Here is a 144,179-nt window from a genome sequence, read left to right as displayed (position 1 = left end):
TTTTTACTATCTATAATGCCATGGTAAATATTGTGGTCGGCATTGGATCTACGCAAACATGGCTGCCTCCCTGATTGGTCACAGCTGGTTACTGCAGTTGGTTCTAGAACTGGCGCTAAGCCGACACCATATAAATACAGTAGTAGGAGAACACAGAAACACTGCCCATGCGCATATTATACAGAGGGGTAACAATACAGTCAATAAGTCTCGCCCTCCACAAGCAGACCACTTTATGAAGGGTTAATGGGGTGGCGCCTACTGCCATTTCTGCGCTATAGAACATGTCAAAGTTTTTAGCTCCTACAACAGAGCGCCTAGCTAATCAACGCATGCGCAAAAAGTTCTGCTGACGTCTATCTCAAGGCCTGAGTGCGTGGCAAGAACACGTTAGAACATAATCTGTAAAAACTGTCTGCGACTCCGTGCCCTCCAGTGAGCAGCTCTCTTTATGGAACGCATTAGTCCGTCTTCACCAAAATGGCTGCCAGAAGGAAGCACTTCAGTGACATAACATAGCGATCTCTAGCGACTGTTAATTGTTACTGAAGAGCTAGTGCTTCTCTGTGACGTCCGGTTATGGCGAGAACGTCAGAGTAAGAAGAGGTGGGAGATGGTAGAGTATTTGTCTCTATTACTGCAAAGTAAATTGCAGTCTAATGCAATGGCGTCATATGAGAGGTGCAGGAATGCGGTCCGAGGTCTCCTCCAGTGCTTGGGCGACAAGACTAGGTGGAGCCGGTAACCATCTGTGGCGGGTCCGGCTGTCAGTGATAGCCGCACTGTCACTACTGGAGTCGTGCTCCGGTGCTGACAGTTAACTGCAGCATTTATCGGGCTACAGAGAGAGAATTCTCTTTCTGCTCAGTCAGGGCTATGCGATGTGGTAGCCATGGACACCGGAGGCCTCAGGTGCCCCGTGTCCTGAGCTACGGAAGCCGGCTCTGCCACAAGCCTGTGATGGTCTGTATACACCAGCCAGCTGATCGGATAGTACCTCATCCACGGCCTAATCCTTTTGCACCCATGAACTGTGTGATCTTTATGTGAAGCATAACCCTCATCAGGATAATCCACAGAGGAGGAGTGAGACTGCTGAGCCTGGGTCACACTTCTGTAACTACTTTTAACAACTTTGGGAGAGATTTATCAAACATGGTGGAAAGTGAAACTGGCTCAGTTGCCCCTAGCAACCAATCAGATTCCACCTTTCATTTTTTTTTTAAAGAGTCTATGTGGAATCTGGTTGCTAGGGGCAACTGAGCCAGTCTCACTTTACACCATGTTTGATAAATCTCCCCCTATATGTTTACATGTCTAGTCATGAGTTTTAATGTATCTTTAGTTACTCACCACAAGGGCTGGGGACATTTTACATGTGATTTTATGTGTTTGTTTGTTTTTATATTTAATTACTGGGCTATTATACTTGGTACTTTGAGGACAGACTAAGGCCCCCTTCACACGTCCGGAAAAATCCACCCGGATTTCTTATCAGGATTTCCGGACCTGTAGGATTACATTAGACACGGACACCCTTCCAGATTTTTCCGGAAGGGTGTCCGATTGGGAAAATAGATCAGGATTTTTTACATCCTGTCCTATTTTCATCCGGAAACCTGGAACAGACGCCCCCATAGAAGTCTATGGAAGCGCCGGAGCTCCGGGCGCTTTCCTGATGCACATCAGGAAAGCGTCTGTACCTCCGGATGGCCTGGGAGAGCGCTCCCCTGCTGACAGGCCATGATGGGAGTTGTAGTTTTGCAACATGTGGCCATTCAGGTTGCAGAACTACTACTCCCATCATGGCCTACTGACAGGCTATGATGGGAGTTGTAGCTTTGCAACCTGTTGCTCTCCCTGTTACAGAACTACAACCCCTATCATGCCCTATTGGCAGTTCATAATGGGAGATGTAGTTCTGCAACAGATTAGAGGTTGACACAGTATAGGAGGGGGGAGGCAGGGGCACAGTAGAACTACATCTCCCATCATGGTTTGTGTGGTAATATGCAGGACTACATCACATAATGGGAGTTGTAGTTCTGCAACAAATAAGAGGATGACATGTGGCATGAGGGGGAGATGGAGACAAGGTACACGAAGGGGGCGCAGTGGCAGGGTAGACGAGGGGGAGGCAGTGGCAGGGTAGACGAGGGGGAGGCAGCGGCAGGGTAGACGAGGGGGAGGCAGCGGCAGGGTAGACGAGGGGGAGGCAGCGGCAGGGTAGACGAGGGGGAGGCAGCGGCAGGGTAGACGAGGGGGAGGCAGCGGCAGGGTAGACGAGGGGGAGGCAGCGGCAGGGTAGACGAGGGGGAGGCAGCGGCAGGGTAGACGAGGGGGAGGCAGCGGCAGGGTAGACGAGGGGGAGGCAGCGGCAGGGTAGACGAGGGGGAGGCAGCGGCAGGGTAGACGAGGGGGAGGCAGCGGCAGGGTAGACGAGGGGGAGGCAGCGGCAGGGTAGACGAGGGGCGATGTGGGTACTTGTGATGTATGTTGGCATACTAGATCATATTGAAATCACTTTTTTTTTTTCTCCATCAGGAAATCCTAAAGGCTTTTCCTGAAGGTAAAAGCGGATTACTGTTCTGATACTTTCCTGATGCCTTTTGAGGCCCCCTTCACACGTCCGGAAAAACCACCCGGATTTTCTATCAGGAAATCCGGACGCATAGACTTTCATTGGACAAGGACACCCTTCCGGAATTTTCCGGAAGGGTGTCCATTCCGGAAAATAGGACCGGATTTTTTAGAACCGGTCCTATTTTCGTCCGGAAGTCCGGCCCGGATGCCCCCATAGAAGTCTATGGGAGTGCCCGGGCCACGGACGCTTTCCTGATGCAAATCAGGAAAGCGTCCGGAGTTCCACTCACCCTCACCCGGACCACCTCCCGCCGATGCCCCCGGTCTGCCCCGGCCTCCTGCTGCCTCTTCGTCCACCGCCTCTTCTGCAAGCCACGCTCCCGAACCCCCCCCCCCCCTCCCGCCACAGCCACTCGCGACACCCCCCCAACCTGCTGACAGGTTATGATGGGAGTTGTACTTCTGCAGCCTGTGGCCATTCAGGTTGCAGAAGTACAACTCCCACCATGCCCCTGCTGACAAGTCATGATGGCAGTTCTGTTTCGGCAGCCTGTGGCCATCCAGGTTGCAGAAGTACAAATCCCACCATGCCCTGCTGACAGGCCATGATGGGAGTTGTACTTCTGCAGCCTGTGGCCATCCAGGTTGCTGAAGTACAACTCCCATCATGTCCTGCAACCTGGGTGACCACAGACTGCAGAAGTACAACTTCCATCATGACCTGTCAGCCGGGCATGATGGGAGTTGTACTTCTGCAAGCTGTGACCATCCAGTTTGCAGAAATACATCTCTGATCGTGTCCTATTTTTCTTCTCGTGGAAATCCTGAAGGTTTTTCCTGATGGTTTCCTGAAGGTAAAAACGGATTACTGTCAGGAAATCCTGATACTTTCCTGATGACATTTAAGGCCTCCTGATCAGGATTTCCTGACAGTAAAATCTGAGGCCCCATTCACACGTCCGTGTCAGTTTTTACTGTCAGGAAATCCTGATCAGGAGGCTTCAAATGTCATCAGGAAAGTATCAGGAAACCTTCAGGATTTCCTGACAGTAATCCGTTTTTACCTTCAGGAAACCATCAGGAAAAGCCTTCAGATTTTCCTGATGAGAAAAAAAAAGTGTTTAATATGGTCTAGTATGCCAACATACATCGCTCCTAGTGCACCGTGCCACCATCTCCCCCTCATGTACCGTCCCACCATCTCCCCCTCATGTACCGTGCCACCGCCTCCCCCTCATGTAGCCTGCCACCATCTCCCCCTCATGTACCGTGCCACCGCCTCCCCTTCATGTACCGTGCCACCGTCTCCCCCTCATGTACCGTGCCACCGTCTCCCCCTCATGTACCGTGCCACCATCTCCCCCTCATGTACCGTGCCACCGTCTCCCCCTCATGTACCGTGCCACCGTCTCCCCCTCATGTACCGTGCCACCCTCTGCCCCTCATGTACTGTGCCACCGTGCCCTTGTGTCCCCTATGTGTATCGTGCCCCCTTACCCCCTTGTGTACTGTGTCACCATCTCCCCCTCATACCATGTGTCATCTTATCTGTTGCAGAACTACAACTCCCATTATGTGATGTAGTCCTGCATATTATTACACACTATGCTGGAAGATGTAGTTCTACAGCCTACCCTATATACCATGCTGGGGGATGTAGTCCTGCATATTACCACACACACCATGATGGGAGATGTAGTTCTACTATGCCACTGCCTCACCCCTCTTATACCGTGTCAACCTTTCATTTGTTGTAGAACTACAACTCCCATTTGAACTGCCAATAGCACATGATAGGAGTTGTAATTCTGCAACCTGGATGACCGCAGATTGCAAAACTACAACCCCCATCATGCCCTGATGGCAATCCATGATGGGAGTTGTAGTTCTGCAACCTGGAAGGGCCACAGGTTGCAAAACTACAACTCCCATCATGCCATGAAGGCAATCCATGATGGGAGTTGTAGTTCTGCAACCTGTAAGGGCCGCAGGTTGCAAAACTACAACTCCCATCATGCCATGAAGGCAATCCATGATGGGAGTTGTAGTTCTGCAACCTGGATGGCCACTGGTTGCAGAACTACAAATCCCATAATATCCTGTCAGCAGGGCACGATGGGAGTTGTAGTTTTGCCATCTGAGACCATCCAGGTTTCAGAAATACAACTCCCACCATGCCCTGCTGACAGGTCATAATGAGAGTTGTAGTTCTGCAACCTGGATGGCCACAACTACAGCCCCCATCAAGACCTGTCAGCAGGGCAAGATGGGAGTAGTAGTCCTGCAACCTGGATGGCCACAGGCTGCAGAACTACAACTCCCATCATGACCTGTTAGCAGGACACATGATGGGAGTTTTACTCGGGGTGGGGGTGGGTGATCTCACCAGTCTCGGCGGCCGATGATCAGCGCTGAAGTAGCAGGAGCGGCGGGAGCAGGGGCAGGCGGTGGTGAGTCCCGGGGAGCGGGGGCAACCTGCTGCGGTCGCCGGGGGGGGTTGCAGGTGCGGGGTTGCGCAGGACGATCTCCAGGCACAGGAGGCTGGGGACCGCGGAGCGGGAGCAGCGGCAGCACAGCAGGTGTTGAGTCCCGGGGGGGGGCGCGGCGTTTGGGCTTCATCATCAGGCCCCGGGGGGCGGGTGAGAAGTCCCGGCGGCCAGCCGATTAGAGCAGGAGGCCTCCAGTGAGTTTCGGGGGGTGGGGGGTGGCGGATGAGGGATATGATGAGCGAAGGGGTAGTGAGGGGCGCTCTGTCAGGCCATCCGGAGGTCCGGACGCTTTCCTGATGTGCATCAGGAGAGCGTCCGGAGCTCGGGCGCTCCCATAGGCTTCTATGGGAGCGTCCGGACCGGGTTTCCGGATGAAAATAGGACAGGATCTAAAAAATCCTGACCTATTTTCCGGAAGGGTGTCCGTGTCTAATGCAAGTCTATGGGTCCGGAAATCCGGGCAGATTTTCCGAACGTGTGAAGGGGCCTCAGGCTTCCTGATCAGGATTTCCTGACAGTAAAAACTGACACGGACGTGTGAAGGAAGAAGTATATTTGTTATAAATATACTTCTCAGTATTCTTGTCCAAAGAAGATATAAAGAGATATGGCACTCACCAATTGATGTCTTCATACAGGATACACTTTATTTCATCCACATGGGAATACAGACAGGTAACAAACAGTGAGAGGACGCCATCAGCGCTGTGCTGTGAGCGCTGATGGCGTCCTCTCACTGTTTGTTACCTGTCTGTATTCCCATGTGGATGAAATAAAGTGTATCCTGTATGAAGACATCAATTGGTGAGTGCCATATCTCTTTATATCTTCTTTGGACAAGATTAGTCAAGACTGTACACACGATATAGAGCACCGCCGATGTCAAATAGACTAACGCATCACACAAGTCCGTGTTCCCAGTACCTCTGTATTCAAAGCCATAGTGCTGAGTCTTCCCTCTACTTTGCCTGCTCATACTTCTCAGTATTATTTAGATGTACTGCAGTTGTCTGACATTTACATCTTCTCATATAAGGGCTTCAATTTTTTTTTTATGGAGTGAGTATTTGTATTATTGTCTTATTTACTGGCCTAAATATTTGTGCCATTGTCTTTTTGGATTTTATTTTTATGAAGCTCATACTTATCTATGCAATCAATGGTCATAGCTGCGATTGGGCCCATAAATCAGGTTAAACTTGAGTTCTTGTGCCTGAACTGCCAAAATTCGGCTAGTGCTCTCAAGTACAGGGACGTCTGTGCAGCAGCACTGACAGGAGCAAAGGTCTCACACAGGTTAGAGGTCAAAGGAGTAAAGTCATAAAATGAGGCTGTGGGAGTGGGGAAGATAACTGTGTGTTCAGTTTTGTATCTCTCTATGCTGTTCACCAACAAGGGTTAAACTTTTTTTTATCACTATTGTATAGATTAACTCTTTATTATATAGGTTTTGCTGATCATAGCGATGGCCAGGGCAAGATAAGCATATTAGATATCTTTTCATCAGTGGATGTGTGTAAAGGGTTGGGTGGAGCAGTACTATAGAGAGCATTGTGGGTGATCATTGGGCCTGCTTCACACTGTAACAGTGCACACTTTGTGCTCCTATGTAGTATTTGGGCCCTCAAACAGTACTTAGGCCTCTATGCCCTCACATAGTAAAAATGCCCTAGTTTCCCTATTTTCCAGCGCTGTGGAGTCGGTAAGCCGCAGCTCCGACTCCTGAATTTTTTCAGGACCGACTCCGACTCCTGCTCCTTCATAAATAGCCAGTCATATACCAGGGCAGTTATTTATCACGCTGGCTCAGCAGCTTCTCCCTAATGTTGCACATACGCACAGCCTGCTGCGGTCATAGCACACACACAACCTACTGCAGCCATAGCACGAGTGCACACACACACACACACACAGCTGAAGCCATAGAACACTGAAGAAAAACACACAATCTTCTCCCAGAGAGAAAACACCACACTGAGGACAGGTTACTGCTACACTACTTATGTCTTCTCCTCCTCCTCCTCTATATTACACAGGATATCTTCATATTACACTGCTGCTCATATACAGTCATCCAGCATTCAGGAAGAGAACAGCACAGGTCTCCTCCCACACAATGCACTCTTTCAGCTCAGAAACAAGCTGCCAAATAGTGACTAACTTTTCCATTGACCACCCTTATGTAATAGGGCCAGTGTCCTATTAGAATGTTGCTCATAATATACTGTATATTCATGAGAAAAACGTGTAAAATTCATATCAAAATTCAATTTTACATTTTTTAAAGATTTTTTTAAAGCTGGAGTCGGTACATTTTTTTCTGACTCCAGCCAAAACTAGCTTCGACACTGACTCCGACTCCAGCCAAAACTAGCTCCGACTCCATGACTCCGACTCCACAGCCCTGCTACTTTCTGCCCACTTTACCTCCATGTAGTATAGGTGCCCTTTGTATTCTCATATAGTACTTATAGTCAGTTCTTGCTATTATTATAGTCATTTCTTCCTATCACACTATAAATTGTAAAACTGTTTCTGCACTTTCTGCAGAAATTTTCTTATTTTAGATATTACAAAACTTATGGAATGGAAAACTATTCTGCATTACACTTGTGTGGCCTAACATTATCGTCATAATTTGCTCCTACTTTTGTAACTTAGTATTACCTCTCCACGGTTTATAATGACATGACGTGACGATGTTCATTTCTTTGTATCAGAAAAGATTTGGTCTATGAACCCATATAAAGATGACATCAAGAGCAAAGAAGCGCATTGTTCTTCCCTCTCGTCCTGATCCCCCCAGTGTAGATGAAATTCTAGAAGATGTTAGTGGAGCAGCAGCATCTGATCCTGTGTTTGTTTGTGACCTTAGTGACGGTAGGCTGTATCCATTGTACAAAGTAAATATTATATTTCCTATTTCCTTTCACTTACTTTTTCTGTTCTATTCTGTCAGATTCTTTAATATCTTCTCAGGAGCCCTCCAGTGACAGTGACAGGCAGTACTTGCAGAGCTGCTCCTATGTACAATTTAACAACAAGTTGAAAGATGCCCAGGTTCAACTAAAGGAAAAATACGAGTCCTTGAAATCTTCTGGAATAAAGCTTGGAAAAGTTATAGAAGAGTTGAAAGAGGCAGCAATGTGACTAACGTTTTGTTTTTTTTTGTTGTTTTTTTACTGCTGATAAAACCATTGCATGGTATTGAATATGTAAACTTCATTGGTGGGAATATTTATATCGTAAGTACAGAACACAGGTACGAAAATCGGAAGTATGCCAATGATTTGTATAGTTTGTCTTCAAGAAATATCTGCTGCATGGAAATTGTTTCACTTCTTTAGGTATGTGTGCATCACCTAACAAATATCAGTTTTCCATGTGGTACAGTGTAGAAGACACAGACCTGGTTATGGACATTGTTGGGACTCTCAGAGAAAATGGTTACCGAGGCTATTGTGAGCACCATGATAAGGTAGCTGGACTACTTGCTCTTTCTTCAACCTCAATTATAATTGAATCCAGTGTGATTTCTTTCCTGGTTCTTTCCACTCACTCTTTGCAAGATTCTTGGTACAGATGGGTGACTGAGTGGTGCCTGACACATGTTATTAAGAACAATACTTCCAGGATAGTGCCAATATATGTTGATTTACAAGATACCCAGAAGCCAGATATATTAAAGATTCTAAATGGACTGGAATATAAAAGCAAGTATTTTAAACATAAACTGCTACGTACTATGAAGTCTGCAGATCGTCATTGATCATACTTCTACAGTTCTACACTTTTATGTGTATATTATAAATAAAAGTTAAAGGCTGTGGCAAGGTGATAACAAGCCTCTGTGTGAGTATATCTCAATTACTAAAAACACATATATTGTATACCTGAGCTTGTAGATGCTATTAGTACACTATGCTGCCTCAGAATAAAAAGGCACAAATTACACAGAAGTATGACTAACTTCATGGAATATCAACAGCATTTTGTGTGTCCTCCCTTTGCTTTTTTTGCAGGTTTCATTCTTTTTGGAGAGTGTACTTCTAGTTTGAGATATTTTTACAAGCAACACCTAAAGCGTAACTGTCATTTCAGGGTCATTTTTCAGAAAACAATAAATATCTATAGTTGAAGCGATTTTAAGAAACTCTGTAATAGGTTTCATTAAGCTTTTTCCCAGCTTTAGCCCCCCCCCCCCCCCTGCCCCCTGGAGATGAAGCAGGATTTCTCTGTCCTTTCTATCCTATGGAGAGGGGAGGGAGTTGAGCACGGAGGACTGAAAACACAGGTTACTTCCTGTAATCTTATCTCCCAAAGCTGCTAGATAAGCACTGACCTTTCTGACCTGTGAATCCAGCGTTTTATGTGCCCAGACAGTGAGCTGGTATGTTTGTCTCCTCTTCCTGCTCACTCTTCTGCCTCGACCCCTCCCCCCTTCATAGGTTATAATTAGAGATGAGCGAACCTCCAGCATGCTCGAGTCCATCCGAACCCGAACTTTCGGCATTTGATTAGTGGTGGCTGCTGAAGTTGGATAAAGCCCTAAACCTATGTGGAAAACATGGATATATTCATTGGCTGTATCCATGTTTTCCAGACAACCTTAGAGCTTTATCCAACTTCAGCAGCCACTGCTAATCAAATGCCTAACGCTCGGGTTAGGATGGACTCGAACCCGAACCCGGTTCGCTCATCTCTAGTTATAATTGACTCAGCAGAACCTGTCTTCACTTTGAAGTTGGATTTGCCTGATAATGCACAGATAAGTAGTGAGAAGGGAGGGAGAGAAAAAGCATTTTGAGTAGAGAAAGAGGCTTTTTTGCCTAATTAAACCTATTACAAAGTTTCTTAACCCCTAGACGACCCTGGACGTAGGGTTACGTCATGGAAGTCTGTCCCCAGACGACCCATGACGTAACCTTACGTCACGGGTGTTATTCCCGCTATGAAGCGCGCTCCGGAGCGGAGCGCGCTTCATAGGAGGTGGGGGCCGGCTGCAGTGAGCAGCCGGGACCTCACCGGTAATGACACGCTGCAGCGATCGCGCTGCCGCGTGTCATTAACCCCTTAAACGCCGCGATCGCGGCGCGACCGCAGCGTTTAAGTGTAAGTGACAGGGGGAGTCCCCTGTCACTTACCGATCGGGACTGCGGGGGTCCCGATCGTTGAAACGGACTGCAGGAGGTCTCTTACCTGCCTCCATGCGGTCCGATCGGCGCTCTGCTGCACTGAGCCTGCACAGGCAGGCTCAATGAGCAGAGCGCCGGTAACACTGATCAATGCTATGCCTATGGCATAGCATTCATCAGTGCAGAAATCTAAGTATTGTATGTACAAGTCCCCCAAAGGGACTTCAAAAGTGTAAAAAAAAAAAAGTTCAAAACACTAACACACTACCCCAAAACCCCTCCCCCAATAAAAGTTGAAATCACCCCCCTTTCCCATTATATAAATAAAACATATAAAAATGAATAAATAGATAAACATATAATATACCGTAGCGTGCGTAATTGTCCGATCTATTAAAATATAACAAGCGTCATTGCGACCGGTAAACGGCGTACACGAAAAGAGGGGAAAAAGTGCGCAGATTACCGATTTTATGTTACATTATATATTTAAAAAAATCAATAAAAAGTGATCAAAACATCCGATCTTCACAAATACCGTTATAAGCGTCACAATAGTCCCATTTTATTAATATTTAATTGCCAAAAAAAAGGATTTCATAAAAAAATATATATATAACATTAAAGAATCTGTGTAACCTGCATATGGTTGTGTTCGGGCTGACCTATAGAATAATAGTATCATGTCGCTGTTACCATATAGTGCATTACGTAGACACAGGAACCCCCCAAACGTTACCATATTGCATTCTTTCTTACGATTTCACCTATTTATATCTTCATAAATAATATATTTGGAATTCCATCATACATGTTATGGTAAAATGAATGACGCCATTACAAAGTACAACTATTCCTGTAAAAAACAAGCACTTACATGGCTTGTAGATAGAAAACTGAGAGTGCTAGAGCTCTTAGAAGGGGAGGAGGGAAAAACGAAAGCACTAAGATCAAAATTTGCGCGGTCCACTGGGTCATTTTGGGCCTGGTCCTCAAAGGGTTAAAATCACTTGAACTATTGATTTCTGTAAAAATAAAAAATAAAAAAATGAGTTACAATTTAAAAAAGTAACAGAAAAATAAATTATACTTTCCTGCCCAATCCCCAATCACTGCCATTCCAACCATGACCCATGCCAGCTGCTCACCACCATCCTTGACATTGCTAACTTAAAAGAAATAGTAACAGTGGGGGATTGGGCAGGTGAGTATGCTTTATTTTTAAAACACCCTGACTATTTTTATTATTTTATCTTTATACTGGATAAAGTTCCTGCTTCTACTAGGTAATATTGGGGGCAAGTAGTTTTAAATATGTTATAATTTTAAAAAAATTTGTTTCTTCTTGGTCCTCTCAGTGTTATCCTTTGGGTTTTCTAGGGACTACACATTTTTTGTTGTTCTTTGGTAGATTATTCATGGGAAGTACTCTGGTTTCTGATATTTCTAGGTAATCCCAAATATCTTTACTGATGTTCATTCTACAGTTCTGAAAAACATTGGGGCCAAATATTGCAGTTGAGCTGCTTTTGTTTTTCTTTTTTTTTATTCAATTAGTTGTATTAAATGTTTTGCAGAGAAAGTAGAACGACTCCCACAACCTACTGCAGCCATAGAACGTGCGCTATTTAGCTGAAGGCCGATAACATTTGATCAAGAAGACAAGTGCAAAGGGATCGATACCCCACAACAAATTCTTTACTTACTTTATGTTTATTGGTTGTGAAGGCTCCATTCACAATTGAAAATCCAGTTTTTGTGGGTGACCTGATGGGTTACTTCTGCCGCCACAGAATCAAACAACTGTGTTTTTGCATTTTTCTCCCTATGTCTAGGGAAGGCTGTGTGCAGTGTGCTCTGGGCTGTGTTCTGTGAGCAACCATAAGGGCCACATCTCACAATTTATAGGACTTAAAGGAGTTATCCAGCAAAATTAATGGCTTGTCCTCGGCATAGGCCATCAGTGTTAGATCATTAAACTCCCAGCACCCCTGCCAGGGATAGGCTATTAATCCGGAGCGGATGGTCGCATGTAACAGTAGCTTTGTGCAGAGTCCCGTGTCTTACAGCCTCCTGATCCCATCCTGGCTTTCCCTGGCAGCATCTCAGGCCCCACTACTCAGAGAGTCGACATGTGCCCAAATAAGATGCCTGCAGCGGTGGAAAAGCTGCAGGCGTTTGCCTGCACGAGTGGCCAAGATGGCGTTGGCTCATCAGCGCAGAACAGCTCCCGCCAGTCACAGGCCCCCGCGCAGCAACCCTCTGACCCACAGCACAATTATGGGGACATGCAGGGGGAACCTAAAGAGCCCACACTGAGGGAGCTTTTTGCCGCCATTACTGGGTGCAAGGCCTCCCTAACAGGTATGTCAGAGAGGGTGAAGATTGATATAAGCCTACTGAGGCAGGACTTCCAGAATCTGAGAGACAGATATTGAAGATAGAACTGCTCCACTACCTGCTGCCATAACAACCTTAGAGAAATCTGATGGCTGGAAGGAGAAAGCGGATGATTTGGAAAACCGCCTCCAGCGTAATAATAGGGTTATTGGCCTGCCAATCACCTGGCAAGTTTGTGGAACAGTGGCTCAGGGATTTGTTCCCTAATGCTCCATTCTCAACCGACACTGCTGTTGAATGCGCCCAGAGGTTCCAACCAGTCCTTTGCAGCCAGGATCGCTGCCACAGCCTCTTCTTCCTAGAATGCAGAATTGTAATTGACAGGGATCTGGTTTTACGCTTGGCGAGACAGCTGCAAGATATCACCTACAATGGAGCACGAGTATCCATCCTTCCTGATTTCTCTGCAGAACTTCAGAAGAAATGTGCATTCTTTACTGCTGTGAGAGCTTGCCATTCCTTACTCCATGACATATCCGGCGCTCCTCAAAATAATGGATGGTGACAAGTCCATCTTCTCCTCGGGAGGCGGATTGGGTGCGCTGTAAGAGACCAGCTCCTTGGGATTGATGAACTGGATCATCCTCCGAACTTTCTCTGGACCGACATGGGTGAGACTGTTCTACCTCTTGCTATGTGCCTTAATATTTTATCTCTGAGTTCCTAATGTCCACCACTAGTTGCCCCTAGGGTGTTATGCTATATTGTACAGTGTGATCTATCTTTCTACTGCACATTCAGCTGCGATGCACAACTGTACACTCTGATATATACTTTTTTACCCACTAGATGGAGCCTGGACACTACACTTGTTAATATGTTATTAGGCCTTGTACGAATAGTTGTTTGGCTGTAGTTTCATAATTTTCCTACTAGATGGTGTTGTGACCATATGTACCATATACTCTGGATAACTTGAATTCTCACCATTAGGGATGAGCGAACCGAACCGTTACGAACCACTTTCGTTACAAACTTTGGGAAAAGTTCGGTTCAGGACCAAACCGTACTTTGAGAAAGTTTGTTACGAATCTGGTAAAAATAATGGCGACGCAAAATTGTACTTTTGTCAGAGAATAGACCAGGATACAAGGGATTATTACTCCTATAATCCCTTGTATCCAGGTTTTCTGTGAATATCAAGATGTGTGACGTCACCCCTGTTAGGGTGAGACCTTAAATTAGTCTCCTCAGATATACCTGGGTGCTGCCTAATCAAAAATGTAATGTGACAGCTGTCTGTGAGTATTAACCAAGACACATGAAAGCAACTTCAATGTTCAAGCTTATCAAATTTTTTAAGGTAAAATCAGTTCATAGCTTTAAAATCAGGTTTAAAAAAAATAGAAGAACCCCATTTAGCTGCAACAACAAAAAGTTTTAAAAAAAAGTCCAAAAAAAATTCCATCACTGTCTGAGAAACTAAAAAAGTAAAAAAAAAAAAATCCCATCACTGTCCCAGAAACAAAAAAAAGTCCAAAAAAAATTCCCATCAGCTGTCCCATCACTGCACAGTTGTGTAGAAAAATGTTGGCGATTCATTGGGATTCTTGATGTCCAAGACCGTGCACCCCAGTGCTGATGTCTGTTCCTTTAATTATGGGCAAGGGCAGTACATGTCTGTTACTGCCCATTGGGTCAACATTCCCCCAGAAGACCACCAGAAAGTTAGCCCATTCTTGCCACTGTCACCTCCCCGGTGTTTTAGGGGGCCAGTACTGCACAAGTTCTGCCTCCACCAGTTTGTAACCATTCACCACTTTGACTGCAGTCCAACCTGCCCCGGTCTTACAAACGATGTCAGGCTCTGCGCTCTCAGGCTGTCTTCCATTTTGTGAGCCTGGGTGAACGAAGCCACAGTGGGCAGGAGCTCCACCAGACCATCAGGTAGGAGATTGAATGAGCCAAGGTCAACTATCATATAACGGTGTGAAGTGTTGTAGCCCACAAAGGGAGGAACCTTTTCTCTGCAGTGCAGCAGGGAGGGCTGCGTCATACACATTGTATGGCACATGTGATAATAATTAATATTTTTATATAGCGCCAACAGATACTGCAGCACTTTACAATTCTGGGGGTACATACATAGACAAAAATAGACTTTACAGAGATACATATAATTATCCATACATGAGGAGTGAGGGCCCTGCTCGCATGCATCAGCTTACAGACTACTAGGAAGGGGTTTGAGACAAAATGGCAGAGGGGCAAAGTGCTTCATTGTTCTTATGGTCCGGCCATCTTTATAAATAAGGCAGTGCAGGTAAGGGTGGGTGAACCAGTCACCAACCAATACCTGCCTGCTACAGGTCTAAGTGCTTAAATTCTTGGTCTGTGTATGTGTATGTGTCTGTGTGTTCGTGCATGTGCGTGGCGGTGGTAGTGGGGGGGGGTTTGAGGGTAGCAGTCAAATTAGGGAACCTTGTAAGCCTGCTTGAACAGATGTGTTTTGAGGGCACGTTGGAAGCTTTGGTTATTGGAGGTGAGTCTAACAGTCTTGGGTAATGCATTCCATAGAACTGGTGCAGCTCGGGTGAAGTCCTGGAGACGGGAGTGAGAGGTGCGGATCAAGGTAGATGTTAGTCGTAAGTCGTTAGAGGAGCGTAAGGCACGGGTAGGGCGGTAGACAGAGATGAGGGAGGAAGTATAGGGAGGTGCAGCACTGAGGAGCGCTTTGTGGGTGAGCAGGAGGACTTTGTATTGTATCCTGTGTTTAATAGGGAGTCAATGTAGTGACTGGCACAGGGGGGAGGCATCTGTATAGTGGCTGGACAGGGAGATGAGCCTGGCCGCTGTATTGAGAATGGACTGGAGAGAGGAGAGTTTAGAGGAAGGAAGGCCGATAAGTAAGGAATTGCAGTAGGCTAGACGGGAATGAATCAGAGCGACAATGAGAGTTTGAGCTGAATCGACAGTAAGAAAGGGACGGATTTTAGAGATGTTTTTTAGATGCAGATTACAGGAATGTGAAAGAGATTTAATATGAGAAGTGAAGAACAGATCCGAGTCAAACATAACCCCAAGGCAGCGGGCTTGTTGTTTAGGGGTTATGGCTGCACCACCCTCATAGTGCACAGGTTTCTTCAAACATGTTGTGCCAATTGTTGATCCCTTTTGAGGACGCGACTCTGTGAGCAGGCATCAAGGACATCATCCCACTCTTCCGTATTCTGGAAAGTGCGGTAACCAACATCATCAGCGAGGAATCCCAGGCCACCACTCCAAGACTGACCATCCTCCTCCATGAATAATCTGTTCACAATCATACTGGCCCAGGTGCAATCAGGTACTGCCTTCTCCTCAAATAGTCTGTTCCCAATCATACTGGGCTTGGTGCAATCAAGTGGTGCCGCCTCCTCCAATAGTCTCTTTTCAACTATACTGGGCTTTTTGCAATCAAGTGCTACTGCCTCCTCCTCCCCCTTCTCCACACTGGGTCCAATACAGTACTATTACTTCTGCTGGTTCCACTGTCAAATGTCTGTTTTCCACCTACTGGGTCCAAGGAACTTTGTGTCCTATGTCCCGTGTAATCACTTACACCTTGGCAATTTTTTTTCCACAATTTTTGCACTTAGATTTTTTTCCCCTTTTTTCATTGTAATAGCAACTGCAACTAAACGAAACTATACCCTATCAGACTCCCACTATTGTAGCTGCAATTATTCAGCCTTTATTGCAAGGTTTGTTTTAGCTTCGGTTCGTACGAATCCGAACTTAACGAAAGTTCGCTGGATCAAACCGAACTTTTCAAAAGTTCGCTTATCCCTACTCACCATGATATTTTTCCAATGCAAAGTTATGGTTTCTATTGCTCTGTTATGTTTTACTTATAGCACTGTTGGTGCCAGTGGCAACGCTGATGCGTGGGGCCGTGGTCCAGCTGAGGTAGCGACATTACTTCGCTCTTTCTTAAGGCCTTAATCCACGGAACGATTGTCAGCCTTGGAATAGGAGGCATGAAAGGCAAACGACTTATATAGTAGCGATCTGCTGCCGTCGGAATAGGAACGGCTGCAGCAGACCACCGCTATATCCTATGGGCTGCCCAGACAATCAGCCATCCGCCGGGCAGCCCCCCCCGCAGTTCCCCCAGCCCTCCTCTGACTCACCCGCTGCTGTGCGGAATAGCGGCAGCAGCGAGCAGGGTACGAAGAGCAAAGGAGCGCTCATTTGCTCCTTAGAGTCGGGCCGTGGAATACGGCCTTAAGACACACGGGACCTCCCCTTTATCTAATGCCACATTACTTACGTTACTTGTACTCTACTTGTTCGGACGATTTTTGTTTATCCATTTCCTTATTGATAATAGCCATTTTGTCCTGATCTGTATATATAACCCAGCCCCTGGGACCCTGGATATTCTGCATCAGGCAGCTGTTTTTGCTGCAGTGTATCCGGGTGCCCAGATTATGTGTATGGGAGATTTTAATATGCTCCTACATCCTTATGACAAACATGACGCTGACCCTTCCCTGCTTACCTCCTCTTCCCATTTAGCTCAAATGTTGTCTGAGCTTGGTTGGTTAGACGTTTATCGTCATTTCCATGCAACCTCCTCTGTGTTCTCCTGTTTTACTATAGGTCGGATGGCTCTCTCTCTCTCGCATTGATTATATTCTAGGTAACCCATCTCTTGTCTCTAGAATTACTGATATAATATATCTCACCAGGTCTATTTCAGATCACTCTCCTCTGGTCCTCACCCTAGGCTCCCCTGATCAGAGTATGCAAAATTATAAATTAAACCCTTTCTGGCTAACTTTATTTACAGACAATGATCGCATACCTGAGTTTTCTGAGTTTTTCTACAATTAACCCCTTAAGGACCAGGCCTGAAATTGCCTTAACCCCTTAGGGACCAAGCCTGTTTGGGCCTTAATGACCAGGCTCATTTTTCAAAATCTGACCTGTCTCATTTTATGCGCTTATAGCTCAGTGATGCTTTAACGTATGCTAGCGATTCTGAGAGTTTTTTCGTTACATATATTACTTTATGTTAGTGGCAAAGTTTGGTCACTGGCCTGTGTGTTTTTTGTGAAAAACATCAAAATATAATGAAAAATTTGAAAATTTTGCACTTTACGAACTTTGAAATTCTTTGCTTCAAAAAAAAAAAAAAAAGGCACATGACAAAAATTAGTTAGTAAGTCACATTATCAATATGTCCTCTTTATTCTGGCTTCATTTCGTAAACATATTTCACTTTTTTAGGGTGTTACGGGGCTTAGAAATGTATCAGCAAATTATCAAATTTTCATGAAATTTCCAAAACTGATTTTTTTAGGGACCAGTTCTTTTTTTAAGTTGATTTAGGAGGCTTGAATACTGGAAACCCCCATAAGTGACCCCATTTTAGAAACTAGACACTTTAAAGAATTAATCTAGGGGTATAATGAGCATTTTAAGCCTACAGTGGCTGGAGGAAAGTATTCACAATTAGGCGGGAAAAAAATGGAAAATAGAAATTTTCCAATAATATATTTGTTAAGATTAAAGTATCTCATTTTCATAATAAACATGAGAGAAAATGCACCACAAATTTTGTAACGCAGGTTCTCCTGAGTACAACTGTACCCCATATGTGGGCGTAAACCACTGTATGGGCACACAGCGGGCTCAGAAGGGAAGGAGCGCCTATTAGCATTTCCAGTTCAGATTTTGCTGAAAAAGTTTCTGAGCGCCAGGTGCGTTTGCAGAGCCCCTGTAGTGTCAGCAGAATAGAACCCCCCCAAAAGTCACCCCATTTTGGAAAGTACACCCCTCAAAGAATACATCTTGGGGTGTGGTGACCATTTTGACCACACAGGTATTAGAGGAAAGTATTCAAAAGGAGACAGTAAAAATGAAAAAATAGAATTTTTCCAATAATATGTTTTAGTTTGAAATTTCTCAATTTCACGAGGAACAGGGGAGAAAACTCACCCCAATATATGTAACACAGGTTCTCCTGAGTAGAACAGTACCCCATATGTGGGCATAAACCACTGTGTGGGCACACAGCGGGGCTCAGAAGGGAAGGAGCGCCAATTAGCATTTCCAGTTCAAATTTTGCTGAAGAAGTTTCTAAGCGCCAGATGCATTTGCAGTGCCCCTGTAGTGTCAGCAGAACCCCCCCCCCTCCAAAAGTCACCCCATTTAGGAAAGTGCACCCCTCAAAGAATACATCTTGGGGTGTGGTGACCATTTTGACCCCACAGGTATTAGAGGAAAGTATTCAAAAGAAGACAGTAAAAATAAAAAAAATAGAATTTTTCCAATAACATGTTTGTTTAGTTTGAAATTTCTCAATTTCACGAGGAACAGGGGAGAAAACTCACCCCAATATATGTAACGCAGGTTCTCCTGAGTAGAACGGTACCCCATACATGGGTATAAACCACTGTGTGGGCACACAGCGGGCCTCGGAAGGAAGGGAGCGCCAATTAGCATTTTCAGTGCATGATTTTTCTGAAGAAGTTTCTGAGCGCCAGGTGCGTTTGCAGAGCCCCTGTAATGTCTACAGAATAGAACCCCCCCCCCCCCAAAAGTCACCCCATTTTGGAAAGTACACCCCTCAAGGAATTCATCTTGGGGTGTTTTGAGCATTTTGACCCCACAGGTATTGGAGGAAAGTATTCAAAACTTGACCGTAAAAATTAAAAAAATTTAATTTTCCAATAACATGTTTGTTTAGTTTGAAATTTCTCAATTTCACTAGGAACAGGGGAGAAAAAGCACCCCAAAATTTGTAACGGAGGTTCTCCTGAGTACAATGGTACCCCATATGTGGGCATAAACCACTGTATGGGCACACAGCAGGGCTCAGAAGAGAAGGAGTGTCATTTTAGTTACAGGCAATATGTGGGTGTTTACTGGTTATCTGGGGTGGTAATGGACAATCTCGGGGTGTTTACTGGCTATCTGAGGTGGCAACAGGCAATCTGGTGGGGTTATGGGCAATCTGGGGTGGTTACGAGCAGTCTGTGTCAATCTGGGGTGGTTACGGTCAATCTGGGGTGGTTACGGTCAATCTGGGGTGGTTACGGTCAATCTGGGGTGGTCACGGGCAATCTAGGGGTGTTTACTGGCTGTATGGGGTGGTTATGGGCAATCTTGGGGTGTTTACTGGCTATATGGGGTGGTTATGGGCAATCTTGGGGTGTTTACTGGCTATCTAGGGGTGGTTACTTGCTATCTGGGGTGGTGATGGGCAATCTGGTGGTGTTCACTGACTATCTGGGGTTGCAACGGGCAATCTAGGGTGGTGACGGGAAATCTGGGGTGGTGACGGGCAATCTGGGGTAGTTGCGAGCAATCTGGGGTGGTTACTGGCAATTTGGGGTAGTTGCAGGCAGTCTGTGGCAATCTGGGGTGGTTACGGGCAATCTGTGGTGCTTACGGGCTGTCTGGAATGGTTATGGGCTTTCTGGGGGGGATACGGGCAATCTGAGGAGATTACGGGCAATCTGGGGTAGTGACAGGCAATCTGAGGTGGTGACAGGCAATCGGGTGGTGACGGGCAATCTGGGGTGGTTATGGGCTGTCTGGGATGGTTATGGGCTGTCTGGGATGGTTATGGGCTATCTGGGGTGGATACGGGCAATCTGGGGAGATTACGGGCAATCTGGGATGGTTACGGGCAATCTGGGGGTGGTGACGGGCAATCTGGGGTGGTTACAAGTAATCCAGGGTGGTTACGGGTAATCTAGGGCACTTGACTTTGGTGACAGGCGTAAAAAAGTGCCGGCACCATTTGGAACAAGCGATCAGTGGTATATAGTATATACTGCTGATCACTTGTACTGGGACCACACCGGGTGTTCACCGATCATTGCCCCATGCTCTCCGCCACCTCCGGTGGTGGAGAGAATGAAGCTTTGATCATTTTTAGGAATCCATCACTGTGAACAGAGTCTGTTCACAGAGATGGCGGCGGCCATCTTGGATTAGATGGCCGCCCTGGGAGGGGAGGTTCAGTGACCAGGTCACTAGGGTTAATTCTGGGGACAGGGGGGGACATGTTCTCATCTCCTTTCACTGTGGATTCACGGTGAGAAGAGATGAAAGCGTTCAGCTGCGCTAGCAATGTCCGTTACCGGTGGCAGCCTTTATACTGATAATAACGGCGATCGCCGGTGAGGGGACTGGCCGGGACTGACCCCACACTCTGCCCCAACCCCTCAGCTACCTCCGGTAGCTGAGAGGAGGGGCTGCGGGCATTACTGGCGCCGCTGCACTATTCTGCACCATCACCATAAAGAGCTGATGGCAGCAGAATAGAGCCCATTAGTGATCGCCGTAAAAATCTGTATCGGCGGTCACTAATAACATAATACATGTATTCTCTGGGTCATTACGGTTACGTTGATACCACATTTGTGTAGGTTTTTTTAACTATTACCGCTTTGGCGCAATAGAAACTATCTTCCTAGCAAAAACCCACAAAAACTGTCGCCGCATTGCAAGATCCATAGCGTTCTCATCTTTTGCGCTACAGAGCTGGTTTTGGGCTTATTTTTTGCGGGAAGATCTGTAGTTTCTATTAATACCAATTTTATATATTTATGACTTTTTGATCTCTTATGACGTATTTTCTAAAGTGGATTGATAAAATACAGCTATTCTGGTACTGTTTATTTTTTTTTACAGCGTGTGTCGTGCGATATAATTATTGATATAGTTTTATAGATTGGGTCGTTATGGACGTGGCGATACCAAATATGTATAGGATTTGTGTTTTTGATCACTTTTATGTCACGTTTTATTGGGTATAGGGAATGTAATGCATCTTTATTATTGGGGGGGGGCTGTGTTGTGTTTGGTGCACATTTTTTTCACTTTTTTTTTACTTTTACACTAGTGTACATTACTGTACACTAGTGTAAAATACTTAGATCACTGATTCAATACACTGCAGTACCTGATGTACTGCAGTGTATTGTATCATGCCTCATGCTGACAGGCAATAGCCACGGCCACCCCTGTCAGCATAAGGTATCTCCATGGTGACCCCGGGGACCTTCATTAGGACCCTGGGATCAGCATGGAGACATCGGAGGGCCGGACGACGACGCAGGACATCACGATCACTTAAGTGACCCACGGCGCCGTCCGGGATCCACTGGGACCCGTTAGATGCCGCTGTCATGGTTTGACAGCGGCATTTAACGGGTTAAACTGCCCGGAGCGGAAAATCCTCCGCTCCGGGCAGTTACAGTAGGGTGTCAGCGGTCACACTGACTGCTGATCCCCCGTCCTGCTGTCGCCGGGCGGTAATTTATTCCGATGTGCCCGCCATTTAAGGCGTACGCATCAGAATAAAGCCCATTAGTGGCCGCCGTGAATATGCATGCGGCGGTCACTAAGGGGTTAAGGACCGAGGCAAATTTTATGAATATGACCTGTGTCACTTTATTCATTAATAACTTGGCAGTGCTTTTACCTATCCGGCTGATTCTGAGATCGTTTGTTTTCTCGTGACATATGGTACTTTACATTTCTGGTAAATTGGAGTCGATACTTATAACAAATCTTTATCAAAAACCCAAAATAGCATAAAAAATTCAGTTTTTTTTCACATAATGTCACATAAAATATTTATAAAATAGCATTAGTAATATGTCTACTTTATGTTGGCGGCATTTATTAAACTATCTTTCATTTTTTTAGACAATAGAAAGCTTAAAACATTAGCAGCAATTTTCCAAATTTTCAGTAAAATTTCAAAATCAGATTTTTTTTTAGGGACTTGTTCAGGTTTGAGGGGACTGTATGTTAGCCCCACAAAGCACCCTATTTCAGAAACTGCACCCCCCAAACTCTGCAAAAGCACATCCAGAAAGTTTTTTTTAACCCTTTAGGGGAGTCACAGAAATAAAAGCTAAGTGTGTAAGAAATTAGAAAATTTTAATTTTCTGTGCAGAGATTGTGTTGTAATCCAATATCTTTCATAATTATAAACCTATTTTCAGAGAAATGCATCCCAATATTTATTGCCCCGTTTCTGCAGTTTATAGAAATACCCCATATGTGTGGCCTTATTGTGCTATTTGGCGCAACCACAAGCCTCAGGTATAAAGGAGCGCTTAGTGAATTTCAATGCCTCCATTATATTTGGTCATTTTTGACTGTACCACTTCAGGTTGGCAGAGGTTCTGGGGTGGCAAAACATAAAAAACACCCCTAAAGGGACACCATTTAGAAAACTACACCCCTCAAGGAATGTAACAAGGGGTGCGGTGAGCATTTGTACCCCACAGGTGCTTCACAGATTTTCAGAACAATGTGGCGTGAAAAAGGAAAAATAAATTTTTTTACACTAAAACGTTCTAGCTTTCAATTTTTCATTTTTACAAGGGGATAAAAGAAAAAATAAACACCAAATGTGTAGCGAAGTTTCTCCCAAGTACTGAAATACCCCACATGTGGACATAAAGTGCCAAGCGGGCGCCAGGACGAGCCATTTCAAGGGCCATGTCACATTTACAAAGCCCTTGTGCTGCCAAAAGAGTAGAAACCTACCAAAAGTGACCCCATTCTGGAAACGACACCCCTCAAGGAATCTAACAAGGGGTGCAGTGAGCAAATGGACCCCACTGGTGACGTGAAAGGGAAAATTTTAAATTTTTTAACTTTCACGGCACAAATGTGCCCATCATCAAAGGGTCCATATCCTCACTGCACCCCTTGTTAGATTCCTTGAGGGGTGTAGTTTCCAGAATGGGGTCACTTTTTTACTGTCTTGGCAGCACATGGGCTCTGTAAATGCGATACGGCGTTCATCATCCATTCTGGCCAAATCCAGCCTCTAAAATCCAAATGGTGCTCCTTCCCTTCGAAGGCTTGCCCTGCACCCACATGGCGCTTTATGTCCACATGTGGGGTATTTACGGATTCAATTTCATTTTTTGTGTTTTTTTTCTCTTTTAACCCCTTGTGAAAATGAAAATTTCAAGGCTAGACCAACACTTACATGCAATGCTGATCAGGACTCAGCGGCGTTAGGGCGCATAAAAAAAAACACTCTTTACCCCAAAGCAACTGATCAGTGTATAATATACACTGATCAGCCGCTAGGGGGCAGTAGAGCGAAGCTGCCGAAGATAGACAGGGGAGCCTGAAGAGCCAAAGTTACCGGACGGGAACCGAAGTTAGACGACGAGGAGAAGAGGATGCCGCGGGACCGCCGATCTTTGCTCCGGACGCCGGGATCAGGTGAGCATAGTGCACCTACACTATACACACCTGTTTTGCACCCCTCAGCTACCTAGCTGAGGGGTGCAGAACCAGGGAACGCTTTTTTTTTTTTATACTTTGATCGCCGTTATGGGCCAGTCCATTACGGCGATCGTGGGGGTGGCACTGGTGCCATATTTTCACCGGACACTTATGGCGATTGGTGCTGTCTTGGACAGCACCAGTTGCCATTGCTTTCTGGGTCACCGATGACCGGGAGAACTGTTTTCAGCTGCTATCGGCTGATCTGCATTGATCAGCCAATAGCAGCGATCGTCGGCCGACGAGCAGAGATGGCCTGCTATACATTATACCAGGCCATCTTTCGGGGAAACTGCGGGCGTAAATGTACGCCCATTTGCGTTAAGGCACAGGCTGTGGGGGCGTACATTTACGCCCATGGTCGTTAAGGGGTTAAAAAGTGACCATGAGGATAAATTGGTTCTATGGGAAACTCCTAAAGGGAACCTGTCACAGGCTCTCGACCCCTCACTACAGCCCCCTATACTCACCTGATCCCACCGTGTCCCGCTTCTGGATCCGGTCGGGTCACGGAGATATCAGCCGCTGCAGCCTGGCGCGTGCGCTGAGAGATGAGTCCAACGCTCATAGAGAATGACGGAGAGTCCAGTGCTCCGTCATTCTCTATAAGCGTTGGACTCATCTCTCAGGGGGGTGACAGGTTCCCTTTAAGGCATATCTCAGAGGTTGTTTACAATCTTCCATCTCGTATAATAAGAAAGTGAGTGACGCAGAGGAGCCCGATGTTGAAATTTGTAATGATTGAAAGGGCATATATAGCGGACGCCTCTGACTCGGCAAGGGAGGCATGGCTGACGGCTGGTAGGCAATATTTACATGTATTACAGGAAAAGGCTAACCGGAAAATATTTTTAATAAACAATCTGTGTTTGAACTGGACAATCAGTCCAGTAAATTACTGGCATACCTGATTCACCAGAATAATCGTTCTCCCGCCATTCCTAAAATAAATAGTGAACAAGGGACTGTTCTTGATACAAATCGGGAAATTGTAGATCGCTTTGTGCAATTCTATACATCTTTGTAAGCTGCATACATTACTTTCAGATATGGATACTTATCTTAATGCAATAGAGTTCCCTAAATTATCAGCAGATAGTAGGGATTCTTTAGAAGGTCCAATTACCCTGGAGGAAGTTACCGCTGCTATGGGTGACTTGGCAAAAGGTAAGGCATTTTGCCCTGATGGTTTTCCATTAGAAGTGTATGTGAAATACATTGATATCCTGGTGCTTTGCCTTCTGACAACTCTACACAAAGCCATAGAAAAAGGTACACTCCCAGATACATTTTATGACGCTACTATAGTTGTAATTCTCAAACCAGATAAGGACCCTTTAGAGTGCGGATGTTATAGACTGATATCCTTGTAAAAAAAAATATAGACTATAAGAAAAAAAATTCTGGCCAACCGCCTGAATAAGGTCATTCTTGAAATCATCCATTCCAAACAAGCAGGCTTTATGCCAGGGCGGTAGATTTCAGATAATATACAACGAATTCAAGTGATTACTCAGGTTGGAGGGGCAGCACGGAAAGATTGGGCACTGGCCTCCTTAGATACGGCTAAGGCCTTCGATTCTATCGAATGGCCGTTTCTATTTGCTGTCCTCCAGCGTTTTGGGTTTGGCCCTGTCCTAAGGAAATGGATTTCTTTACCAGTGTCCTAGGGCTTGTATACTAATGAATGCCATTTTATCCCCATACTTTCGTTTAGCTCGGGGTACGCAACAGGGCTGCCTTATCTCTCCCCTATTTGCTGTGGCAATTGAGGCCTTGACTCTATGCAGTCGTCAGCATCGGAGTTTCAAGGGAATTGTTAACAGCAATCGGGAGGATAGGGTAGGCCTGTATGCGGACGACCTGATTTTATTTATGTCCCAACCTACCACTACACTTCCACTAGCCATTACTATCATTGAGACTTTTGGTAATTATTCAGGTCTCCGTATCAATTGGGGGAAATCTGCGTTTATGTCCCTTAACATAGAAGGGTGGGGAGAGGAAATATCAGGATCTAAAGTGGTGTCACAATTTAAATATTTGGGCATAATAATGAGTCGTGATTACTAGCCCGTAATGTTTACCCGTTATTATCATACGTCAGGGATAAATTTAGAGTTTGGGCCCCCCTTCCATTGGCTGTGCCAGGCCGCATAAACCTAATAAAGATGGTGATATTCCATAAGTGTTTATATGTCTTGGAACATGCCTCCTCTCCTGTCCCTGTCCCTTTTTTAAACAGCTGAACGCCATGCTTCCTTCGTTTGTGTGGGGTATAATAGGTCGAGGTGAGGTTATCGGTACTGCAATACCCTAAGGCATCAGGTGGGATGTCCCTTCCTGACTTTTATTTGTATTATCTGTCCGTTCACCTTACTTATTTGAAAATATGGGTTAAAGCTGGGGTTTTGCCTAATAGAAAGCACCATCTTGCTTATCACTTAGGCCTCAGGCAACTTTGGCCAGTATTAGAGGGTAAATCAGCCCACAACTGTCTCCCTCTTCATCGCTTGGCCTCACAAGTGTGGTCCTCAGTATAGCGGATTCTTCATTACACTGATATTATGTTAGATATGCCGATTTGGTATGATCCCTCGATGGTTCACTTAGGCTCTAATTTGGAACCAGCGTTCTGTGTAGTTCATGGGATTAGCTTTCTTACTGATGTTTATGCAGATGGAGGGTTCTGCAACTTTCAACACTTGCAGGAGAAACACGACCTTCCTAGGCAGTGTTTTTATAAGTACCAGCAACTCTGTCATGCGGTTACTGCGCAATTTGATATCCCTTAAAGTCCTATGTCTAAATACCCTTTGATAGGTATTTTTAAATCTCAAGGTCCTCGTGGCATAATTTCTACCCTTTATACCTATTTGCTAGATGCGGAAATAAAAGCTGCCCCGCTTTCTGTGTTGGATAAATGGAAAACGTGCATCCCATCATTATTGGACGATCACTGGAAGAAGGCGTTGTCTTCCCATCTGTATGTATTGCTTGGGATTAATAAACTGAAACTTTTTATTTTTTGTCAGTTATTGCACCCCAGTTTGATTACATAAGATGGGAAGACACTCCTCACCAGAGTGCCATAGATGTAGACTTCCCCACTCTGATTTTAGACATATGATCTGGGACTGTCCATATATATGATCCTTCTGGAAAGATGTAACTACTCTGCTTAGCAGTGTTATGCAACGTCCACTTGAGTTGGAACCTAGAGGGTGTTTACTTGGTATTCTAGATGATAAAATATGGGCTCATCATCAACTAATCAGTCTGAGGGAATCATTGTTTATGGCTAGAAAGGCCATTGCCGTCAAGTGGATGGACCCCAGACCCCCCATGTTACCCGAATGAATAGCCTTAGTAAATCCGGTGGTGTCCTATGAAAACTTTTTGAAAAGTTTTCAAACATCGAGGGTGTCCAGCTAAGCTCCACAAAGTATGGGGGCAGTGGTGTAACCACTAATGGTGCCACTAATTATTCCATTGGTAGATATACTCGCCTAAGGAATGCTTTGGTTGTTTCCAATTCCTAATACCCTGCTTATTTTCCCATTTTAGACTAAATACCTATCTATGATGCTTCATGTTATTCTACTTTTCTTTAATGTATTGCCATTATGCCGATGAGCTCCTATACAGGAGCGAGTGTGGGTAACGGTTTCCTTGCATATTTTTCGGTTGTTTTAGATATGTACTGACCATGCATTATGCTGTTATTTTCTGAGGTGTGCTCCTTGCATCATAAAAGTATGCGCATAAAATGGACCACAACTTTTGTTGTTTTCTTTTATAATTTTTTTATTGCCCTTTGTGCGATCATATGACTTGTATGTATTTACGATGTCTGCGTATATGCGACTTTTTGATCACTTATTACAATTTTACTAGATTTGATGCAACCAAAAATGCATGGCAATCTGAGCCTGAATAGCCATATAAGCTGAGCTGCTATCAGTAGCCGATACAGTCAATGACGGACAGCAGGGCAATTGTCATCAACCCCATAAACGCTGTGATCTATACTATTTGCAGCATATAAGTGTGTGCACCTCCTGTTTTAAAAATAGTAAAATATTAGAAAAGCTATGTATACATGGGTATCATTGTATTTAGACTGATATACAGAAGGAAGGTAACATGTCGGTTTTACCATAATGTGTAAAAATAGAACGCTATAAAAATTATTTTGGGCATTGTGTCTTACATTTAATGGTAGATTGAAAGGTGTATGAATTTTCCTACAAACCTGACTTGAGAGAAGGGTAATGGCTTAGAAAATGAAAACTTTATCCAGGGCATAAACAAAAATGTAGTTCAGCTTTTTGGGGCCTATTTAATGGAAACTCAGCATGTAGCACTGAGACTAAGCTACAGGCCCAGCCTCTCTGCAATGTAAGGAGTGACTGCATTGTGAATCATGCCCGGAGGGATGTGATTACAACAGATTAAAGCCCCAGGACTATCACTACTTGGACAACAAAGACCACCCTGATACCTATACGAAGATCATTAGCATACGGTGCGGAGCTTAACAAAAGTATGTTTTCAACCAATAGCTAGCCCAGATGAACAGATGAAATATATGCTAGGACTGACCCTAGCAAGCTGTATTAGGAAGGATTTTTAGCTATATACACCTGTATGCCCTGATTGGTTCCCTTTTTGCAGAATGGGTAGAAAAAAAGAACATACAATTACCTCCCTGGCTTGTACTCTTGCACTGCGGCTAGTTCCAGGTTCTGAGACATGTGACATCCCAGACCCACTCAGCTATTTATTGAAGGCTTATTCCCATGTTCAGCAAAACACAGCATGGACACGGCTGTCATTACAGTGCAGCGAATATTCAAACATTCCCCTTTGGCATGATATTGATACATCATGCAGGGGTAATAATCCTTGACAGGGGTAATAATCCCCATTCGTGCTTCCCATACGCAGTAATAAGCTCTAAGGGGGACATTTATTAAGTCCGGCGTTTTCTGCGTCGGACTTAAAAATGTCCCTGCAGTTCTGGCACTACGGAGATTTATGTAGAGTTGGACTGCCTCTACATAAATCCCGTGCGCGCCGATGCGCACAGCAGAAAACCTACGCCAGCTGAGAGCTGGAGTAGGTTTTCTGTGTGTCTTTAAGAGAAAACAATAATGAATCGCGCGGACTCTGAGTGCGCACCCTCCGTTCCGCCCCCCCGGGCGTACCCGTCGGAAAGTGGCCATTTGCGAATATTTTTTTTGCAAATCGGCCATTTGCGAATAAAATCATTTGCAAATCGCCACTTTCCGACGAAAAAACACATTTCGCCACTTGATACATGTCCCCCATAGTGTATGTTAGTTTGTTTTTTTTGTTTGTTTTTTAACTCACACCCTCATATTTCCCTATTGACTTCAATCTAACATCTGACCATAGCTTTTCACAAAAAAGCATTGTGTTCTTTGAGACAAGTGCAATCTTTTACAAAAGACTGTAAGCAGAAAGACAACATATTTAGTCTGCGTTTAAAAAATGTACTGCTGGGACCCCCACAATCATGAGAACTGAGAAAAACTGTCCCACTTAATAGATTACATTGTGTGTGCTTGATTTATATTTTATGGGGCTTCTGAACAATGCAGAGAGCTAAGCTCCATAGAAAATGAATAGAGCCCAGGCCACATGTTTGTAGCCTAGTGAGAAAGTATACACAGTCATTACACTTTAAATTTCATAAATTGCAATATTTATTTTTACATTTCATACATTAAATAAACTAAAATGCCATTTCATCTACTCATAAAAGAAAGCTTGAAATGTAGATACTGAGATGCAAAGCTCTCATTTTGTGCTAACAATACAAGTGAAGCTCTTACCACTTCCCTTCTGCATCAAATGTCCAGAACAAGATTTAAAGCAATGTCCTGCAGGAACTATAGAATTTTGATCGATTTGCAGATTGAAAGGAGCTGGATCATTCCCTCTTACCTTCTCTCCAAGCAAGATAAATGTGTTTTCCATAAAGTAGGACAGGACTTTGACTTTTTAAAGATAGAACATAAATGTCTCTACAAGTGCTAACATAAATTCTAAAACATTGGCACATGGCATAACTATCTATGTGACACAAAAGAGCAAAAATTGTTTGACGTACAAAGTTTAGTACTTCTCCAGCTTCTCGGCTACTCTCTCAGTGATGGTGACTCAAAATAATTTTCATTTGGCAATGTAAAAAAAGATTTACTGAAGCAAGAACTGTTCTGCAGGGCTAAAGCTAAAATGTCTTTCAGCCACACACTTTTTGCCTCCATGTTTTCAAGCTGTTACAATGTACAAAGGGTTTTGTAGGAACATGCAGTCTGTATTTAGATTAAGGCTTTGCCTAAAGCATTTTCCGATTTTCTATTGTGTGTGATTGTAGTTGTGATTGTAGTAGCAGGAATAGGAACAAACAAGGCAAACACATATTGTATCATGGCTGCAGAATTTTGGCTTCTGTCTGTAATTTGGTGTGTAGTTAATATGTATAATAATATATGTGGTAGAATATTTTTTTAGGAACAACAAATCCTCCATATTAAGCCTTTCAGTAGGCTGGTGGGGTGTTGTTTTATTGCCCTTTAGAACATATGCAGGTTTATTAGTATCCATAAAGTGCCAAAAGATATCAAAAGTCTATGATGCAACCACCTCCAGGAGATGGTGGTATACATGTGGTTCATTTTCAAGGTGCACTGATTTTGAGGGTTGGCTGCAACAAGTAATCAAAGTCAGGTGTCCAAATCCTGCACATCTGATAAAAATCAATGGATCTGTGCAGGTATTACCCAGAGTGCCCAGACCAGACTTGCTCCTTATCACCAATCACTCACTGGTTACCTTACCTACTGCTTCCTCTGTGACTGTAACAATAGGGCTTGGCACATAATTAAATGGAGTAACTCTGGCTGCCCTACTTGGAGAACTGTGCCTGCTTGTAGGTAAGTTTACTACCCCTAAGGCTACTTTCCCTGATTCTGGTATTGCTGTGGACGTTCCAGCTCTGTTTCTGCTTTCTATTGTGGGCGAGGTGCTGGAGTTTTTCTTGTTTATAGTGAAATCTTCTGTCTGAACTACAGCATCACTTGTTTTTCTGCGTGGCTCAATAGACTCCTCTGAAAGTGGTAGAGCACATGCAGGCAAGGTGCTTCTCAAAATGTGAGGGATATCTTCATCTCTTATCCGTCTCCAAGTTGCCCTGGCAGAACCAGAAGGGTTATCAATCCTTGGAACTCTTGTACCTTCCGTTTTTGACATGCCCTGGCCTGCCTTACTTTCTACTCTTGACCATGGAAGGTTGATATGAGGAGAGGAAGAATACCTTTTAAAAGGTTCAGTTGGTTGTGGCATATTTTTGACAGGTAAGCGTGATGGACTTTCAGAACTTGTTCTTCGTCCAGGTCTGTTTGGTGATGAAGGAATATTAGATTTTGAAGACTTATGCACCTTCAGCTCCTCACACCGTGAGGAGCAGAGAAAAACAGCAGGTAAAGCTGCATTGGTTCGAGGAGCAGCTCTGTGCTGTGGCTGTGATACAGAAAGGTCAGAATGCTGACGTCTCATACCTCCTGCAGATTCTTTGATGAAGGTAAGCTGGCGCCGAATTCCAGATTTTTCTGACTCGCTGTTTCGCACTTGGTTAAGACGGCTGCCTTGAGCAGTGGGCCTTTTACTAGGACTCTGTCGAGGACTTACAGTAACAGATTCTATAGCCAAGGGTGAAGGACCAGGTGGACCACGAGGACTTGGCTTTTTCATATAAGGAATTCGCACAGGAGACTTTTGTGTTTTATTGCCAGGAACCTGAGAGTTCCTTATACCCTTTGAATTTGGAGATGTTTGAGTCATTGGTGATTGTGCTTTTTGTGATGGGGTGGAATTTCTTGAGGAGCTACAAGAAGGAGCAGTACTAATGCGAGCTGGAGGTGTAGCACTTCTTTTAGGTAAAGTCATTTCAACTCCAATATCTCCAGATTTCCCTAAGCGATGAAGACTTCTAGAACGCATACTGTTTGTGACTCTGGTGGGTTCCTGAGGCAAATTATTCTGGTAGGATTGCTTGGTTGGTGATACTTTCTCTTGTGCAGGCATGTAGATCACTGTTCTTCCACGGTAGACTGTGGGGATGTTGGAATTTAATTTTTGGCTGGGATTAAATGCCCTTCTTCCTCTATTGCTCCTTGATCCCTCACTACTGCTAGACTTTTGGCTTGATCCAGAGATTTTAGAGTGCAGAGATCTATCTTGGTTTTGTTTATGCTGACCATATAAAGGCAGACGGGCTGATACAGAAGGGCTAGACATAAGGGAGTCTAAAGAAGGACCCCCAGAAATAGTTGATGATTCCCTGGATATAGAAGCAGTTGCTTGATGTATCCAGCTGACTATGGAGTTAGCACCTTCTTTGATTGCTTCCCAGTCCACACTGTCTAGATCAGACATATCTTCATCTTTTGTTTTCCGTTCAGTTATATTCCGAATTTCCTCTTTGTTCTCATTATGCCTAAGGTTTTGCTTCCTTTTACGAGCAGACAGCCGTCTCCTTCTAGGCATCACTAAACTTTTGCACTTTTCTTCATCTGATGTATGGCTTGGTGAGGAGTCACAATTTCCAACATGGTTACTAGGCTTCCTTACTTGTAGCCTTGAAGACTGTTTAACAGGTTTATCAATCATTTCTTGAACACACCCAGGCTCAAGGTCACTAAGAGAGCTCATGGAAGAGCTGAGAGAATAGCAAGGTATTGGTTCATCCTCAATCAAATTACTAAACTTACCAGTAGTTTTACCAGTTTTACCAGCAAAAACATATTCTTTAAACTCTCGCATTTCAGGGTACTGACATTTCTTTCGTGGAGATTTTGATGCTTCTGGTTTCTTTCTCGGAGAATCTTTGCTTAAACTTGTAATCTTAATGTCATCTTCGTAGAAGCAGTAAACTTCTTCTTCTGTAGGTGTAGTGTGACAAAATGACTGAAAAGCAAAGGTACCATGAGTATTTTCCCCTTGTTTTATGTCAAGTCTTGTTGGATGAGTAGAAGAACTAGTAACTCTTTCAATATTCTCAATATAGTTAGAAGAAAGTTTGTAAGGTGTATCAAGGCTTCTACCCACATCTGTTTTTTGTCGTGTTTTCAGCATATAACTAGAACTTGATGGTTTGTTGGCTTTGTTACTCATCTTTGATGAGCCAACATAGAACACATTTTTATTTTCTTCTGTAAAAGTTTTATTTTCTTGGGGAAATTGTCTTCTTCCATCTGTATGATAATGACTTTCTAACTTAGCTCCGTAGTCCCTAATTTCCATTCGGCTTCTAGGTCTGTCTTGGCCCTCTTTGAAAGAGTACTGAAGCGTTTCATCACTAAGAGAAGCAGCACTAGAGAAGTTTACTGGGGTTCCCTCTGCAGAGTCAGTGAAAGAAGAATCATCATTGATTAAGTCTTTAGTATGGAAGCTTTTATTTACTGCTACTTGTGTATGAGCTGGAACTAACATGTATACTGGTAACTGGATTGGTTTTTTGGTTTGAGAGTTCACAATGTGTCCAGAAAGCACGGATGTTTTCATTTTACGCAACCTAGGGGGCATTGCTGAGTTGATGCATTCTTTTAAAATGTCTATATCGTCATCTGAAACAAGTTCCATCTCAGACTTTTTCATAAAGCCTAGAAGTCGTTCTTCCCGACTGTCTCCCTGTTTCTCATGCGCGACAAAGTTCAAACTGTTTTTCTCAGGAAATGGTGGAATAAGTTTGAGCTCAACATCTTTTTGAATATAATGTTCATGCAGTGGTAGTGCGCTCAGACTGGATGCACATGAAAAGTTTTCAGTTGGCTTCTCAACAGTAAAATAAATCATTGAGTCAATATCTTTGGGAATCTGAAACCTCTCTTTGAAATCTGTTATTTCCATGAATTTTTTTACATTGTTTTCCCATTGGATGTTAAATTGGCTAGCCTCCTTTTCCAAGTGGTTACTGGGGTCAAAGCTTGGTGTTTTGCTCCTGCTTGGTGGCATCGTCTGTCCAGGGCTGTCTGGCAATTCACTGGGACTAATTGTACCACTTATCATTTCACTACAAGGGTCACTTTGAATAGAACTTGCAATAGAGGGGCTCTCAAAACTACCTAAAGAACTGACAGAACTGCATCGGCTCATCACTAATGGTGTCTCCTGAATGTAGTTTTCTGAGGAGCTAGATGGAGTCATATCTTCATTTCTAGATGGCGAGACATCATGCAGGAAATGTTTCTCTGATTTTGTCAAAGGAATAGCAATGGGCTGAGAGGCATTGAGGACGTTTCCATCTCTCTCAAGTCCTTTAGATCTGTCTGTTTTTCTCTTATCTCCACTAGTGCAGCCATCTTCAAGAATTTCCAAAGAAGAGTCACTATCTATGTCATTTTCACTGCGGGTTGGTTCCTCCAGAAGATTGTCCCCAGAAGAAAGAGAAGAAAGGGAGCTACATCGGGAAAAACATATTGGAGTGCCTTCTATTGCATACTTTTGCAGTGATTCCTGCTCTCCATTTGAGGAAGAGTGAACAGAGGCCTTATCTAAAGCCTTTGAAAGGCTATCAGAATTCTGTGATTGATGCATCCATGCTTTCTTCTTCATAGTAAGAGCCTGCTGAAAAATGTTGACAGGTAATCCAGACCCATTCTTTGCTAAATTGTCAATACCCGAAATGTGCTTATAAGATGGGGATAGCTTTATAGTATGCACCAATGTTTCTCCTGTAAGTTTGTTACTGGAATTATCTACTACTTCACCATCCTTTTTGTCAATGCTATCCATATTTTTAAGTCTTTTTCTCTGATCATAGAGATCATTTTGATCTTCTCTAGGCTGCCCTTGTTGATCTTCACTGTGGTCATTTCTCTCTGGTTTAATAACCAGTACATTTTTTAGATCAAGACGACTTGGACGTTTCTGATACCTTTGAAGCTCTTCCTTATAATCCAGTAAAGCAGCTCTGCTACATGGTCTCATATGTTCTTTTGGACAGTATCCATCACTTGTGCTACCACTGTTTAGACTGTCATTAGAAAGGCTGGTGTAAGCTGTTTTCAAGCGCAAAAGTGCTTGAGCCCGACTTAAGTTTTCTCTTCTCATCATTCCACTGTTGTCAGAATGTCTGCAAGGAGAACATGACTGAGCTCTGCCCTCATGCAGCTCATCTGAACCATAGGGCCAATCAATACAGTGGTCCTCAGAACTAAGGCTGAAGCTATCATCTGAAGATGTGTGCATTGTAGAAATGTCTTCCACCAGTCTTTCTATTTTTGTTGCTGTACAAGTTGCCAGTTTCTCGACAAGGATCTCATCTTGAGTCTTTTTTACTTCATGTTTATTGGCATCTGATTTTTCAGACTCTAAACCTCTTCTCAGTGAGGCAGTTCTTGGCACAATCTGTCCCTGGGTCATGGACGAGTTAAAGTACATGGAAAGTACAGAGGCATTCCCTGTATCTGCACTGATAGATGTGTTTGGAATCTCATCATCATCAAAGCAGCCAGAATCAGATGCATAATCTTTCACCAGACTTTCTATGTGCCGTAAAGGTCCCTTGACTGGCTGAGATTTAAGCCCTTGCTTGTCCATAGAGTCAAAAGTCTCAGCTAAGTGCTTTGCATCCAGCTCAGCTTCTAGAGCTTTCTGTTTTCTCATGTAGAGGGATGGCATGCAAGACCCTGGGGAGATAACAGATGCATCCTTGTACTTTAGTGGTCTGTGTGCCAACAAGTTTCTCAGGGCTGCTGCACTTCCCATGGCGATCATCTTGTGCTTAGAATGGATAAGATTACGCAGCATACTAACACCTCCCAAATCCCAAAGTAGTTCCTGGTCTTGTGCACACCTAGCAGACAGATTCCACAGAGTCCCACAAGCATTGCTAACAATGGTCAAGCTGTGAGATTTAAGATGTTGCAGAAGAGTCTGAAGACAATTGTGATCTCGCAGGATCTGCCTATAAAACCAAATAAAAAAATTCTTGTTAAAACATAGTCTCTTTTAACGCACAGATTTATTAAGCCTAATGAACATTAATAAAGTTATAAGTCTAAAGGTGGTGAAAAAGTGTATCTGCTTTTTATTGATTGAACTTGTATTTTACTTATTTGGCTTAAAAGATTTATAAAAAAACTAAAACAATAATATGTAGCACATGGCCAGATCCTATTTCTTTGTGATACAATCAACAACAGTGTAAAACCAAATGATAGGTTTTTAACCCCTTCAGGACCAGACCAATTTTCATTTTTAAATTCTCATTTTTTCATTCTTGGAGTCCTAACTCTTAAATTTTTCCATCTACAGAGGCTTATTGGTTGTACCATATTCTGTTGTTTTTTTATCTTTACCATTTAAGTATATATGGGATTTTTTTTCTTGAAAATGGGAAAAGGGGATGGTTTTAATTTTTTATTGTGTGATTAATGTATTTTTTTTAAAACCATTTTATTTTTTATAAACTTTTGTAGTCCTTCGAGGGCAATGTTTCTCAACTATAGTCCCAAGTACCTCCAACATGTCATGATTTAAAGATATAATTATATCATCTAGGGGCATCTAGGGGCATACTAGGGAGATCTTCAAATCATGACCTGTTGGGGGTGGCTGAGGACTGAAAACACTGCACTAGGGGACTTGTATAAGCAATTGCATGATTGCTCATACAGATCAATGCAGTGTATGTTCTTCTGTACAGGTCCTGCGCAGATCCATTAGAGCAGTGCTCCATTGGTACAGCTCTGCCATAGGCCACAAGGGAACATCATTTTATGACCATTTGCAGGAATAGATAAAGAAGAGTTACCAAGTGTTGGTTAGTGGTTAACACAAGGACAGTATTTACAGTTTATGCTGTTCTAAGCACTTTCAGTGCACATGTTGCTAGTTTTCTTTAAAGGTCAGAGCTTTTGCAGAGTGCATATAACTAAGAAACAGCAGCGTGTCAGTATGAGAAAAAATAAAACATAATTTCACAATGCAAGTGGACTAAAATTTAAAATATATGGGACAAACAGAAGAGAAAAATATTAGTCTTTACCTGTAGTCATCATGTGTGGCAATCAGACTGGATACATTCCTAAGGATACCGCCTCCACTTTCTATGATGGATAATGAGTTGCTCTGACACTTGTAAGTCAGGGTGCTCACCAAAAAACCAAGTGACCCCTCAACGGAACAGACAGATGCCTTGTTCTCAGTGCTATGTGCAGACAAATTCCACAGGGCGCTCAATACACTTTTTAGTGTAGACTCCTAAAATATATATATTTAAGAAAAAAAAAGCTGTAAAAATCACTGAATTTACAGAATTGTGCTAAATTTGATATATAAGACACAGTTCTTCTTGACCACTTTCTTACCTTGTTGGCATGTAATGCACACTGCATTAAACTGACAACACTGCCTATCTCACGCAGAATCTTTTTACTGTTGATATCTGCTCGCCACGACAAATTCCTCAAGATACTTGATGCCACCTGGAGTAAACAAAATTTACAGGTAAAACTGCACAGAAGTACTCACTGTAGTATTTTGGATTAATCATGCATGCAGGGTATACAAAAATGTACCTGCTGAAGTTCCTCACTCTCCGAAGCCAAGTAAGCCACAATTGCCTGCATACAGCCACGTCGGGAGCACAGGGTGGCCTATTTCAAGACAGTAATCAATAAAACATTATGAACCTTTCAGTTATTTGTGCTTAGTTGTTCTATCTGTACAATTTCATAATTCTGTATTTTAATACCCTTGTTGTTATATCACCCCTTAAAGGGGTTATCCAGTGCCACAAAAACATGGCCACTTCTCCCCTACTGTGGTCTCCAGTTTGGGTGGGGTTTTGAAGCTCAGTTCCATTGAAGTAAATGGAGCTTAATTGCAAACCACACCTGAACTGGAGACAACAGTAGGGGGGAAAGTGGCCATGTTTTTGTAGCACTGGATAACCCCTTTAATTAGCAGCCAATTTTCATTTTTGGTCTTTTTTGTTTTTTACTCCTCACCTTTTAAAAGCCTTGCCGCTCACTCTACGGTAAAACTGGCATGTTATCTATATTCCTCATGTCAGTACAATTACAATGATTGCCATTTTTCTGAGGAGCTAGATGGAGTCATATCTTTATTTCTAGATGGCAAGGCTTCATGCAGAAAAATACCTCTCCGATTTTGTCAGAAGAATAGCAAAGGGATTAGAGGCATTGAAAGCGTTTCTATATGTGTCAAGTCCTTTAGACCTGTCTGTTTTCTCTAATCACCAATAGTGCAGCCATCACCTTCAAGAATTTCCATAGAAGAGTCACTATCTTTATCATTTTCACTGTGGGTTGGTCCATCCAGAGGGTTGTCACCAGAAGTTTGGTAAACTGACTTGTTATCCATATTCTTCAGGTTAGTGCAATTAGAACGACACCCAATTTTTGTAGCTTTTCATTAATTTTACTTTTTTTAAAAATGAATGTGCCTAAATTTTTTCTCATGACCTCTCTAGCTTTCTGTATGTTTTAGTCTGCTGTGTGAGGTCCAATTTTTGCACGATGATCTGTAGTTTTTAATCAGTACCACTTTTGCCTAAATGTGCCTTTTTGATCACTTTTTATTCAATTTTTATGCAACTTTTTTGAGAAAATAGGGGTTATTCCAATTTTTTATTCCAGTTCCAGTGCTCTGGGTTGGTGCTCGGGAAAAGGCCGGCATTGAGTGCAAGAACCGGGGCGGCAATTCGCCGCTGATTAAGCCCTTCCTGGGGTGGTTCAGAGCGGTGCCATGGCGCGGCCCCTAATTAGGACAGTTAGATGCAGTTGTCAAACATGACAGCTGCCTCTAACTGTCTTGTGTCCCCCTCTCCCTGGTGTCTAGTGGCTGGATCTCCCCCCTGCGATGCGATCGGGGGGGGGGGAGATCCGGTGTACTGAGTCGGAATGACGTGGCTCGGCAATCTATTTAGATCGTCTGCTGCAGACCATTATAATAGAGCACCGATCTGATGGATCGGTGCTCTATTATATACACAGCATTGATCTCTATTAATAAATATAAAATAATATAAAAGTTATGCATGTTACATATCATTGAAATCGTAACAACCATATGGCGCATGGCGTAATATGTATTTACCTCTTTTGCTAAAACCCATTTTCTTCAGAAGTCACATGCTTAGTGAAATAACGTCAAACTGTGTGAAATCTAAGGCTGGGTTCACACTACGTAAATTTCAGTCAGTATTGTGGTCCTCATATTGCAACCAAAACCAGGAGTGGATTGAAAACACAGAAAAGATCTGTTCACACAATGTTGAAATTGAGGGGATGGCCGCCATTTAATGGTAAATATTTGCTGTTATTTTAAAACAACGGCTGTTATATTGAAATAATGGCAGTTATTTACTGTTATATGGCGGCCATCCACTCAATTTCACCATTGTGTGAACAGATCCTTTCTGTGTTTTTAATCCACTCCTGGTTTTGGTTGCAATATGAGGACCACAATACTGACTGAAATATACGTAGTGTGAGCCTAAGGCTGCATATACACATCCATGAAATACAGATGATATACAGTTTATATGCTGATTGCATATCATGGACTCAACTCTACAGGAGACTCTGCATCATAATGGTACAGTGAGCTTGGGAACAGTTAAAACACTACAGTATTGTACTGAAACAGCCATGTTAGTTCAGCAGTGTACTGCTCTAGCCTTTCCGGAGCTTACTGCATCATAATGAATTATGATGCAGGGAGACCTGTAAGAGGTGAAAGTACAGTCTATCTAGCTTACAGACCATATATCATGGATGTACGAATTCAACCTAAGTGTCATAACAGGGCCACTGCAATTCAAAAAGTTTCCCCACTACAGGCATGATATTGACACATCATGCCGGGCGGGGAAACAATCCATTGCATGCATTCACCGTCCGTAGATCCGGTAAATTTTCGGACGTGTGAATGCAGCCTAACTCAGTAGAATGCAGAGTTCCCAAGCATAGACTAGAGTATCTGTCTAGCAGAAAACTTCATAGAGCTGGGCTTTATGAAAAAGTGGTCAGAAAAAAGACTTTACCTACAGATAAATATAAGAGGGCTTGTTTTGAGTTTGTCAAAGGGCATGTGGGAGAAGAGATAGAGGAATGTGTTCTGGTAGGATTAGACTAAAATTTAACTTTTCACCACCAAGGAAAATACTTTCAGGGAGATTTATCAAACTGATGTAAAGTTACCCCTAGCAACCAATCAGATTACACCTTTCATTCCACACAGATTCATTGAAAAATGGTGGCATCTGGTTGCGTGAGGCAACTAAGAAAATTCTACTTTATACCAGTTTGATAAATCTCCTCCAAAAACAATACATTTTATCACCTTAAGAACACCATCCCCACAGTAAAACATGGTGATGTTTTTCAACAGCAGGGACTTAGAAACTCGTCGTGAGTCGAGGGGAAGATGGATGGTGCTGGATACAGGGATATTTGCATACTGCTAAACTAACACTCAAGTAGTTTAAGGGGAAACTTGTAAATGTATTAGTATGGCCTAGCCAACGCGCACACCATAATCTAATTGAGAATCTGGGGCCAGATTTCAAGATTGTTGTTCAGTAAGCGGAAACTATCTAATTTGAAGGCGTTAGAGCAGTTTTGCCTTGAGAAATGGTCAAAAATCCCGGTGGCTAAATGTGGAAAGCTCATAGAAATTTAGGGGGCTGAATAGTTATGCACACCGAATTTTTCTTTTATTTTGTCCTATTTGTCATTATTTGCCAACATTATATGCCAACATTGTATGTCAACATTTTGAGGGAGATTTAAAAAGGTGTAAAATATGCACTGGTGTAATCTGCCCACATCAACCAATTACAGCTCTGCTTTCAGCTCTGGTAAAATGAAAGAGGAGCTGTGATTGGTTGCTGTAGGCAGTTTACACTCTTTGATAAATCTGGGTCTTTATGTCAACATTCTAAGCCTACATTCTATGCATATATTAAATGCCAATATTTTAGGCCTATATTTGATGCCAACATTCTGTCACAACATTCTAAGCCTACACTGTATGTCAACAATCTAAACCTACATTATATACCAACATTCTAAGCCTACCATCTATGTAAACATTTTATGCCAACATTGTTTTGTAATATTCTACACCAACATTCTTTGTCAACTTTCTATTCCAACATTTTATGCCAACATTTTAAGACTATATGCTATGCCAACATTCTAAGCTTACATTCTATGCCTACATTCTACATCATGTATTTCCCATTATGCCTGTACTGCCAAATCTAAACGCTTAGTTGTCCGGCATGATGGGAAATTTGGTTTTGCAACAGCTGGAGGGCTGCAGTTTGGAGACCCATGTTCTACACCAACATTGTGTGTCAACAGTTTATGCCAACAATCAACGTCAACTTTCTAAGCCTAGATTCTATGCCAACATTCTTAGCTTACCTTCTATGTTAATATTATATCCCAACAATTTATGTCAAGATTGTAAGTCTACTTTCTATGCCAACATTCTGAACTCATTTTAACTTTACCCTATTAAGGAATATTTGGTGCTGGAACTCCATTCAGTTTTCTTCAAATCTTTAAAATGCTCTATTGGTGACTATATACAGCCAGAAATATATAATTGCCAATTGTATGAATAAGATTACTAATGCATGTCTTTAGTATAATTATTAAAGTTTTATAGCAGAGATTTGCAATCATGCGAGAGTTAAGTGTAAGTTATACTTCTCACCTTGTTAACAACATCCCCAAAAGTGAGATTAGTAAGTGCCATTCCCGCATAGCGCCGCAAGGCCAAGCTTAGGGGATCATTGTTCATATGATGCATCTGGTAGTCTACCTCTAGAAGCTCTGCAATTGCTTGCAGACCACCTAAAAATAAAGGAAATATGTACAGTAAAATGCAAGATATAAAGCTTTACAATTAGAGATGAGCGCAACTTGAGCATGCTCGACATTTAAATGCCGATGGCTGAAAAAGTTAGATGCAGCCCTAGAGAATCCTGGAGAACATGGATACAGCCATAGATACCTGCTTGTGCAATTGTGTTTGGGAGCTCTAAAGGTTAATTTAGTTTAATTTAAAATACCTACCTAGCTCATTCATTGCTCTTCTATATTCCTCATCAAATGATAACTTCATGATGGCACAGCTGGCTTGGCAGATCTGGGGTTCCACAGGCACTGGAGCTGAAACAAAGACTTTCTGTGACTTTTCAGTTGTGTTGTAATTGAGCAAATATAGCAAGATGCCACATCTTAATTAGAGCCAGTTACTATTCTTTCCTTTCACATTTCCGAAATTATTAAACTTCTTCATGAGTAAAAAAATAGCCATATTGCCTTCCTACAGGGCCAGGTCTCCAACACTGGCAAATTTATGCTCCCTAAAATATAACTCCCATTCTTCTGTTCCATTGAGCACTTTTAATACCAACTAAAATATACAGGCATATTCAATGGTATAGGGCTGAATACCACTGAAGAGTTGTGGCAAAATAATGTTTCTGTATATTACAGTGAGCAAGGCTGTAAAAGTATAAAGTAGCTGCCCAGCATAAAATTCGACTCAAAACTGGTTAAACCTAGCTCATTAAAGGGTCCGTCCAGGGGCATAATTAGAATGAATAGGACCCCACAGCAAAATGAGAAGGGGCCCACCACCTATTGACAATCAACCACCATTACCTCAGGGCCCCATAGTGACTGCTACGGCTGTATGCTAATGGACGTGTCTGGTAAAATCAGCATGATCTTACTTACAGGTTACCTGGAATACATTTACATATACCTGGGCTACTGTCATGCACACCATCCTGCAGCTCATGGCTCAGCATCCAATCCCAACAGGTCTCGTTGTATGAACGTATCTGTTCCAGAATATGAAGGACTCTCATCTCCTTTTTGGCTTGTCCCTCATCTGGTTGGGAGAAGATGACATTATGGAGTGCAGCATTTGCTCGCATGCGAGCATCTTTAAAACTCTGGGATTCCAGTGTCTTTCCATCTCGCTCTGTTTCATGCAGGATCTGGAGTAGTAATGGAAGACAGCCAGATCTACGCATCGCCTGACAACTGTCCTGTGAGCTGGACATGGCCAGCAAAGTTCGTGACATGTCATCTTTATCGCGTGTAGCTAACATGGACAAAAGCCAAAACACAACCTCAATCTGCAAGGAAAGGTAGGTATTGTATTACTAGCAATTACAATTTATTACTGCGCACAAAGAAGTTCACAGTTTAGTAGAAGCATTTACTCTTAAAGATGTAATATTTCAGCTATTATTATACTGTTACCTTGTTTTCTGGTTGACCAGAAGTGTCCTCAGCTGGGATGGTGCTCTCTGTCAAAATTTTCTCTGTAGGTTCATGGCTTACACAAGTCTAAGAAAAATGTATATGAAATGACATACATTAGATGAACTGCGGTAGTGTTCAATTTGAATGCAAGGTCATACTACTGGTACTAAGGTCGTACAACATAGACGCAGACAACGATTGGAATTGGAAACTAGAGTCTAACTTCCACAGCAAATTTCCACAGCTTTGTTCCTTTTAGTAAATCAGGGACTGGGAGCCTTCGTCCCTCCAGCTGCTGCAGCCGTGATGGGAATTGTAGTTTTGCAACAGCTGGAGGGTGGAAGGTTCCCCATCCCTGTTTTAAATAATTGGAACCAGAGTTTCTAACTTCTTGGTCACAACAAAATGAACATAAGAGGTAGAAACCATGCTTATGATCATGTTGACATTCTTTATATCTGGGCATGGGTCTTCATGTTGCAGAATGATGGTGCGTTGCATAAACCATCAGAGGGAAAAGGTCCACCTTTTTCTATAAAGCTTTTAACCCTTTCATGACCACAGGTCATTAATGCAAGGATGGTCAGATCACATTGAAGTAGTGTTCCTCCTCACCTTATAAGAGCTATATTGCTTTTAGTTTTCCACCTACAGGGCTGGTTGGGGTGTCATTTTTTACGCCATGAACTATAGTTTTTATTGATATCATATTGGTGTAAAAAAGAATTTATAATAGCTCTTAATTTTTTTCTGATGTATAATTTTAAAAAACATCAATTATATATCAGAAAAAAATAATAAAAAGCTATCAAAAACTCCCATGTGCACCAATGTGTCATCAATAAAAACTATTGATAATGCTGCAAAAAGACCCCAACCAGGCCTGTAGGTGAAAAAATATAGCATTATAGAAGGTGAAGAGGAATGTTGCTTTATTGTGACCTAGACATCCATGCATTAATGACCATGGTAAAACTTATCCTACGGGAAAACCCTTTAACCTATGTAGCAGAACATAATGCATCATCCTGTAATGGTTCTTCTACCTCTGTAGAGTGTTCTTGGTTTTCAGTTTTTCGCATTTCTTCGAGTTGCTGTTCAATCTGCTCTACACGGGATGCTCGAATCTGCCAGAGAGAAATATAAGTAAAAATAATATATGATTATGGCATTGGTCTTCATAAATGGTAGATAAATGGCATCAGTGTGAAAAATGTACACACTTACTGTAAGGGTTCCTACTTGCATCATGTTATATAAAATTGTTTAAATCTAACTATTGAATTTTGAGAAACATGTATGCATAATGTATATTTATATCATAATATATAAATACTATAAATTTCTATCACATGTATCTATTATGTCCAGAAAAATATTAGTTTTTTTAGCAACTGTAGACCACACAGAAGTCTATAGGGCCATATTGTCCCTCCAATATTATAGGGGTGTTAGGCTACAGTCTCACAAGTGTTTATTATTATTATTATTATTATTATTATTATTATTATTATTATTATTATTATTATTAGATAAAGTATAGTAAAATTATTAGATTTTTATATTGTGATATAGTTGAATATTTCTGTTTAATAAAATGCTTACCATCAGTCCATACTCTTTTAGATATTCTGTCTCATCTGGTGTGCCCATTGCCTTCCATAAAACATGTTTAAAAAAATACATTTGAAAATCTTATGGTAGGAATGTGAAGTAAGCTGCACATTTTCATATGTGTTAGTATTTGTTTGGTTTGTCTGGAATAATTAAAAAAAATTTCCTGGGTGCTTATTGTTCTTCAGCAACACAACTAATTTTTACAGGCAAATGTATTCATAGACCCCAGTCACCCAATGGAGCCATGTGGTTTCCATAAGGTCGCTTCGGCTTATCTGCTGGATGGAACAGTGCAGACCACTGCACTATTACTCCATAGAACAGGATCTTAAAAAGTATGACACAATCTACTTTTTTTCTTTTCTTAAGGAAGCCTGTGTATAACACGACAGATGCTACAAAGTGAGGCCAGTTATATGGCTTTAATGACATTAAACTTCTGAACACCTGTCCAAAACTTTCCTTCAGATAATGTGAATGCCTTGGGTAATGATAGTAAATTCTGAAATTGCAATTTTATTCATTTTCTAATAAATTCTGAGAGCATCACTGTAGCTTTCCATTCTAGTCAATATATGCAGAAATTCTTGTATCACAGGTACTGTATTACATTGTGTTCCCATATAATTAATACTGCAGACAGAAAGGAGAGAGTCATCATCTATATCTAATATTGCATTTCTCACATATATAAGAACCAAGACACCCTGAGGCCAAGTAGTAGTAATATTTATTAGCTTTTTTTCTTCCACTGTAATTGCTTAAAATAACCTGGCTGCAAAGGCTTCAGCTAAGTGGCTGTTTATGAAAATTTAATGACACTTTCCATCAACCAACTATCCAGCTTTTAGCAGACTGTACACCGTTTCTTCATCCTACTCTAAAAGGTTTATGCCTGTTTCAGGATCATGCATGCTCTCCAACTCTATTTAGTGGCTGAAATCAGCTCAATCCAGGGATGGTCCACTCCTATGTCCCTGAGTGGCCTGCTGCTGCTCTTCTTCATCTGCTCTTCCTCCCGCAGAATGAATGCACTAGAGCCAAGCTCATAACAGAATTTATAAATACAGCACCAGAAAACATAACTCATAACATGATTTACAGCTCATTTGACCTAGGTAGCAATGACAGCCTTTTCAAACCATGACTCATCTCTGCTGTTTGTTGCCCGGATTTCTTTGTCTTTTTTTGCTGCAACTTTTGCTTAAATGTACACTGTACCCCAAAACAAAATATATTCCACATCTGCCCTGTAAGGTTATGCAAATCAAGGACGTAGCAGGTGTCGCTGCAAAATATTACATTTTCAAGCACCTAGCTCAAATCTGTGGAATCTGCCCATTTGTAAATCGACGTGCCACAAACAGTATGCCTGAACTGAGAGGCCTTGGTTTATCATTCCGGCAAGCCACGTGTAGGCCAAGATATCAGCACTGTTCAACATTGCATGTCAACAAATGGCAGCAAAAACCCTGATGTGGGGAGGTATAATGTTCAGTAGGCAGACCCCTCTAGTCTTCATTCTAGGTACACTAACACCTCAGCTTTACATTGTCCTGTGTCCCAGAACCCATTTTGCAATATAACAATGTCAGGCAGCATGTTGCTTGTGTTATTCTGAGCAGTCTACATGCCCTAAACATGCTACCATGACTTGCAGCATCCTCGAACCTGTTTTCCATTGAGCACATCTGGGGTATCATTGATCAACAATTGTAAAGGAAGCTGCCATCAGTGGATCTTGGTGACTTCTATGCTCAAGTGCATACACTGTGTCCAAACATTCTTCAGTAACCTCATTGACAGCATGCCATGGCACGTAAAAGCCATTGCACATGCTATAGATACTGAATAAATCAAGATGTTTTAAGTATGTCAGTACCATTTTTATTACTAACAGATCAATTGTCAATTGATTCTGTGATTTCCTTGGTGTGGCAATTTCAACATTGAGAACTGTGTGTCCTAAATAAATGGCCACCCACTGCCCTCTAAACGCTGCCTCAGTAAAGAATACTCATCTCCTGATGTTCCTGATTTGGCTACTCCAAAACTAGCAGAGACTTCCTGTTCTATCTGTGGTGATAAGGAGATTGTTGTAACGTGATCTATATGGCATTACAGTGCTCAGTGACACCAGTAGATATATAGCAGCAGTGTAAGACCTCATCCACCTAGCAGTTTTTCTTCCGGGACCTTCGAAATCAAAATCAGTGATGTTCTGGAGAAGCCATTCGTATAGCTTCGGTAATGCAGCCATTTTTGTGGATCCACAAAAATGGATAGGATGTTATTAATATCCGCCGGGAGGAGCCTGCCTAGGGGTTGTCAAGCAATGCTTCAGAATACACAGAAGGCACATGGATTGTGCAACTGTATAGTATCTGTTTAAAATGGACCCATTCACTTCTATTAGCATCTCTGTTCTGCAAAAACAGGCTGTATAAGGGAAGGTCTTACTTTTTTGCAGTATGTATTGGTGGCAAAATACAGATTTGTTTTTAGAACTGATGTGAAATCAATGGGTCCTATTTCTGGACAGAAAAAAAACATGTGGATGAGACCTAAGATGATAGCATCTCCCTGTGGAATGACTTCTTCAAAGGTCTCAGAGTATATTCAGTAATGTTTCACATTCATCTCAATGAGACAGACTCTGTCTATTGCCGTTTATGTCTACGAGCCTTGCAGTAAAGCATAATCATAAATGTTGTTAAAAATGGCTCAGGCAAGATCTCAACCCCCATAACAATTTCCAAAAAATGAACATTACAATCAGAAATTAGGAACAGATTAGAAATCTGGCTCTAAACAGTATTTTTCCATGAAGAAGAAGAATTTACGTTGCATGCACAGCAGGGACAGAGTGCACAGTATGGTGTCTTCTGGCCACCAGGGGAAGCTCACCCCAGCATGCTCATACAGCACAGCAGGAACAGTGTATGGTATGGCCTCAGGCGACGGGATTTGGGCAGACTATGTGCAGCTTTACATCTGGCGGTAGGGAACAAGGGGTATAGCATCAAGTGACGGGCCTCTTGATGCCTTGCCTGCACATTTACATGTGACCGCTGGGAAAGAAAACATAAGGATTGGCTGCAGGTGGCGGTCTTCATGTCCTGCATGCCTTAGGAAGACATGTGTGGGCAAGGGATGAAGTTGGGCAGGGTTGTCTTATTATTAAAAATGCAATGTCTTTCAAAGGAATGGTTTCCTCTTCCTCATGTCCAAATAGATAGCTGTTTTATTAATAAAGCAACTTTGCTACTTAATCCCTTGTCACTTTTTATAGCCTTATACCGGTTCTGGGGTTATTACCAGCTGTTACTTTACATTCTAGCTCCCATCAATCCCACTTCTTTTACTCTTAGCTCCTACCTGAGCTCTTTGTACCATTTCATCCGCTGTACCAAATCTTTCCTCCAGCACACATCGTAAGTGCTCTGACTCAAATTCCAACTGCTGCCGTATAAGGTCAATCTGCATGGAGAACTGGAAGAGAACAAATGGGAGTCAGAAAAAACGGTTCCATGCAATGGAGACATGCGTGTAATTTGTGCATGTGAATCAGGCTCAGAGGAGCTTACCGTCTCAACCTGGGGCAACTCCTCCAAGCGCTTGGACAGGCTTTGAAGCTGCGAGTAATACCATAGTTTCTCCTTTTCCTCTTTGTCAATCTCTGCCAGCAACAGAGCTCTGGAGAAATATCAGGAGAAGGAAGCAAGTTGTCAAAATAAATATACAGTATTTTAAAAAAATATTTAACTTGATAAGCACTACAAGTATATCTACTGTATTTTCCTGCGTATAAGACTACTTTTCAACCCAGAGAAATCTTCTCATAAGTCAGGGGTCGTCATATAGGGCAGGTGCGGAAAAACTTCAGAACCGGACTGGACAATCTGCAGTTGCCACATAAGGTAGGGGAGCTCAAAAATGGCCCCATCCCCGCCGTATGCGGTGACCGTATGAAGGGCAGAGCAAGATGCAGGTGTCGGGGGTATGGAAAAAAAACATACAGTAGAGTGGCGCCATGCCCAGAAAAACACACCTGGCCTGCCCTTGTATCCTACTGATACTACTGTATTTCCTACTCTGCCTCTCAAATCTGCAGTGAAGCAGCGCAGGTGCTTATGTGGGAGATCTGAGAGGCAGAGAAGGAGTACCGTAATACTGGTTGGATAGAAGGGCGGCCAGATGGGTGAAAGAGGTTTTTCTGGGCACAGCACCACTCTACCGTATCTCTTTTTTCCATACCCTGGACACATGCAGCTTGCTCTGCCCTTTATACAGTTGCAGCATACAGAGGGGATGCAGCCGCGGCCACTTTTGGGTTCCCTTGTATCCTATTACCGTAGCTCCTTCTTTGCCTCTCAGATCTCACTGATGTTGTTTTTTTTTATTTGGTGTGCGTTGGAAGAGGGGTAGTCTTATATGGCAAGTATTTCCCACACTCTACTTTTCATTCTGTTGGAGGTCATCTTATACACCCAGTCATCTTATACACTGGAAAATACAGTACATTATTTGGGAATACCCAATTAATTTTATGGTATAAAACTTTTACTAGTGTGTCCTTGATTCTAACCTTGCAAAGGTGCATACCTTTCTTTGTCCAGTTCTGTCTTCAGCGTCCCACTTGTCCGGCTTTCACCCTTTCCTTTCTTTAGAGAACTGTCTGTGTATATCGATGATGGTCCAGAAGCTCGACCCAAGACAAGCGAGGAATCAGGTGGGCCAATTCCCGAAGTTGCATACTGATTGTGTATACCAGGAATATCACCTTGCAGAGCTGAAACATAGGATGTTGGTTAAGGAAACACTTTCTAATATATTGTTCTAATCTGGTTTTCCAAATATTATGGACTTATTAGTTTAATAGGTCATGTTTAAAGGCAACGATCAGCCGACGGCTGATTGTTGTCTTAATGTTAATGTTGGCTGATGTCGGCTCATTGTTGTCTTAAAACATGACCTATCATAACGATAGCGATGGTCTGCTGGACTTCACTCCATGTAATAGGAGCAGTGGCAGCAGACTGCAGTTCTCTTGTATAGATCTAAAGTCCCTATTACACAGGGCGACTGGGAGGAGCAAACGAGCACTAGAACGTCCAGGCAGCCCATAGAGGATAGCGGTGGTCTGCTGCCTCCGCTCCTATTCCATGGATCGCTGCTATCATGTTGCTAACATGTTGAAAGACAAACGACAGCAATGATAAGCCGACATCGTTCATGTCAGCTGATCAGTGCCTTCTACTAAATGGGACGATTATCGGCCGATAATCGTTCCGTGTAATAGGGTCTCTAGGATCGTACAGGCAGCCCCTCCTGCTGCTCCCCACTCGTCTGTGCATATAATTGCACATACAGTGAACAGGGAACAAGAAGCAAGCAAGCCCTGACCTAATAGGTCGGCCCTCAGTATCAGGTAATAGGGTCCTTTATGGGGTATTCCACCAAAAATCTTTTTTACACCATGTAAAAGCCCACCCATAGCTTTACAGATTGCCTCCCAGCCTCCCATATGGCTGTCTCTCCCCCTGCGACTTCTTCCCCCTGCAACTCTCTCCCCCTGCGCCTCCCTCACTGTACGGCTCCCTCCCTTTGCGCCTTCTTTCCCCTGCAGCTCCATTTCCTTGCAGCGTCTTCCCTATGTAGCTCCCTCCCCGTGCGGCTCCTTCCCCTGCATCATCTTCCCCCAGGAACAATCTGTGTGGCCTTACAGCACTTAGAGCACTGCAGAGCTTCTTCTGTTAGTAATGTAATAAACATTTGAAGTAGCTGAGTGCATGTAACCCACCAATCACTACCAATGTTTATTGTAGTGGGCTTAGTCAATTAAAAATCCTCTATGTGTAAACTTTAAAAAGGTGTTGCAGGAGCATTTCCAGATGGTTTTTCAGGAGTATTGCCAGTAGGTGTTGCATGAGTATTGCCAGTAGGTATTGCGGGAGTATTGCCAGTAAGTGTTAGAAGACTTTAAACTTTAAGGCTATGTTCACACTATGTATGTGTGCGGCTGTAAATGTGCGGATGAAACTACGGCTGTGGGAAAAAATAGACATGCGGCTGAAAACATACGGTCATTTACTTGGAAATCTGGTTCAACTAAAAATAACAAATAAAATCTTAAAGTGATGCAAACATCTCTGGAATGCATCTGGGAAAGCAGGGAAACAGTTTACATGAATTGTTATTACCGGGGTTTGTGATCCTCTGCAGTATGCCGATGCCGATGCCTCTCATGGTTAATATATTGAATTAATAAAACACATTTTCTTTGTAATAAAGTGCCTTTCGTTGGTCAATAATTTAATTCTAATGAATCCATCATTTTGCAATTAAATATACTGTTAAAATAAATATATAAATAAATGTATATTTATATATATATTTATTTTTTGACAGTATATTTAATTGCACAATGATGGATTCGTTTAAATTAAATTATTGAACAACGAAACTGATTTTATTTCAACGAAAATGTGTTTTATTAATTAAATATTAATTAGTACAGGAAGCTCCAGGAAGCCGTTAATTCATATTGCCGGCAATAGAGCATTCTGTACTAATCATCACTTTACTTTAATTAAAACATCAAATGTTTCTTCTAATTATGTTATCACAATAGCATTATTAGAAGAAACATTTAGAATTATATGTGCGCTCAGCTGATTGGCTGATCGGCTGAGCGCACATATAAAGAGCCGGTCCGCAGCACAGTGACTTTATTGTGCTGCGGACCAGCGAAGAGACAACATCGGGGTGAGTATAGAGCTCTCCCCACCCCCTCCCCAGCACTGCACCCCTCCCAGCAAGGAAGGAGGGGTTACTTAACCCCTTCCTTGCTGGGATGGGTGCAGTCTGACATCAGTCTGGCCCCCAAGGGGTTAAGAGGGATGCAATACATCCTCCCTTAACCCCTTGGGGGCCAGACTGTAAGCAGCGATCTGTAAAGATGCTGCATACTGTAAGGAGCACAACACCACTCACAATGATGGGTGTTGTGCTCCTGTTTGTGTGTTTTTTGTGTGTTTCTCCCTTTTTGTTTTGAAGATATCGGTATCCTGTGGATTACGTCGGATTCCGTGGACTACGTCGATGACCAGCGGTTGTTTGTTGTTGTTTTTTTTAATAAAATGGTCAATGAGGGGTGTGGGGGTGTTTTTATTTGAATTAAAAAAAATTTAAACTTGTGTCTTGTCTTTATTTCTTTACTTTATAGTCTTAGTAGTGGAAGCCGTCTAATAGACGGAATCCATTACTAAGTTGGGGCCTAGTGTTAGCCGGTATAAAATGGCTAACACTAACCCCCTATTATTACCCCAGTACCCAATGCCACCAGGGGTACTGGGAAGAGCCGGGTGCCAGTGGTCCCGCTCCTGGACCGGGCGGCAGCAGGCTGGTAAGATTTAGGCTGGGGAGGGCCTAAACCAATGGCTCTTCCCACCCTGGTGTTACCAGGCTGCTGTCGTTTGGTTTTTAACACGGCTGGTTACAAAAATAGGGGGGACCCTATGCGTTTTTTTTTTAAATAAATAAATATGTAAAAAAACGCATAGGGTCCCCCCTATTTTTATAACCAGCCGGGTTAAAAACCAAACGACAGCAGCCTGGTAACACCAGGGTGGGAAGAGCCATTGATTTAGGCCCTCCCCAGCCTAAATCTTACCAGCCTGCTGCCGCCCGGTCCAGGAGCACCAATTTTGACGCTCCGGGACCACTGGCACCCGGCTCTTCCCAGTACCCCTGGTGGCATTGGGTACTGGGGTAATAATAGGGGGTTAGTGTTAGCCATTTTATACCGGCTAACACTAGGCCCCGACTTAGTAATGGATTCCATCTATTAGACGGCTTCCACTACTAAGTCTATAAAGTAAAGAAATAAAGACAAGACACAAGTTAAAAAAAAATTTTATTCAAATGAAAACACCCCCACACCCCTCATTGACCATTTTATAAAAAAAAAAAAAAAAGAACCGCTGGTCATCGGCGTAGTCCACGGAATCCGACGTAATCCCCAGAATACCGATATCTTCAAAACAAAAAGGGAGAAACACACAAAAAACACACAAACAGGAGCACAACACCCATCATTGTGAGCAGTGTTGTGCTCCTTAAAGTATGCAGCATCTTTACAGATCGCTGCTTATAGTCTGGCCCCCAAGGGTTAAGGGAGGATGTATTGCATCCCCCTTAACCCCTTGGGGGCCAGACTGACTGATGTCACACTGCACCCATCCCAGCAAGGAAGGGGTTAAATGACCCCCCTTCCTTGCTGGGATGGGTGCAGTGCTGGGGAGGGGGTGGGGAGAGCTCTATACTCACCCCGATGTTGTCTCTTCGCTGGTCCGCAGCACAATGAAGTCACTGTGCTGCGGACCCGCTAATTATATGTGCGCTCAGCCGATCAGCCAATCAGCTGAGCGCACATATAATTCTAAATGTTTCTTCTAATAATGCTATTGTGATAACATAATTAGAAGAAACATTTGCTTCCTGTACTAATTAATATTTAATTAATAAAACACATTTTCGTTGAAATAAAATTAGTTTCGTTGTTCAATAATTCAATTCTAACGAATCCATTATTGTGCAATTAAATATACTGTCAAAAAATAAATATATATATAAATTTACATTTATTTATATATATATTTATTTTAACAGTATATTTAATTGCACAATGATGGATTCGTTATAATTAAATTATTGAACAACGAAAGGGACTTTATTACAAAGAAAATGTGTTTTATTAATTTAATATATTAACTATTAGAGGCATCGGCATTCGGCATCATTGCCGGCTATTTTTGAAGTACTCCGTACGGACCGCCTGTCAATCCACGGCCGCATTTCCAGCCGCAAACAATGGTCTTGTTCATTTTTTACGGGTCCGTTTATGATAGGGCCGTAGATTCATACATAGTGTGCACTGTGCAGCCGTATATCGTATACTTTCCAGCGTAAGCAAGAACCACCAAAAATACCACCGCACAATTACAGCCGCAAATACAGCCGCACAGTTACATAGTCTGAACCTAGCCTTAAAGTATATAATACTATATTTTATAATGATTTCACTAATTACTATGGTCATGTTGTTTCAGTGGAGAGAGAAAGGATAATCCACTGACTGTCTCCTCTGGTGGCTTATCTCTCTAAGAACAAAAGGATTGGGCAGTTGAAATTCAGTATGTGCAATCCTTCTTTCCCCAGGGATCATCTGTTTTGGGAGAGTCGGCAGGCCACTCCTGTTGTAGCTGTGAGTTCAGTTGACTTTTTACTAATCTGTATAGAAACCTTTAAGTATTTTCATGGAAAACTTTGTAAATACATCTTATGATGGTACATTGGCATCTTCCTTGCCATCAAACAACCACCTCAGTTAAAAAAAAAAAGAAAAACCTGTTTGGTTTAAACCAATCAATACAGGGCCCAATGCCCGCTGATGCTGTCCACCCTCCCCTGGACGTGGACCCCCTCTCTACACGATCCTACCCCTCTATCCTATACCGTCCGCCATACACTTGCCTCTTTGCCCAAGCCTGGGACACCCTCTGCCCTAGTAGATGGGACGGGACTCTTGACTCCCATAAAAGATCACCCGTCTTTTCTACCTGGCCTTTCCTTTTCTTTCTTGGGGAGGCCTAGGGACGCCCCCCTCCGTTTTCACCAAGTGCTTAAACAAGGTGCGCTATTGCCTCTCTCCGTTATTCTTGACCCCTTTCTGCATATGGCCAAACATTCGTTTGAATACGCTCAGTTGCAACACTTTTATGCTCCCCTGCCCCCCGCCCATAACCTGCATAGGACTTTGTCGGACTTTGAGCGTCTCTGTATAGCACCCACCTGCCCCCCACATGTCATTTGACTAATTTATATTATGCTCTTGTCACTTCGTTCTCAAAACCTACCCTCCTTTTGCTCTGCATGGCAGGCAGAATTGGGGAAACAGTTTTCACAGCAACAGTGGATGAAAGCTTTTTTTCTCTCGCATAAGGCAGCAATGGCCTGCAAGGGCCAAGAAACCTGTTACAAGGTAATCTCCCGCTGGTACAGGGTTCCTGCTGTCCTTCACAAATGGTACCCAATGGTTCCTGATGAGCGTTGGCGTTGGGGGGGGGGGAGGGGCGGAAGTAGTGGCACCATGACGTATATTTGGTGGGGATGTCCAAAAATGTGTGATTTTTGGTCCTCAGTACTGCAAATCATCCGAAAAATTACATGTATCTCCATCCCCAATGCTCCGGAGGCTGTACTTCTATTTATGTTTCCTACAGCCCAGTCTCGTTTTAAGAAATCGCTTGAGCGCCATTTGCTCCAAGCTGCCAAGACGGTGGTGTCTTGGAGATGGAAATCCCCGGATCCCCCCTCTTTGGATAAATGGTATGCTGAAGTCAACCAAATATGGAAGATTTAATAGCTGTCACTCCCCAGACCGCTAAGAAATACACTGCCACTTGGGGTTCTTAGTTGTCTTTCCCGACCTCTGATTTCTACAGGAATGTTATCTCGTGAGATTGCCTAGAGTAGTAATGTGCTGGTTTCCCTGGTCGGTTCGCCCCCTGTGTCATTCAGCTGCATTCATGGATGCTGTCGCTCCTTCGCTCTGTGTCTGTGTCGCACCATGTCTGTGTTACATTTCTCTTTGTGTTTGTTACATTCTAGACTCATAGAACTCGCAATGTTTGTGCTTCCGGTTGATTCTTTTTGTATCTCCAGCCTGGTGGAGAGGGATATGCCCGCCTTGACGAGATCTCTACTACGGTAGCATATAATTATTGTTTTGTTAATGCTGTTCCCCTTCCCTCTCCCTTTCCCCCATTCCCCTCTTTCCTCATTTACGGCTCAAGTACTTTATTGCCGCTGGACCCACAAGGTCCTTGCTCTGTATTTTAATTTATTTTCCTTCTTTTGTACTTATTTGTCTTATTGAAAATAAATAAAAACCTTTAAATCTAAAAAAGAACAAAAAAAACTATCAATACAGAAAGAAGGGGTGGGGCTATAGTGTTTACTCAGTATTTCAATACTGGACAGAAGACATGGAGCTGAGGAAGGCAGACATATGATAAGCTTTAATCACATGACTTCTCTCCCTCTAGGAAGTGCCCTATAACCCAGCAAATGAAAGAATGCATATTTATTGACAGCACAAACAGAAGGAAATGACCCAAAATGCGAATTATATATACCATCACAGTGCGATCTTTTTTTCATATTTATAAGCATTCTTTAACATACGGTCTCTCATTGTAACATTATTAAAGATTATTAATAGAGATGAGCAAACCTCGAGCATGCTCGAGTCGATCCGAACCCGATCGTTCGGCATTTGATTAGCAATGGCAGCTGAAGTTGGATAAAGCCCTAAGGCTATGTGGAAAACATGGATATAGTCATTGGCTGTATCCATGTTTTCCAGACAACATTAGAGCTTTATCCAAGTTCAGCAGCCCCAGCTAATCAAATACCGAACGTTCAGGTTCGGATCGACTCGAACCCGAACCCGGTTCGCTCATCTCTAATTGTATAACTATGTATAACATTAAAATCAGTACAAAAAGTCAATAATTTTCCTAAACCAGAGATTGCTGCAAGACTGTTATGAAAACTGCCTCCCCTGCTGCCTCACCAGCAGCTAGGGGGCGCCTCACTGGTAAGGCCTGCCCCACAGTTTGAGATGCACTGTACTAAGGGACACATACACTTTATACTGGGGACACCTAGTAATACACAGCAATCTCACGCTGGATGGCGGGAGATCATTGGGTATTGATGGAGTGGAGGACAAAGGATCATGGGAGCCCATCCGCATCTCTGCATGCCGGGAAGTTCCTGGCTCATGCCAATTGTCTTGGAAAAAAATTGTGCAAGCCCATTAAGAAATATAGGAATAGATATTAGAGGCGGATGAAAAAAAGTGAATCATATTTAGAAAAAACACACATGGTAACTAGTGATTAATGAATGAATAAAAATAAATTTAAAAAAAAACAACCTGTGATTGGTTTTGTGAAACAAAAATTCCCATATTCCCATACTGTATATGTTTGTGTTACTGACCTTTCACTTGGTCCAATACATCTGGCTGCAGTGCCGTAGTTGATACATCTTGTTCAAGTTTGTCCTGAAGATGTTTCAAAACCTCCTAAAACCAAGATACCAAAAATACTTAGATCTCCGTTTGGAATTCGATATATAGAAGACTTTACTATGCATCTATTCAGACAAGCCACAGAGCCTTTGGGGGCCTTGATACCTTCAGGTTTCAAATTGCATGGCATACATTCTATATCCATGTCTTTATAATCCAGACTAAATTACAGATGGCAGTCAAGTGGAAGGGGAAATATGTCAAACTATGAGATCAGGCACATCTAAAGACATGAACATAATGAAGCCTGTGTTTGGGGGTCAAAATGTCATAGTTTGCTGGTAGCAGGGCCAAGAACGGGCAACTTTACATTCAACTGACAGCATCTTTGAGTAACTTCACGAAGCCAAAAGTCATCCACATCTCAAAATACTGAACAGATTTTGGTTTGTATAAACATGAGTAAGATAAAATGGCGTAGTAAGTACCCAGGGGATCATTGTTCTCATTTATTCAAACGTAAGATGTACAACACAGAGAGCACAATAGAGAAGTGAGAACAAGATTAACCATTTAACAGGCACTTTGAGGCTATGTTCCCACACAGTATTTTTGGTCAGTATTTTGCAACCAAAAACAGGAGTGGATTGAAAACACAGAAAGGCTATGTTCCCACACAGTTGAAACTTATCGGATGGCTGCCATTTAATGACAAATGATTGCAAAAAAATTTCAAACAATGACCGATATTTGCCATTAACTGACTGCCATCCACTCAATTATAAGTGTGTGAACATAGCCTTTTTGTGTTTTCAATCCACTTCTGGCTTTGACTGCAAAATACTGAGCAAAAATACTGCGTGGGAACATAGCCTGAAATTGAAATATATCTAAAAATAGTAATATATATAAAAACTGTTCTAATATGGATAGAAAAAAACAGATGCTACTGCATGCCATAATGCAGAGTCTGTCTGACCAACATTATATTGAAAAAAAATCATTCAAAATCGATCCGTAGTCTATGAAATGATGCAGTTGGCTGAAACCCCACTTAGCTGTATATATCATGCATTGCTGCATAATGCAATCATCAAGCAACAGCTCAGCTAGGTACAACTGTGCATCAGAAATCATTGTCTAGCTCCTTGTATTATATACATATATATGTATTTATAAGTAAGAAGAAAAATAATGGTTTTCCTTCTACCACAGGAATAATTACCCTCTGAGGAAGTCTAGCCAAGCAATTATGTAAATTGCCTTTTGTAAATATGTCATTGTGGCAGCGTTGTTTCATTTCACTGTTACTAAGCACACACATTATAATGTACCATCCCATGCTATGATTAGACCCTGCACACAATTATCTCAGATTTATATGCAGGCTTCCCCATGAAATGTTATCTTTAACCCAATAAGTGTGATTTAAAAAAAAAAATGTATTTAAAGGGAGAAAAAAAAATAATTTCCGAATCAACTATTATTATTTTCAGTCTGACACCGTGCTCTCTGCTGCCACCACTGTCCGTGACAGGAACTGTCCAAAGCATGAAAGGTTTTCTTTGGGGATTTTCAACTACTCTGGACAGTTCCTATCACAGACAGAGGTGGCAGCAGAGAGCATTGTGTCCGACTGGAAAGAATGCACCACTTCCTGCAGGATATACAGCAACTGATAAGTATTAGAAGACTTGAGATTTTTAAATAGAAATCATTTACAAATCTCTATCACCTTCGGACAACAGGTGATTTTAAAACCTTTTTTTTCTCCAGTGTACCCCTTTAAGTGTACCTTAATTCTGTTTTGTCCTCTGACACCTCTGAGATATGTCAAAAGGTAGTATATATGGAAAAACAAAACTTGACAAAAGAGCCTCTGGCACGCTGCTGAGAACTTAGCTTTCAGCTCAGAGTTTTCCATATGGCCAAGCTATGCTAAGAACAATTCCATTCACTTATCTGGTGTCAATGTGACTTGGCAATACCACAAGCTCATTGTTTTACGTATGTCTTTTCACTAAGAAAAGTCGTAAATTTTTGCAAAAACACTTCATTGGGCAAAAATGTGCAACTTTTCTAAAGTTTACACCCCTAATTTCTGTTCTCAGAATAGTTCTAGATGTGCCATACCTAATTTAACAAATACAACTTTTTCTTTAAAATGGTGCATAAAAAGGCTCAAAAAAGTGCAAAGCCATTCCAGTCAAGACCACACTTACATCATCACATCAGTTCATGCTTTAATATGGCGCAAATGCAGAGATGCGCCATTTTAACAGGTTAAATCCTTACTCATCCGTTACAAATTTATGACTGTGCATGTGCATTTTGATAAATTTGGCATGGGATAAAACGCTCAAAAGGAAAAAGGCATAATATAGACCACTTCCAATTTAGAACTATTTTGATGAGGTCCTCCATGCAGCAAGCCCCTTCATTTCAATGATCAGGGGGGAGTGTTAGACCAAAGCTTATGGGCCATTATCATTTACTGACAAAACAAAGAGGCTGGAGATACATTCTCCCTTACTTACCTTCATATCAGATGTGTCATGCTCGAGGCGGCTCAGTTGGCTGCTGTTATCCTGCAGCTCCCTCCTAAGGTTAGAATTCTCTTTCTTTAGGTCTTCTACCTGACGGACTAGCTGATCATAGGAGGCCGGAGGGCCAACAAGTCCAATTCTTGCACACACCTGCACAGATAATAAACAACATTCAAACATGTATAAGTTAACCATGAAAGGCTAGAATATATGGTTTGTCATACAGTAGTTTCAAGTGCACTTTTTAATTCAGTAAAATTTTCATTACAGTTTTGTATTATACACCTACCTAAATCTAAATACGTTTTTAGCCTGTGCAATTCTATAAGATTAATTCCTTATTAATGGAAAAATGTTTCCCTTCAACAACTGGATTGAAAACACAGAAAGGCTATGTTCTCACACTGTTTAAATTAAGTGGATGGCAATCATTGAATGACAAATACTTACCGTTATTCTAAAACAACGTTGTTTTGAAATAACAGTCTTTCTGGGTCTCCAATCCACTCCTAGTTTTGGTTAAAAAATACTGACCCAAATACTAGGCAAAAATACTGTATGTGAACCTAGCCAAAACTAAATAATAAATTCCCTCCTGATACTTTTTCTTTTGCATCCAATCTAAAAAAGAAACATAAACATGCATGTACTACTTAAACGAGTGAGGCTCTGTCACAATAAAATCTTCCACTGTATCAAACTAATGCACAGCTCAAATATATGCAATTGTATGCCATACAGCTGAAAAGGTAACTAGTTGACTGCCATGGTAAACATATTGGCATTTATTATTATTATTATTATTATTATTATTTATTTATAAGGCGCCATTAATTCCAGAGCGGTATACAATAGATAGGGGTAACAAGTAGGAACAGTACAAGATCAGGACACATTACATGAAGGCAAAAGACAGGCTGGTACAAGGGGGAAGAGGACCCTGCCCGCGAGGGCTTACAATCTATAATGGTACGGGGAGAGAAACAGGAGGTAAAGAGCAGACAGTCAAATGTGATGCAGAATTATTATAGGTTGTAGCCTAGTTTGAAGATATGGGTTTTTAGGTTATTTTTGAAGGACTTGATGGTGGATGAGAGCTGGATGTGTCAGGGTAGCGAGTTCCAGAGTATGGGGGAGGCTCGGGCAAAGTCTTGGAGGCGGTTGTGCGAGGTACGAACAAGGGGGGAGAGCAGACGGAAGTCACTGGAGGATCAAAGGTTGTGTGAGGGACGGTAGCGGGATATCAGTTCAGAAATGTATGGAGGGGACAGGTTGTGGATGGCCTTGTACGCCATGGTCAACAATTTAAAGTGAATACGTTGGGCAATGGGGAGCCAGTGGAGGGATTGGCAGAGGGGAGAGGCAGAGGCAAAGCGAGGGGAAAGGCTGATTAGTCGGGCAGCAGAGTTAAGGATAGACTTGGGGTACAGGGGACAGAGTGCAGCCATTGAAAGTGGTTGACAGTTTAGAAGGCAGGGTGGAGCGGGATGGGGGAAAGATGATAAGTTCTGTTTTGTCTATGTTGAGTTTTAGAAAATGGGAGGAGAAGAAGGACGATATGGCCGATAGACACTCTGGAATCCTGGATAGCAAAGAGGTGACATCTGGACCAGAGAGGTAGATCTGAGTGTCATCGGTGTAGAGGTGGAACCTGAAGCTGTGGGATTCTATTATATGTCCCAGGCCAGAAGTATAGATGGAGAAGAGAAGAGGCCCGAGTGCAGAGCCTTGGGGAACACCAACAGTAAGGGGATGAGGAGAGGAAGTGGTGTGGGAATGGGAGACACTAAAAGTGCGGTTGGAGAGGTAAGAGGAGATCCAGGAGAAGGCTAGGCTAGTGACGCCAAGGAATGAGATAATTTGTAGGAGGAGAGAATGGTCAACTGTGTCGAAGGCAGAAGATAAGTCGAGGAGAAGGAGCACAAAGTATTTGAGTGAGGTTTTGGCAGTTAGCAGGTCATTAGCCACTTTGGTGAGGGCAGTTTCTGTGGAGTGGTTGGGGCAGAAGCCGGATTGCAGAGAGTCAAAGAGCGAGTTGGATGAAAAGTGGGAGGATAGTTCATGGGCATACATGGCATACATAATACACACTGAGGAGACCCTGCACACAATGCCAATGTGGACTTGATAAGTGATGGGGAAAACTTACAAAAGGGGTAAGATCACTGAGGTTCTCAGCATGGAGGAACAACATAGTGTGTGTATATGTGCAACACTAGGGAATCTGAGCCATTCTGTTTCAATATCAGTAAGCTAGTGATGATACCAGTGACTCTGTACTAACCCCAGCAAATCTGTACTAATATCAGAGTTTCTGCTCTAACACTAGTGAACTTGGGCTAACCCTAGGGACCTTTGCTCCAACTCCAGTGAATTTGCGCTCATTTCAGTGATTTGACCCGAATATTGGTGAAGTGTGCTAATACTAGGGGCCAATACGAGACACCCCCGGCAGCTGCACATCAGCCGGAGGAAGCCGGGGACAGACTAGGAGCCGAGAGGATCGACGGGAGAACCGATGGCAGGTGAGTTGTGTTTTTTTTTTTTATTTACTGACTGCTGTGCAAGGGGGGGGGGGCATCTATAAGGGGGGGAGCAGAGGGGGACCATCTTTAAGGGGGGGCAGAGGGGGACCATCTATAAGGGGGGGGCAGAGGGGGACCATCTATAAGGGGGGGAGCAGAGGGGGACAATCTATAAGGGGGGGGGGGAAGCAGAGGGGGACCATCTATAAGGGGGGGAGCAGAGGAGGACCAGGACCATTTATAAGGGGGTGGAAGCAGAGGGGGACCATCTATAAGGGGGGGAAGCAGAGGGGGACCATCTATAAGGGGGGGGAAGCAGAGGGGGACCATCTATAAGGGGGGAGCAGAGGGGGACCATCTATAAGGGGGGGGAGCAGAGGGGGACCATTTATAAGGGGGGGGAGCAGAGGGGGACCATCTATAAGGGGGGGAGCAGAGGGGGCCCATCTATAAGGGGGGGGGAGCAGAGGGGGGAAGCAGAGGGGGACCATCTATAAGGGGGGGGGGAGCAGAGGGGGACCATCTATAAGGGGGGGGGGAGCAGAGGGGGACCATCTATAAGGGGGGGGAGCAGAGGGGGGCATCTATAAGGGGGGAGCAGAGGGGGACCATCTATAAGGGGGGGGAGCAGAGGGGGACCATCTATAAGGGGGGGAAGCAGAGGGGGACCATCTATAAGGGGGGGAGCAAAGGGGGACCATCTATAAGGGGGGGGAAGCAGAGGGGGACCATCTATAAGGGGGGGAGCAGAGGGGGACCATCTATAAGAGGGGGAGCAGAGGGGGACCATCTATAAGGGGGGAGCAGAGGGGGGCCATCTATAAGGGGGGGAGCAGAGGGGGACCATCTATAAGGGGAAAAGAGGGGGACCATCTATAAGGGGGGAGCAGAGGGGGACCATCTATAAAGGGGGGAAAGAGGGGGACCATCTATGAAGGGAAAAAGAGGGACCATCTATAAGGGGGAAAGAGGGGGATCATCTGTAAGGGGGGAAAGGGGGACCATCTCCTATAGGATTAGCACCCTCCTCTCCTGACATCCTCTGTGCTGCTGTGTCCTCCCCTATAAGATCAGCCCCCTCCTCTCCTGACATCCTCTGTGGTGCTGTGACCTCCCCTATAGACCAGCACCCTCCTCTCCTGACATCCTCTATGCTGCTGTGACCTCCCCTATAGATCAGCACCCTCCTCTCCTGGCACCCTCTGTGCTGTTGTGACCTCCCCTATAGATCAGCACCCTTCTCTCCTGACATCCTCTGTGCTGCTGGGACCTCCCCTATAAGACCAGCAGCCTCCTCTCCTGACATCCTCTGTGCTGCTGGGAACTCCCCTATAGATCAGCACCCTCCTCTCCTGACATCCTCTGTGCTGCTGTGATGCTGTGACCTCCCCTACAAGACCAGCAGCATCCTCTACTGACACCCTCTGTGCTGCTGTGACCTCGCCTATAAGATCAGCCCCCTCCTCTCCTGACATCCTCTGTGCTGCTTTGACCTCCCCTATAAGATCAGCACCCTCCTCTCCTGACATCCTCTGTGCTGCTGTGACCTCTCCTATAAGATCAGCACCCTCCTCTCCTGACATCCTCTGTGCTGCTGTGACCTCCCCTATAAGATCAGCACCCTCCTCTCCTGACATCCTCTGTGCTGCTGTGACCTCCCCTATAAGATCAGCACCCTCCTCTCCTGACATTCTCTGTGCTGCTTTGACCTTCCCTATAAGATCAGCACCCTCCTCTCCTGACATCCTCTGTGCTGCTGTGACCTCCCCTATAAGATCAGCACCCTCCTCTCCTGAACTCCTTTGTGCTGCTGTGACCTCCCCTATGAGATCAGCACCCTCCTCTCCTGACATCCTCTGTGCTGCTTTGACCTCCCCTATAAGATCAGCACCCTCCTCTCCTGACATCCTCTGTGCTGCTGTGACCTCCCCTATAAGATCAGCACCCTCCTCTCCTGACATCCTCTGTGCTGCTGTGACCTCCCCTATAAGATCAGCACCCTCCTCTCCTGACATCCTCTGTGCTGCTGTGACCTCCCCTATAAGATCAGCACCCTCCTCTCCTGACATCCTCTGTGCTGCTGTGACCTCCCCTATAGATCAGCATCCTCCTCTCCTGACATCCTCTGTGCTGCTGTGACCTCCCCTATAAGATCAGCACCCTCCTCTCCTGAACTCCTCTGTGCTGCTTTGACCTCCCCTATAAGATCAGCACCCTCCTCTCCTGACATCCTCTGTGCTGCTGTGACCTCCCCGATAAGATCAGCCCCCTCCTCTCCTGACATCCTCTGTGCTGCTGTGACCTTGGGGGGGGGGGCGCAACATCAGGGTGAGTTGGCAATATGTTTATTGGGGCAGCGGAAGTGGGGTGGGCAATGCTTACTGGGGGTAGCAGCAAGGGACCAAACATTATGTTTATTGGGGTCAGCAGGGAGGGGAGGCAGGCAGTGTTTTTTGGGGACAGCGTGGGGGGGGGCAGTAGCGGATCATAATGTGGGCAGATTGACTGGGGGGGGGGCCAGGTTGGGTGGACAGCCATTTAATCCGCCACTGCATACTAGTATTAGTGTCTTTGCTTTAACAACAGTGAAATTGCACTAATACCAGTGACTTTGCTCTAACATCAGTGAATTTGTGCTAATACTATTGACTCTGCTCCAACATCAGTGAATGTGTCCTAATATCTGTGACTTTGTTCTAACATCAGTGAATTTGTGCTAATATCTGTGACTTTGCTCTAACATCAGTGAATGTGTCCTTCTGTGACTTTGCTCTAACATCAGTAAATTTGTGCTAATATCTGTGACTTTGCTCTAACATCAGTGAATGTGTCCTTCTGTGACTTTGCTCTAACATCAGTAAATTTGTGCTAATATCTGTGACTTTGCTCTAATATCAGTGAATGTGTCCTAATATCTGTGACTTTGCTCTAATATCAGTGAATTTGTGCTAATATCTGTGACTTAGCTCTAACATCAGTGAATTTGTGCTAATATCTGTGATTTTGCTCTAACATCAGTGAATTTGTGCTAGCAGCACCAGTCATGTGCTCCAATACCAGTGAAGTTTTTGGAGCTGTATTTGCTTATACTTGTATGTACATTTATTGTTCATTGTATTTTTGCCAGTGGTAGCGTTATATTGTGGTATGTGATGATAATTTGACATCAGGTTTGCTGTATGTGATTAATATAGACTTTATTATCCAGAGACTGAATGATCGTGAAGGCAGTAACATTGCAGAAACAAATCCTAGGGTTTTGTGTGGCAGTGAATGTGTTAATGGCTGCAGGTCTGCAGCAGCATGAGAACTAATCTTTTCTGTAGCGTTACATCTGTGATGTCACTGTCTGTGGATACAGAAGTCAAATCGACCCATTTATGTAAATTGTGGCTGAAGTCCACCAATCACAGGGAAAGGCTGCAGAGAAAATATCATGGCAACAACCAATCACAACCTCCTGATGTGATCTCCAGCAGGAGATGCGATGAAGAAAAGCATTTCATGTGTAGTTTCCTAGTGACACACTTTAAAAAAAATAACATGGATGCTTCTTGTACAGGAATCTGAGCTTTTCTAGGATTTTAAACCACATCATAGACATGTTTACAACCTACAGAAAACTTTTTTTCCTTTACATTGCAGGAATTATTTAAAAATGTGTCTATTAGCAAATAGCAATATTGTATTCATGCCAAATACATAGAAAAGTCAAAAAGAGAGAAAAGGAATTACAAAGCATGTACATTATAGTATGTGATGCATCTAATTCTAGCAGTAAATCTAGTGCAGTGGTTTACAAAGATCTAACCTCTAGGGGGGTATTGTTTCTTGTTGCAGAGGTGGACAGATGGCATAGGGCAGGAATGGGGAACCGTCGGCCCTCCAGCTGCTGCAAAACTACGATTCCCAACATGCCAGGAGAGCCAAAGCTTTCTGATGTGGTTTAAAGCAGTGCTTCTCAAACTGTGAGGCGGGCCTCACCAGTGAGGCGCCCCCTAGTTGCTGGTGAGGCCCAGCTGAGGAGGCAGTTCTGACAAATGTGACCACAAGCTGCACAATCCTTTCCCGGACACCAACAATCTCTACTTTAGGAACATTATTGACTCATTTTGTACTTATTTTATATTATACAGAGATTAGGAGACACATGGAGGGTAGACTGAGCAATAGTTTTTATATTTGCATGGACTTCTACCATAGATAGTGAGGCCCCAGTATCCTCTTGGTCAATCTGGTGAGGCCCAGGCATCATTTTGTCTGTTGGGTGAGGCTCCAGAAGAAAAAGTTTGAGAAGCACTGGTTTAAAGTATGCATAGTTGATTTGTGTTATTACATGTAATACTTCTCAATTCTTACAAAAACAAACAAACATTTGGAATAGATCACTTTTGCGCTAGAAGAATATAATCCTGGTCTACCTTCAGCCCTTGAACTATATACACAGCGGTTAGGCAATAATTCACACCACTTGATGGAATTAATAGACTTTTGCTCACACACCACACTCTCTGCTTTACTATGTAGTGTATACCTAAGACACCACAGGGATATGTTAAAGCTTTAAGTCCATGCACGAGCTCTGTTGATTAACAATAGGGCTTGTGCACTGGACCAGTGTGGACATATCCATGATGATCCCATCTTCTGGACAGCAGCAGGGACTAAATGGCCTTTGGGTTATCCACTCTATTATCACAAAGACCTTGTCACTCCCACAAAGGAGTAAAAACAAGCTTCCCACTGAACAGGGTGCAAAATGGGAGACTTGGGGCAGCAGAATCAAAGACAAAATATTTGAAGGGCGGGAAATGGGAAATTTTTATTTAAAGATACTTTTTTTTTTTTTTTTGAATGATGCACTATTGTGCTCCTGGTTTCTGCATTAGTACATTATACCGCATTAAGAAGGTGCACAGTGCATTATACGTTAGTAAAAGGATATGGGTGCAGTGCATTAAAAGGTAATAAGCGGGGCACAGTGTAATGAAACATGGGGTCACAATTCAATATAGCTGAAGCATATTAAGGAGGCCCATAGAATTATTTCTGATTAATAAGAGGCAAAATGCATTCTACCTCAGTAATAGAATCTGTGCAGGGTACTCGAAACAGCAGGTGTCATATAGCTGGCTTTTGTTAAGTGTGCAGTTACAGGTAAGTTAAGCAGAATAAGCTAAGTACACCTCTGACTGTATATGTGGGTGCTGTGGCTCTGGTAAACAGCTGATTGATAGGATGCCAGGTCTCCACTAATCTGATATTAATGGCCTATCCTAATGGTGCGTTTACACCGAACGATTATCGTTCGAATTTTTGCGATAACTATAGCATTTGATCGATAATTGGCTCGTGTAAACACATCGAACGATCAAGCGACAAGCAAGAAATCGTTCATTTTGATCTTTCAAAAATTCGCAGATCGTTTTGTGTAAACAGTCTTTCACAGATGCACTTTATGTGTAAGATGGGCTTAAGCGATCTTAAAATGATTGCAATAACGATTTTTTAAACGATTTTTCACTTCGTCTAAACGCTGATCGTTATAAAAACCAAATCGTTGCTTCAAAATCGTTAAACGATCGATTGGGCGAATTATTGCTCCATGTAAACGTAGCATAAGAACAGGCCATCAATACAGAAAAAGTTCTGGTAAACTCCTTTATCTTATGTGCTTGGCACTCCTAATGCCAATCTTCAGTAAAACTACTGAATGAAATTTTAGTGTTTGACAGCCAAAGAAAGAGAAACAGATTGCTGAACTCAGCGGGAGACCAGCCAAACGACAACACTGCCGGCTGCTAGTGAAAGCGCTCAATGCAGTGAAGTCCTAGGTGCATTGCCCTTCTTTTGCATAGCCAATGAAAGAGGTTATTTTAAACTTGACAATTTTTTTTACTATACCCAACTGAGAAGAGTAATTGAACAGCGCAATAATTGGTGTCAAAACATAAAATAGCCAATTGTATAGGAAGAGTATAGTAATAGTCAAATACGATGTAAGAGTCATAACCTCCAGTCATAACACCCAGAGACTAGTACAGTATTTATTTCCACACATTTCTCACTACAGGCTTTTATTTATTGCTGCAAATTGAACATATAAATAAAATCCCTTCAATTGAGTTGACAGAGGAGAAATCACACTCTCTTAGTTTCCTCCAAACATACCTACACATAAAAATGTGAATATGTTTGGCTATGCTATGGCTTAATAGTAGGATTTAACCATCATGGGCTCCACTTTGGCTAGAGGAACATTAACTTCAAATTTGTGAGTTCAATAGGAGATAAAGCATTGTAGAGTATGTAAGTACTATACAAATAGCATTTATTAGCATCAGAAAATGTAAAACATGAACATGGTGTTAGTCTGAACATCTTTTGCCAACTCTCTATGAGGTGAAAGTTTTATTTAAATTACACCAACACTTTGAATGCATTTTAAACAATATTTTCAATGGGACATTATCCTCCTGTAATAGAACACTGCTAATAGGAAATACTCCTATGCTGTCTCCATACCGGTACGCTGTTTCAAGCCTAGTAACATTTCTGGCACATGTATGGGATATACCATAACTGTCTGATAGATATGAGTGACATCTAGCCAGCTACACAGTTTTACAACTCCCATAGAGGTTAGTGGGAGTTGTATGAACTGTTTCTGATGGCTCAGCTGTTTTAAGCTTTCTGACCATCTCTGACTGCCATAAGATGGCAATGGATGGCAATGGATTGTAAGACCATCATTCCCTAGAGGTGGGACATAGACCTATCAGACATGTATGTCATATCCTGCAGACATTGTTCCCAGTGATACTTTTTTTTTTTTTTTTTAAGAAAAACTTTGACACTGACCCAATAGAGACATAAATATAACAAAAAAAAATCTATGGTACATACACTACCATTCAAAAGTTTTGGGTCACATTGAAATGTCCTTATTTTTGAAGGAAAAGCACTGTACTTTTCAATGAAGATAACTTTAAACTAGTCCTAACTTTAAACAAATACACTCTATACATTGCTAATGTGGTAAATGACTATTCTAGGTGCAAATGTCTGGTTTTTGGTGCAATATCTACATAGGTGTTTAGAGGCCCATTTCCAGCAACTATCACTTCAGTGTTCTAATGGTACAATGTGTTTGCTCATTGGCTCAGAAGGCTAATTGATGATAAGAAAACCCTTGTGCAATCGTGTTCACACATCTGAAATCAGTCTAGCTCGTTACAGAAGCTACAAAACTGACCTTCCTTTGAGCAGATTGAGTTTCTGGAGCATCACATTTGTGGGGTCAATAAAACGCTCAAAATGTCCAGAAAAAGAGAACTTTCATCTGAAACTCAACAGTCTATTCTTGTTCTTAGAAATGAAGGCTATTCAATGCGAGAAATTGCTAAGAAATTGAAGATTTCCTACAACGCTGTGTACTTCTCCCTTCAGAGGACAGCACAAACAGGCTCTAACCAGAGTAGAAAAAGAAGTGGGAGGCCGTGTTCCACAACTAAGCAAGAAGACAAGCACATTAGAGTCTCTAGTTTGAGAAACAGACGCCTCACAGGTCCCCAACTGGCATTTTCATTAAATAGTACCCGCAAAACACCAGTGTCAACATCTACAGTGAAGAGGCAGCTGCGTGATTTGGGCTTCAGGGCAGGGTGGCAAAGAAAAAAGCCATATCTGAGACTGGCCAATAAAAGAAAAAGTTTAAGATGGGCAAAAGAACACAGGGGAAGACTGGAAAAAAGTGTTGTGGATGGATGAATCCAAGTTTGATTTGTTTAGATCACAAAGAAGAACGTTTGTGAGACGCAGAACAAATGAAAAGATGCTGGAAGAATGCCTGACGCCATCTGTTAAGCATGGTGGAGGTAATGTGATGGTCTGGGGTTGCTTTGGTGCTGGTAAGGTGGAAGATTTGTACAGGGTAAAAGGGATTCTGAAAAAGGAAGGCTATCACTCAATTTTGCAACGCCATGCCATACCCAGTGGAGCCAATTTCATCCTACAACAGGACAATGACCCTAAACACACCTCCAAATTGTGCAAGAACTATTTACAGCAGAAGCAGGCAGCTGGTATTCTATCGCTAATGGAGTGGCCAGCGCAGTCACCAGATCTGAACCCCATTGAGCTGCTGTGGGAGCAGCTTGACCGTATAGTACGCCAAAAGTGCCCATCCAACCAATCCAACTTGTGGGAGCTGCTTGTAGAAGCGTGGGGTGCAATTTCTCCAGCTTACCTCAACAGATTAATGCTAGAATGCCAAAGGTGTGCAATGCTGTAATTGCTGCAAAAGGTGGATTCTTTGACGAAAGCAAAGTTTGATGTAAAAACAATGTTATTTCAAATAAAAATCATTATTTCTAACCTTGTCAATGTGTTGACTCTATTTTCTATTCATTTCACAACGTATGGTGGTGAAGAAGTGTGACTTTTCATGGAAAACACAAAATTGTTTGGGTGACCCCAAACTTTTGAACAGTAGTGTATGAAAACATAGTAAGAGCATAGCCAGAAACATCACACAGAACTTGTGGTCATCATTTTAGTGATGCGGTCCCATAAATCACACTGCTCACACGTGTCTGAGCTGTCAGGCGATGGCTGTGTAACCCTGCAGCTCTGCTGGTGCTTGAGGTGGGTTCAGTCATGCAGGGAATCATAGAACGAGCAGACATTAAGCTTTGCTGAGTGACCATCTAGGGCACATGTAGAAATTAATGAGTTCTGTAAATTAGCTGTTTAGATGGAGAATCCCTAGGGCTGTGCATCTGTATAATCAAAGCGCTGTGGGTGCACTGTGCAATGTACAATTATGGAAATGAAGCACAAATCCAAACAAAGGCTTCTAATGTGTTTTTTTTTATAGTACAACCGTATTTTGCCATACAGTCTTTGCTGAATAGGTAGCTATGTAGTCACATGCTCTACGCCCATTCACTGTCTTCTATTCACTTGGATTATCACAAACAATTCTCTGTCCGCTAACAACATGAGCTGGTTGCTGAGCAGTTCCCCACATAGCTAATGCCAGCGTTCCCTGGGCAGCTCTGACTAGACAAGAAAAGATTTTTCTCCCCAGGCAGAGTAACAAGAAGCCCATTATAACAACAATACTGCCATCTCTGGGAGAGCCAACACCCCTCTTTGACACACCTCTTACTATTCTCCGGAGCGGCACTCAGCTTCACAGGCCCCAGTTTAATAGCTAGTTGTTACTACCTTTCGAGTACAACCCATTACAGCTTACTTAGGGACTAAGGAAAAACGACATTAAAATGTGCAGTGAGATGGTGAAAGAGGGATGGCTTCAGCACTCTGGACAGATCCTGAAATAATATTTAATAGCAGTAAAAGAGCACACCTATGTGGCCCATGTGGTTGTTTCATGATGCCCTACACTATCACCAGTCTATATGAAATCCATTTACAGATGGACCCTGATCAATCAACCTTACAGAAAGCATGACTGAACAGCACTGTGCAGCACCAGTCATATAGGCAATATTATAGAAAGATGAGAGCTCAGTAAGATCACAACATCAAGCATCCATCCAAATACAGTTAAACAAAGACATGACGTAATGCATAAAACCCCGGAGGGCTAATAACTAAACTGCATTCCTGAGAAGTCAAAGGTTCAAGAGGGAGGGGGGCAATCCTGTCACTATAGGGTCTTTTGATTGCGATCATCACTGAAGGCAGGCCTGTGCCACATGCACACTTAACACATTCAGCACCAAATATATTGATTTTTACTGACACAAGTTAATGTTATAAAATCCCCAAGGAAGACAAAGCTTAATTTGTCATATGTAAATCAGCCTTTCATCAGGACAGGAATGACAGGGAAGAAATAATGTGACCTGTGGTTCTTCTGAGTACAATAAGAAATAATGGCTACAGGGTTATACGTCATCAAAAAATAATGGTGTTTTTTGCTGTGTGCTAGTGTTGTAATGCAGACAGTGTATCAGACTGTTTTAATAGACCACAACACTGGCAGCACAACTAGAAGTACAAATAAACATAAGCAATGCAAACTATTTTCCACAAATGTAACATTTTCTATTTAAAGCAAACCAATCAGCACAATTCTGCTGATATGGTTCCCTGCAGCACACTATAGATGTACTGTGCAGATCCCATAGCATACCAGTCATGGCTGCACCAGTAGCGTTACATGGGGGAAAAGTGGTTTTATTATGGCACACAAGACAGGAAGAGGGGTGAGAACTAGTTATTTGGGTGGGGAACCGGGACCTATTAGTGGTCTCTCTGCCTGTCAATCATCTAGTCACGGGTGGCACCCCACCCCTCTCCCGGCCTTGCGTGCTGCAATTAAATAACTTTTTCCCCGATGTAAAGCTACTGCTGAAGATGTGGCTAGTATGCTCAGGGAGCTGCACAGTAGATCTATATGTGCAACCATATCAGCACAACATGCTGTTTGGTTCCCTTTAATTTCTCACAAGATGCCAATAGCATCTTTTAGCACATTGGGGTTATCCAGATTCCATGATTAAATGTAAGAAAATGCTCTCTCCACTGTAGACATAAAAGTAAAATCACCACCATATATGTAAATTATCATTTGTAAGTACATTATATAGTTGTAAGCTTTCCTGGGATATCTAGCTGACAACCAGTATGGCCATCTCCAACAGAGAACTGGGGCTTTCTACACTCGGTAGCTGCATCAAATACTGTAGATACTGATGCATGTGGTGGATACAAAAGAGAGGTAGATGTATACATTATTTCTTTATACTTGTGTTTCCTTTAACCCCTAGGTGACCTAGGACGTACCGGTACGTCCTGGAAGTCTGTCCCCAGACGACCCTGGACGTACCGGTACGTCCTGAGCTATGAAGCGCGCTCCGTATCGGAGCGCGCTTCATAGCAGGTGATCAGTGCAATAGCAATGATCAGTGTAAAAATCCAAGTAGTGTATGTAGAAGTCCCCCAAAGGGACTTGAAATGTGTAAAAAAAAAGAGTTAAAAACACCAACACACTACCCCAAAACCCCTCCCCCAATAAAAGTCTAAATCACCCCCATTTCCCATTATATAAATAAAACATATAAAAATAAATAAACATATAATATACCGCAGCGTGCGTAATTGTCCGATCTATTAAAATATAACAAGCGTCATTGCGAGCGGTGAACGGCGTACACGAAAAGAGGGGAAAAAGTGCGCGGATTACTGATTTTATGTTACATTATATATAAAAAAAAATTATATAAAAAATGATCAAAACGTCCGATCTTCACAAACATTGTATTAATAAAAACCAGAGATAATGGCGGAAAAAATGACACCCCATACAGCCCCGTAGGTGAAAAAATAAAACTGTTATAAGTGTCACAATAGTCCCATTTCATTAATATTTAATTGCCAAAAAAAGGATTTCATAAAAAAAAAATATATAACATTAGAGAATCTGTGTAACCTGCATATGGTTGTGTTCGGGCTGACCTATAGAATAATGGTATCATGTCGCTTTTACCATATAGTGCATTACGTAGACACAGGAACCCCCCAAACATTACCATATTGCATTCTTTTTTACGATTTCACCTATTTATATCTTCATAAATAATATATTTGGGATTCCGTCATACATGTTATGGTAGAATGAAAGACGCCATTACAAAGTAAAACTATTCCTGTAACAAACGAGCCCTTACATGACTTGTAGATAGAAAACTGAAAGTGCTAGAGCTCTTAGAAGGGGAGGAGGGAAAAACGAAAGCGCAAAGATCTAAATTTGCGCGGTCCACTGGGTCATTTTGCGCCTGGTCCTCAAAGGGTTAAGATTCACCCCTGATTTTAGACTTAAAAAGACGTGCACCAAAGTGACCTAACTCTCTATGTGGTGCTGATGTGCTAAGAGCCATGACCAGGACTATTCCTCTTAGCTGTCTGGGTCAGCTTGTTTGCATACAAGCTATGAAGTCCTCAGAACTCCAGTTTGGTGGTGATATACATTTAGTTTGCACCGTTCCCACTGTTATTCTGGACAGCAATATGCCAGTAAATCAATGCGTAGTCATTAATCTAGAAAATGAGGATGAGTCAGTAATGCAGTACACTGAATTCTATATTAAATATCCATGCTTAGAATGGACTGTTAAACAGATCTGTATGGATTATTCATGTAAAGTGACCCAATGTCATATCATTCCCATCCATTTGTGTGCATTACATTGAATGTATGACCACATTCTGTAGCTCTTTTAAAAAAATTCACAGCACATAAAGGAGAAATCGGCATTCAGTATTTACTGCTTAAACTTCCTTAGGATCCAGATGTCATAAGACAATATAAAACCTCTTACTCTCCAACCCTGCGGAAATATAGCACAGAAACTGCTGCAGGTAAACAACATCATCCTCTAGGCTCTAAAGAAGTTTAAAGGGGTTGTCCAGCAAAAATCTTTTTTTTTTTTTTTTTTTTTTAAATTAGCTGGTGTCAGAAAGTTATATACATTGGTAATTTACTTCTATTTAAAAAATCTCAAGTCTTCCCATACTTATTAGCTGCTGTATGTCCTGCAGGAAGTCATGTTTTATTTTCAGTATGTGCTCTCTGCTGACATCTCTGGCCGAGACAGGAACTGTCCAGAGTAGGAAAGGCTTTCTATAGGAATCCCCATAGTAAACCTCTCCTGCTCTGGGCAGTTCCTGTCTCAGCCAGAGATGTCAGCAGAGAGCACTGTGTCAGACTGAAAATAAAACATTTCCTGCAGTACATATAGTAGCTGATAAGTATGGGAAGACTTCAGATTTTTTAATTAAAATTAAATTATAAATCTATATAACTGTCTGACACCAGTTGATTTTAAAGAAAAATATTTTCGCTGGACAACCCCTTTAATGTGGTATCATTGTTTTTGGGGCAGAGCTTGTTTTCTTTTAACATGTGGTGGGGTATATTTACCTTGCCCAGCCCCTGCCACTGTTGGTTTCCCATTTGTCCAGTCACTGCTGCCATATTTTTCTTTACTTGGCCATTTAGTGCAAGACTGCTGATAGGGTAAGAGACACCTACTAATCCATTACATACTGAGTCCAGAATACTCTAAGAAAGATTGTTTCACCTGGTCTCATTGATCTTGTATAGCCAGTTTGAACAACTGTTACAGCCAATATGGACTAAAATGCCTGTGTCTACGAAACAAGTGTTTATCAGTTGTTTATTCAATGCTTGTTTATCCATCAACCTACATCTATATAATGTGTATGGCCACCTCAACAAAGGACACAACCTTCCAAGAATTCCCTGACATCATGCTTTCTGTAGTAATCTCATTGCATTTTGTCACCAGGAATTAATCATTTCTATAAAAAAAAAAAGCAGTAATAAGGGGAGGTCATTATAATGTACTAACTATAAAACCTCACATTAGAAAATTCTCTAGTTTTGCATTAAAGCCATTTAAGACAATGATAAAAAACAAAACAAAATCCCTTCCACAATATAACTATGCCTTCAGTGCTGGGGTTTATAACTGGAATATGTGGCCTTTGTCTTATCAGGCAGCTTCACTGTGCCATCTTATAGTCTCTATTACTATGTCATACCAAACAAACATAAATAAAATATAAAATTTCTAGGTCAACTTTGCTTTCACTGTGCTATAAATAATATAGAAATGATGCTACATGTATATTTATACTACGGAAAAACAAGAATAAATCCAATGATATAAGCAGTGTTACGTATTGAGTGCTTCACATAACCATAGAAGATATTACTAATACAAATGAGTTAAAAATAGACATATGTCTATGATTTGCATTAGACAACTTATTATTGCATCTTTCAAGAGTTTTCAGTCATATTCCTTGAGAAACTAGTATGTACACAAGACATTGGTAATTCTGTGACTTCCTTATACACTAGATGGTCGATTGTTCCATCCTAAATTGTCATGTGCAGCTGTCATTAGCAAATACTTTTCGGCAATTTAAAGGGGTATTCTGGCCCTAAATTAAAAATGTTTTTTTTTGCTTGTGATAGATTAAAACTCTGCAATGGGGGCCAGGAATAAAAACCCTACACTACCTTAGCCCCGGTCCCCTGCTGCTCTCCTGCAGCTCCTATTCACTTCTGTCCAGTCCCCTAATCTTCTGTTATTCCTGCATCTGACATATGCCCTCGAGAGCAGGACCTGCCACCTCAGCCAATCACTGCCTAAGATGGGACACCACTGAGGCAGCAGGTCCTTCCCCTGAGCACTCTTCTGGGAAGCAGGAAGAAGAGAGAGGATCAGGGGACCAGATGGAGGGGAGCAGGGGTTGCGGGGGACCAGGGCTTGAATACCCCTTTAAGCAAACTTCATAAACCTTTCCTTAGGATGTGTTACATTAACATTATATTCTGAGCAGTGTCAGAGGGCTTTTCTATGTTATGAGGTGATGGCACACGAATAGCACATGGCATCACTTTATATTTAATGGGGTCTGACCTCTGGCGCTCCAACTCATTCTGAAAATGAAGAAGGCTGCATCACTGGTATAGCACTGTATCTACTTTAGGTTATGTTCACACACTGTTGAAATGTGAACTGGTTTCATTGGACGGCCATCATTTAACCAAAAATAACTGCTGTTATTTTATAACAGGGGTCATTATTATACAAATACGTTACTATGTTATTTGTCTAAATGATGGCCATCCAATAAAAATGGCCATCATTTTGACAACTAAATCATCAGCAGTGGCTCAATGCTAGAGCAAAGAGTGATAACAACATCCATACAGTAATAGACCACATCCCCATAACCAAAGTGAAAGATCTGTGTACAAGGTATCCCGGGATAACAAATTATTGATTTACTACAAAAATAACCATAATTTGCCAATCAGTTTAGAGAGAAACCAGAAACACTTTTTAGTCATGAGCTGCTTTCATTAGGGGGTGCAGAGGTTGCAGTTGTATGTAGAGGTGGGCTGAATGTACTTGTGAAGTAAAGACAGCACTAATGGTGCATTTACACAGAGATTTATCTGTCAGATCTTTTGAAGCCAAAGCCAGGAATGGATTTCAGAAGAGGAGAAATCTCAGTCTTTCCTTTATGACCTGTTCTCTGTTTATAGTCCATTCCTGGCTTTGGCTTCAAAGATCTGTCAGATAAACCATTACAAGATACAATTATGTAATTATGGGCTCTTAATTCTCACACCTCCATAAAAACAGGCAAAAGCAGGTACTGCTTATCCACACAATTCTTTAGGCAACGTAAGAGGTTTGAAGAAGAGGAGCCTAATAGCCACTCTGCAACATAAGGGGATAACAGTATTCCTATTCCTTTTCTGTGCTATAACTGTGTGCATTATGTTTTAGCTTCATTTTAATATATATATATATATATATATACATATATATATATATGACATGTGACATAACGGCATAAGGTATTCCTGTTCTGTTTAGGCAGCCAAAGGGGAAGTGCCAGTGCTGCAGCAAGGGAAAGCTGCAATATCCTGACACGGAAGAGCTGAATCAAACTAGTCTAAGTGAGCCAAAACCTGGCTTTTTAGCAAGCCTGCTGAGCAAAAAGTTTAAGGGCTTTTTACACAGGCCGATTATCAAACAATAAATAGTTTAATTACTCCGGTAAAAAAAAAATTTTTTTACCAAATCAACTGGTACCAGAAAGTTTTATAGAGTTAAAAATCTCATGTCTTCCAGTACCTATAAGCTGCTGTATGTCCTGCAGGAACTGGTGTATTCTTTCCAGTCTGAAACGGTGCTCTTTGCTGCAACCTTTGTACGTGACAGGAACTGTTCAAAGCAGGAGAGGTTTTTTATGGGGACTTGCTACTGCTGTGGACAGTTCCTGTCACGGACAGAGGTGGCAGCAAAGAGCACTGTGTCAGACTTGAATGAATTTACCACAGCAGCTAATAAGTACATAAAGGTTTAAGATTTTTAAATAGAAATCTATATAACTTCAAGCTATAATCTTCTGGTGTAAACGCAGCAACAATCAAATGACGAAAGAAATTTTTTACGTATGTAGTCGATCACATCGTTTTAGCTGACCTTAAAATCATTGTTAATTGTTCACAAGTCTTTTAAAACTCATCACTCGTTGTTCAGCCATTTGCAGGGATCAGTATATATATTACAATTGTAATTTTTTTTTTTTTTCTTTTTGGCTAAATACCTAAGAAAAAAATAATCACTTGACACTTGCTAATCAAGTACTTAACCCCTTAAGGACGGGGCCCATTTTCGTTTTTGCATTTTCGGTTTTTCCTCCTTGTGTTTAAAAGGCCATAGCACTTGCATTTTTCCACCTAGAAACCCACATGAGCCCTTATTTTTTGCGTCACTAATTGTACTTTGCAATGACAGGCTAAATTTTTGCATTTGGTACACTACGAAACCAGAAAAAAATTCAAAGAGTGGTGAAATTGAAAAAAAAAGCATTTCTTTTATTTGGGGGAACTGTGTTTTTACGCCATTCGCCCTGGGGTAAAACTGACTTGTTATGCATGTTCCTCAAGTCGTTATGATTAAAACGATATATAACATGTATAACTTATATTGTATCTGATGGCCTATAAAAAATTCAAACCGTACGTTCCTTAAAACCGCTCCATTCCCAGGCTTATAACGCTTTTATTCTTGAGTCTATGGGGCTGTGTCAGATGTGATTTTTTGCGCCATGATGTCTACTTTCTATCGGTACCTTGATTGCGCATATACGACTTTTTGATCGCTTTTTATTAAATTTTTTCTGGATTTGATGCAACCAAAAATGCGCAATTTTGCACTTTGGGATTTTTTTGCGCTGACGCCGTTTACCGTGCGAGATCAGGACTGTGATTATTTAATAGTTTGGGCGATCACGCACGCGGCGATACCAAACATGTTTATTTATATATTTATTTGTTTACTTTTAATTAAAACCTGGGAAAAGGGGGGTGATTCAGACTTTTATTAGGGGAGGGGGCTTTTTACTATAAACAACACTTTTTTTTTTTTTTTACACATATAGGGGACTTCTAGTATATATACTTTGATCTCTTATTGAGATCTTTGCTGTATAGATATACAGCAAAGATCAATGAGACAGGCACTTGTTTACTTCCGGCTGCTGCAGCCGGAAGTAAACGAGTACCGAGAAGGGGACGGCGCCATCTTGGACAAGTCCCCGGCCGGCATCAGTAACGGAGATCGCTCCTCCGGGACAACGTCCCGGAGGAGCGATCTCCCCCACTAGACACCAGGGAAAGGTTGCCTCCGGTAATCGGAGGCAGCTGTCAACTTTGACAGCTGCCTCCGATTAGCTAATTAGCGGGCACGGCGATCAGACCCTGCCCGCTAATAGCGGCGGTCCCGGGCTACACGCGGCACCCGAGACCGCGGAGCTTCAAAGCGGGGTCGCCGCGCGGCCCCGCTTTGAAGTGCTAATGAGGTCATATGACGTAAGGGTACGTCATATGTCCTTAAGAGGTTAAGCAATTTATCTGTACGTGTAAAAGGACCCTTAGTCCTTTTACTTTTTGTTTAGTAAAACAGTGAGTACACCTACTAATACTGTACACTGAGCAATTTTACTATAAAGTGGCCAACCCCTTTAACTGTATTTGTCAACACGGGGCGCCAACCTGTGAAGATCCCTTTTACACAGTACATAGAAATATATGCACTGTATATTTAAAGATAACACTTAAACTGCTAAAGAAGTGTAACAGTCTAAGTTACTCCTACACTTTAAGGCTATGTTCACACAGCGTAAGTTTCCTATTAATCATGGCCATTGTTGCCGATTTGCAACAATGGCCGTGATTAATAGTAAACTTATGTTGTACTGCCATCTGTGGAATCACGGCCAGAGTGTATACACATAGGGGGACATTTATTAAGTCCTGCGTTTACTGCGCCAGATTTAAAAATGTCCCCGCAGCTTCGACAGTATGGAGATTAATGTAGAGGCGCACTGCCTCTACATAAATCCTGTGCGGGCGAGTTGGCACGCCAGGAAACCTACGGCAGCTCAGAGCTGGAGTAAGTTTCCCGACTATTTTTGCGAACCAAATGATGAATTGAGCGGACTCTGAGTCTGCGCCCCCCGTTCCGCCCCCTTCACACCCTCTTTCTGCCCATCTGGCGTACCAGGCGGAAAATGTCCAGATGCGAATATTTTTTTGCAATACGGCCATTTTCGAATAAATTTATTCGCATCTGCCCATTTTCCGCCAAAAAAACCCCGCATTTTTTCATTGATAAATGTCCCCCATAGTATACACTCCAGGATCACAAAAAACTAACATGTCGGTTTTGTGCAGCCGCACAACCCTGACAGTTCAGACAATGGAGAGTGCGGCTCCGGCGGCACTCTCCATTGTGTTCAATGATGAGTTGGGATACGGGCGCACACGGATGCGCCCACATTCCAATTCAGCACGGCTGGTGTTAGTGAAGATTATACCGACCGGGTCACAGAACAGCCAGTGTTTCACGCTGTGTGAAACGCTGGGTTACAAATGAAAATTAACTCCCAGAATACCTCTGTAACACATATTCTCAGTTTGAGGGGCACTAGTCTACTAACTTCTCTCCCCACAGTAGTGGGGAACCTGAGCCTGCAGCTGCAGTTAAGCCTTTTTCTTCCAGTCTAACCTGGAAAATGTGCAATTGCAACATAAAACAAATATAAACATAAAACACATATAAGCAAGACATTAACTGTATGACACCCAACCAATAGGCTTTATAGGGATCCAAGTGGATCACTGCTCTATGATATCAATGTAGTCTTTAACAGGGTTATCCTGCCAACAATTTTTTTCTTTATAACTATGCTCAGGGAGGTGGTGAATAAAAAAATAACATACACTTATTTTTCTCAATCTCCAACCTCCAGGATCATGGAATTCTAGTCTCTGTTGCACATTGATTCAAGGTTGAGGGATGTGATGTCAAAGGCATACTCAGTGGCCGAGGCAGGACACCACTGGAGCCACTGAACCTGGAAGTGCTGCACAGCAAGGGCCAGAGCTCTATGATACTAGTGGCAGCGGGAGATAGAGGAAGGTAAATGTATTTACCGCCTACCTGTGCATGATAATAAGAAAAAAGTTGCCACCAAGGTAACTCCTTTAACCTTATTTGTTATGTGACACTAACATGGCTCTATATTACAAAAGTAAGATATTGCTGGCAGAATATTTGCTTAAAAAAACACCATATACACATCATTTAAAAACATGAAGGATATCTGAAATCGGAATCCTTTATTTAACCATAGCGAAAAACCAGCAATCAACGATCTCAATAAAATCTACATTTTATGACTTTGTAAGTGAAGGGAGGTGGAAATATAAATAATAAGGTGATTGTTTTTTCACAACAATAGTTTAATTCAGGACATTTAGTGTGTACAACAATGCAAGGACTACTGTTCATGATCTCATACCTCCATTGCAGATACAACAAGACAGCTTGTCAGTTAGTGTAAATTCCAAGGATAATCTGTGAAATTCTTCATTCTGGGGATAAAACACAAATTTCACATGTGAATAGGATTGTTTGCTGATTAGATAAAGCAATCATCGTCATTTGAAGAATCCACTGGCGTCACTCCAAGGCCCCAATACCTCTCATTATTAGATAGTAAATCCTGTAATTATTACTATTCCAGGTCTCAGATTCTATGAAGCTCTACTGTTCAATATCATACAGACATTCCTGAAAAATGAATGAATAGTATGAATGTTTTATCATTTCCCATCAAACACAAATACATTAGCACAAGCATTACATGTCTCCCTTCTCTTGTCTGTTGTACTATGGCCAAACATCATGCTCTTGTATGCCTGCATATATTAGAGGCCCATTCCTTACCTCTCGATTTCTTTGTTTAATGGCAAGATAAATCGGTTCTAAGCAATCGTCACTAAGCCCTCCCATTTCCATCCAATGCTAATCCCTATTTTCTCGCATCCCTTTCCTCCAGAACATCTATAAATGTGTGAATACATTGAGTATCCAGTCAAAATCCAGCTATTTTCTTCTATTAATAGTCTGTCTATAGATGAAAACAAGCGGATTCCTAATGTATATCGTACAACATCCCTCCCAGTGACCTAATTTCTTCCTTCTCTCTGTAGGTAGATACAATAATTCACCTGCATCCTACTCACCTGCTACAATGCAGAAATCCAAAGGATGCTGAGAGCCCTTGTATTCTTAGCTGCCTCCATGAATCCTTCCTCTCTATGTCTCCCTCCAGCCGCTTCACCTCCCCCTCCCTGTATGCTCAATCCCTCCTCTCTGAGCACATTCCTCCTCCTTGCTCCCAGTGTTACTGGTGCTTTATACTGTACTATGTCATCATCTCTCTCCCAGCATCCTTCCAGCTCTTCCCTCTTATCAGTCTATTAGTCCATGGTCCTGACCATTACTGCTCAGGTAGGGGAATGAGACCTCATTTATCAGTTTATCAGAAATGCAATTCACAATACCACAATTAGGTTGTATAGTATTCACATTATATTCTTTAACCAATGTAGTCCACTGCTTTATGAACAATATTTAGCTTGCTTTTTTAACATTAAAAAAATTCACCTGGAGGTCAGCTGTTTGATGCCCCCCCCCCAACCTGAACAGATCTATGAAAACAGTAGAGCTTGCTGTACTAAGCTGCTTTTATCATTCCTATAGGAAATATGAAAAAAGAGAGTTGTCTCCATCATCCCAGTCACAACTATCAGACATTTATAATAAGGTATCCTGTGGTTATGCCATACATGTTTAAGATAACCCTGGAGCCTAAAGGATTATTCTTATCCTTCTTACATTTATGGCATAATTATATCATAAAGATGTTTTTTTTTGGCCATCATTTCAAAATTATGGCCGTCATTTTTACAATAACGGCCGTTATTTGGACTCCAGCAGCCAAAAACAGACGTTGTGAGAACAAAGCCTCAATTTGCTTTTGTTACTGTCACAAATGAGCTGCCTGTAAACTTTCTAACACTTCCTCAGAAGAGATTGGAGCCTACAACAACCCCCTGGAGTATTCCGAATCCAAAAGAAATGGTTAGAAAATGATTTTATTGTCTCCCAATTGTTAACCAATTGGTAACCAATTTAGAGATTGTTCTAAATTATCAATGTAAACAATTTCCTTCGTTTACTTGTTCCTCTGGAGGATTTTAAACATACACGTAAAACTTACTTTTTTTTTGTTTAATTTTTTTTTGGGGGTGGTTATTGGGGGAGGTTGCAGATGAATTTAAATGGCAATGCCCACTCCGTATAAAATGTCCGTAACTAATTACGACTGCCCAAATAATAAACATATATATATATATATATATATATATATTATGTAAGACCTGCTTTTGCAATATACACACGGTTTTTACTTCTGTTCACATAATATTTAATATTTTATTTTCACTTAAAATTATGGTCGTATTTAGCTCTTATTGTACTGAGTGTGAAACTAAAGTAAACATAAACATGGCGTAAGACACTGGCAGTTCTGTGACCTGGCCAGGTCACAGAACGGCCGGTGTCAAAGAAGATCATCCTGTCCGGTACTGCAGATCTTCATTTCTAATGAATTGGGATGCGGGCGCCACATCCCAATTCACTGCTGCACACAGTGAAGCGTGTGGCTCCATTATGTGAACTGACATGTCTTCTGCGGCCACTATTGAATGAATAGCGGACGCAGAAAACTGACATTTCAGTTTTCCGTGCGTCCTGATGGAATCCCGGCTGGAGTGTATACTATGTGTATACGCTCCGGACAGAATTCCATTAATTCAAAAGCAATGTAGATTTTGCACCCCACACTTCTAGAAGCAGCTCCCGCAAGTTGGATTGGTTGGATGGGCACTTCTGGCGTACCATACGGTCAAGCTGCTGCCACAACAGCTCAATGGGGTTCAGATCTGGTGACTGCGCTGGCCACTCCATTACCCATAGAATACTAGCTGCCTGCTTCTGCTGTAAATAGTTCTTGCACAATTTGGAGGTGTGTTTAGGGTCATTGTCCTGTTGTAGGATGAAATTGGCTCCAATCAAGCGCTGTCCACTGGGTATGGCATGGCGTTGCAAAATTGAGTGATAGCCTTCCTTATTCAGAATCCCTTTTACCCTGTACAAATCTCCCACCTTACCAGCACCAAAGCAACCCCAGACCATCACATTACCTCCACCATGCTTAACAGATGGCGTCAGGCATTCTTCCAGCATCTTTTCATTTGTTCTGCGTCTCACAAACGTTCTTCTTTGTGATCCAAACACCTCAAACTTGGATTCATCCGTCCACAACACTTTTTTCCAGTCTTCCTCTGTCCAATGTCTGTGTTCTTTTCCCCATCTTAATCTTTTTCTTTTATTGGCCAGTCTCAGATATGGCTTTTTCTTTGCCACTCTGCCCTGAAGCCCAAAATCCCGCAGCCGCCTCTTCACTGTAGATGTTGACACTGGTGTTTTGCGGGTACTATTTAATGAAGATGCCAGTTGGGGACCTGTGAGGCATCTGTTTCTCAAACTAGAGACTCTAATGTGCTTATCTTCTTGCTTAGTTGTGCAACGCGGCCTCCCACTTCTTTTTCTACTCTGGTTAGAGCCTGTCCTCTGAAGGGAGTAGTACACACCGTTGTAGGAAATCTTCAATTTCTTAGCAATTTCTCGCATGGAATAGCCTTCATTTCTAAGAACAAGAATAGACTGTCAAGTTTCAGATGAAAGTTCTTTTTCTGGCCATTTTGAGCGTTTAATTGACCCCACAAATGTGATGCTCCAGAAACACAATCTGCTCAAAGGAAGGTCAGTTTTGTAGCTTCTGCAACGAGCTAGACTGTTTTCAGATGTGTGAACATGATTGCACAAGGGTTTTCTAATCATCAATTAGCCTTCTGAGCCAATGAGCAAACACATTGTACCATTAGAACACTGGAGTGATAGTTGCTGGAAATGGGCCTCTATACACCTATGTAGATATTGCAACAAAAAACAGACATTTGCAGCTAGAATAGTCATTTACCACATTAGCAATGTATAGAGTGTATGTCTTTAAAGTTAGGACTAGTTTAAAGTTATCTTCATTGAAAAGTACAGTGCTTTTCCTTAAAAAATAAGGACATTTCAATGTGACCCCAAACTTTTGAACGGTAGTGTACATCTTGTGAACATGGCCTGAGGCTGCATTCACCCGTCCCGTAAAATTGTTGATGGTCGCGAATCCGCAACCATGGACAATTTTAGGTGCTATAAACCCCTTCAAGACAGAGCCCTTTGATGCACAGATATCCGGGTCAGATTAATGCAATGTTTCTCCCCACCTTTTTTGTGCCATGATCTCTAGTTTTTATTAATATCATATTGGTGTAACAGAAAAATTTTAATCGCTTTTTACTAATTTTTTTCTGATATATAATTTATTAAAATCAACAATCCTGGTGCGTTTTTTTTTTTTTCTTCGTTTACACCGATCACTGTGAGGGAATAATGTTATTTTTTTTTTTAATTTAAAGTTTTTTATTTTTCAATAAACATACAAAGGACAGAGGACTGTAAGTCCCCAAGTATCAGACATACAACAAAAAAAACAGCACAGGAACAGTACCTGTGTGCAGCAACAATAAACAGCTGAAAATCTGAAGAGATAAAAGTACACACGTACAAATGAGTAAGGTAAATCTCCAATGAAGAGGCATGGTAAAGCGTCCTGACATCGGCAACAGCCAAAAACACATAGACAATGAATTTAATAAACCACCTATGTCTCCCAGAAAGGAGGGGAAGAGAAGGGTCAGCCCAACAAGGGCAGTAAACAAGGTATGAAGGGATAGACAAGACAAACATAAAGAAAAGAAGAGCAAAATAAGGGTTCCAGAGAGCACAATCTGATGTAAAAGAGGAAACAGCCTGAGAAATAGCGCCCGCTGCGGCGAACATGGGTAGTGGAGAAGCGAGGGGGGGAACACACCCCAGGAGGAAGGGTCATATCTACACGGTCACGGTCCTGTAGGAATCTGTGGAGCGAAAAAGGAGCCACGAACTCCACGTTGCGGTATATTTTTTTACTGCAGTTGGAGTGACGGCAATAAGACACTCCATATCATGCGTCTGATTAATTTCTACCAGTCATTCAGGGTAGGGGGCTCCATTGACTTCCACCGTCGGGGTATCACAGTCTTAGCTGCCTGCAATAAGTGCAGAGCCAAGGATTTCTTAAAACGTGACTGAGTAGCGCGGAACATGTATAGGAGCACTGCCTCGGGAGTACTAGGAATTAGGATGCCCGTCACCTTATGAATAATACGCAGGACTGAGGACCAATAACCGAGTAATCTTGGGCACGCCCACCAAATATGTGTCATGTTCCCTCCAGCCCCTCCGCAACACCAACACTCGTCTGGCACTGTAGGGTACCATTTATGAAGGAAAGTAGGAACTCTATACCACTGAGATATAATTTTATATCTGGTCTCCTGGGCTTTACAGGCCAGGACCCCTTTGTGTGAAAGAAAGAAAGCTTTAGACCATTGCTGCGGTGTAAACTGCTTCCCTATTTCTTCTTCCCATGCAGAGCAAAAAGTCGGCAATTGCTGCGAATCATTAGACAAGAGTAACCGATATATGATAGAGATGGCGCGTGGGGGGCAGGAGGGAGCCACACACAAACGCTCAAAATCAGTCAAGGGACGATGAAGTGCGTGGGTACGCTTAGTAGTGGAGTAAAAGTATTGGAGTTGGGCGTACTCAAACGAGTGTCTAGCAATGGGGATAATATCGCCCAATATCGCAGACAATGGCATGAGCGCACCTTGTTTAAGCACCTGGTGAAAACAAAGGGTATGAGTCTGCAGTGACCCTAGAAAGGAGGAGGAAAGGCCAGGCGGGAACAGAGGATTGTGCATTTTGGGGGTCATTGGTCCCAATCTATTGAGAAGTTTGTGTGATTTATTCACTGAGTACAGGGAGACCAAGGTGTGGCGGGTGGTGTAAGACAGTGTGGTGGTGTCCTGCAAAGAGGGCGTACAAGTCCAGGGAAGGGTAGAAAGAGGTCTGGGACATTGGGCCTGAGCGGATTGCACCCACAGCTTGTAGGTTGTATGATGAAACATATCCAGGAGATGGGTATGAACACAGGCTAAATAATACAAACGACAGTCAGGCAGACCAACCCCACCGGCATCTTTTGAACGGATCCGCGTTGGCAGGATGACCACACAAAAGTGGTAAAGCAGCGCTGCATTCGCTTCCAAAAAGAAGCAGGGATGTGGGTGGGGATGGTCTGCAACAAATACAAAAGGCGTGGGAGCAATGTCTTTTTCAGGATATTGATCCTCCCAAACCAAGAAAACTCTTTCTTGTTCCAGGAGTCCAAATCCTTAATAAAGCGGGACAGCAAGGGGGGGGAAATTTGCCTCAAATTGTTGTGAAAGTTTAGGAGGAATACAAATGCCCAGGTAGGTAATACCTTTTGCGGGCCAAGCAAAAGGAAAATTAGATTGAAGAGTAGTGATCAATTTGGGGTTTAGGGAGACATTTAAGGCCTCACATTTAGAGAAATTGATTGTGAAATTAGACCAGAGTCCAAATTGCTCCAGCCGAGCCATCAAGGCGGGAAGGGAGATATGTGGGTTTGTGATGTAGACTAAAAGATCATCCGCGAAAGCGGAACACTTGTACTCCCGAGCCCCTATTTGTATGCCATTGATGTCTGGGTCAGAGCATATGGAAGCTAGTAGGTTCTCCATAATCAGAGCATAGAGAAGGGGGGATAATGGGCACTCTTGTCTTGTGCCGTTGAAAATGGAGAAGGGAGCAGAGAGTGTCCCATTTACCTTCAGTTGGGCTGAGATGGTGTCATAAAGGGCTAGTATTTTTGTCAGAAACGAAGGGCCTATACCGATGTGCTATAGGGTCTGTACCAGGGAGGTCCACGAGATCCGATCAAAGGCCTTTTCAGCATCTAGCGAAAGTATCATAAGAGGGATATGGTGAGATTGTGCAAAATGAATAATGTCCAAAATTTTAAGAGTATAATCGCGCGCTTTGCGCCCCCCGGTACAAACCCCACTTGATCGGGGTGGACAAGTGAAGGTAAATGGGGATTCAGCCTATTCGCCAAAATCTTGGCATAGATTTTTAAGTCCACATTTAATAAAGAAATTGGACGGTAACTGCTACAGAGCTGGGGGTCCCTACCAGGCTTCGGTATAAGAGCTATATGTGCGGAGGTGGCATGGTGAGGAAAAGGGGTGGAATCTGAGATGGAGTTAAAAGCAGACAACATGACAGGGGAGAAGGATTCTAAGAGGGCCTTATAGAATTGGGCGGTTAGGCCATCAGGTCCTGGGCTCTTCCCTCCAGGGAGCTGCAAAACAGCGTAGGTAAGCTCATGCTCAGCAAACGGCTCCTCCAAATCAGCTACTGCCTCAGTGGAGAAACACGTTGTAAGAGGAGGAGGAGAAAAGGGTCCAGGAGCCGAATCTCGAGTGGGGGGAGATAATACAAGGTAGAATAGTAGTCATGAAACGTGGAAGCAATGTCAGGTGTAAGATGTGTGAGGTCATTATTAGGTTTTCTGATGCCACCAATATGTAAGTGTGCCAGTCTGCTCTTTAGGGCCCTGGCCAACATGCGGCCACATTTGTTGCCGTATTCATAAAATTTACTACGGCACGTCTGAAGTAGGCGGCCCCAAGATGCCTCTATGAGGCGTTTGACTGTCAATCGCGCCGTCTGTAGTTCCCTAAGTATAGGGAGGGTCAGAGCTCGCTTGTGGGCCAGTTCCAGGGAAGAGACAGTGGCAAGTGCCTTTTGGAGGGAGGCAGCCTTCTCCCGCTTAAGTCTAGAGCCATGTTTAATAAGTATGCCCCTCAGAACGCATTTAAGCGCCTCCCACTGAATGATAGGGGAGGTGGTATCAGTAGCATGATCAGCACGAAAATGTGAGACAGTTTGCTTCAAGTCGGCAAGACAGGCCACATCCAATAATAAGGATTCATTCAGACGCGTTTTTGGACAGGAAGGGTAAAGTAAGGGAACAAAAGACTGGGGCATGGTCTGACCATAGTATATTGCCTATGGAGGCTGATGCCAACCACGGCAATGCACTGTGTTGGACTAGTATATGGTCAATGCGACTACACGTCCCCTGCGGGTTGGAATTAAAGCTATAGTCACGGTCGGCTGAGTGTAAAAGCCGCCATGCATCGTAAAGTTGTAGTTGGAGCAAGGCTCGTATAAATTTCTTAGTGGCTGCGTATGAGAGACAAGAGCGACCCGTGGAATTATCTAAAGAGGGGTCCAGAGTGAGAATAAGGTCCCCGAAGAAAAGTACAGTCCCCTTGACCAAGGGAAGGGAGAGGTCAACTAAATTAATAAGGAAGGGAACCTGGTCATGGTTTGGGGCAAATAATGTTATATTTTAATAGATCGGACAATTCCGCACACTATGATATGTAATATGTTTATTTATGGGTAAGGGGTTTTAAACTTTTATTGGGGGGGGTTAATACTTTTAAAAACTTTTTCTTTATTACACTTATTTTTTTACACTTTTTATCACTGTTAAACATGCAATCAATAGATTGCATGTACTGATATATGCTATGCTATGCCCTGAGGAAGCCGGGTACGGCGGAACACGTGGGGTGTTTTTGCTGCTCCCACCTGACCAATCCTTTTATCTACTGGACCATCACTGCATTACCCATTATTTTTGTAATAGTTTGGGGGATTTTTTTCTTGCATTGAACTCATGTGCTGAGTCCGGGGTCAGGTAGGGAGTTGAGTCCAGGCTGGGACGCCAGCTGGACCACGGATGACATTTTAGTGTTTTTAATGTTGAGTGGCATTTAGGGCTTGACTCCCTAGATTTACTGCACCTGTTTTGTATATATTTTGTGTATTGTTAGGCTATTTAAATAAAGATTTTTTTTTTTTCTTGATGTGCTACCTTCTTGTGCATATGCTTTTTCTTCATAGTCCTTCTGTGTTTCTTATTTGCATTGGTTTAGCACTCAGGTTATAGGGTGGTGCCCACTATACTCTCTGGTTTGGCATCCTACTAATGTCATGATCAATCTGCTTGACAGCAAAAATGCAACATGAAAAAGCTCCAAGAATACAACACTGTGTAAGATGGCCACTCATCTGAATGAACCGTGTATGCAAGCAAAATCTAAGTGTTATATAGGCAAGATAACAGCGGTTTGCAGGTGATGTACAGTACAACATATGTGGTATATAGGTAGCAAAACACGGCTGGTACATGGACAAAATCCCGGCAGTTTGCAGGTGATGTGCAATGTATACACATAGTAAAAAAAAAAAATGTATATACCAAGTATAACAACTGAATACACATCCTATAGCCACAAAATAGTTGGATGAGTCAGGTCAAGAACCCATCCAACCGTTATCAAAGTCCTGAACAAGTAGGTGGAAAAGTTGTATCATATGAATATGCACAAGTCATGTCCACCCATAACACCAGGACCTCAGAAGGGTCCAGAAAATACTCTGAAGAGTATGAAGCAGCGGCCTCCCCTGCGTACCACAAGCTGCAATGGAAAGCCCCAATACATATGGAACCTTCTTCTCTCGCAGCATCTCTAACAAAGGACGTAGTGCACAACACTGTGAGGCTATGTTCACACTACATATAAGTACGGCCGTTGTTGCCATCGGAACATAGCCTGAAAACGTGTGATGTGACAAGTCTTGTGGTAGAGTAATTGAAGCCCTATCAAAGTCAATTACTCCCACAGTTCTTGCTTTGTGCATGATGGCCTCTTTAACTGCATAATAATGCATCCTGTAGGTGACATCACATGGTTTGTTGGGACTAGAAGCTGGACCTAGGGACCTGTGTGTTCTGTCAGATGTGCAGATCATCTGATTTAGGTCTGTATAGTAAAGAGCTAAAAATCCCTCGGAGACGAGGAATGAAATCAGCTGTTTTGGTGGCTTTAGGCAACAGATTCTTATATTGTTGTGCCTACTTTTTGTTATTATCAGCGGTACAGCTGTGTAAGGTAGTAATTAGAGATGAGCGGATTTACAGTAGGAATGAAGTGACGCTCCTTGTCCCTATCTGTATTCTGCTCATCAGGCTGCGGAGCTTTGAAGTGTGCTCCGCTTCCTGATGCTCCTCCCCAGGTGCTGAGAGACGATGGATCCTGTCCTGGGAAACTTCTCCCAGTTTCCCAGGACGATATCTATCTTTTTTTAGCACCTGGAGAGGAGCAGCATAGAGCACACTTCAAAGACCTGCAACCTAATGAGCAGAATACAGAGAGGAACAAGGAGCTTCACTTCATTCCTACTGTAAATTTGCTCATCTCTGGTGGTAATCATTGGCATCCTTTCTAGTGGTTAGGTCCTCAACTTTAGTGGAGAGAGTAAGTTGGTCAGCATGCTCAGTGAGTTCAGGAACACCAAAATATGAACAATATCTGAGGGACAGGCATTGGCAAGCGGCCAGGCCCCTTGAAGATGTCACGTCGGCTGAGGCTACATCTGGTTCAGCAGACACAGAAAGCAACTAGTGGAAGAGTGACTGACTAACTAACTTATCTTCTGACCAGAGCACATGGTACTCTCCACCCTTTTATCTTACAGGGAGGAGGCTGCCATTTGAAGAGAGGGGCCGGAGGTAACTTGACAAAGGATTGGTCAGAACCGATGGGTCTCTTAGCAGGGCTGTGATAGGTCCAGAGTAAGGGGTGCATGGTGACAGACCGCCTCCACAAGCAGGTGGTAGAGCAGGACTTACACAATTAACCCTTAGTGTCACTTCACCATATGCTTGCTGACTGTGAATATAATACACAGACAAATGCAGTTTATACATCCTTCAACCACAAAAGACCCTTTGACTCTCTACCACTCTACATGCAGGGGCGGATTAACTTTACCATAGGCCCCGGGCTGTTCACCAAGCCTGGGCCCCACCTCACTGTAACTATGGCAGCACTAGCCTGGTGTTCATAGTACAAGATTTTTTGCAAATCATGGCGGAATTGTAGCCAGGAGACAGTACACCACTGAAAGTCTTTTTGGGTGGTCATGGGCCCCCCAGGAGCTCAGGGCCCTGGGCTGCCGCCCGAAACGCCCCTATTATAATCCACTACTGTCTACATGTAATACAACTTCAACATATGTGACAGGCAGGGTTCTGAGACTCTGCATATACTTATTCTGTCTTACGTCATTCTGTGTTCAAACACAGATACCACCAGTGAGAAAAAGGAAAACTTCTGAGTAATGTCCTCATCGATTGATAGTGAGGAACCCCCACAAAGGTGTAGTAGGCAGAGTAGAAGAGTAACTAGGATTCATAGGGGCCCCAAAGCAAAAAACTGTATGCCCTAACCCCCCCAACATAATGACCTGGCCCGGCGCATCACTCGAGCTGTGAGAATGAAGGATCGATGCACCAGGTAAGTATGTGTATGGGGGCTCTTGTGACTGGCAGTGCACAGCTGCCTCCAATGTGTTGTGAGCCCTACCTGTAACCACATGGCGGCTAGTGTACTGTGCCAACGTCTTATCTGTTGCAGAACTACAACTCCTATTATATGATGTAAATACAAATGTGAACAGCGCTCCATAGTGTGATTTCCACAGTTACAAATAGTGCGAGAGAAATTGGAGACTCTCACCTGAATGAGTTGTGCAAATGCAAGGCACAACTCTCAGCAATAGTATGTAGGTAAATGAACCGCAGCCACTCCCAGGGACCAAATTGGTTACTCAAAGCAACAGATACCTCCACTCCAAACCTTGGATAACATCGGGCGCAGGTCCAAGATAAGTAATAAAAATAGTTATAAAAGATTATTTATTAAAACACAATGCGTTTCGAAATCATGCCGACTTCTTTCTCAACTTGAGAAAGAAGTCGGCATGATTTCGAAACGCATTGTGTTTTAATAAATAATCTTTTATAACTATTTTTATTACTTATCTTGGACCTGCGCCCGATGTTATCCAAGGTTTGGAGTGGAGGTATCTGTTTTTATTATGTGATGTGGTCCTGCCCCACAACATGCTGCGAAAAGTAGTCCATTATATTACCCCACACAACATGCTGAGAGATGTAGTTCTAAAGCTTACCTTATACACCATGCTGGGAGATGTAGTCCTGCATATTACCATACAGCATGCTGGGAGATGTAGTTCTACTGTGCCACTGTCTCCCCACTCCTATACTGTTTCATCCTCTAATCTGTTGCAGAACTACAACTCCCATTATGAACTGTCAATAGGGCAAAATGGGGGTTGTAGTTCTACTACTTGATTGCCAACAGGATGCAAAACTACAACTCACACCATGAACGGTTAGCAGTACATGGTGAGGGTTGTAGTTCTCTGGGGGTAATCTCACCTGTCCTGATTCCTGCTCTGGCCTCCTATGATCCTGTATGGCTGCTGTGCCTTCCTCTGCTCTTCTCTCAATTCTGGGAGATGAGGGTAATGCGGACATCAGCATTGAGATCTGAGTGGTCTTGAGGTCGGGGGAGGGAGGGGGTTGGTTGCTCATTGCCACTGAGGTAGGAGACAGGGCGCAGGTCACGAGGGAGGGAGGGGTGATGCAGGCTATTCTGGGCCTCTGGGACATTGGGGGAGGTGGCCTGGGACACTGTGTGTGTGGGGGGGGGGCCCTGGGACACTGTTTAAGGAGGAGAGGAGGGGCTGGCTCTAGGGTAACTGTCAGAGTGAGCTTGGGGGGTCGGTTTGTACTGCTGGTGACGATGTGTGTGTGGGGGGGGGGGCGGTGCCTCTGGGGACAATATGCAGGGGTTAGGGTTAATGCCACTGGGGTCGATGGGCGGAGGGGGGCCGGGCACCTTTGGGGATGATGTGCGTGTGTGTGTGTGTGTGGGGGGGGTGTTTGGGAGCGTTTGTGCCACTGGGGACACTGTGTGGGGGGGCAGGGTTGTGTCTCTAGGGACACTGTGGACGCTGTGTGGGAGGTGGTGCGGTCATGAGAGTGATTGGCAGGGCCCCGAGCCAGTGGCTCCTCACCCTGGAGCGCTCGCAGTGTAAGTGCCAGATCTGCACTTTTGGCAGGGCATTTGCAGCACCTGGGAAACCCGTCCGGTGGCCGGGTGCTGCAAGTGTCTGCTCAGGGGGCCCGTTCCATTACAGGATTGGGCACCGGGCCCCCTGATGCGGCGGGCCCCTTAGCGGCCGATACGTACCATACAATATTACCCATTTAAATTGCAATTTTACCTCAAGTAAAAGAAAGCATTTTATTATACCCCTAGAGAAATACTGAAGGATTGAGATTTAACACCTGAAAACAAATTGTGTCTGGAATTAATCTAACTAGGATCAAAAACCAGCAAGGTGCTGCTGGTTTTCAGCTAAATTACATGGTAACAATAATCACTATTAATGAATACTTTCAGGATATAGTTTTAAAAATGGGGTCCCTGCTGGTGGTGGTATATTGTTCTGCCAGCTTAAATCCCCTGTGGAGTGAGACCTGTAAGTATTTCAAGCTATATCCTGGAAACTACAGTTTATTTTTCCGCTTTTGGGACTCACCATGTTGACAGAGACCAGATAACTGTCTCAGTTGGGGTACTTTTGAACAAGAGAAACAGCTAAATAAATATTGGGGTACATTTTCTCAGTTTTATATACTGGATGTGAATAAATATGTCCTATATGACACCTTTTTGAGGAAAAAAAAATGTACATTTCAATTTTACACCTGCTATGCAACAAAATGTAGACTCTGGGATTTAAACTGTATCTCAGGGCCTCTGCAACTGTGACTTGGCACCCAAATGTTATCTTCTATGTTAAAACCTGTGACTTCACAATCACTATAGTTTCCACTTCTTGGGGATTTCCAATGTACTGGCACCTTTGGGGTATCCAAGAAACATTCCAGTAAAATCTGTGCTCAAAATCTAAATGATGCTCCAAATGATGGGCCAGTCACCCCACATCTTGCAAGAGCCCAGAGTCGGCATCCCAACAATGCCACAAAAATGTGTACATTTTGTGGAGTCCTGGGGGTTTCAAATGTACCTCCCATTACATGCTGGTGCACTGTCTGTTCAGGTGAACACTGGTGGCATCATTCTTTCAGGGGGACATTGAATGTATACGCTTACAATGAGGTCAACTGTGCTGTCCATATCCAGCACACACTTGAACAGACAGGATTTTACAATTGCCAGAACATTATGTTTATTAATATGTTGTTGCAACAGTGCATGACACTCTTTCTTTTATAGTGTTTTTGAATGGCTTTAAAAATTATCCTGGTTTAATAAAGCTATTTTCAATTTTTTTAAGGCATGTTATCTTCTGGTTTTTGGTTGCTAAAAAAAATTGAAAAATATTATTGAATTCATTGTCGTATTTTGATATTTTTACTTTGTAGCATTAAAAAAAAACACAAAAAACAAACCCAACATCCTGATGTTTTTCGACATTTCTGCAAACTAACATAACTTCTTTCCTATGTATATCAATTCCCCAACCAGTCAGAATCAGTTATGCTGCACTAGAGTGGGCCTAGGCTGAGGTATTTCTCCAATAAAAACAGCCACCATTTTAGCAGTGTATGAACATAGCCTATGCCTGTGTTCTCTTGGCTGCACCAGTTGAAACAGTGTATTGGAGAGTGTCATTTCAATGAACTTTCCATGCAATTTCTTTCTAGATCCTTGTGTACAGGCAACATGGAAAGAACTGTTGTGAAAACATGTAAGTAATGTGCAAAACACACGCACAGGCTATAAATACACTATTTCTTTCTGTTTAGCAATATTAGTAGGTTGTTTTGTACAAGCAGCCTTATCCTACACAAGAATGCATTTGTTCTTATGCAAAATACAGCAACCCCAAGCATTCGAGGACGAGTAATTCACCTAAAAGGGGTCCACAATACAACAGATAATTGTCAAGACATTATGGATATTTTACAATAAGGACATTTTGTATAGGAAAACAAAAATGATGTGGTTACTTTGATTGCAATGGAATGGGGCTAGGCATTGGGTTTGCACTATGGAATCTAGGGCGCGTTAAAAATAAATAAAAAGAATTCAGATCCTGGCCAATTCCTAGGTAGAGCCAGGAGAAGAAGACACTGCGCACATCTTTCCTGACTCTAACACATGGCCGAGATGGTCTCATAATGCAAGTCTATGGAACCTTTTTTTGGTCACAAAGAGATAAAGCGAGAAGAACAACTCTGATCAAGATTGCTGGAACAAGTAGGGAGAGAAGTGTGGGGCTCAGACAGGGTCCATTCTGTGTTGGTCTTATACCCATTGCTATTAGGTGGGGACAATGTAGGTCTCACTTGCCCAGACACACTACATTATGGGGAAGAAGGGTGTCAGGAAGGGGTGGAAAAGGAAACAAACACCAAATCCTTCTGTCCAGGGTGGCAAAACCCAACACAATTTTTTATATTTGTGCTCTATAGCGTTGGGCTGTTGCCCATGCAGTTTACACAGATAGCACAATAGGACGGTTTTATTGTAATTCATTTCTTGAGCTTGCAGTTGGCTCACTTTGTATGGATCTTTGGTTGGCAGCCCAGGTTAGCATTGGTGTAGAGTACTTCCCCTCCTTTCTTGACCTGTCTATGTAGTAGCTATACCCCTCCCAAATGCTGCCTCTGTTTGTGGATAAACAAAAGGCTCAGACCAGAAATGAGGAAGAACCGTATCATAGGAACTGGGAGCAACTCACACAGAACATACAAGGACTGAGTCACAGACTGGAGACAGAAATTCATCCAGGATATTACAGACAATAATGCAGGACTAGTGTTCAGAGCACAAGACTCACAACGCGGAGTGGTCGGGTAAAGAAGAGATTAGAAGTCACACATCAGACACTCCATAAAGGTAAGAGAGGCAAGCTTGGAACAATATGGTCAATAGAGGTCAAGGTTTTACCCTTAAGTATAATAAACTTATAGGGGAAGAATTATCGCATCTCATCGTAAGATTCTTTTGTTGCCCATAGCAACCACTCACAGCTCAGCTTTTATATATTACAAGAAAATGTACCCGGCGCTGCCCGGGTATAAAGTGTCAGTGTGTTAATAAGATTTGTTCTAAAGTACCAAGGAGGCCAAGCTAAAAGTATTGTTTCATCTGAGTCAATCAGTGGAATCAGTGTATACCTGTAGTGCATAGTTGGAGGGGTTCTGTATACCCACAATGTATAGTTTTTAGGTGTATCGCATATCTGTAATGCATAGTTGGGGGGGCTGTATACCTATAGTTTAAAGTTGGGGGGGTCCTGTATACCTGTAGTGTGTAGTTGGGGGGGGGCTGTATACCTGTAGTGTATAGTTGAGGGAGGTCCTGTATACCTGCAGTGTACAGTTGGTGAAGGTCCTGTATACCTGTACTGTATAGTTCGGGGGTCCTGTATACCTGTGGTATATAGTTGGTGCTGTATACCTGTAATGTATAGTTGGTGGAGGTCTTGTATACCTGTAGTTTATAGTTTGAGGGTCATGGATACCTGTAGTGTATAATTGGTGGAGGTCTTGTATACCTGTAGTATATAGTTCGGGGGTCCTGTATACCTGTAGTGCATAGTTTGAGGGTCCTATATAACTGTAGTATAGAGTTGGTGGAGGTCCTGTATACCTGTAGTGTATAGTTTGGGGTCCTATATACCTGTAGTATATAGTTGGTGGAGTTCCTTTATACCTGTAGTATATAGCTTTGGGGTCCTGTATACCTATAGTATAGAGTTGGTGAAGGTGCTGTATACCTGTAGTATAGAGTTGGTGTAGGTCCTGTATACCTGTATTGTATAGTTTGGGGTCCTATATACCTGTAGTATATAGTTGGTGGAGTTCCTGTATACCTGTAGTGTATAGTTTGGGGTCCTGTATACCTGTAGTATATAGTTGGTGGAGGTCCTGTATACCTGAAGTATATAGTTGGTGGAGGTCCTGTATACCTGTAGTGTATAGTTTTGGGGTCCTGTATACCTGTAGTGTAAAGTTTGGGGTCCTGTATACCTGTAGTATATAGTTGGTGGAGGTCCCGTGCACCTGTAGTGTATAGTTTTGGGGTCCTGTATACCTGTAGTTTCCTGTATACCTGCAGGGTTGTATTTACCATTAGGCACCCATGGTCTGGTGCGTAGGGTAGCACCTTGCAGAGGGGCAGTACCTTCCCGTTCACACTTGCCAGAAAATCTGGTGTCTTTTCGAGGGGGGTATGGCGGTATTGGTCAGGTCTGGTATAGCGGTGTTATCCAGTCACAGTATGGCGGTATTGGTCAGGTCTGGTATGGCAGTGTTATTCAGTCACAGTGTGTCGGTATTGGTCATGTCTGGTATGGCGGTGTTATCCAGTCACGATATGGCAGTATTTGTTAGGTCTGGTGTGGCGGTGTTCTCCAGTCACAGTGTGGCGGTATTGGTCAGGTCTGGTATAGTGGTGTTATCCAGTCACAGTATGGCGGTATTGGTCAGGTGTGGTATGGCAGTGTTATCCAGTCACAGTATGGCAGTATTGGTCAGGTCTGGTATGGCAGTGTTATCCAGTCATAGTATGGCGGTATTTGTCAGGTCTGGTATGGCAGTGTTATCCAGTCACAGTAAGGCGGTATTGGTCAGGTGTGGTATGACAGTGTTATCCAGTTACAGTATGGCGGTATTGGTCAGGTTTGGTATAGCAGTTTTTTCCAGTCATAGTATGGTGGTATTGGTCAGGTGTGTTATGACAGTGTTACCCAGTCACAGTATGGTAGTATTGGTAAGGTCTGGTGTGGCGGTGTTATCCAGTAACGGTATGGTGGTATTGGTCAGGTCTGGTATAGCGGTGTTATCCAGTCACAGTATGGTGGTATTGGTCAGGTCTGATATGATGGTGTTATCCAGTCACAGTATTGCGGTATTGGTCAGGTCTGGTATGACAGTGTTATCCAGTCACAGTATGGCGGTATTGGTCAGGTCTGGTATGGCAGTGTTATCCAGTCACAGTATGGTGGTATTGGTCAGGTCTGGTATGACAGTGTTATCCAGCACAGTATGGCGGTATTGGTCAGGTCTGGTGTAGCAGTGTTACCCAGTCACAGTTTGGTATACCTGTAGTGCCCTGTATATACATGTACTGTATAGATGGAGTAGGGGGCCCTGTATATACATGTACTGTATAGATGGAGTAGGGGGTCCTGTATATACATATACTGTATAGATGGAGTAGGGGGTCTACCAGTTATTACTGTGGATGTTGTGAGGCAGCTGCCCTAGCAACCATTGCTCCCTGTGAAAATGAAAGCAGTAATCCTATTGGTTGCTAAGGCTCCAACTGCCGTGTCTGCTGCAGCTAATTATATCACCTGTGTTTGCAGTGAGGAGATTTTCCCATTCATCTCTATGGGGCGCTCTTTCCCCTCCCTTCCCCTCCTGTACATCTGGTGGGGACGGGAACTTCGCTAAAACCTTCCTGGGCACCCAATGTATCTGTGTGCCAAATTTGGGGTCAAACGGTTCAGGCGTTTGGAAGTCTATTTGGGACAGACAGACAGACAGACTTTCATTTTTATTATATAGATTGAGCTCTGGTAAAATGAAAGTTAAGCTGTGTAACTTCATTCATTTCCATGGTCAGTAGTAGGGGTGGTCCGAATCTGCCGAGGTTCGGGTTCGTATGAACCCGAACGCTGGGCATTAGATTCCCGCTGTCTGCCCGCTCCGTGCAGCGAGTGGATACAGCGGGAGGACCGCCTGGAAAACTGGGATACAGCCTATGGTTATGGCTGTATCCCAGTTTTCCAGGGGGTCCTCCCACTGTATCCACCCTCTCCACGGAGCGGGCAGACAGCAGGAATCATTTCCGAGGGTTCGGGTTCGTACGAACCCGACCCGAACCAGGTTCGGACCATCCCTAGTCAGTAGGGATAAAGTCATTTAGGTTCTTGTCACCATTGGAACCATTCTTTTCTGACCTCTGAAGCCTTGTAAAGCCTTCAAGGCTGGTCACTTTTATGCTTCTGTTTCAACCTGTATACATGTTAGGCTGGGTTCACACTACGTTTTAGTAATGCGTTTTTTTCATCCTTTTTTGCAAAAAACGGATGTAAAACATATGTATTTATTTGTGTGCATCCGTTTTGATCCATTTTTCCTTTGACTTCCATTATAAAAAAAAAAGTTGTTTTTTTTAATGGGCACAAAATGAGGTTTGACTACATTTTTGTGTACGTAAAAAAAAATGAATACACTTTGATCTGTTGTTTTTTTTTAATAATAGAAGTCAATGGAAGAATGGATCAAAACAGATGCACACAAATGCATCCATTTTTTTCCAACTGTTTTTGCAAAAACGGATTGCAAAAACGTAGTGTGAACCCAGCCTAATAGGAAATTAACAATTTAAAAGTACACAGCAACACATTAATATTGAAGTGTACTGTTAAAGCAATTATATAATTAACCCCTAGAGGGAATCAAAAAAAGTAACCCTGTCACGAACGGCGGGTGAAGACAAGACACTCGACAGTGGGCCCTAAATCTGACCCCACCCACTGTCACCTGCCTACTTGCCTCAGTCGACCCTAGGCGGTCGCGGACAACCACAAAGACAATCCCTATGCTGTATACGTGCAGAACATAAAACGCAGACAGACAGACAAACAAAATGCGGAGAGTCAACTAGCCGAGTCAGGAACCAAACGAGCAACGCAGTACAAAATCAGAACCGAGCGGAGAGTCAGGGGACAGGCAAAAGGTCAGAATCCAGGCAAGACAAAATGGAAAAGGATAGGACAGAATACAAGGGACTGGGGAGCTGGGATCAGAAACAACTAATAGCCAGCGATTAGAGGCTGACACTGAAAACACTTTATACTGGATCAGGAGCCCGGACCAAAGACTGATTGGTCCGGCCTCCTGAATCCAGACACATAGCAGCTGGTGCGCTGCAGGCTGAGTGGCAGAGAGATCCGTCACTCAGCCTGAGCTCAACAGCACTCAGCTGCTTGGCCGGGCGACGTACACTAACGCGAGACCCGCGGCTTCCCTGGTTACTAGGGACGCCGTCGGGTCTCCGTGACGTCACCCGGCTCGGCCGAGGAGGGCGGCGCTGCGCTCCAGCCGGACCAGACGACGCTGGAGCGCGGTCAGGTAAGTTACTGACATTACCCCCCCCCCTTCAGGAGGGGCCTCCGGACCTCTACCTAAGGGACCAGGCTTAGATGGATTTTGCAGATGAAACTGTCTAACTAGACGTGATGCATGCAAATCTCTACTAGCTACCCAAGTGCGCTCCTCTGGTCCAAATCCTTTCCAATGAACTAAATATTGCAAAGAACTCTGAACCCGACGAGAATCCAGAATTCTCTCCACCTCATATTCCAGTTCACCTTGAATGACCAACGGAGCGGGAGGAGCAGACGGAATCACTGGATTAACAAATTTTTTCAATAGAGATTTATGAAAAACATCGTGAATTCTAAGACTCCTAGGCAACAGCAGCTTAAATGAAACTGGATTTATGATTTCTACTATAGGATAAGGACCAATGTATTTTGGAGACAATTTACCGGATGGTGTCTTTAATTTCAAATTTCTAGTGGAGAGCCACACCTTGTCACCTACCCTGTACTCAGGGCCAGATATGCGTCTTTTATTAGATTGTTTTTTACAATTCTCTTGAGCTTTAACCAGGTTCTGCAGAGCCTGGGCCCAAACTGTGCACAGTTTTCTGTAAATTCTTTCGGCGGATGGATTAGTGGATTCGGACGCATGTACAGAAGAACAACGAGGATTAAACCCAAAATTACAAAAGAACGGCGACATTTTGAGAGACTGACTTTCACGATTGTTCAGGGCAAATTCAGCCAATGGTAAGTATTCTCTCCATTTCTCCTGTGAGCCTGCAACGAAACACCTTAAGAATTGCTCCAGTGACTGATTTACCCTCTCCGTTTGTCCATTGGATTGTGGATGAAAGGCTGAAGAAAATGACAAAGATATACCTAGGCGACCACAAAACTCTTTCCAGAATCTAGATATAAACTGTACTCCCCGGTCAGACACGATATTCTCTGGTACCCCATGCAACCGTAAGACATGACTAATAAAAAGAGAGGCCAAAGTACGAGCATTGGGAAGTTTGTTGAGAGGAATTAAATGACACATCTTCGAGAACCTGTCAACAACCACCCAAATCACTGTTTTACCCTTAGAGGGTGGTAAATCAGTTATAAAATCCATGGAGATGTGGGTCCAAGGTCTAGCAGGCAGAGGCAGGGGTTGAAGAAGTCCCTCCGGTAACCTGCGAGGAACCTTGGACCTGGCGCAAATCTCACAAGCTTCTACAAACAGTTTAGTATCCGTAGCCCAGGATGGCCACCAATAATGACGAGACAGTAGATATTTGGTACCAGCAATACCTGGATGACCTGCCAGTACTGAACAATGTGTTTCTTCCAACACTTTCAACCGAAGATTAGGGGGAACAAATAGTTTATTTTCCGGGGTGTTTCTAGGCGCCATGGACTGAGACTGAACCACCTGAGCAGCCAGATCGGGCTGCAGAATTGCCACCACCACCCCAGGAGATAAGATGGTTTCGGATTCTCTTACAGGGACCTCTTTAACACTGAAACTACGAGATAAAGCATCTGCCTTTACATTCTTGGAACCTGGTCTGAAGGTGATTTCAAAATCAAACCGTGCAAAAAACAATGCCCATCTGGCTTGCCGTGGAGTAAGGCGCTTGGCTTTATCTAAATAAACGAGGTTTTTATGATTGGTAAGAACCTTAATTTTGTGTTTAGCCCCCTCTAAAAAATGTCTCCACTCATCAAATGCCCACTTAATGGCAAGGAGCTCTCTATTGCCAATGTCATAGTTGCATTCGGTCTTGGAGAACTTTCTAGAGAAGTAGGCAACGGGTCGGAGGTTAGTGAGTGTTACGGGACCTTGTGAGAGGACAGCCCCTACACCCACCTCTGATGCATCTACCTCGACAATAAAAGGTAATTCAAAGTTAGGTTGAATCAACACCGGAGCGACAGAAAAACATGTCTTGAGTTTGTCGAAGGCCAGAATGGCTTCAGGAGTCCAGTTATCCATATCGGAACCCCTTCTGGTGAGATCAGTTAAGGGTTTAGCAATTACTGAGAATCCTTTAATAAATTTTCTGTAGTAGTTGGCAAAACCCAGAAATCTTTGAAGAGCTTTAAGATTCCTGGGGCGTTCCCATTTTTCAATGGCTGCCACCTTAAGGGGATCCATACCAAAAGAACTAGGGGTGATTTTATATCCCAGAAAAGAGACCTCCTGAACACCAAACTGGCACTTCAACAACTTCGCAAATAACTGATTGTGTCTTAACAGTTCCATAACTCTGCGAACATGATTGACATGTGAAGACCAATCTGGAGAAAAAACCAAGATATCGTCCAAGTACACCACTACAAAACGACCCAGGTACTCACGAAACACATCATTGACGAAGCGTTGGAAAACTGCAGGCGCATTACACAACCCGAAGGGCATGACTAGGTATTCAAAGTGTCCCTCGGGGGTATTGAATGCAGTTTTCCACTCGTCACCCTCCCTTATTCGAATCAAATTATAGGCCCCCCGGAGGTCGATCTTAGAAAACCACCGGGCCCCCACAATCTGATCAAACAAATCTGGAATCAAAGGGAGCGGGTGTTGATTCTTAATGGTGATTTTATTTAGCTCCCGATAATCAATGCAGGGACGTAATCCACCATCTTTTTTGCCTACGAAGAAAAATCCGGCCCCAAGGGGAGAACAGGAGGGACGGATGTGACCCTTATGTAAGCTTTCCTTAATATAATCCCGCATAGCTTCCCTTTCTGGTCTAGACAAATTAAAGATACGCCCTTTCGGGTATTTAGATTCAGGAACCAAATCGATAGCACAATCGTATGGACGATGAGGGGGTAGTTCATCCACCGATTTTTCATCAAAAACATCACGAAAATCAGACAGAAACTCGGGGATCTCCCCTTCTAATGAAGAACATCCTGTTAAATTTAAAGAAAGACAGTGAGCAGCACACCCGGGCCCCCATTGGACGAGTTCTCTGCTTGCCCAATCAAAAACAGGGTTATGCTGGGTCAACCAGGGCAAACCTAGAATAACATTGGAAGACAAATTGTCCATAACCAGAAAATCAAGACACTCCGAATGGATCGACCCCACTTTTACTTCTAGAGGAGGAGTGATATATTTCACTCTACCTTGAGCCAGTGGTGTAAAGTCCGCCCCAGTAATACTCAGCGGGCATTTAAGCTGAAGTGGACATACCTCCAGACTGGACCAAAACCCGGAATTAATAAAATTAGCGGATGCCCCTGAATCAACATGGGCCATTCCCGAAATACACTTCTCACCCAAACATAGTGAGATGGGGACCATTAATTTATTCTTATCGAGTGGTACCTGTGCGCCTGAGTGACCCCCTCGATAGTCACTCAGGCGCTGGAGTTTTCCGGCGATGATCCAGGCTTGGAAGTACATTCCCGAACACGGTGTCCAGCTTTGCCACAGTACAGACACAGATTATGTTGCATACGATGGGCCCGTCTAGTTTTCGCATCGGTAGCCCCGATCTGCATGGGTTCCTCCGGAGGTGGTAACGGGGAAGGAGGAGGTTTAGAAGGAGACAGAAAAGAGGTAGGGGTTTTACAGAGTTCAACGATTCCTTTCTCCCTACGTCTGTCCCGCGTACGACGATCCACCCTGATGGCTAACGTCATGGTCTCTTCTAACGTTTCAGGGGGAGGATAAGCTACCAACCAGTCCTTTAGCTGCTCAGATAGGCCCACCCGAAACTGATAGCGCAGAGCAGAGTCGTTCCAACCGGATGGGATACACCACTGGCGGAACTCTGCGCAATAGTCCTCAACTGGCCTTTTACCTTGTTTTAAAGATGTCAATTGTCGCTCGGCTACAGCAGTCCTGTCAGGGTCGTCATACAATAATCCCAAAGCTGAAAAGAAATAATCAACCGAGGTTAACTCTATGGCGTTGGGAGGAAGAGAAAATGCCCACTCCTGTGGTGGCCCCTGCAACAGTGACATGATAATCCCCACTCTTTGGGACTCGTCCCCTGAGGAGCGGGGACGTAGTCGAAAGAACAGTCTGCACCCCTCTCTGAAGGTCCGGAAATTCCTTCTATCGCCCTTAAATTTTTCTGGGAGTTGTACCGGTGGTTCAGGGGGGGAAGGGGTGGACATAGTAACTTGTCGGGGAGCAGCCTCCTGCTCCTGAACCCGTTCAGCAAGGCTCTGTACCATTGAGTTTAGGTTCTGCATTTGCTCCAACAATGCTTTCATAGGATCCATAATAGAAATCCTGGTGCACGTCACGAAACTGTACAGGCTGGCTATTCTGTCACGAACGGCGGGTGAAGACAAGACACTCGACAGTGGGCCCTAAATCTGACCCCACCCACTGTCACCTGCCTACTTGCCTCAGTCGACCCTAGGCGGTCGCGGACAACCACGAAGACAATCCCTATGCTGTATACGTGCAGAACATAAAACGCAGACAGACAGACAAACAAAATGCGGAGAGTCAACTAGCCGAGTCAGGAACCAAACGAGCAACGCAGTACAAAATCAGAACCGAGCGGAGAGTCAGGGGACAGGCAAAAGGTCAGAATCCAGGCAAGACAAAATGGAAAAGGATAGGACAGAATACAAGGGACTGGGGAGCTGGGATCAGAAACAACTAATAGCCAGCGATTAGAGGCTGACACTGAAAACACTTTATACTGGATCAGGAGCCCGGACCAAAGACTGATTGGTCCGGCCTCCTGAATCCAGACACATAGCAGCTGGTGCGCTGCAGGCTGAGTGGCAGAGAGATCCGTCACTCAGCCTGAGCTGAACAGCACTCAGCTGCTTGGCCGGGCGACGTACACTAACACGAGACCCGCGGCTTCCCTGGTTACTAGGGACGCCGTCGGGTCTCCGTGACGTCACCCGGCTCGGCCGAGGAGGGCGGCGCTGCGCTCCAGCCGGACCAGACGACGCTGGAGCGCGGTCAGGTAAGTTACTGACAAACCCAATATTAAAACATCAAAACACCCTTGTGTCAAAATCCATGGATTAAACAAGCAGGGAAAAGTCAACCAAACACAGCTGGGATTGGACTGCAATCCTGGCTGCAGGTAGTAGCTGTAAGCTGCCAGTAGCAGCTGCCATCTTCACAATACCAGATACAGCTCATAGAGAGATGTGGTCCATATCTAATAATTATTATCTTTGAATTTAAGGTGATCTATAAAGCACACCTTGCAAACAGGATTTTGTAATTTTAAGTAGGTTTCTGACAACAGAATTCAATGGAATATTGCTGGGATATACCTTAAAAGAAAAGCCGGGACAAGGGGCGACCAGTGTAGGCAATAACCTACCTGGCCCCAAAGGGTGCAATATCTGGTGTTGAATACTACCACTGGGATTCCTAGCTGCTTGCTGTTTGCAAGTTAAAGCCAACGGATCATGGATCCACTCGTTCCTCATCCCCGTCGCTTACCCTGTAGGCTGTACGCTGCATTGAGCCTGAGGTCCACAGGAAGCTGGGAGGAGGGCAGGGCCTCTGCTGCACACCCCCACCTCGATGCACACATAATGACGTCACTCGTGTGCCCGCCAACAGAAGCAGGGGAGGAGCAGGCCCGCCATCAAGGGAGCAGAGAGGAGCTAAGTGGGTTTTTTTTGCTGATGGTAACTCTGTCTACAGGGAAGGAAACCACCTACTAAAAATACCTACTCAAGGCATCAAAGGGAAGCAACTATGTACTGATGGAGGCACCTATCTATCTCTTAAAGGGACAGCTACTTACTGGGGGCACTTGACTATCTACTGGGGGAAGATACCTATGGGGGTCACCTAGGGGCATTATTACCATTCTTAGCCCTCTGATTGGGGAAAAGTTGAAGATGTTTTTGAAAAAGTGCAAAGCCTAAGATGTATGTTCGACAACTTCAAGTTGTGGGAGAAATTGTCATAGCAGTCTTGGCCGGATAGAGAAGAACAGGAAAAAGAACTTCAACAGTCTGAGGGGCCACCCCCTTCAGTCAATTGATGTAACTTTATGTAATCACTGATATAGTCTACAGAGTCTTTGTTTCTACCACAATATGGTCACTATATGGGGCAGGGCCGGCCTTAGGGTAGATGGCGCCCTGTGCGGAGTTTGCTTTTGCCCCCCCCCCCCCCCCCCCCACACACACACACACACACACCACTCAACGACACAGCGCAATCAGAATCCACAGGATATGAGGCCAGAATGTACACAGGGAGTGCGCTCATATACTAGCAGTGCACTTCTAGTAATTTTAACTGCCCACATAAACCCCTTTAAGGGCACACTGTAAGTATCCACAGAGTATAATGCCCTCAATGCTATCTTACAGCATTGTTGACAATAAATATTACCACCATACAGTGACTATATATTGCCTCCATCCTGCAACTGAACAAAACAGAAAGACATTACCAATGATACCATTACATAGTACCGCTATGACCACTATCACTACAGACCCTATAGCAGAATGCAGTTACATCCAGTCACTCACAGGAGCTGTCTTCTCTGACCAGAGTCGTTTACTTTTTCTTTTTTTCTCCATCCAGCCTGGGCCATCTTGCAGTCCTCTCCTGGCCAAGAATCCTCTCTCCAGAATCTGTCAGAGAAATAGTTTAGGCTACTTGCTCCAGCACATATAATAGTTAGATCCCCTGTGCCCCTATGTAGTAGTCTGACCCCTCTGTAAAGCCCTTATATAGTAGGTGGCCCCTACTGTGCAGTTTGTATATAGTAGGTGCCCCCCCCCTTCTGTGCCATCCCCTATAGTAATGCCCCCCCCCCCGGCCCCTATAGTTGGTGGCCCCCTCTGTGCAGTCCCCTATCGTAATGCCCCCATGTGCTCTCCTTATATTAATGTCAAGTATGGGGTCAGGGGATGACCCTCATAAGAGAAACATTTAAATCTACAATGTATACTAACACGTGATTCTCATTACAATATATAATTCTTAACAAACTGCTTCAGACATATATATATATATATATATATATATATATATATATACACTAGTAGCTTGTAACTGCTTCTGCAAGGCAAAGCCTTCACATGGAAGATTAATGGTTCCTGTCCTGGACAAAGAATGGTATGCTGGTGGTTTGCAGAGGAAGATAGAGGAAGTCACGTCCAGAAGATATGTGAAGATAGAAAACGTTACTACCACAAGAGTCTAAAGGCCTAAGCTACGCAGTAGAAAATGCATAAATTAATAGAGATTTGGTGTAATCCAATTAGATCAAAGAGGAATGTAATAATGTTATATTGTAACCACCCCTATATTCTACCCTATAAATGTATGGATCAAGGAAGTAATAAAGAGGAGTGTATATGGAACTTGGACCAAACTGGTTGTTGGTGTGATTTCCTTACGGCCGACACTTCCCTATTTTACAATTGAGACATAGACAGTCAGTTGAAGCGTGGCAGAATAAATTACCCTAATTACCCCATACCTCCCTGCCACGACATTAATGCCCCTCTCGTGTGCTCCACTTATAGTAATGCCCCCGTGTGCTCCCCTAATAGTATTGACCCCTCCCCATGTGCTCTCCTTATAGTAATGACCCCCTGTGCTCCCCTTATAGTAATGCCCCCCTCCCATGTGCTCTCCCCATAGTAATGCCCCCCTGTGCTGTCCCCATAGTAATTACCCCATGTACTCCTCCCAATAGTAATGCCCCCACCCCCTGTGCTCTCCCCATAGTAATGCCCCCTGTGCTATCCCCCCATGCTCTCCTCCTCATAGTAATATCCCCTCCCTATAGTAATTCCCCCTGTGCTCCCCAATAGTAATCCCCCTCCCTTGTGCTCCCCATAGTAATACCCCCTTGTGCTCCCCATAGTAACCCTCCTTGTGCTCCCCATAGTAACCCTCCTTGTGCTCCCCATATTAACCCCCCTTGTGCTCCCCATAGTAATCCCCCATCCTTGTCCTCCCCATAGTAATCCCCCTCCCTTGTGCTCCCCATAGTAATCCCCCTCCCTTGTGCTCCCCATAGTAATCCCCCCTCCCTTGTGCTCCCCATAGTAAACCCCCCTCCCTTGTGCTCCCCATAGTAATCCCCCTCCCTTGTGCTCCCCATAGTAACCCCCCTCCCTTGTGCTCCCCATACTAATCCCCCTCCCTTGTGCTCCCCATAGTAATCCCCCTCCCTTGTGCTCCCCATAGTAACCCCCTCCCTTGTGCTCCCCATAGTAACCCCCCCTCCCTTGTGCTCCCCATAGTAACCCCCCCTCCCTTGTGCTCCACATAGTAACCCACCCTCCCTTGTGCTCCCCATAGTAACCCACCCTCCCTTGTGCTCCCCATAGTAACCCCACCTTGTGCTCCCCATAGTAATCCCCTCTCCCTTGTGCTCCCCATAGTAATCCCCTCTCCCTTGTGCTCCCCATAGTAATACCCCCCTTGTGCTCCCCATAGTAATACCCCCCTGTGCTCCCTATAGTAATACCCCCCTTGTGCTCCCCATAGTAATACCCCCCTTGTGCTCCCCATAGTAATACCCCCCTTGTGCTCCCTATAGTAATAGCCCCCTTGTGCTCCCTATAGTAATACCCCCCTTGTGCTTCCCATAGTAATACCCCCCTTGTGCTCCCTATAGTAATACCCCCCTTATGTCCCCATAGTAATACCCCCCTTGTGCTCCCCATAGTAATACCCCCTTGTGCTCCCTATAGTAATACCCCCCTTGTGCTCCCCATAGTAATCCCCCCATCCCCACTACAGAAACAAAAAAACAAACAAACAAACTCACCTAGTGCAGGCTCCACCGCAGCAGCGCATCTCCCGGCAGCCGATGCTCCTCTCCTGAGTCTCCTCTCTTGTCCTCACCTCCGGTACAGACATCGCGTCAGAGACGCTGTCTGTACCGGAAGTCGGGTGGTTTGTTCATTGGACGCTGTCAATGCATTTGACAGCGTCGAATGGCCATACTTGTGGGCTGTTATGGAGAAAATGGGGTTCGGCTCAGTATTTCTTTTATCCATACAATTATTATACTCGGCCCCGATGGCTAGTCTGCGAATCTCCCCACTATTATTCGCACTGGCCATAGAACCCTTAGCTTCCCTGCTGCGCTCGCACCCTGGGGTGGTTGGCTTTAAAACGGACGGGAGAGAGGACAAACTGGCGTTATACGCCGATGATTTATTACTCTATCTTAGTGATGCCTCTTCCTCCCTTTCTGCCACTATGACCACAATAAATGAATTTGGGGTCTATTCGGGCCTTGCTATAAATTGGGATAAATCGGTCATAATGCCTATAGACACAGAGGGTAGCGTGCAATTAAACCCGGCCATCCCGTTGAGTAGTGTTGACACCTTCAAGTATTTAGGGGTCCTTATCTCTAGAGATGTTAGAGCATATGAAAAATTAAACATGGAACCCCTGATCTGTAAATTTCAACAGAAGCTGACTGTTTGGCGCAAACTGCTGTTATCGGTGGTGGGCAGGGCGAACCTGGTGAAGATGATTTGGATGCCACAACTATTATATATCTTACATAACTCTCCTGTATGGCTTCCCTCTCGTCTTTTCAATAGGGTTCATTCTCTCTTCCGCGCATTGATTTGGGGCTCTCAGCACCAACGTATTAGATTAGAAACATTGCAAAGAGACAAGGATGATGGGGGTCTTGCAGTTCCTAACGCGGCCATGTATTTCCTAGCGGCCCAACTTCAGCACCTTAGGGGATGGGATGTGAGTGATGGGGGAGACCAGAACAAGGCGCTGATTGGAACTCATTTGCAGTCAGTCTCTCTGTATGAAACTCTAGAGGCCAAAAGGATATTATTGCTTACACCTCAGATACCGACACTACTACTTATCCACAAGATATGGTGGAAAATTAGAGAGCTATATGGTATTATGGGATATACGACATACACGTCCATATGGGATACTCCATGGTTGGAAGAATTGTATCTCCTGGAGGGGTTTTCCGCCTGGAGAGACGCAGGAATAAGGAAAGTAATGCAGCTGTATGACGGTAGGGAGCTGAAAAGTTTTGATCAAATACGAAGTCACTTTGCTCTGCCCCACACTCAATTCTATAGGTACTTACAATTACGTCATGCATGTAAAGCGGAAGGGGAAATACTTGTGTAGGGCGTACAATACTTACCACCAATGATTGTAGGGGAGTCCGAATCCACTAAGGGGCTTATCTCATGCCTATACCGACACATTATCTCCAAATATTTAGATAGATTTCCGCTTATGTTGAGGGAAAATGGGAGGCGGACATTGGCCCCATAGAAGAAGGACAATGGAAGGAAATACTGGAAATGACGCCTAAACTATCTCTGGGGGAGCAGCACCGCCTTTCACACCTCTACTTGTTGCACCGTGTGTACCGTACACCGCAATTTCTTTTTCGCATAAATGTCCGAGACACGCCCATGTGTCCGCGATGTCATGTTCATGAAGGGGGTCTATTACACATGTTCTGGCGTTGCCCCAAGTTGTTCCGTTATTGGAGAGGGGTGGCGTCAGCCATACATAAAGTGTACTCAGTGGAACTGCAACAATCTCCACTAATCTACATATTTGGCTATGTGGATGACCTAGCGTTAAATGTGATGGAACAAATTGCAGTAGCACGTATTCTGTTCATGGCTCGTAAACTTATTGCTCAACATTGGCTTGACGAGACCCCTCCCTCGGTATCGGAATTTGTGGGTAAGGTTAACTGGTTGATTGGTGTAGAAAGGTACGCATATGAAAAACGTAAAGCTAGCAAGAAATTTGAGAAACTCTGGGGAAAATGGATGGCTACCCCTGAACTAGCGTCCCCGGGCTCCCGCACCTAAACTGGGATGTGTGGTGTGCAAGATGAAGGGATGGTTTGCGTCTCCCCTGATAATGTTCCATTTATTGCTTGTCGGCAGGTGGTGTACGGGGCTCGGCCTAGCCAGGCCCCTCTTCTATACAATGTTTACCTTGGGGTTTTTTTCGGGACAGTTCAAGATTTGATAACACTTACGCGGTGAAGTGATGTTAAGACTCTTGACATATTGCACTTTATATATGTTAACATAGATTGTGGAATTGGAAGGTTCGGGGGGGGAGGGAGGGATCGGGAAGAGAGGAGGGGGTTAGGGAGGGTGTGGGTTGGAGGGTATGCCCTCCGGGGATTTTTTGTTTGTACGGGGAGAAAACTTGTTTTGTACAAGAAAAAGTTTTTCAATAAAAATGATGTTGATTAAAAAAAAATGTATGGCTTTATGAAGACGAGAAAAATATGGAAAAAAAAGGGACCGCTTAAGGTGCTGCTCTATGTAAAAATAACATTAAAGATTTATTTAAAAAGCACAATACAACAAATAAAAAGATTTGTTTCAGAGCCGGAATGACTCCTTTTTCAGGCAGGTGCATATATTCAACTACACCATGGACCCTAGTTATAGGAAATGACATTTGTAATTTCCTATAAATAGGGTCTATGATTTAGTTGAACACGAACTCTGGGTCCGCTTAATTTACCATTTTTCTTGCCGAAAAATGATCAGGAAACCTACACCAGCTCTGAGCTGCCGTAGGTTTCCTCTGCGCACACACTGGTTCACACAGGATTTATGCAGAGGCAGTGCACCTCTACATGAATCTGCTTACTGTCAGAGCTGCGGGAACATTTTTAACCCCTTAAGGACAGAGCCTGAAATGGCCTTAATGACAGAGACAAATTTTATGAATATGACCAGTGTCACTTTAGTCATTAATACCTTCGGGATGCTTTTACCTATCCGGCTGATTCTGAGATTGTTTTCTCGTGACATATTGTACTTTACATTTCTGGTAAATTGGAGTCGATACTCATAACAAATCTTTATGAAAAAAACCCAAATAATGTGAAAAAATGTGAAAAAATGCATTTTTCCAACTTTGAAACTTTTTTGCGTATACAGAAAGTGGTTATACCACATAAATTATATATTAAATAGCATTAGCAACATGTCTACTTTATGTTGGCGGCATTTATTAAACTATTTTTCATTTTTTTTACACAATAGGGAGCTTAAAACATTAGCAGCAAATTTCCAAATTTTCAGTCAAATTTCAAAATCAGATATTTTTAGGGACTTGTTCAGGTTTAAAGTGTATTTGAGGGGCCTGTATGTTAGAAAGCCCCACAAAGCACCCCATTTCAGAAACTGCACCCCCCAAACTCTGCAAAAGCACATCCAGAAAGTGTTTTAACCCTTTAGGGGAGTCACAGAAATAAAAGCTAAGTGTGTAAGGAATTTGAAAATTTTAATTTTCTGTGCAGAAATTTTATTGTAATCCAATATTTTTCATAATTATAAACCTATTACCAGAGAAATGCACCCCAATAATTATTGCCCCGTTTCTGCAGTTTATAGAAATACTCCATATGTGGCCCTATTGCGCTATTTGACGCAACCACAAGCCTCAGATATAAGGGAGCGCCTAGTGAATTTCAACGCCTCCGTTATATTTGGTCATTTTTGACTGTACCACTTCAGGTTGGCAGAGGCTCTGGGGTGTCAAAACCTAAAAAACACCCCTAAAGGGACACCATTCAGAAAACTACACCCCTCAAGGAATGTAACAAGGGGTGCGGTGAGCATCTGGACCCCACAGGTGCTTCACAGATTTTCCGAACAATATGGCATGAAAAAAGAAAAATTTATTTTTTACACTAAAACGTTGTTCTAGCCTTCAATTTTTCATTTTCTTAAAGGGATAAGAGGCAAAAAAAGACAAAAAATGTGTAGCGCAGTTTCTCCCGAGTACAGAAATACCCCACATGTGGCGATAAAGTGCCAAGGGGGCGCAGGACGAGCCTCCAAAGGGAAGGAGCGCCAATTGGCTTTTGGAAGCTGAATTTCACTGAAAAGGATTTCAAGGGCCATGTCGCATTTACAGAGCCCTCGTGCTGCCAAGACACTGGAAACCCCCCACAAGTGATTCCATTCTGGAAACTACACCCCTCAAGGAATCTAACAAGGGGGGCAGTGAGCATATGGACCCCACTGGTGACGGGCACAAATGTGGAACAATGTGACGTGAAAGGGAAAAATTTCATTTTTTCACTTTCATGGCACAAATGTGCCCGTCATCAAGGGGTCCATATCCTCTTTTCCCCCCCTGTTAGATTCCTTGAGGGGTGCAGTTTCCAGAATGGGGTCACTTGTGGGGGGTTTCCAGAGTTTTGGCACCACGAGGGCTCTGTAAATGCGACATGGCGTTCATCATCCATTCTAGCCAAATCCAACCTCCAAAATCCAAATGGCGCTCCTTCCCTTCGGAGGCTTGCCCTGCGCCCACATGGTGCTTTATGTCCACATGTGGGGTATTTACGGACTCGGGGGAAATTGCTCTACACATATTGTGTGTTTTTTTCTCTTTTAACCCCTTGTGAAAATGATAAATTCAAGGCTAAACCAACATCATAGTGTAAAAAATGTAATATTTCATTTTCACGCCACATTGTTCCACATTTGTGCCCGTCACCAGTGGGGTCCATATGCTCACTACACCCCTTGTTACATTCCTTGAGGGGTGTAGTTTCCATAATGGGGTCACTTGTGGGGGGTTTCAACTGTCTTGGCAACACAGAGGCCTTTTGAATGCAACATGGCCCCTCAAAATCCATTCCATCCAAATCCAGCCTTCAAAAACGAAATGGTGCTCCTTCCCTTCGGAGGCTTACCCTGCACCCGCATGGTGCTTTATGTCCACATGTGGGGTATTTACGGACTCGGGGGAAATTGCGCTACACATTTTGTTTTTTTTCTCCTCTTTTAACCCCTTGTGAAAATGATATATTCAAGGCTAAACCAACATTATAGTGTAAAAAATGTAATATTTCATTTTCACGCCACATTGTTCCACATTTGTGTCCGTCACCAGTGGGGTCCATATGCTCACTACACCCCTTGTTACATTCCTTGAGGGGTGCAGTTTCCATAATGGGGTCACTTGTGGGGGGTTTCAACTGTCTTGGCAACACAGGGGCCTTTTGAATGCAACATGGCCCCTCGAAATCCATTCCATCCAAATCCAGCCTTCAAAAACCAAATGGCGCTTCTTCCCTTCGGAGGCTTACCCTGCACCCGCATGGCGCTTTATGTCCACATGTGGGGTATTTCCGTACTCAGGGGAAATTGCTCTACACATTAAATGTTTTTTTTTATCTTTTAACCCCTTGTGAAAATGAAAAAACATGACAAGATTAATAATTTAGAGTAAAAATTTTACAAAAATTACACTAAATGTTGGTCTAGCCTTGATTTTTTTCCATTTCCACAAGGGGTTAAAAAAGAAAATGAACACAAAACGTGTAGGGTAGTGTCCCCTGAGTACGAAAATACCCCACATGTGGGCATAATGTGCCATATGGGCACAGGGCAAGTCACCAAAGGGACAGAGCGCCATTTAGAGGCTGGAATGGAGGATGGAGGCCATGTCGCAATTACAAAGCTCCTGTGCTGCCAGGACAGTAGAAACCCCCCACAAGTGACCCCATTCTGGAAACTACACCCCATAAGGAATCTAACAAGGGGTGCAGTGAGCATATGGACCCCCCTGGTGACGGGCACTTACGTAGAACATGTGCCGAGAAAATAAAAAATACAATTTTTTTCACTTTCACGTCCCAAATGTGGCCGTCACCAGGGGGCCATATCCCCGCTGCCCCCCTTATTAGATTCCTTATGGGGTGTAGTTTCCAGAATGGGGTCACTTGTGGGGGGTTTCTACTGTCCTGGCCGCACAGAGGCTTTGTAATTGCATCATGGCATCCTCTAATGGGAATGGCGGCCATACCTACTTAGCTGGGGAAAAGGGACAATTCTAATTTATTTGGGGGTATTAGGCCAATTATTAGTGTATAAGGTTGAAAATGACAGGTGTCCATCAAACTCAACCTGTGTTGATCCAGAGGAAGGCAAAAAATCCTCGTGAGGCAGACGACAGTAGCCTCATCACAGGGGAAAAATTCCTTCCCGACTCCATAATGGCGACCAGAATAATCCCTGGATCAACGTGACCCCTGAAATAGGAATAAGGGACAGAATTTAGATAATGTAGAACCCCAGTGACGTGTGGTGCGCCTTGGAGCGATCCAGTATGTAGAGGCCGGGGTGATCAGGACAGGCGTCACACTGGAAAATGGTGTCCTTCCTGATCCCCCTGTTACCCCACACTCTGCACTTCTTCTGGCGTCTCCTGTTCTCCTGTGTGGGGGACGTCACCTGGAAAATGTTGCCCTGGTGCGATACGGGGTCCTTCATATCCAGAAGCGCTGGGTCCGCTCCATGGCTGCTAAATATTAGGGCTCTATTACTACTTCTGATATGTTCGGATCGTGCCGGAAGCTACAGGGCAGCGAGGGACCGGAAGAGGGGGCGCTGGTATAAAAGTTATCCCCGTACAGGTGGTGACCTTTATCCAGCAGTGGGAAGATCAGTTCCCGGACGATCTTCCCACTAACTCCGAGGATGGGGGGGGGAGGGGGCATCTGGGGGCTGGATTCGGGTGTCCCTTCCTACATACACTCTAAGGGTACATGCACACTGCGGAATCGCGACAGATAACCCTTCGTGCATTCCACAGCTGGCACCCGCCGGCGGACTGATGCAGGCGCACGTCTCCGGCCGAGTCATAGACTCCATTCTATGCACGGGCGGATTCCGCTCTCCGTCCAACGTGTTCATTCTTTGGATGGACGACGGATTCCGCCCGTGCATAGATTGGAGTCTATGACACGGGTAGAGACATGCGCCCGCATTAGTCCGCCGGCGGGTGCCAGCTGCGGAATGCACAAAGGGTTATCCTTCGCCATTCCGCAGTTTGCACGTACCCGAAATCTGTAAGTGTACCCTGAGGTACGCTCACAGAGTTTGTAGAATTTCACACCATACTGTGATCTCTTATTGGGACGGTACTGGCGGAAAAGACGTGTCTGGGAGGCAGCATACGCTACGCTACCCCCAGACACGTCACTGGATGATGAGGATGAATGGAGGAAAGAAGGATCCCCCCCATTCATCCTCACTGGCTGTTTCGGTGTCGGAGGTAATAATAACGTATCCCTCTGACGCCGAAAACACCCTGGGGGCCATCTTTATACGAGGATTGGTATATGGGGTATGTAGTGGTGTAGTGTCAAACTTTATTCAATGTAGTGTGGTGTAATGTAGTGTTTTTTACGTGTTTTTTTACAGTAAGTATAAAAAAAAAACCTACGCCAACAAAGGAGTTGCTGATAAATGCCGCACTTATGTGCGGCACTTATAAGCAGACCGTGGCAGTAGGATATAGAAAAAAAACACCCTACGCCAAAAAGGAGGAGTTGCTGATTAGCAGCGCACTTTCGTGCGATGCTGATCAACACTCAGCGGCGATAGGGTGCGGAAAATAGAAAAAAAAAATTTTGGAAAAAAAAAAAAAACTTTTTCTACATTCAGAATATCCCTGTAGCTGCTGATAAGTGTATTACACATATCAGCCGCTAGGGGGCAGCAGAGCGCAAAATCCGGAAAATGACGAGGCTGGAGCCGAAAATAGCCGAGAGAAGACGACGGGGACCGCCGGAAAGACCCGAAGACCGAACGGAATGACGGAGGACGCCGCGAACCCGGAAGACGCCGATCAGGAGCCCGGGACAGGTGAGTAATGTACAAATACCTGCTCTGGACCCCTCGGCTACCTAGCTGAGGGGTCCAGGGCAGGTATTTACTATTTTGTGGGACTCTGATCGCCGTGCCACCGGCCCGATCGCCGTGAACGGCCGGCCGGCCGTTCACGGCGATCGGGCCGGTGGCACGGCGATCACCATTACTTTTTACAGTAATGGCGGTCGGTGCCGTCCTCGGACAGCACCGACCGCCATTTTTTTTCCGGGTCATCGGGTCACCGATGACCCGGAAAGGTTCCGATCGCCGCTATTGGCTGATCTGAATTGATCAGCCTATAGCGGCGATCGTAAGCACGGGGGGTGTTAACCACCCCCCGTGCCGTGAAGCTATGATGGCCTGCTATGATTTATAGCAGGCCATCTTCCCCGACCGCTGTGTGTGAACACGCAGCGAACGGGGAAACATCGGGCGTACCCATACGCCCGTTTGCGTTAAAGCCCAGGCAACGGGGGCGTATGGGTACGCCCGATGTCGTTAAGGGGTTAAGCCCGGCTCAGAAAACGCCAGACTTAAAGCGTAACTGTCATATTTTTTTGTATTGCAGAAATCAGTAGTATAAGCGATTTTAAGAAACTCTGTAATAGGTTTCATCAGCCAAAAAAGCCTGCTTCTGTACTCAAGAAGCAATCTCCCAGCCTCCCCCCCTGACTACTTATCTGTGCATTATCAGGCAAACACGTCTTCATTACAGAGAAGCCAGTGAAGACGGGTTCTGCTCTCTCCATTGTAAGCCTATATAGGGGGGAGGGGCTGAGGGAGATGAGGGAGCAGGAAGAGGTGACATGAAGGTCAGCTGTTTCTAGACTCTCTGGGCACCTAAAACGCTAAATTCAGGTGTCAGAAAGGTCAGTGCTTATCTATGAACTTACTGAGAGAAGATTGCAGGGTGTTATGCTGTGCAGGACTGCTCCGTGCTCAGTCACTCCTAGCAGCCCCCCCCCTCTCCATAGCCACATAATGGAGACAGAAATCCTGCTTCATTTGATGTGAGGGGGGAGGCTGGGAGATTGCTTTTTCAGTACAGAAGGAAACTCTTTTAGTACATAAAACCTATTACAGAGTTTCTTAAAATCGCTTTGTCAGGAATGTGACTTTGCGCTCCTCGGTCCGTACTGGGCGACCGAGGAAGCGCTGAGCCTCTGGTTGTTTTTTGTTTGCAGTCCTGTCTGAATGCTGTCTTAGTTTCCCAGCCACACCCGCATTGCCTGTTACACTCTGGCAGTGCAGGGGTTACTCCTTATAGACCTGTCCAGCTGAGCTGGGTGCTGGGTTCAGGGCTGATCCAATCAAGTGCTGGACCCAGTCCCTGATTCCAGATAAAAAAGCAGCAGGCTCTTCATTTCCCTGCTGGCTATTGAGTGTTACTCAGCTAAGCACTTCAGCTCTCCTGGTTCTGTTACTTCTGTTGCCTGACCTATTGCTTGATCTTCCAACCTGCTTTGTCTGCTGCCTGCCCTGACCTCCTTGTCTGTCTCTGACTCTTCTTCTGCCTTACGTTTTTGTACCTCGCTGACCGCCGTTGCTGACCCGGACCGTAGACTTTGCATTATTGTGTTTGTTTCGTCTGTCTTGTTTTGTGTATCACTTGGTGTAGGACAGGGACTGACACCGTGGTTGTCCACGGCCGTTTAGGGCCGTTGAGGCAAGTAGGTAGGATCAGAAGGTGGGTTCTAGTGGTTAGGGCTCACTGTCTTGTTCTGTTCCCCACCTACGTCCGGCGAGTTTGTGACAGAATAGCCAGCCTGAAAGAAGATTTTTGGGTCACCTGCATCATGGACCCTATGAACACCCTGGTGACCCAGATGCAGGGTCTGAATACGTTGGTTCAGACCCTTGCTGAGCGTGTGCAGGAACAAGAGTCCTTGCCCAGGCAGATGTGTCTGACCCCCCCGCAGGCTCCTGAACCCCCAGTGCAGCTCCCTGAGAAATTTAAGGGGGACAGGAAAAATTTCCGGACCTTTCGGGAGGGGTGCAGATTATTTTTCCGGCTACGTCCCCGCTCCTCCGGAGAGGAGACCCAGAGGGTGGGCATTATTATGTCCCTCCTGCAGGGCCCACCCCAAGAATGGGCATTCTCACTACCTTCTGACTCCCCTGATTTAATGACCGTTGACAGATTTTTTTCAGCCTTGGGCCTTCTGTATGATGACCCAGACCGAGCAGCAGAGGCAGAGCGCCAATTGACGACACTCAGACAGGGTAAGAGACCAGTGGAAGAATACTGTGCTGACTTTAGGCAGTGGTGTGTACCCTCTACTTGGAATGACCCAGCTCTGCGTTTCCAGTTTCGTGCGGGCTTGTCTGACCAACTGAAGGACTTGTTAGTAGCCTATCCTAATCCTGAGACTCTGGAGGAAACTATGACCTTAGCCATACGGGTAGATAGGCGTATGCGGGACAGACGCAAAGAGAGAGAAACGTCTAAATTCCCTTCTGGTTCATGTCCTTTGACCTTACCTCCTAAACCTTCTTCTTCCTCTCCTGTGTCCCCTCCGCAAGACGAACCTATGCAGATCGGGTCAACTGACGCCAAGGCCAGACGTGCATATCGCCTCCAGAACCATCTGTGTCTCTACTGTGGCAAAGCGGGGCATCAAGTACGACAATGTACCGCTAGACCTGGTTCACCGCCGGAAAACTTCAGCGCCTGAATGATTATCGAGGGGGTCATTCAGGTGCACAGGTAACCTTCGACAAGAAAAAGAAGTTGTTGTTGCCTATTTCTTTGACTTTGGGAGATAAATTTATCTCGGGATATGCCCAGGTTGACTCTGGGGCTTCTGCTAACTTTATTAATACTGTTTTCTGGTCTGGTCTGGGGGCATGTCCACTTCAGCTTAAATGTCCGTTGAATGTGACTGGAGCGGACTCTGCCCCTTTTGCTCAGGGTAATATACGCTACATTACCCCCCATCTTGAGGTAAAGGTGGGATCAGTTCATTTTGAAAAGCTTGACTTTTTGCTTATGGAAAATTTGTCTGCTGATATTATTCTGGGGTTACCCTGGTTGGACCAGCATAACCCCGTGTTTGACTGGCCCAACAGGGAACTGGTTCGATGGGGACCAGAGTGTGCTCCTCATTGTATTTCTTTGTCGCTTGCTGAATGTTCTTCTGATGATGGGGAGATTCCGGAGTTTCTGCTTGATTATGCTGATGTGTTTGATGAGAGATCGGTGGATGGATTACCTCCCCATCGTCCCTATGATTGCACTATTGACTTGATACCAGGGTCTAAGTACCCTAAGGGTAGAATATTTAATTTGTCCTGTCCAGAAAGAGAGGCTATGCGAGATTATATCAAGGATAGCTTGCGTAAAGGTCACATCCGTCCCTCCTCTTCTCCCATGGGGGCGGGATTCTTTTTTGTGGGTAAAAAAGATGGTGGTCTACGCCCCTGTATTGATTATCGAGAATTGAATAAGATCACTGTGAAAAATCAACACCCTCTGCCTCTCATTCCAGACTTGTTTAACCAAATTGTGGGAGCCAAATGGTTCTCTAAGATTGATTTGCGGGGAGCATACAACCTAATAAGAGTAAAGGAGGGAGACGAGTGGAAGACTGCCTTTAATACTCCTGAGGGACATTTCGAATACCTCGTTATGCCCTTTGGATTATGTAATGCTCCGGCAGTCTTCCAACATTTTGTTAATGACGTGTTCCGTGAACATCTGGGTCGTTTTTTGGTGGTATATCTAGATGATATTTTGATATTTTCTCCTGATTGGTGCTCTCATGTTCAGCATGTTCGTACTGTATTAGAATTGCTAAGGCAAAATCACCTCTGCGCCAAGCTGTCAAAATGCCAGTTTGGGATACAGGAGGTCTCATTCTTAGGGTATAAGATCACCTCCAACTCATTTTGTATGGACCCCCTTAAAGTGACAGCCATTGAAAATTGGGAGCGACCCAGTAGCCTTAAGGCCCTACAAAGGTTCCTGGGATTCGCCAATTACTATAGAAAGTTCATCAAGGGTTTTTCTGTTATTGCTAAACCATTAACTGATCTAACCAAAAAGGGGGCAGACCTGGTTAATTGGAGTCCTGAGGCTATCCTGGCATTTGACGAGCTTAAGAGGTGTTTTGCTGAAGCTCCTGTGTTAACTCAGCCTGACTTTGAACAACCCTTTGTCATTGAAGTTGACGCATCTGAGGTTGGGGTAGGAGCAGTTCTCTCACAAGGTTCAGAGACCCTCACCAACCTCAGACCCATAGCCTACTTTTCTAGGAAGTTCTCCAAAGCCGAAAGCAACTATGACATAGGTAACAGAGAACTTCTGGCCATTAAATTAGCCTTTGATGAATGGAGACATTTTCTGGAAGGGGCTAAACATAGAATTAAGGTGTTAACAGATCATAAGAATCTGATATATCTGGATAAAGCCAAACGTCTCACTCCTCGTCAGGCCAGATGGGCTTTGTTCTTTACACGATTTAATTTTGAAATTTCTTTTCGACCTGGGTCTAAAAATGTTAAAGCTGACGCCTTATCGCGCAGCTTTGACATCGACACGGTTCCCAGGGAGCAACCAGAGACCATCCTGTCACCCGGGGTGGTGGTGGCCACTTTGCAACCCGATCTGGCAGCTCGGATTGCGGAATCTCAGTCTCTGGCTCCCCGGAACACTCCTGAGTCTAAACTGTTTGTTCCTCCAAACCTTCGCCTTAAGGTTTTGGAGGAGATTCATAATTCTGTGTTGGCTGGTCACCCGGGAATTGCAGGTACTAAGTACTTACTCTCACGGCATTATTGGTGGCCTTCATGGGCAAGAGATGTCAAATCATTTGTCGACGCCTGTGAAACTTGCGCCAGATCCAAGGTTCTGCGTAGACTACCTGAAGGTCTCCTCCATCCCCTTCCGGTGCCTACCAGACCTTGGACTCATATTTCTATGGATTTTATTACCGATTTGCCACCCTCTAAGGGAAAAACAGTCATTTGGGTGGTTGTTGACAGATTTTCTAAGATGTGTCACCTTATTCCCCTGCGTAAGCTCCCTAATGCTCGTACCTTGGCTACATTGTTCATAAACCATATCTTACGTTTGCATGGTGTTCCAGAAAATGTAGTTTCTGACAGGGGGGTACAATTTGTCTCCAGATTTTGGAGAGAATTTTGTGGTCGGCTGGGCATCTCATTATCCTTTTCGTCGGCTTTTCACCCACAATCTAATGGCCAGACAGAAAGGGTGAACCAATCTCTGGAACAATTTTTGAGGTGTTTTGTTGCTGGGAGCCAAGATAAATGGAGAGAGTTTCTATCCTTAGCGGAATTTGCTCTAAATAATCGTGAAAATCAGTCACTCAAGATGTCACCATTTTATTGTAATTATGGCTTTAATCCCAGATATTCTTCTGTACATGCGTCAGAGTCCGTAAACCCTTCGGCCGAAGGTATTTATTCTAAACTGTGCACAGTTTGGGCCCAAGCTCTTCAGAACTTGGTCAAAGCCCAAGAGACAGCTAAGAAACAGGCGAACAAAAGACGCATATCTGGTCCAGATTACGGTATAGGAGAAAAGGTATGGCTCTCAACTAAAAACTTGAAATTGAAGGTTCCCTCTGGTAAACTAGCACCGAAGTACATTGGTCCGTACGTTATCACAGAGATCATTAATCCTGTTTCATTCAGATTACGATTACCTGGGTCTATGAGAATTCACAATGTATTTCATAAGTCTCTTCTCAAAAAATATGTTAATCCTGTGCTTCCTTCAGTCCTCCCTGCTCCTCTGGTCATCCAGGGGGAGCTGGAGTTTGAAGTGGACAGGATATTGGACTCTCGTCAAATTCAAAATTCCATCCAATATCTTGTCCAGTGGAAGGGATATGGTCCTGAAGAAAATACGTGGGTTGCCAGTAAGGATATACATGCCCCACGTCTCATCCGGAAGTTTCATGACCATAACCCCTCTAAACCGGGTCCTTTAAATAAGGGTCCTGAGGCCCCTCATAAGAGGAGGGGTACTGTCAGGAATGTGACTTTGCGCTCCTCGGTCCGTACTGGGCGACCGAGGAAGCGCTGAGCCTCTGGTTGTTTTTTGTTTGCAGTCCTGTCTGAATGCTGTCTTAGTTTCCCAGCCACACCCGCATTGCCTGTTACACTCTGGCAGTGCAGGGGTTACTCCTTATAGACCTGTCCAGCTGAGCTGGGTGCTGGGTTCAGGGCTGATCCAATCAAGTGCTGGACCCAGTCCCTGATTCCAGATAAAAAAGCAGCAGGCTCTTCATTTCCCTGCTGGCTATTGAGTGTTACTCAGCTAAGCACTTCAGCTCTCCTGGTTCTGTTACTTCTGTTGCCTGACCTATTGCTTGATCTTCCAACCTGCTTTGTCTGCTGCCTGCCCTGACCTCCTTGTCTGTCTCTGACTCTTCTTCTGCCTTACGTTTTTGTACCTCGCTGACCGCCGTTGCTGACCCGGACCGTAGACTTTGCATTATTGTGTTTGTTTCGTCTGTCTTGTTTTGTGTATCACTTGGTGTAGGACAGGGACTGACACCGTGGTTGTCCACGGCCGTTTAGGGCCGTTGAGGCAAGTAGGTAGGATCAGAAGGTGGGTTCTAGTGGTTAGGGCTCACTGTCTTGTTCTGTTCCCCACCTACGTCCGGCGAGTTTGTGACACGCTTGTATTATTGATATTTAATGTTTTCAGAAAAATGACCCTGAAATGACAGTTACGCTTTAATAAATGTCCCCCATAGTGTTCAGTTCAAATCAGAAAGTTTAATTTGGTTGCCAAATCTGACTATTTTATCTTCTACAGACTGCTGACTATGGCCATGTCCCCTGAAGCCTTCCAGGAGGTAGAAACCGCTACTTGCATCTTGAGTGGTGTTGCCTCAACAGCTTCGAAGATTAGTCGGGGAATTTTATCAGTACTTTTCTTCATCCGCTTTGGAATTTTGCTACTTGGATGTAAAACAGTATGGTATGATGAAGAAAAATATTTTCTGTGCAATTCAACCAGGTTACTATGCATGCCAAGTTGCTTTGATGAGTTCTCACCTATCTCTTCCTTTAACTTTTTTGGATTACAAATGGTGGCTCTGCTTACACATTCACTATGTGTGGCCTGTTTTACCCATTCTGCCTTTCAGGCAAAAGAAGGATGGTTGCAAGACCAGCTTAGAAGAAAGAAAGTTCAATTATACCTTCATGTTATTGGATTGACAAGTAGGATACTTATTGAGGTCCTCTTCATTCTAACATACTACAAAATAACAGAAGGGTTTGTGCATCGGAGGACAATTCATTGCCACTCTACACTGTGCGAAAAATCTGTTATATGTACAGATGTAAATTCAACTGTGAAAAATATCTTCAGCTTGTGTCTATGTGCAGCATCTGCCACTAGTGCCATGATCTGCCTAGGGGAGTTAGTAACCAGCTTGCAGCATATAACCCGCTCATCAACCACTCAGGCACCATGTAAAAAGCAGCACTTCTAGATCATTTAGTATTTGTCATATTCCTCCAACCCCCATGTTTTGTTGTGGAATCTATCACCGGACATGAACAGCCTGTAAATGTCCTTATCTGAATTTTTTTATTTTCACATTCAACAGCTTCCCTTCCCAGTAACAGATGTGAGTGGAGGCCATAAATCTCTAAAGGCATACATAACATGAAGATTAGGTACCAAAGTCCGGGTATGTTTTCTCTGTGTCACGACTACAATTACCCAATATGACTGCTGTGTTCCCATACTACTGATACGTATTATAACCAATAGTCCCAATGGACAACAACAACAAAGTTTCTGCAACAATACAAATATTACCTGAAATACGCGTTCACTATCCAAATAAACCTAGCAGATAAACTCCTTAAACATTACCACAGTCCACAACTACGGCTATCTGATTTACTACCATAATAATTAAAGACTCTTATTAAAGAGTCTTAAAACTATGCTCTTTGTGATGTATTAAGAAGGAACAGAGAATCATAGACATGGCTATATTTTAAAGCGAATGTACATTAGGTACATTTGCTTTAAGTGGAGCATACCAGTAGAACGGCGCAGGGAAAAATGTGCTGCGGTCCTTTTTTTGAACTGCGGCCTGGTTCCCGCACACTGCACTAGTCTATTACTGGGCACCAGCCTGAGCTGAAGCACCGGAGGCGGCCAGCTCAGCCCCTCTGTGGGAGAAAACCGCCGCCCCTCTGTGACGCGGCTTCATTCATTTGGAGCCGCGTCACAGAGGGGCGGAAGTTTCCTCCAACTGGGGGCGAGCCAGTGCCCAGTGTGTGCGGGAACTGGGCTGCAGTTCAAAAAAAGGGCTGCGGCACCAGCTTCCCCGCGTCGGCTGCGGTCTATTAATATGCTACACTTAAAGCAAATGTACTTGATGGTACATTCGCTTTAACAAAAAAACATCTAAGGAAGTACATGAAACACAGGTTGGGGTGCCCTATAAGGTTTAGGGTAGCTTCACACGCACCGTATCACAAAGGATTTTATGCTGCGGATCCGCAGCAGATTTGATCTAAATAGCGGAACACAGCATCAAATCTGCTGCGGATCCTGTGCGTTAGAATGCACCCTTAGACATTATAATCCAGTTTCTCCAGTTTATTGCAATTCTAGTGACCTGCTATAGTCTATTAGCTACAAAGTCAGATATACTGAAGATGTAGAAGGGGGGGGGGGGATAACTCAGGGTTAAGCTAGGTTTACACTGCATTTTTCCATTTGCTACACTGTTCTATTACATTTAACTTTAACGTAAAGAAAAATGTGGTTATGTTTTTGAGTATAAAAAAAGTACTACTGTATGGGTTTAACTGTGATTATGATCACAGGCTGATGATAAATATAACAATATAGCCTGTGATTCTCCTTACATCCTGGCTATAATTAATTTCTCCCACAAAATTTTTTTTTAGATGGAGATTTATTAATGTCAGCAGTTTGTGGACTGTATTCTCCTGTGGTATGAAAAGGTACAGCTACACAGGGCCTTGGTACTTCAGCTGCCCTCACACAATGTTATTAGGGGTGTTGGCAAACTATGGTTTTGCAGAATTCCCAGTACATATGTTTTTTTTTTTGTTTTTTTTTTTTTTTTACTCCAACCATCAAGCTATCAACCTTAAGGGTTATCCAGAGCTACAAAAACACTGCCACTTTCTTCCAAAGACAGCACCGCTCAATGGAACTAAGTTGAAAACCACCACCCAAATTGTAGACAAGAGTGGTGCTCTCTCTGGAAGAAAGTGACCATGTTGTTGTAGCGCTGAAGAACCCCTTTAAGGTTGGTAATAGTCCAAGGTAAAGTAACTGTCACCCAGTAGTTGGGTGAATAAAGACTTTGCACTGCTTTTGTTTACTGGTGATTATTCTTTAGACTAGATAAATTGTCAGTCAACAGCCACTGATGGATAGCAGAAGCAGTAGTATACATGGAAACCATGGGGCTATAGCACAATTAAAGGTCACCATCCACTTTCAATAATATTTGGTCATGAGTTATCTCCCACCACCCGCCTATCCTCCCCATACACAGGAACGTTCGGCATGGCTATGGGTAATTGTCCCTTTATGCTCATCTATTTATTGTCTGTAAGACCTATTTATTGGACGCAAGTAGCTGGGATGCACAAATGATTCTTGTATCGTTTGTGCAGCCCTGGAAACTGACAGCACAGATATGTATATACCTGCGCCGTCAGTATCCAGATCACAAGCAGTGTATACTCATTGTCCATGCTGCTTGTGATCCAGCTTTGAGCTCTCTTTAGTCCTCCAGCTCTTAATCATTCTAGAGAAGGCAGCCTGAAGTTAGAGCAGCAGCAGGAGGAAGGGAGAGCCTAATGCTGGATCACAAGTAGCGCTGATCGTAAGTATAGACTTGTTGTGATCTGGAAACTGACAGCACAGGTATATACATATCTTTGCTGTCCGCTTCCTTAACTGTTATCGGCCATACAAACAGAGAGATGTGAGGCCTATAAGTAGAGATGAGCAAATCACTAATCTAAACAAAGCGAAGCACTTCATTTGACCTGCGCTCCGCTCAAAAAGCTGCTGGGCTGTCATAGCTGCTCCGCTCCCTGCCGCTCCACCCCGGGTGCCGGGGAAAGGCTGGATCCAATCCTGGGAGAATGGGAGAAGTTTCCCAGGAATGGATCCAGCTTTTCCCAGCATCCTGGGAGTAGTGGCAGGGAGCGGAGAAGCAATGACATCCCGTTGCCCCGTTGCCTTGATGAGCGGATTGCTGATCAAATGAAGTGCTTCGTTTTGTTTAAATCTGCGATTGGCTCATCTCTACCTGTAATGACTACTTTTGAAGCAGGCTCAAAAGATGCAATCAGCCAAGGACCGGGCTTTTCCCACTCCTCAGCTGATCACTGTCACTTTTACATGGGCCAATTATCGGCTCAAGAAGTGTTTCTAGCAACGTTTCTGGCCGATTATCAGCCTGTGTAAAGGCCTTTAAGAGGACCCTTAATTCTCTATCAAGCCCATCCCCTATCACCACTGACATCATCTTTGTTTCAGAAGTGATAAGCCACAGTGAGAGCTCTCTCCTCTAGTTGCAGCTTATTTCTCCTGAAACAAAGATGTTAATGGTGATAGAGGTTGGTCTTGATGGAAACCCCTAGCACCACCATCATCATCTGTTTTAGGGAGCCCCATTCGGCGTATGGGGACTTTCAGCAAGGGGCTCTCCCAACTATCAGTCAGAAGTATTGCTCATTTTATAATGTTTATGTGCACTTTTTTTTTTCTCTTCGTGTTTAAAAGGCCATATCGCTTGCATTTTTTCACCTACAGACCCACATGAGCCCTTTTATTTTGCAACACTAATTGTACTTTACAATGATAGACTTAGGGCCCTATTCCACAGTAACGATAATCGGCCGGATCGGCCCCATTTGGCCCGATTCGGCCGATAATTGTTCGGTGAAATAAAGAGAACGATCAGCTGATGATTCATTTAGGGCCAGACCTAAAATCATCGTTTGCCCACCGCGCATCGCTACGGTTGAATAGCGGTGCGCGGCGGGCGACCGACGATTTGACAGCAGCAGCATCATATATTTCCTGTCCAGGCTTCTCCGCGCTGTCTTCATCCCAGGGTCCCGCGTGCTCTATCTTCTGAATTGGCGGTCAGCTGACGGAGCGCTCAGCCAATCACAGGCCGGGACCGCTACGGCCTGTGATTGGCTGTGTGGCCTGTCAGCTGACCGGCCATTCAGAAGATAGGGCGTGCGGGACCCTGGGATGAAGACATCGCGGAGAAGCCTGGACAGGTAATGTATTACTTCTGCTGCAAGGGCTGCAAGGACATCGGTAACGATGTCCTTGCAGACCTTGCTCAACGATCATCGGGCCGTGGAATAGGCCCAGTAAACGAGCGGCGATCTAGCAGATCGCTGCTCGTTTACTTCGTTGATCGGGCCCTCCTCGGCCCGTGGAATAGGACCCTTAAATATACTGTGAAATAAAAAAAAATTGTTTTTAGTTTTGTGTTTACACCATTCACCCTGTGGTAAAACTGACATATGTTCCTCAAGTCAGTAAGATAACAGTAGCCAACTTATATAACTTTGAATTTTTTTTAAAAGCCTTCAAATAAATTCAAACCTTTTTAAAAAATGAAATGTTTCTTCCTTTGTGCCATTTACCGTGCGAGATGAGGAATGCCTACAGTAGTTCGGGCGATTGTGGTATTATATATAATATAAGGTAAGGCAAAAAGTGGTGCAATAATGTTTTATTGATGGAATTAAAGGGGTAGTGCAGCGCTCAGAAATTATTCACAGAATAACACACATTACAAAGTTATACAACTTTGTAATGTGTTATGTCTGTGAATGGCCCCCTTCCCCGTGTCCCACCACCCCCACCCGTGTACCCGGAAGTGTGGTGCGCTATACATACCTGTCACGTGGCGACACTAGTCTTCTATCTTCATTCAGCAACGTCTTCTTCGGGCAGACGGCGAACAGCTCCGACTGTTCCGAATGCCGTCCGCCCTCTGCAGCGTCATCCGATGCTCAGCCGCGATTGGCTGAGCATAACTGTGCTCAGCCAATCGCGGCTGAGCAGCTGATGACGCAGCCGCGATTGGCTGAGCATAACTGTGCTCAGCCAATCGTGGCTGAGCACAGTTGTGACGCGGCGGACGGGCGGCAGCGCCGTCCGTCCGAAGATGACGTTTGGCACAAGATGGCGGACGGCCCTCGACACGGATCAGGTAATGTGTAATGCACCACACTTCCAGGTACACGGGTGGGGGTACACGGGGACCGGGGCGATTCACAGACATAACATATATTACAAAGTTGTATAACTTTTTAATGTGTGTTATTCTGTAAATAATTTCGGAGCACCGCACTACCCCTTTAAGATTTAGTAAAGGGAAAATAGTTTAATAAAACTAGTTTAATAAAAAAAAGTTTGGGTGATTACACACGCAGCGATACCAAATATGTTTATTTATTTATTTATTTTTTTTTTAATGGGAAAAGGGGGGTGAATTAAACTTTTATTATGGGATGGGATTTTTCTTTTATTAAGTCCCCCTTTTTGAAGCACTGTACTGATCTCTCATAGATCTATAAGATCAGAGCTCGATTACTATGGCCTGCTGGAGTGTGCGGGGCGGAGGGTGGGGGTAGACCGTGATCTGCCCACTAAGCCACCACAGATGCTGTTTCTTAGCATCTAAATGCAGCTGCCATGTTTTGACAACTGTATTTAAATTGATAATTAGCCGGGTGTGGAAATTGCCCATTTCGCTAATAGCCGCGGCCCGGGCTGTTGTTAACAGATATTAGACGGGGTAACCCCTCTCTGAACCCCCTACCGGCCCCAGGATGTAATGGTACGAGATAAAGTGGGAAGGGGTTAAAGCAAAATAAGCAGCTAACTAATAGTCACAAAGAGCTACTAAAGAATGTACATTACTTTCTATTTAGGGGGACTGGAGCATTTTCAGTGTCCTGTACAGATCACACAGAGTCTCATCCTGGCCGAGGTAATGAGCCGTACAGGACATGTAGTATCACACTGTACTGTAGAGGGGATACTAGACAGCTAATCACTGCATGCACTTCACTAACACTGGAGTTTACCAGTAAAATGGCCACTATTATTGGTCAATCATCCAGATATTTACATATGCCACAGATCCAGACTGTCTGTAAAATTATATTTTCAGTGTGGTTTTTAAGTTACAATTATCAAAAGAGCCATTGTAGGTTAAAAATATTGTAACCTGTTGAGGGACCACTTTTTTTCTTTTTAAATATATATTAGCAAAAGAATTCTAAAATGCTAAAATCAGAACAATTATGAAAGATTTTAAATCTACATCTGCTCAAAAAAATTCTATATTTTACTGCATTGCTATGTCACATTGAAGAATTAAGTAAATATGAAGACAAGATTGTAAGTGGCAGAATTCCAACTATGCATTAAAAAGTTTGTTGCCTTGTGCATGGTAAGTGTATTTTACCAAAGCTCACACTATTTACAGTACACAAGAGAAACGTGCCAGGCAATATCCCAGTACATAACACTGCATAATAATATAATAATAATTTTTATTTATATAGCGCCAACAGATTCCGCAGCACTTTACAATTCTGGAGGTACATACATAGACAAAAAAAAAAAAAAAAACGACATTACAGAGATACATATAATTATCCATACATGAGGAGTGAGGTCCCTGCTCGCATGCATGCGCTTACATACTATCAGGAGGGGGTGCGAGACAAAAAAGTGATACACTAAAGGAGCGGTCGGAGAGATAGGAGGAGAACCAGGAAAGAGCAGAGTCCTTGAGGCCGATAGAGCGGAGCGTGGAGAGGAGGAGCTGGTGGTCTACAGTGTCAAAAGCTGCAGATAGGTCCAGGAGGATGAGAAGTGAATGGTCACCTTTAGATTTGGCGGAGAGGAGATCGTTAGAGACTTTAGTAAGGGCAGTTTCTGTAGAATGGTGAGGACGGAAACCGGACTGAAGGGGGTCAAGGAGAGAGTTGTCAGAGAGGTAGCGGGTTAGGCAGGAATAGACCAGACGTTCCAACAGTTTGGAGATAAAAGGAAGATTAGAGACAGGTCGATAGTTGGCTGCACAGGAGGGATCTAGGGTTTTTTTCAGTAAGGGAGTGATAATGGAGTGTTTGAAAGCCGAGGGGAAGATGCCAGAGGAGAGGTTGAAGATTTTAGTAAGGTTAGTGACAACAGGAGAGAGAGACTGGACAAGGTGTGAGGGAATAGGGTCACTAGGGCAGGTGGTGGGACGAGAGGAATCTGGAGACTTCCTCCTCTGTTACAGGTTCAAATACTGAGAGGGAAGAGGAGGAAATACAAGAGGGAATGGGATCAACACTTCTTTGGGACTGGGAGGTGATCTCCTGACGGATGGTATCTATCTTTTCCTTGAAGTAGGATGCTAGGTCTTCAGCACAGAGGTTAGTTACGGGTGTCTGAACTTTGGGTTTGAGGAGGGAGTTGAGGGTATCAAAGAGACGTTTTGGGTTATGGGATAGAGAAGAAATGAGAGAGGTAAAGTAAGATTGTTTAGCAGAATGAAGAGCGGAGTAGTAGCTTCTAAGCACAAATTTGTAATGTAGGAGGTTTAATATCTTTAACATTAAAGGAGACTAGTCACCCCCTGTGCTGGAGTGAAGGCCCCTGGATAGGTAGCACTGGATAACCCCTTTAATAGAAAAGCTTTAAACTTTTTTTTTTTTTTTTTTAAATAGTGTTGGGATTTATTTCTATATGGAAAAAGTGACTGTGTGACTGGGGTACCTTGGGTCCACCAAAGAAATTGATTCTGACAGCCCACCCTTTATACAGATATAACCAGCGCTAAACCTTTCATGTTAGTACACAGACTTTACATTAAGATGTGTATGTGACCAGCAATTCTAAAAGCACACAGCATAGAGTGCAATAAGTTTCTTAAGTGAAGACAGGACTCCTATCAATCTGACAAGAGTGCATATCTCTTGCAGTAAACTAGCAAGGGTAGAGAATTCTCATGTTCACACACAGCATTTAAAGGGAACCTGTCACCCCCCGTGCCGGGGTGACAGGCTCCCGACCCCGTTAAGAGCCCCATATACTCACCTAATCCCGCTTCTGGATCCAGTCGGGTGACGGAGATCTCAGCCGCTGCAGCCCGGGGCGCGCGCTGAGAGATGAGTCCAACGCTCATAGAGAATGACGGAGCGCTGGACTCTCCTGTCATTCTCTATGGGTGTTGGACTCATCTCTCAGCGCGCGCACGCGCGCCAGGCTGCAGCGGCTGAGATCTCCGTCACCCGACCACCTCCAGAAGCGGGACCCGGCGGGATTAGGTAAGTATATGGGGTTCTAACGGGGGGTCAGGAGCCTGTCACCCCAGCACGGGGGGTGACAGGTTCCCTTTAAGTTGCACCTTGCAAGCGATTTTACTACGATTTCTGCTAAATTACAATATGGATTTGCTACCAGCCGTGTCTGCAGTTGTAGTTTTACAGTGGGGAAAAAAAAGTAGTTCTATTCTGCCGTGAGAGAGGCGGCAACAAGTCATCTGGGCGGGGAGCCACTCGTGACTAGTCACTGCTTTCTGCCTGTCAGCGTGCAGTGCAGGGATGACTGACAGAGGGACCCCAACAAATCATCCCCACACTGTGCACTGACAGGCAGAGAACTGTGACTAGTCATGAGTGGCTCCCGCCCAGATGACTAGTTGCTGCTCCTCTCCCGGCAGACTAAAACTACTTTTCCCCCACTAAAGCTATATGGAATATGTTGCCTATTGAAACGCTATTCCAATTTTTTTTAAAAAAAGCTTTTTTTAAAAAAGAATATTTGAGGGTCTGAATGCAATATGGTAATAGGAACTGTGACTCCATCTGAATAATCCCTCTAAGACTTTTAAGATCATATATTTTATCCAGAATTACAGACTGTATAGATGAGTATCCAACTCAGGCCCTCCAGCTGTTGCAACAGCTGTAGGGCCCAAGTTTGACACCTGTGGTATAGAACATATTTCTATGGGGCAATGCACACAACCTTTTATTTTCAGATTACATACATTTTCAGAAAGTCCTGTTCACAAAAATAGGACATGCATCTACACATTCAATACTTGGATAATGGACTCATAGAAGTCAATGGGCCCTTGAAAAATAGCAACATGCAGATTCCAGCCATATGCAGTTTGTATTTGCAGACAGTTTTCCTCACAACCCCTGTGTGTTCCATGGAATGGGACAGGCTTGTGACATTCCAAAACAGTCCACTTATTTCTGCCACTAATAGAGAATGTTAATAAGGATTTATCACAAAATTAGAAGACAACACTTTCAAAAAGAATCCAAATTTAATATCACAAATTTCAGCTATAAGGGTATGTTCACAGTACTGAAATCACGTGGATAACTTGATGCGGATTCCATGCACACTCCGGCTTGACCCTCTACCCGTCCCATAGACTCTATTCTTTGCTCAGATTCCACTATCCGCCCAAAGAATTTACATGTCAATTCTTTGGACGGACAACTTCAAGTGGAAGCGGTGCAATCTGCAGCAAGTTATCCACCTGATTTCTGCAGTGTGCACAAACCCTAAAAAGGCTTTTTCAAGTGGTCACTGCTTATAGCCAAAATGTCAGGCTTTTTTTTTTTTTTAAACCAATCTTGGGCCGTTTGGTAACACAGAAACCCACCCACTATACTCGTTTTTGCTGCTGTGCATTATTTTGCACAACAGGGATCAGCTTTTTTTCCTTTAGGCACATAAAACATTAAGTTGTGCAAAGTAGGTCTTTGAGTGAATCATCATCAGTAGGCAGACTGGTTCATCTTGCAGGTAAATAGCCCAGGTTCTCACCTACCTCTTCCTGTGACTAGAGCCATGCAGCACCAAACATAAGCTGTTTTCCTGGGATAAGGAGTCATTAGTAAATAAGTGATTTACAGATGTATGGAATCACACATGCTATCAAATGAAACCAGGACTAAAAACAAGACTATAAAAAACAAGACAGGAGAATGGAAAAGCCACCTTTATTTACAACATAAGCAGGTTACTTCAGTGGAATAAACCTGGAGGAGTGAGTGGCACCAATACCAGGTCTGCCGTGTTTTACAGGCTTGTAAGTGATGGAAAATTCACCAAGGTAGTGGCCAATCATCTCAGGCTGTAAAGGAAAAAAGAAAAGTGTCAGTACTGAAATGGCTCGTCCACACCGACAAACAAATATCACTCCAAAAGCACATATGTAGAAATGTTTTATTTTACACAATATGGATCTGTAACTGAGCCAGAACGGCTCAAAAATATGTGCCATTTGTACCAGGGTGTGGTTAGGCTTTCCAGACCCCTATGGCCGGCTTACAGCTGCTGATTGTGGTCAGAAAGCAGACAACCACGAGCTGGTTATTTTATGCAGTAACTTAATGCAAAAGAAAAAATACAAAGGGAGGTCAGGGGGTTGTGGCCACAAAGTGATAATTAAAAGGGTACTCAAAAAAAAAAAAAAAAATGTTCTCCTTTAAAAATCAACCAGTTTCAAAAAGTGCCAGAGATTTGTAAATTTACTTTATTAATAATAAAAAAAAAAAAAAAAAATCTCCAGTCTTCCAGTACTTATCAGCTGCTATATGTCCTGAAGGAAGTGGCTGTTCTTTGCAGTTTGAGAATTCTCTCTGCTGCCACCTCTGTCCATTACGAACTGTCCAGAGTAGTAGAAAATCCTCTTAAGACTAGAAAGAATACACCACTTCCTAACAGATGACTGGAGAGTTCATAGAAGTGACTTTTCAAATCAACTGGTGCCTGAGATGTGTAAGGTTTTTTTTTGCTGAAGTGCCTCTTAAGCCATCCCGGGCCCCCACAGCACCACTGCTCAAGTCATCCTATGGTCTCCTAAAACCCCCAGGTTCGTGTCATGTGTTCACAACACAAGGACTACCCACTAATCCAGTCACTGACCGGGAGTTTTCTAAATTGCATAGAACAGCTGGATCTGTTTTCAGAAATTCTAAACACTACCCCAGCACACAAACAGTAATAGGTTTTATATTCTTGGCCATTTTCAACAAGCTGTTCCACAAACTGGTGTCCCCCCACAAGCTCAAGTGCATGTGGGGGGACAGGGGGTACAGGTAAAGAGCTGCAGACACAGCGAGAAAAATTATGCATTTGTCATCGCTGATAGCCATTTGCAGAGTCATAAATCTAAATTTTTCTTGAAAGCTGAAGTGCCACATAAATTATGCTGTGCCCTAACAAGCACACCTCCTTCCTTTAGTTAATTGATGTAAAAGCCTGGAACCCTTCTTGTAAATCAGTCAAGACAGGAAGGAAACTCCCATTCGTGCTGTGGCTCAGCATCACTTTTGTGGACTCAAGTCCTCTTTACATCCAGCAGCTCCCAGTACAGTACAGCATTGTATCTGAAGAGGAGGGGTGGCACAGTCTGAAGCAAGATAAGCAGCACTGGAAAGCAGCCATGCCATCAGACCTTCGGCACCTGAGCTCCCTTCAAAGTAAGCTTCGCCGGAGTACCCCTTTAAAGTGTACATGTTATAAAAAGAACTTTTGACATGCGCGTACATGTCTATGAAGTGTCAAGTTTTTTTTTTTGTTTTTTTTTATAACAGGTATACTTTAAATGTTATACATTCTGTTATCTGGTGGTGCAGTGAGTGGATCGGCTCTATAGTCATGGCAGCCTGAGGCCTCTGCTAGGCTTCAACAGCTCTGATTCGTCTATTGAGAGTCTGGCAACAGAGTGCCAACCTGGAAGGATCAATGCAGCCTAAATTTTAGATCACATCCCAGAAAAAAAGTTTTCGGGCCACACAATGTTTGCCATCCTGCTCTTCAAAGCTTCTGTTTAAAGTGACTGTACCACCAGGCCCATGCTGAAGCACTGGAGGCGGGCCGACCCACCCTTAGTGGGAGGAAACCCCAGCCCCTCCATGACTTGACTCCAATAGAATCAATGGAACCCTATCATAGAGGGGCTAGGGTTTCCTCCCACTAAGGGTGGGTTGGCCCGTCTCCAGTGCTTCAGCCTGGGCCTGGTGGTACAGTCACTTTAAACAGAAAATGTGCACTTGAGAAGAGATTATAGCAGGAACCAGGTGGCCTCAAAATAGGCAGAGGAGCAAGATGAATAAGCATGTCACCATGACACCTATGAATAGGACTGTAAACAAAAAAAGAGGAGACAGCACTTCCTAAGCAAGTGGGTGGTTTAAAGTGACTGTACCACCAAGCACTGGGGGCAGGCCGACCCACCCTTAGTCAGGGGGAAACCCTAGCCCCTCTATGATAGGGCCCCATTGATTCTAATGGAGTCACGTCATGGAGGGGCTGGGGTTTCTTCCCACTGGGGGGGGTGGGTCGGCCCGCCTCCAGTGCTTTAGCCTGGGCCTGGTGGTACAGTCACTTTAATATCACACCACTGCGTGATGTTTCGGCATCTATCAGCTTTTTTTCAAGCAGTCACTGCTTGAAAAAGGCTGACATATGCCGAAACATCGTGCACTGATGTGATATTAAACCCCCCACTTGTTTGGATGTGTAGTCTCCTCTTTTTAATGATTCTGACAGCCTTGGGCCAGGTTCGGTGAGATGGGGACCCATCCTCTTACTATACTACTATTACCTGTGCTGTTGTATGCATACATTGTTAGGACTGAAAACCAATCACCATATTTTGCCTATAAAGCTAAAGTCACTCTTCTAATTAGCCTTCATCCACTGGAATAGCAGTGGTGAGCTGATGAGTGAACACAGTCCCATTTACTGTCTGGAACAGGAAAAGTATATATATTTTTTTAAATGGAAAACCTCACAGTGTAAAACTGTAGGAAGCCCAAGTGTTTGTGCAGTAGACTTTGCACGCCTTTACTAGCTATTCACTGTATGGGCAAATATGGGTCTTAATGTACCCCTCTCGTTTTGCAGAGTGCCAGACTACATCAGCAGCCTGCAGTCAGTGAGACTCCTGTCATACAAGACATTCCGGGCCCTTTAACCTAGCTGTACAAGTCAGATTACAGTGCCCTGGCATAGAGGTACAATGCCAACCATAGAATACATAAACTCTGCATGCAGCACTGCATAGATGTAGTGGCTGCAGATTAGGAATGTGTTACACTGAGATATCGGAATGGATAGTTACAGGAGCCTTACAACACTAACCTTGATTTCAACTTGGTTGAAGGATTTGCCATTGTAAACTCCCACCATGCTGCCAACCATTTCAGGCAAAATGATCATGTCTCTCAGATGAGTCTTGATGACCTCTGGTTTCTCCATGGGGGGAGCTTCCTTCTTAGCCTTACGCAGACGCTTCAGAAGAGAATTCTGCTTACGGCGCAGACCCCTGTTGAGGCGGCGGCGCTGACGGGCACAGTACAACTGCATGATCTGCTCGCTGGTGAAGAGGGAAGAATATATGAGCCACTTATGAGGGATAAGCACACAGCAGCCTGCAGGCAGCCATGAGCAGTACTTACTAGGACATGTCCAGGAGCTGGTCCAGGTCCACACCTCTGTAGGTGAACTTCCTGAAGGTCCTTTTCTTCTTCTGTTCTGCGTCCGCCTGCAAGAAACAAGGTGTTAGGATGGGGCAGGAGACGTCACTATGCTGGGCCTGGACTATGGGGTCAGACATCAGAGGCCTCCCTCTAGTGTCAGGGACAACCAGTCTCCACATACAGGGCTGGTCCTGACACAGTGCACTATGTATACAGAGCAGACACGCGAGCCCAGAACATAGAGCCGCTCAGGGCCACGGACAACAACCACAAAACACGCCATTGCCTCGTGGACACAACCCATACCCTGCCCCCCCCCAAAGTGTAAGGAGAAGAGCTGCTGCCACAAGCCAGAAACGGCCCCGTGAGCGGCGCCAACAAGGACGGATGGCAGCGGATTATTACTACAAACAGATCAAACCCACCATCTTGTCCAGGCTCTAGGCAGGAAAAGAGAGAGATCTCGTTCCTGCTACCTAGATATCGCGAGAGGCCAGCGCGCTTCCTGTCTAAGCGTAGAACGTCACTTCCGGCTCGCTACAGTCCTACGTCGAGCGCTCATGACATATGTTATGGCGTCAGCACTGTATATATCATCTGCTCTGGTTCCTTCTTCGTCCGCCAGCTAGCAGCTGCCCCCTCATTACACCCGTCTCTGCGCAGACCATTTCCTAGTACTAAGCAGAAGGAACTGTGATGTTACAGCCCAATTACACGTCCTGTCGTTTGCACTGGTGTGGTGAATGGGACATATGGTGATCGCTGCAATCTCGCCTTTTCTGTGGAGCAGCTAATGTGGAGCCATGACGTGTCTGTCACTGCCTGGTAGTGATGGGAGGCATGCGGCTCAGCAGGAAGTGCAGCACATGATGTACAGAGCTGTTCTTATGGGCTTCCTAGTAATGTCTCCCCCTCGGCCCTGCCAGTCACCACATTCATCCCCAGTGGAAGCTCTATGGGACCCCCGTGTCTGCATCCCACAGTGAGCCGGCACAGCAGGGTACCTGAGTCTCACTCACTTATAGTGTCTCCCAATAAGCGGTTCCTCTCACTGTAAGGGTGCGTGCACACTACAGAATTCCTGCATATGACCCGCGGCGTATTCCGTCACTCGTACCCGCACGCGGCGGTGCGCATTTCCGCCCGTGCCATAGACACTATTCTATGCACCGGCGGATTACGCATTCCGCCGAAAGAATTGACATGTCAATTATTTCAGCGGAATGCGTAATCCGCCCAAGCATAGAGTAGTGTCTAAGTAGTGACTAAATCCCATACCGCAAAGGGACCTCACTGGGTGCGTGCACACAGCTCCCAGGCAAGCCCCGCCCCGGCCGGATTTCATTGGCTGCTCCACTCCGGGCTTCCTATCAGTTAAAATCAGACCCTGCCGGACCCCCGACCCTAATCTGAGCGTTTAGGGTTAGGGTTGGGGGTCGGATTAGGATTACTAAAATCATCTAACTATCCCCTTCCCACACAACAACCCTAACCCTCGGAGTTGGTGCTAATCAGGAGGGTTAGGGTTGGGGCTGTGGGGAGGGTTAGACATGAGAATCAGTGGGACGTAACCCTAATCCGACCCCCAACCCTAACCCTAAACGCTCGGATTAGGGTCGGGGGTCCAATTTTAACTGATAGGAAGCCCGGAGTGGAGCAGCCAATGAAATCCGGCCGGGGCAAGGTTGCGGTATGGGATTTAGACACTACCATAGTTTCTATGGCACGGGCGGAAATGCGCGCCGCCGCGTGCGGGTACGGAATACGCCACGGGTCATACGCGGGAATTCCGTAGTGTGCACGGACCCAAATACTGTAAGCACTTATATGTACCATTACATTCACACAGAGTTTCTGTCAATTCCAACAGCTCCTTCTTGGTGCATTATTATTTTGTTTTTTTTTTGCGTTAAAAAAAAAGTGTCTTTATTTGCATTAAAACACAATATATAATGCAGATTTATTTTAAATGTTTCCCCCCTAAACCAATAAATTATATGTACCATATACTGTACATAGTATACAATAAAAAGCAAAATACAAATCTTCCTGCATAAAGTGCATCTTAAAAAAAAAAAAAAAAAAACAAGCCCTGCAAATAGGCATTTCTAATATTGCTAACAGGCTGACCACTAGTACCCCCATACTTCACAACTATGGGGTCACTGTCCTCTGTGTAATGGGAGGCATCGGAGCTGTACTCTGTCCCATAGTGTCCAGGGGACTGGGACCTTGCTGCTGTGATCATAAGAGGTACCACTCTTCAGGTCCTTGGCAATATTACATTTATACATACAGATCATCCCTTATAATTCTAATCATCAGTCTGACATCTTAGGTGTAACCGGTTGCTTTTGATAATAGTCTGAGAAGGCTATAACCACACAGATTTATAGAAAAAATAAGAGATTTATTACAGAAAACAATACTTAGCTGCAGTTACAGATGGTACAGATGCATAGATGTTCCTTCCACAATGAAATGGGGAGCCCCATTGTATATTATGGACTAATATACACCCATTTTGCTCGATGACAGGGTGCTGGGCACCTTCCATCCATGGTCCCAGCTGAGGCTGACTAGAAGCTACATACCCCCGATCTTTATAGTAAGTTTGGGTGGGGGGTGATGTGCTGCCAGAAATGTCTATGTAGACCACTGATGACCATGACTGGAAGTTTCCCAGGCCTTGTACATGTTTATCAAGCAAAATGTGGTTGTACAATTTCAGCTACATGCATTTGGGCAATAACAACAACTGTGTCCTCCAATGGTGACACTACTGGGGAGGTTTATGGCCGAACAGTTGACATAACAATACATCTACCTATTCCCATGCACATAGCTAAATACAAACCAATCCCGGGAAGGGAAGGGAAGGAAGGAAGGAAACATGAAAACACTACATTCCTTCCTATCACATGAATAAGACACTTTAACAATCTGAAATAAACCCATCCGGTTACATTAGGTGATATTCTAGACTGTGTGTCATGGCCAAAAGTTTTGAGAATGATACAAATATTAATTTTTACAAAGTCTACTGCTTCAGTTTTTAAAATGGCAATTTGCATATACTCCAGAATGTTATAAAGAGTGATCAGCTTAACATCAATTACTTGCAAAGTCAATATTTGAATAGAAAATGAACTTTATCCCCCCAAACACATTTCAACATCATTGCAGCCCTGCCTTAAAAGGACCAGCTAACATTGTTTTAGTGATTGCTCCATTAACACAGGAGTGGGTGTTGTTGAGGTCAGGGCTGGAGATCAATCTGTCATGATTAAAGGGAACCAATCACCCAGAAAATCAATGTAAAGACAAGGATATGTGCTGATAGATCACCCAGCACACTTCCCAAATATGCCCCTGTAACCTCTGTGCCCCCCTCAATTAAACAGTAATCTTACTTTGTTCAGGTCACGCGCTGTATGTAAATTTTTGCTAAGTAGTCCTGGTGGGCGTATGTAGTCCTGGTGGGCGTATGTAGTCACGGTCCGGGGGCGTATCTAGTCACGGTCCGGGGGCGTATGTAGTCACGGTCTGGGACTGTAATCACGCCCAGAGGGGCGTGATTCGGAGGCTTGCGGTCCAGTGACGTCATCCGGCGGCTTGCGTTCCACGTCGCGGCCGCGCCGACGTGTTCGGGAACCCGCGCATGCGCAGTACGGCGGGAGACGACGCTGACATACTGCGCATGCGCGGGTTCCCGAACACGTCGGCGCAGCCACGACGCGGAACGCAAGCCGCCGGATGACGTCACTGGACCGCAAGCCTCCGAATCACGCCCCTCTGGGCGTGATTACAGCCCCAGACCGTGACTACATACGCCCCCGGACCGTGACTACATACGCCCACCAGGACTACTTAGCAAAAATTTACATACAGCGCCTGACCTGAACAAAGTAAGATTACTGTCTAATTGAGGGGGGCACAGAGGTTACAGGGGCATATTTGGGAAGTGTGCTGGGTGATCTATCAGCACATATCCTTGTCTTTACATTGATTTTCTGGGTGATTGGTTCCCTTTAAGTAAGAATGACACCACTGGACACTTTAAAAGCAGGCTGGTGCTTGGCATCATTGTTTCTCTTCTGTTAACCATAGTTATCTCTAAAGAAACATGTGCAGTCATCATTGCACTGCACAAAAATGGCGTAACAGGGAAGAGTATCGCAGCTAGAAAGATAGCACCTCAGTCAACAATCTATTGCATCATCAAGAACTTCCATTATTGCCCAAAAGGTTCCAGGGCACCCAAGAAATACCAGCAAGCGCCAGGACGTCTCTTAAAAGTGTTTCAGCTGCAGGATCAGACTACAAGCAGTGCTAAAGCTTGCTCAGAAAGGTGTGAGTACATCTGCACGCACTGTGAGGTGGAGACTCGGAGCAAGGCATGGTATCAAGGAGGACAGCAAAGAAGCCACTTCTCTCCAGAAAAAACATCAGGGACAGACTGATATTCTGCAAAAGGTACAGGGAGTGGACTGCTGAGGACTGGGGTAGTCATTTTCTCTGATGAATCCCCTTTCCAATTGTTTGGGACATCTGGAAAACAGCTTATCCGGAGAAGACGATGTGAACGCTACCACCAGTCTTGTCTCATGCCAACTGTAGAGCATCCTGAAACCATTCATGTGTGGGGTTGCTTCTCAGCCAAGGGAATCGGCTCTTACAGTCTTGCCTAAAAACACAGCCTTGAATAAAGAATGGTACCAGAATGTTTTCCAAGAGCAACTTCTCCCAACCGTCCAAGAGCAGTTTGGCGATTAACAATGCCTTTGCCAGCATGATGGAACACCTTGCCATAAAGCAAAGGTGATAACTAAATGGCTCAGGGAACAAAACAGAGATCCATGGCCTGGAAACTCCCCAGATCTTAATCGCATTGAGAATTTGTGGTCAATCATCAAGAGACGGGTGGACAAACAAAACCCAACAAATTCTGACAAAATGAAAGCATTGATTGTGTAAGCATGGACTGCTATCAGTCAGGATTTGGTCCAGAAGTTGATTGAGAGCATGCCAGGGAGAATTGCAGAGGTCCTGAAGGGTCAACATTGCAAATATTGACTTGCTGCATTAACTCATTCTAACTGTCAATATAAGCTTTTGTTACTCATAATTGCAATTATATTTCTGTATGTGATAAAAACATCTGACAAACACACATAAAAACCAGAGGGCAGCAGATCATGTGAAAATATATTTGTGTCATTCTTAAAACTTTTGGCCATAACTATCTCCAAAGGTTCCATGCACTTTTTACACTGTACCTGTACTCAGAGGTTCTTAGGGTATTATTACATGGCCCAATAACAGTAAACAAGCTCTGATCTATGCTCGTTTACTGGGCCTATTACACTGCCCATAATCGTTTAACAAGGGCTGCGTGGACATCCTTACCGATGTCCTTGCAGCCCTTGCTAAACTGGCATACGTTACCTATCCCAGGTCCAGGGATCCTCTTGCAGTCTGCTTCTCCCTGAGTCCCGCGCGCTGCAGCTTCAGAGCGGCTTGTTTTAACTGACAGGCCACTGAGCCAATCACTGGCCGGGGTGGTCCCAGCCTGTTATTGGCTGAGTGGCCTGTCAGCTAAGACAGGCCACTATGAAGCTGCAGCGCACAAGACCTGGGGAGAAGAGGAGCCCTGGACCATGGATAGGTAATGTATTTATTTTGCAAATCGTCAAGGCACCGGCCGCGCACTGCTATTACACGTAGCGGTGCGCGGTTGGTGGCCGAAAAGTCTAGGTCAGAACCTTTATCAACGATCATCAGCCGGATAGGGACGATTCTCGTTCTGTGTAATAGTACCCTTACTACCTCTTGAGTCACCCCTAGTGAGCAGGTCTCAAGACTTTTT

The 144,179-nt window shown here is 43.9% G+C and overlaps 4 protein-coding genes across 8 annotated transcripts; 2 read left to right on the top strand and 2 right to left on the bottom strand.

The window, feature by feature from the left end:
• Positions 1-458: 458 nt before the first annotated feature.
• On the top strand, positions 459-8,916 carry C3H19orf25 (chromosome 3 C19orf25 homolog). Of its 5 annotated transcripts, XM_069964482.1 has the most exons (4): positions 459-606; positions 2,545-2,569; positions 7,793-7,952; positions 8,032-8,916. In XM_069964482.1, exons 3-4 carry the CDS (start codon positions 7,823-7,825, stop codon positions 8,220-8,222), a joined length of 321 nt encoding a protein of 106 aa, XP_069820583.1. In that variant the 5' UTR covers positions 459-606; positions 2,545-2,569; positions 7,793-7,822; the 3' UTR covers positions 8,223-8,916. The 5 variants fall into 5 exon arrangements, with proteins under 5 accessions (XP_069820583.1, XP_069820585.1, XP_069820584.1 ...); XM_069964484.1 differs by lacking the exon at positions 2,545-2,569 and having other exon boundaries at positions 459-596; XM_069964483.1 differs by lacking the exon at positions 2,545-2,569 and having other exon boundaries at positions 459-616.
• Positions 8,917-29,707: 20,791 nt separating this feature from the next.
• APC2 (APC regulator of WNT signaling pathway 2) lies at positions 29,708-61,560 on the bottom strand. Its single transcript, XM_069963512.1, has 15 exons — positions 61,372-61,560; positions 59,479-59,637; positions 56,911-56,995; positions 49,444-49,630; positions 48,426-48,534; positions 48,217-48,330; positions 44,242-44,348; positions 43,219-43,282; positions 42,713-43,091; positions 42,016-42,105; positions 41,654-41,793; positions 37,480-37,557; positions 37,270-37,386; positions 36,948-37,162; positions 29,708-35,864 (listed from the first exon to the last, which is right to left on the bottom strand). Exons 1-15 carry the CDS (start codon positions 61,558-61,560, stop codon positions 30,716-30,718), a joined length of 7,182 nt encoding a protein of 2,393 aa, XP_069819613.1. The 3' UTR covers positions 29,708-30,715.
• A 35,225-nt stretch (positions 61,561-96,785) lies between these two features.
• Positions 96,786-125,919, top strand: LOC138787264 (gap junction beta-1 protein-like). The gene is made up of 2 exons (XM_069964480.1): positions 96,786-96,918; positions 124,563-125,919. The coding sequence occupies exon 2, from the start codon at positions 124,573-124,575 to the stop codon at positions 125,245-125,247; it is 675 nt and encodes a 224-aa protein (XP_069820581.1). The 5' UTR covers positions 96,786-96,918; positions 124,563-124,572; the 3' UTR covers positions 125,248-125,919.
• Positions 125,920-134,805: 8,886 nt separating this feature from the next.
• On the bottom strand, positions 134,806-138,840 carry RPS15 (ribosomal protein S15). The gene is made up of 4 exons (XM_069962445.1): positions 138,736-138,840; positions 138,290-138,375; positions 137,973-138,207; positions 134,806-134,955 (listed from the first exon to the last, which is right to left on the bottom strand). The coding sequence occupies exons 1-4, from the start codon at positions 138,736-138,738 to the stop codon at positions 134,842-134,844; spliced, it is 438 nt and encodes a 145-aa protein (XP_069818546.1). The 5' UTR covers positions 138,739-138,840; the 3' UTR covers positions 134,806-134,841.
• Positions 138,841-144,179: the final 5,339 nt, after the last annotated feature.

The sequence above is a fragment of the Dendropsophus ebraccatus genome, chromosome 3 (assembly GCF_027789765.1).
Source record: "Dendropsophus ebraccatus isolate aDenEbr1 chromosome 3, aDenEbr1.pat, whole genome shotgun sequence".
In the NCBI taxonomy this organism is placed as follows: Eukaryota; Metazoa; Chordata; class Amphibia; order Anura; family Hylidae; genus Dendropsophus; species Dendropsophus ebraccatus.
This window is presented reverse-complemented; position numbering and strand designations above follow the sequence as displayed.

Coding starts and splice junctions, on each gene's coding strand:
- C3H19orf25 (XM_069964484.1), top strand. CDS start 7,823: ATGACATCAAGAGCAAAGAAGCGCATTGTTCTTCCCTCTCGTCCTGAT. Junction 7,953..8,031: donor TGTTTGTGACCTTAGTGACG/GTAGGCTGTATC, acceptor CTATTCTGTCAG/ATTCTTTAATATCTTCTCAG.
- APC2 (XM_069963512.1), bottom strand. CDS start 61,560: ATGTATGCCCATGAACTATCCTCCCACTTTTCATCCAACTCGCTCTTT. Junction 37,387..37,479: donor AGAGTGAGGAACTTCAGCAG/GTACATTTTTGT, acceptor TGTTTACTCCAG/GTGGCATCAAGTATCTTGAG. Junction 37,163..37,269: donor GTGCATTACATGCCAACAAG/GTAAGAAAGTGG, acceptor TATATATTTTAG/GAGTCTACACTAAAAAGTGT.
- LOC138787264 (XM_069964480.1), top strand. CDS start 124,573: ATGGCCATGTCCCCTGAAGCCTTCCAGGAGGTAGAAACCGCTACTTGC.
- RPS15 (XM_069962445.1), bottom strand. Junction 138,208..138,289: donor CAGCTCCTGGACATGTCCTA/GTAAGTACTGCT, acceptor CCTCTTCACCAG/CGAGCAGATCATGCAGTTGT. Junction 134,956..137,972: donor TCAACCAAGTTGAAATCAAG/GTTAGTGTTGTA, acceptor TTTCCTTTACAG/CCTGAGATGATTGGCCACTA.